The 144,179-nt window shown below is 42.1% G+C and overlaps 6 protein-coding genes across 10 annotated transcripts; 3 read left to right on the forward strand and 3 right to left on the reverse strand.

The window, feature by feature from the left end:
* Window positions 1–26,386: 26,386 nt before the first annotated feature.
* sde2 (SDE2 telomere maintenance homolog (S. pombe)) lies at window positions 26,387–33,036 on the reverse strand. 2 transcript variants are annotated; one of them, XM_084685998.1, is made up of 7 exons: window positions 32,879–33,036; window positions 30,519–30,636; window positions 29,921–30,032; window positions 29,326–29,495; window positions 28,477–28,582; window positions 28,060–28,363; window positions 26,387–27,099 (listed from the first exon to the last, which is right to left on the reverse strand). In XM_084685998.1, exons 1-7 carry the CDS (start codon window positions 32,978–32,980, stop codon window positions 26,884–26,886), a joined length of 1,128 nt encoding a protein of 375 aa, XP_084542124.1. In that variant the 5' UTR covers window positions 32,981–33,036; the 3' UTR covers window positions 26,387–26,883. The 2 variants fall into 2 exon arrangements, with proteins under 2 accessions (XP_084542124.1, XP_084542123.1); XM_084685997.1 differs by having other exon boundaries at window positions 26,387–27,102.
* Window positions 33,037–33,231: 195 nt separating this feature from the next.
* On the forward strand, window positions 33,232–33,938 carry mrps28 (mitochondrial ribosomal protein S28). Its single transcript, XM_084685682.1, has one exon. The coding sequence runs from the start codon at window positions 33,278–33,280 to the stop codon at window positions 33,857–33,859; it is 582 nt and encodes a 193-aa protein (XP_084541808.1). The 5' UTR covers window positions 33,232–33,277; the 3' UTR covers window positions 33,860–33,938.
* Window positions 33,939–43,878: 9,940 nt separating this feature from the next.
* Window positions 43,879–59,803, reverse strand: capn1b (calpain 1, (mu/I) large subunit b). 3 transcript variants are annotated; one of them, XM_084685070.1, is made up of 23 exons: window positions 59,648–59,803; window positions 58,506–58,533; window positions 57,430–57,676; window positions 56,121–56,190; window positions 53,538–53,656; window positions 53,296–53,429; window positions 52,799–52,967; window positions 50,077–50,160; window positions 49,861–49,946; window positions 49,557–49,631; window positions 49,259–49,419; window positions 48,814–48,983; window positions 48,548–48,559; window positions 47,424–47,635; window positions 47,128–47,167; window positions 46,982–47,047; window positions 46,557–46,614; window positions 46,247–46,311; window positions 45,668–45,736; window positions 45,428–45,506; window positions 45,035–45,148; window positions 44,876–44,934; window positions 43,879–44,637 (listed from the first exon to the last, which is right to left on the reverse strand). In XM_084685070.1, exons 3-23 carry the CDS (start codon window positions 57,673–57,675, stop codon window positions 44,611–44,613), a joined length of 2,115 nt encoding a protein of 704 aa, XP_084541196.1. In that variant the 5' UTR covers window position 57,676; window positions 58,506–58,533; window positions 59,648–59,803; the 3' UTR covers window positions 43,879–44,610. The 3 variants fall into 3 exon arrangements, with proteins under 3 accessions (XP_084541196.1, XP_084541197.1, XP_084541198.1); XM_084685071.1 differs by having other exon boundaries at window positions 58,506–58,602; window positions 59,648–59,797; XM_084685072.1 differs by lacking the exon at window positions 58,506–58,533 and having other exon boundaries at window positions 59,648–59,801.
* A 178-nt stretch (window positions 59,804–59,981) lies between these two features.
* capn2b (calpain 2, (m/II) large subunit b) lies at window positions 59,982–72,450 on the reverse strand. Its single transcript, XM_084685073.1, has 21 exons — window positions 72,140–72,450; window positions 71,360–71,429; window positions 70,089–70,207; window positions 69,702–69,835; window positions 69,313–69,481; window positions 66,065–66,148; window positions 65,667–65,752; window positions 65,401–65,469; window positions 65,035–65,195; window positions 64,434–64,603; window positions 64,298–64,309; window positions 63,784–63,995; window positions 63,493–63,529; window positions 63,271–63,336; window positions 62,833–62,890; window positions 62,669–62,733; window positions 62,415–62,483; window positions 61,867–61,945; window positions 61,457–61,573; window positions 61,010–61,068; window positions 59,982–60,885 (listed from the first exon to the last, which is right to left on the reverse strand). The coding sequence occupies exons 1-21, from the start codon at window positions 72,374–72,376 to the stop codon at window positions 60,862–60,864; spliced, it is 2,097 nt and encodes a 698-aa protein (XP_084541199.1). The 5' UTR covers window positions 72,377–72,450; the 3' UTR covers window positions 59,982–60,861.
* Window positions 72,451–73,283: 833 nt separating this feature from the next.
* Window positions 73,284–84,594, forward strand: capn8 (calpain 8). Its single transcript, XM_084685854.1, has 21 exons — window positions 73,284–73,523; window positions 74,260–74,329; window positions 75,178–75,296; window positions 75,572–75,705; window positions 76,755–76,923; window positions 77,511–77,594; window positions 78,429–78,514; window positions 79,549–79,623; window positions 79,773–79,933; window positions 80,341–80,510; window positions 80,612–80,623; window positions 80,859–81,070; window positions 81,275–81,311; window positions 81,466–81,531; window positions 81,626–81,683; window positions 81,860–81,924; window positions 82,664–82,732; window positions 82,872–82,950; window positions 83,666–83,782; window positions 84,162–84,220; window positions 84,320–84,594. Exons 1-21 carry the CDS (start codon window positions 73,284–73,286, stop codon window positions 84,341–84,343), a joined length of 2,106 nt encoding a protein of 701 aa, XP_084541980.1. The 3' UTR covers window positions 84,344–84,594.
* A 190-nt stretch (window positions 84,595–84,784) lies between these two features.
* capn2l (calpain 2, (m/II) large subunit, like) lies at window positions 84,785–108,461 on the forward strand. 2 transcript variants are annotated; one of them, XM_084685852.1, is made up of 21 exons: window positions 84,785–85,036; window positions 86,652–86,721; window positions 88,781–88,899; window positions 94,869–95,002; window positions 98,206–98,374; window positions 98,863–98,946; window positions 99,321–99,406; window positions 99,999–100,073; window positions 100,263–100,423; window positions 100,862–101,031; window positions 101,141–101,152; window positions 101,836–102,047; window positions 102,594–102,630; window positions 102,719–102,784; window positions 102,886–102,943; window positions 103,041–103,105; window positions 104,312–104,380; window positions 104,554–104,632; window positions 104,733–104,849; window positions 107,947–108,005; window positions 108,088–108,461. In XM_084685852.1, the coding sequence occupies exons 1-21, from the start codon at window positions 84,800–84,802 to the stop codon at window positions 108,109–108,111; spliced, it is 2,103 nt and encodes a 700-aa protein (XP_084541978.1). In that variant the 5' UTR covers window positions 84,785–84,799; the 3' UTR covers window positions 108,112–108,461. The 2 variants fall into 2 exon arrangements, with proteins under 2 accessions (XP_084541978.1, XP_084541979.1); XM_084685853.1 differs by lacking the exons at window positions 84,785–85,036; window positions 86,652–86,721; window positions 88,781–88,899 and adding an exon at window positions 92,357–92,516.
* The last annotated feature ends 35,718 nt before the right edge of the window (window positions 108,462–144,179 follow it).

Consider the following 144,179-nt stretch of genomic DNA (forward strand, 5'->3'; position numbering starts at 1 on the left):
AGTGGAATAGCGACATCTCTGACGTTGATAACAAACCAAACCGTTTAAAAATCGGTTGAAAATATATAATCTGAGCACCTTCATCCACAGGGTTGTCAAAGAACGGATATGCCATAGTTGATTGTAAAGTGACATTTTTTAACTTGTTTATTTAAATGAATACATTATTTGGAGTCACTCCTTGAAGGAATAGGACAGGAAGTCAGCCACAATGTTCTGGTGTCCCTTTATGTAGGGTGATTTCAGGTAATGTGGGACACTTTTTGGTAGAGGCTCCAGTAGACTTACAAAATAACTGTTAACTCGCCCCAGTGGTGTTTCTGTAAATCGTTTTAGGGCTTGGGAACATTTTCATGTTGGAATGAAATCGGAATACACAATATTTTAGAAGCTACACACTTTCAAACATATCATGACCCCCTCTCTCTCTCAGGCACCATTTTCAGGTAATGTGGGACAGCTTGTCTGATAAAGTGGGACAGTCATCGTCTGTCAGCCTAGTCTGCTAATATAATAATAATTAGTTTATATACAACAATGCTGGGTGTGGCAAGATTCATTTAGTTGTGGGGTTTGACTTATACAATAGGCATAAAGTGTAACTGATGTAAACCTTAGTGATCTGCAGTCTATGTGCTACCTAGATTGTCCCGCTGGGTTAGCATTTCGTTGGACTAGCGTTAGCGGTCATGCTTACAAGTCTGAAAGCGCTGGTTCAATGACATTGTAAGTTGTTATTTAGTTGGGAACTTAAGTGCAGTATGTTGCATTGGTATTAAACATTTGAGAACTGTCAAATTAAATTACTTTTATAGCATAAACACGGCATTACTAGATGTCCCACTTTACCTGAAAAATGCTGTCCCACATTACCTGACATGATCAGGTAATGTGGGACAGTCACATAAAACGTTTTTTTTCTTTCTAACAAAGCATTATTTTACACATTTTTGTGTGTTTCAATCAGTGGTTAAACCCCTTCAATATGCTGCAATAGTTTTCATTGTAACTTAATTTAGATTCCTTTCCCAGCCTTATCATTGAGAAATATAATGTCATATGCCGCTGAACTTTCGATGCGTTTTTTCTGTATAGACCTCTTGTCAAGCCAGATCACGCCTACTCTGATGATGTCAGACAAATAAAAACCACTGCATAGTGACTAGAAGTGTTGTATTTACAAGTCAAGATCAGCTCTGGTGATTGGATAACGGTTTTGCACATGTTAAATCATCAAAATGCATAACTGTCTCACTGTACCTGATGTCCCACATTACCTGAACTCACCCTACTGTATCCTGAAACAATATGGCTGTAGGAACAGATACCACCTGCTAATTCATGCATTGGAATCTTTCATTCTGATATCTCCAACAATAATTCATCACCCATTTGACAATACCTCAAAGTGTCCAGAACCCATTTCACGACCAAGGCTTCTTTCTCAAACGGTTGAATACTTAGTATTCCTAGGAAGAGCTTGCGGCTTATATACTGAACTGTCCTTTGATCCTACTCCTTGCCCTACAGCAGCACATCTCCAATGCCTATCCCAGAAGCATCCATCTGAACTGTAAATGGACAAGTGAAATCCCGACACTGAAACACAGGCTCATTACACATTGTGACGTCACGAGAGGCTACACAGCCCTCAGCGGGACAGTTCAAAATAGTGCGAGGACACCTGGGTTGAACAAAAACAAGGGGTTTATTAACGAACCTCAGAATTAAAAACTTCCAAATCTTGCATAGGATGTCAAAAAAAAAAAACGTATACAGCGCCTCTTCCAGCCGCCGGAATCCTTCTCCTCACCCAACCCCACTTAACTGTGGCTCTCCCTCTTTAACCAAACCCTTTTGGTCATTAGGGTCTGATCAGTCCCAGGTGTGCGGGAATGCCCCGCTTTGAGGGAGGGATGGGGCTCCCGACTCCCCCAGCAGAGGGAGCTATAGCTGCTCAGGGCTGCAGCCACCTCCGGGGAACGTAGCACCCCTCCAGGACCCAGCCTCTCGTGACATCACACATCCCCCCCCCTCGAGACCGACGTCCTCGTCGGGGTGAAGGAGGTAAAGAAGGCGTCACGCCGGGAGAGGGCGTCTGCATTGCCGTGGCGCTTGCCATCCCTGTGGACAACAGAAAAGTTAAACGCTTGTAGGCTCAAAAACCATCTGGTAATCATACTGTTTGTTTCTCTGTTCCTGGCCATCCACAGCAGAGTGGCATGATCAGACACCACCGTAAAACGTTGGCCCAGAAGGTAGAACCGCAGGGATTCGAGGGCCCAGGTTACAGCGAGACATTCCTTTTCCACCGTGGAATAGTTATTTTCTCTTGGAAGTAGCTTCCTGCTTATGTAGAGAACGGGATGTTCCTCACAGGCTTGGGCTCACCTGAACCTCTTCTCGCACTGGTTCCTGGGACTCTGTGGGGGATAGACTACCTCCCTGGCTCATCTGCTCAGGTCTTCTTTTATCAGGTTGCCTCACCTTGTAGTTGACCTCTCCCACACGTTCAATGACCTCATATGGTCCTTGCCAGGAATTTACACTCCATGGTTGGCACCAGGACCAGCACTCTGTCCCCTGGCTTAAACTCCCTGGGTTGAGCAGATCTGTTGTAGGAGGCTTGCTGTTGCCGTTGAGCAGTCTCCATGTGTTCCCGCATCATGGGATAGATGGCCTTCATCCTCTCCCTCATGGCCCCGACATGCTCGATCATGGTCCGCTGCTGGCATGGCTGCTCCTCCCAGGCTTCCTTGGCAATGTCCAGCAGTCCCCTGGGCTTATAGGAAAGCAAGAGCTCAAAGGGTGAAAAAACAGTTAAAGACTGAGGTATCTCTCACTGCAAACAGCAGAAACTGTAGTAGCTGATCCCAGTTGCGCCCATCTTCCCCAACCACCTTCCGCAGCATGGATTTCAGCGTTTTGTTAAAACGTTCGACTAATCCATCCGTCTGGGGGTGGTAGACTGAGGTTTTCAGCTGTTTAATCTTCAGTAAAGCACAGAGGTCCTTCATCACCCTGGACATAAACAGAGTCCCTTGGTCCGTCAATATCTCCTTTGGGATTCCCAGACTAGTCGAGAGAAGGAACAGCTCCTTGGCGATGTGTCTGGATGTAGCCTTTGATGAAGAATTATTAACACACTGTTGTAATCATGACGAAGGAGAAAACAATCATGGTACTATATAACTGATGTGAAACCACTAAATCACCTTTGTGCATTTATATGATGTATTATTTTATATTATTGAAAAATCACCTTTGTGCATTTATACGCTATATTATTCTATAGTATGGATAACCAGATGCAATTGAGTAGATGGATTGAAAAGTAACATTAAACATAGAAGAAATAAGCCAGACATGGAAGCCCAGATAAGCAGAGTTTGAGAGCCGGAGGAAAACGTATGTGTGTAGGCCTCAACCATAAAAAAAACTACAAGGCCCAGATAGAGAGAACTACAAGCGACTGAGAACAAATTTATGGATTTGAACTCCAGGTGACCTGAACTACAAGCCTCGCGTGGCCACAGTGTTGGGGAATGGCCAGGCTATGCAAATTCTGTGACAATGTGACAACATGTACTGTGCCAATGAGAAATCATCAAAATATTGAAGGAAAAATATAAAAGCAAATGTCCGGAGAAAAATTTCAGTCTGATCTCGAGACCATGCTCCCGTTTGTTGGAATCAATCCTCTGTGTTAGATTCGAATAAACACTTTGCATCATACTCTGCTCCCGTTTTCCGTGCTGTTTTGGACTTAGGTTTTGAAACGAACTTAGGAACTTAGACTGAATTTGTGACCCAACATTTGGCGAGCCGAGGCCAGGAGGCCGGAGCCAGTCGCCTGAGCGGAGGGCCACACCGGACGCTTGGCCAAACAAATTTAAAAGGTAAGCAGATTTTTTTCTTTTATATCTGCTTGAATTACGTGCGTATCCGAGGTGTGAATCCACCCAGGCTGCACTGGCTCCTATGCCCAAAAGAACCAATTTCTTCTGATTAATTGATAAACTCGAAAAGCACGGAGAACCGGAGTGTGATGCAAATTATTATATGTTATGTTTGTATGCTGTGTGCTAACTGCTTGCTAACAGCTATGTTCAATACAGTCTGAATGTTTAAAATGTCACGCTCGGCTATTATCTGCTGGTTGCTAGCTTGCTTAACATTTGCTTTAATTTTAATCTGGATCGCGGTAGCGGTAAAACACAGAAAGTAGGTTTAGATTAAATAACATACTTTAGAATATAGCCATTATTATATTTATACTGTCTAAAAAAACAAAAACAATCGATGCATACAAAAAACGCTTAGATCATTGGAGCCGGGGCTCAAGGTAGGCTACAGTAATTTTCGTTTAAGATCCGCAAAGTTTGAGCTCCGTTCAGTTTTCTTTACTGTCTAAATAACATTGTTAGAGATTCGCAAATTAAATAATATTGTCTGATATTTGTGGGCTGTGGCCTGGCGAAGTTTGATTCGCAAATTAAATAATATTGTCTGATATTTGTGGGCTGTGGCCTGGCGAAGTTTGATTCGCAAATTAAATAATATTGTCTGATATTTGTGGGCTGTGGCCTGGCGAAGTTTGATTCGCAAATTAAATAATATTGTCTGATATTTGTGGGCTGTGGCCTGGCGAAGTTTGATTCGCAAATTAAATAATATTGTCTGATATTTGTGGGCTGTGGCCTGGCGAAGTTTGATTCGCAAAATTAATAATATTGTTGATATTTTGTGAGACTACGGCCAGGCGAGGGTTGAATAGTGTTTTATAATCATTAGATGTTTAGTGGGTTCGATCCTGACGAATGTTAGTTCGTTTTGTTCTTATGTAAATAATTAAATGTGTAGAGAGTTAGATCCTAATGAAGGTTAATTCGTGATGTTATAGTCATTAGATGTCGAGTGGGCTAAGGCCCGACGAATATTAAAATTATTGCGTGTAATTTCGTTAGGATTTACCAGGTTTAGGCGCAAAGCACATTAACTCATGTATGTAAAGTCACTTGCGGCTCAGATTGAGTAGTCTGGATCGAAATAGTTATTAGGAAAAGTGTAAATATACACATATACTCATTGTATGTCGTGACAACCAATAGAGGAACGAACGACCGAGCCGGCCGCCTCAGTCGTGAAGTTCAGGAGAGATAACGAGCTCGCTTGAGACCCCACCCGGAGCGGTGAAGGGACGGACACAGTCCATCTATTCATGAGTGATTAAAACTCAAAGGAATAAACTCAGCCAAATTGGTTAAAATTGACTAACTTCCCCGATTGTCTTTTAAAAAGATTTGGTATTAGTGTGGCAATATACTCCCTGCGAGAGAGCGCAGGTCCTGCTTATGTGCTGTGTGGGTTATGTGGCTGAACTCATCAACCGAAACCTCAGGACATTAGTCAAAGGCGAGCGACTAGAAAATAACCTGTGGTCAGGCACAGTCAGAAACGGGAGCAGCCCGAACTGTCTGTGGCCAGCAAATTGACTGGGTGCTGGAACCCCTGAGATCTCTCTCTCTCTCGCTCACTCTCTCACAAAAACCTCTCCCACTCAGCTGATTCAAAACTGGCGTTGTCGCACTCACAGTCGGGCCCAACCCGCTCGACCCTTGTTCTAACACACACTCTCTCACTCTCACCCTCACACTCTCCCACCCTCTCTCCCTCACTTACTCTCTCTCTCCCTCTCTCTCTCTCTCTCTCTCTCTTTTTTCCCCCTCACCCACGCTCACTATCACTCTCCGCATCTCACCCGCACTCATCATAACCCTTCCCCTCAATCTATCTCTCTCTATCCCATTCACGCTCACGCTCACCCGTACCTCGCACCCACACACACACCACACACGCTCAAACGATACAAACATACACTCCCCGCAAACCATTGCCCTCCCGAATCCCACCAGTGACCACACATACGTACTCCCACACAACGAAAACACACGAAGTCCCATCCACTCCCAAGCTACCACACCTAACTTACTCTCCCGCCTCCTCCCGTACACATATACACACACCTTGTACCACACACGCACCACTCTCATTACACTCACACCCTCACACAGTATACGCAACGCTCCCACACAATAACACACACACACGTACACGTTTACCCAACACACACTCTAATTCCTCAGTCCCAAACACACGCACACATAATCACACTCCTCACACGCACAACACCGCACACACATAACACACTCATTTTCTCCCTCCTCTTCCCGCACATCTACACACACACCTTGTGCCACACGCACACCACGCTCAATACACGCACCCTCACTCAACCCCCACTCAAAAGCACACACACACACTCTCCCTCTCACACTCATTCACACACACACACACGCACACATCTATACACACCCCTCACACACATCCACAACATACACTCCCATACACACACACACACACACACACACACACTCTCATACCACACATCTACACACACCCCTCACACACACCCACGACATACACTCCACACACACACACAACATACACTCCCATTCACACACATACACACTCTCCCTCTCACTCTCATACACACACACACTCACACACACACACACACAACACACCTATCCAACAGACAAGACACACACACACTCTCAAATACATATAATCACACAAAACTTCAAGTATACACACACACCTTTTTCTTTGTGGCGTTCCTCCCCATGGTCAACTACTTATAGAAGAGTATAGCTGAACTATTGGCCTACAACAGATGAGAAAACAAGAACGACTTGTGACTAACTGACAGGAGAGACACAAGAAAATAGTGAGAGTGGTTGTTAAACATCATCACTGTGGACCTTTTCCATTCTCCAACACACACACACACACGCGTCCCCTCTCGGTTGCCATCAACCAGTCGTTACTCTAACCGAGTTGTGACAGATTTAAAGCTCTACCCCTGGCAGAGGAAAACAAGAGCCTCTAGCAAACAAGGAAGAAACAACACCATAAACTGGGCTGGCATTCGCAACCCATACCACTGGTGGCTACCACAGAAACTAGAAAAAATCCCGCTGAGGTCGTGTGTCATTCTAACGAATGAGCACCAGACAATAAGTAATACAAATACACTCATACTCAGACCACTTGAATTGATATAAGACGCACACACATAATCACAAATTAAGAACAGTTTAAATGCTCAATTGAAGAAAAAACAAAACAGACGAAACAAATCAAAACAGAGACTGGGCAAAACCCTAAATCATTATAACAGCCCCAGGAGAGAAGGTTTTCTCCCAGGCGTGTCTTGGCAACAAGCAACAACACTATTGGAACACTGCAATCTGGCCCAGAAGTTGGAGCAGACTGCAGTAGCCGCTAACTACTAAAAGAAACAAAAGACAAAACAAAAACAGTACGGGATAGGCCGATCACATACCAGCAACAAGTATCACCGTTGTTCCCAGTAGGGTGAGTGAAGGCAGGAAGGTGTAATTGAAACAATCAGACCTCCAAAAATAAAAATAAACAGAGAGGCTGTTGAGAGAGTTCCTACATGGTCCCGTTATACCAACCAGGAAAACTAATGAACTACCTGGTAGAAATAAAGAAAATCGGAGAAACAGGCAAACAACCGCGGGTTTTTGGGTCTTTGGTCAAACGAGCACAACGAATAAACATGGGGAACGCTCACGGGAACAGCAGTGGAAAAACTGCGGAAGTTCCAATGGAGCTAATAATAATGCGCCACCCAGACGATAAAACGTTAATTACACGATTAATGAAGAGATGGCATGCGCGCAATCTACTTTGGCCGAAAGAAGGATCCTTTGATGTGGCGTGTTGTGAGGAAATGGAGCTGAACATCTAACATCACAAATCTGAAGATCACAGCGACAAGAGACTAGGCAAAAAGACAAGAGAAAGAGAAGTGTTAAATTGGTTTAGACAAGAAGGACATCGACGTCAAATGGCCAGAACTGAGCGAAAAACACAAAACGAAAATAAAAAAGAGTCAATAAGCAATTCTAAAGAAACAAGAACAGTGAAATTACAGGGACAGAGCCCCACGGCACCAGCGTGGCCAGTGGAACCACCCCCATACCCGGACAGCAGGAACCCATTCAAAGTGGGACAATATCCACTCCTGAACACAAACCCCGAAGGAGAGAAAATGAGAGGGCAACTACATGGAGATTTCACTTTCACTCTGGACAACGCACCAGAAGTCTATGCTGGGGGCAAAAAAGCTGAAACACCAAACAAGAAAGAGCTGGCCGAGGCCAGCATGGGACAAGAAGATGGGAACTCATTATGCCACAGCGAACAATCACAAGAACATCTGGACAGAGAGGAGTACCAGAAGAGGACTGCTAAAAAAGCAGAAATGGCTCATTTGATAGATAAACTAAATTACCTGGAACAAATAATAAAAGAATCCAACGAAAAGGAGTATGAAGAACAAAGACACAACGAACATCAAGAGACTGGACTAAAGGAGTGTGAGGACAAAGATGCATCATCTCAACTGCGTCCCTCGACCCAGCCACTTGGGGCACGCCCGAAACAAAAAAGCAGAGATCATTCTCTGACAGAATGGAGCAAACAAAAATGCGATGATATGGAAAAATCCATACACACAATGGAGAGAGAGATAAACAGCCTGACGAACAGATTAAGCAGCCACAGGAACAAAACGTCAGCACCCAGGCCGACATCGGAGATCCCACCAGATCAGGGCCCCCACAGCGTATGGCAACATCCAAACAACGGAGGGGCAATGCGTCTGAGTCTAGAAGGCATGATAGTTCCACAAAACAGAGAAGGTGGGGCAGTCTACGGACAAAAAATAGCATCACAGGAGGAACGGACACAGCACTGGGTGAGAAATGGAGGAAGGTTGGGGAGAAGGCCCAGCCTAAACAGCTACCCAGAAGGAAAAGGAGCAGAGGATCTAAACAATCCAGTCCCAGTGTGTCCCCTAGTGGTGAAAGGAACTGGACAAGACCCCATGTACGTGCCATGGTCATTCATGGACATGATAGGTCTGGCAGGAAGGCTGCCAACCCTTACCGATGGAGCCAACAAATGGATAACAGCATTGGAAGAGAGCACAGCAGGAGTGACCCTGGCACTGGGAGACATAAAGGCATTGTTGATGCACACAGCCGGAAAACAATTAACAGAAGAGGTTTTCCAGGGTGCACAGCTGCCAAGAGTGGTGACCGGAAATCAGGTGGACAGCGTAGGGTTTGGAGGCCACCGCAATCAAATATGGGCTGAACTAAGGAAGCACTACCCGGAGAAGATGGATCCCTCCAAGCTGGATGGCGAAGTACTGAAAGACAACGAATGCCCCACCAAATTCCTGCACACTTTCCAGCGCAGATGGAGAGAGGAGACGGGGGGTGCCTGGAACACAAACAACACCACTCAGAGACTGTTCATGCTCATGGTCAAGAAGGCTATGCCACAAAACGTACAAAAGTGCCTGGACAATGTAGTGGGCCTGATGAAGATGGACTGGCCATTTTCTCTGAACATATAGTCCACCATGTTGACAACTGCAGAAGAGAAATCCGAGAAGCCGAAGAGCAAAACAAGCAACTTAGCAATAAGCTAACACAACTGCAACTGGGAGAGCTGTGTAAACAAAAAAAAGACAAATCCAAAACACAAGCACCAGTAATAACAACACAGGCGCAGGACCTAGAGGACACGACAACCCAAGCCCCATTGGTGCTCCGGACACAGCCCCAACCTCCGACTCCACATGGACCAAGGCAGACAACACCAGGCAATTTTCCAGCCGCCACCCTACCACCAATCCATGTACACGTTGGGCCTTCAAACGGTTATCAGCAACAATGGACGGGAAAGGGTGGATCCACCCAATATGGTGGGAAACCCCCAGGAGGACAAGGGCAAGGCCCGCCCCCACCGTGGAACGGACAAACGCAAGCTAACCCCAACCAAGCCTACAAGCAGCAGGGGAAGGAATGCTGGGGATGTCGACAACTAGGCCATGTCAAAAGGGATTGCCCCGTGAATCCATACCCAAAACCAACAGACCCATACGGGACATCAACAATCCAATACGTGCCACCCGCAAATCCATACGCGAAACCAACAAACCCACAAGGACCATCCACAAACCAATATGGGCCACCACCAAACCCACATATGCCACCAGCCACCAACTGGCAATAGAGGTGCCCAGAGAAGCCAGAAGGGGAAACAATGTCGCCAGTAATCTCACTACAACCACGAGAAGAACCCACCATATCAATAACAGTGCAAGGCCGAGAACATGCCTTCATGGTGGACACGGGAGCGACATATTCATGCATCGGAAAAAATGGCTTCAATCTTCCCCTCTCAAGTTCATCCATCCGAACCGTTGGCTTTTCTGGGAAGACACAAATTATACCACTCACGGAGCCTCTCACGATGCAAATCGAAGGGAAAACCATCGTGGCACCTCTACTCTACTCAGCACATACTCCAATTAACCTGTTGGGAAGAGACATTCTATGTATATTAAAAGCCAACATCGAGTGTACCCAGAGTGGCTTGCGAGTAGAGTTCCAAGACAGTTCCACAGCAAAACAAATGATGCCAGTAATGGCAGAAGACGCACTACAAAATGCCCTGAGTTCACTAACAAATACAACAACAAAGGATAATCATCGTCAACCGCCACCAACGGCGTACTGGCTACAATTGGTCCCACACGAATCCTCGCTGACCCAACTATGGGAAGAGTGGGAGCCGTGGGTCCAAGCGCTGATAGGGAAACCTAAAACGCAACTCATGCCGCTCCACTGCACTCTGTTGTACGACGAATATCAAAGCCACATGGACTATGCTGACTGTTGGATAGAGATGATCAATAAAAAACAGTTCTCTATCATCAGCCAGGATATCTTTGTGGGCCCCGAGGGAGCTGCTGCAGCTATAACACTCCCATCTGAACTACAAGAATGGTATCAAATCCAAGGCTCTGCCCCCCACATAACACTGATGACAACTGAAGGACATAGGACAAGAGAGTTAGGACCAATGGTTAGGACAGCTTTGCAGATACCAGAATGGAGGCCCACAAACAATAAAAACATCCACATATCCCCTGACACACGCTTTTATAGAATATCAGCAAAAAATTACAATGTAGGAACGGCAGACACAGTGATACTTAACATGCAAACATCAATCAAACAATGCTTACTTTCAGAACATGAGGATTTGTTAGGACAGGTGCCCCCAACATTATGGTCAAAACACAAGACAGACGTAGGTTATATAAAGTCCGCAGAACCCATACACATAGACGTTAAGCAGGGAGCAAGATTACCATACCAGAGACAGTATCCACTCCGACAACACGCCATAGACGGGATTAGACCCACCATTACGGGCCTAGTAAGGGCGGGAGTCCTGAAAGAAACTAAAAGCTCCTGTAATACACCCATCTTTCCAATAAAAAAGCCACACTCTAACGATTATCGATTGGTGCACGATTTGCGAGCAATTAACTCCATTGTGAACGTTCCAAAGGCGATTGTCCCCGACCCACATACTTTACTGTCCAATATTCCCCCAGGCACCAAATGGTTTACTGTCATAGATCTGTGCTCGGCCTTCTTCTCAGTCCCCGTAGACGCAGATTCACAGTATCTGTTTGCGTTCACATTTGAAGGTAGACAACTGACTTACACTCGATTACCCCAGGGATTCCTAGACAGCCCTGCAGTGTTCAATCGGGTGTTGGCCCAAGACCTACAAAACCTGCATGTTGCCAGTACCGTGGTCCAATACGTGGATGACATTTTAGTATGTAGTAGTTCCAAAGAGCAGTGTGAGAGAGACTCCATCACAGTGTTAAAACTATTGGCGGAGGGAGGCCATAAGGTTAGCAGAGATAAATTGCAATTTTGCCAGACAACAGTAGATTATCTGGGGAGGCGGCTTAGTGGAGATACAAGACAGGTGGCCGTGTCACAAATAGAGGCCATAGTCACAGCTCCAAAGCCTCAGACAGTGGGACAGATGCTCACCTTGTTGGGAATGGCGGGATACAGTAGACCATGGATTTGTGATTATGCCCTCAAAACAGCGCCACTGCGTGCCCTTATCAGGGCTGCAGGGCAGAATAGTAATGCTGCTACATTGCAGTGGACCGAAGAAGCGGAGGGAGCCTTTTTGGCCCTCAAAAGTGACATGCAGTCTGCCCCCGCCCTTGGCAATCCCGATTACTCGAAACCATTTCATCTATATGTTGCAGAACGGTCTGGATATGCTACTGCTGTATTGTTGCAGGACACGCCGGTTGGGAAACAACCATTGGCTTATTATAGCACAAAACTTGATAACGTAGAGGCAGGATTGCCACCTTGTTACCAGGGATTGGCAGCCGCTGTTTTCGCGTTCAAGAAGGCAACATCACTAACGATGGGACACCCAGTAATTCTGTACACGTCTCACCAGCTGTATGCCCTACTCACAAGCACAAGGTTTGTCTTGACACAGGCCAGACGAACGGGCTCTGAGGTAATCCTATCAGCCCCAGAACTTACCATACAAAGGTGCGACACGGTGAACCCAGCAACTAAAATGGTGTTACCAGTAGATGGGACACCACACAACTGTGTCCATGACACCGACACCTTCATGCGTGCACGCCAAGACCTGTACAATGAGCCCATCATAGCGGACCTCACGCTGTTCGTGGACGGATCCTGCTATAGGGATGCCGTGGGCAACCATGCTGGTTACGGTGTTGTACGACTTAAGGATGACACAACATTTGAAACCATCCAATCGGTAAAGGTCGACCAACCGTGCTCCGCCCAATTGGCTGAAGTCAAAGCTCTCACAGCGGCGTGTCTGTTGGCAAAGGGCAAGAGCCTCAATGTCTATACGGACTCCGCATATGCATACGGAGTATGTCACGTTTACGGTAACATATGGAAACAGAGAGGCTTCCGCAGAGCCAATGGCACAATAATTAGCCATGGGCAATCCATCTCTCAGCTGTTGGATGCCATGCACGTGCCAACGGCCTTGGCCATTATTAAATGCCCGGCCCACCAAAAGGCTGACACTCTCATTGCCAGAGGCAACAACTTGGCAGATGTAGTAGCCAGACAGGCAGCTGCAGGGTCTGAGACAATGATGGGACCAATGCATGTGGCGGATGATCCAGCCCCACTTACCACTCTATCTTCTCTTGTGCTAGCACAAGACCGAGCTAGTCCTCAGGAGAAAGACATGTGGGTGAAACGGGGTGCTTTGCAACACACCCAAGAGGGGCCCAACAAAGGTCTATGGAGGAGTAGTCAGGGCCATTTTGTTCTACCAAGTACATTGCTGCGCTGTGCTATCAGTAATGCGCATGGTAGTGACCATTGCGCAAGGGGGAGATTGTACGTCGTCTTCAAGCCGTGTGGTGGTCACCATATCTAACATCCACAGTTGACAGAGTGTTACACGAATGCGAAGTATGCGCACACTATAACGTTAGGAAGACACTTACCGCTCCCATCTCACACATTCCAACGCCAGACGGACCATTTAGACATCTGATGATAGATTACGTGGACATGACACAACGTATAGGAAGACTAAGATACATCTTGGTAGTAATCTGTCGATTCAGCAGGTGGGTAGAGGCGGTGCCAACGGCAGGACCCGACTCCCGATCAGTTGCGAAATTTCTATGTAGAGAGGTCTTTCCAAGATTCGGCATTCCGGATAGCATGAGCTCAGACAATGGACCACATTTTGTGGCCGAAACGTTTAAACTGGCAATGAAAATGCTAGGAGTCAAACAAAGGTTTGGCTGCGTTTATCATCCCCAATCACAAGGAACAGTAGAAAGAGCCAACGGTATTTTGAAAACCAAACTAGCTAAAATCATGGCAGATGGTAAATTAAACTGGGTACAGGCCTTACCACTGGCACTAATGGCAATGCGCTCAAGTACTAACCGCATGACATTTCTAACACCGCATGAGATGGCGACTGGAAGGCCGCTTCCAGTTCCATACTTACGAGGACCCGTTGAGGGCCCTCCTCTCGAAAAATTGGAAAGGGAGCTGCAAAGCTACCTACAACACTTAACACAAATACATAAGGAAGTGTTCTCACAGGTAAAAGGTGCTACCGAGCAGAGAGAAGCAGAGATTCCTGAGAACCTGCGGAGGGTTGTGCCGGGAGACTGGGTCTACGTAAAGGTATTCAAACGAAAGTGGAACGAGCCCAGACGGGAAGGCCCCTTCAGAGTTCGTCTAACGACCCACACAGCTCTAAAAGTCGACGGTAAGAAGTTTTGGTACCATCTCAATCACTGTTGCAGAGCAGAAGACCCAGAACAGACCAAGGCGCTTAGAAGTGAAACAACTCCACCAGAATCGGGGGCAGGTGACACCGCCCCGCAGGGACTCCAAGATGGAGACGGTCACTCCTCCCCGCTGGGACCCAGACGATCTCACAGACTGGTCCAGCAGAGAATCACAAACAACAATAACGCTAAGAGCAGCAGCTCAACTATTACTAGATGAACAAAACAGATCCCAGCAGGCAGTGGAGAGAGCCAGGGCCATCACGATGCAGGAAAGGGACCCCCCCAGATTTAAGAACCACAATACGAACAGGGCTAAGGATAATGCTAATATGGATAGCCATATTATGGACAGGCGGTCTGATATGGACCATGCTATGCACACCACCCATCCCACAATCCCGCCTCAACGCAACTCAGCAGCCCACTCCACTCACCATAGATCTCCAACCTAACTCAAGTCAACCGCAGGTTTCAACCACCCAATACCCCCAACATAACTTAACACAAGAGCATGCATCACCCACCCACGAACCAACACCGTCCAAGGAAAGAGCACCCATGACCAAATGCGCACTAGCCGTAGGAGTTATGGCTGCCAACCTAGGTTATATACCACTGACAGAGGAAGTTAATTTGACATACGCCAATTCACCCAAACGAAACGTAATGATAACACAGGGCCCCAACAACCTAATAGTTTACAGTTACTCCCCAGGCGCAAGGTGCAGAGACAAAGGAGTGGTAAAAGTTACAATAAGATGCTCAAAAACTCGATGCATTGATGTAAACACGTTACAAATAATGAACAACCAAACAGCCATAAAAATGATCAAAATATACTCAGTGACCCGTCGAGCCAAACGGAGCCAGGACAGAGATAAGACGTTAGGGACAAGGCAACTCAAATCCAACATGTTCTATGACTGGCTGAAATACTCAGCTCAGCAAGTGAGTAAAAAAACCTGTATAGCATGTTACAACACAAAAACACTACCACAAATCAGACCCCTTCCTGGTAGCGTAATAGGGACATGTAAAAATCTACACAGTTGTTTCACCTACTGTGTTTTACGCATGGCAGGAGGTAGAGAACACAGGTGGGTTAGAGACGAGTCAATGTGCCCACGCAGATTAGATGAGACACGAGATGGAGAAGATTACATGACACCGCCTATGGTAAAAATCGCGCAAGATTTTGTTTTTCCATTCTGTGTAGCTAGAGGAAAAGAACTAGTGGAGGTGATTGAACGCCGACAACCCAACGACCTAGTCATAACCGACCCCAGAGGATTACTGCAGTGTAAACGACACAGAGAAGGTTACTGGCATGACAATGTATGCAAAACTACTAACAAAGCTAAAATGCTGTGCCAACAAGTCATACAAGACGGAGGGTACGTTACCTATGATGAGAAATCGACAGTCAGCTCAAAATATCCCATCCCAAGTTACGCAGAGGGAACTACACCGTTGGGAGACATATTTTGGCTGTGCGATGGAGACGAAAGTCTTAAAGTTAAGCTAGAGCCGGGATGGGAAGGCATATGCGCCCCTGTCATGTTGACTGGAAAGGTAACAGTGTTAGTACCGCAAGAACCAGTACAAAACAAACAGAAAAGAGACGCCCTGGCTCAGGGGAAGTCAGAGGACACAGTATACATCTCATACGATCAGATACCTGTCGGAACGCCCACTGAGCATTTGGCCATAAGTAATGATTGGATAATCTCAGGACGCATAGCTGGGTCAATACCTTTCTTCGGTCAAATAACAAATGCTCAATACATAGCACGCAATAGCAGATGGATAAACTATTTATGGTACAACCAACAACGATTCATGAACTACACAATAAATGCCCTAGAGGGAGTAAAAGAGCAACTACACGCCACCACACTGATGGCCCTCCAAAATAGGTTCATCATAGAAACCATGCTAGCAGACGATCAGGGAGTCTGCGAACTCATTGGTGAGGAATGTTGTGCCGTCATACCCATGCACACCGGGGAGGGAGGAAATCTCACAAAAGCCCTACTCGATCTAAAAAAACTAAGGCAAGACCATGTAATACAGTCTAATTGGAAAACGGGGACAAATGCATTATGGAGCTGGTTGACAAACCTAACTTGGCCTAAACTACTGAAAGGAATAGCGATGGCCATAGCAATAGTGGTAATAATAGTGGTGATTGCTGCATGCTGCATACTCCCGCTAGTAGGACGACTGATCAAGAAAATGGCAGGGGTAATAACAGGACAGTTTCCCGTACAAATAGCTCCGGAAGAAGATAAGGACATTCAGTCACTGCTCACAGATTCCGATAACTACCAACCTGGGGAGGAGACTTACACTGAAATGATAGAATTACATAAATTAAAACGTGCCGCAGAAGAAACTTACGTTGAAATGCTGGAAGTAGACATAAAAGGTGTCTCAGATGAGACTTACACCGAGATGCTAGGAATACAAGCATTGGAAAGGGGCCCAGAAGAGATTTACACTGATATGGCAGAACAACCAACATTAAAGTGTGCCACTAATTTGGATGGGGAGAAACAAGGGGATTTGGGCGACACCTAACTTTGTATTATGTCACTAGATGAACCCGGCAGACGACCCCCACCAGGAGAACGGCCTCGACAACCCCAGCGTCCAACAGACACCGACATCACCCACGACACCTACAATAAGTCAGGAACCCCCATCACCATACACACCGCCAGAACAGACAGGAAACCCCACGGTAGTCCCACCAGTAAGTCCAATAATATCACCCCCAAAGGTCCCCAGTAAGTCACCCGAAAGGGAAGAATTGGGCCCCACATCCACCACATCCAGTGAAAACCCTGTAGCTGGAGTAGACACATCACAGGGCCCCCCACACCCCGAGTCGGGAGACACATCGGAGGACACGGAGGATAGCCCAGAGACGGACCCGGAAGAAGACAACCACCCAGACGAAGCTATACTGACTGTGGAACCCGAAAACATAGAATCAGAGTGTCGAATTGGTGCCATGACAAAGCCTCAGTTTGACAGCTTCCTGGAACGAGTCTCCAGGAGGATGACACGTCGCCTCAACAGGGCCAGGAAAAGAGGGCTGGCACAGATTCAGTGGAGGAAGCGCTACAGGAAGAAAGAACGTGCTAGGGAAGAAATGGCGGCGCTTCTAACCGCAAACCAAAAGCTGTTGCGCCAAACTGAGGAGCTGAAGGCGTCTCTGGCCAGTTGGCAACAGGCAGGGGGGGGATACCTACCTGTGTATCAACTCGGTCCATCAGCACCGGGATTTTTCGGGCACACCTGAGAGTGTTTCCCGGCGGGGAGATGACGACAAAGCCACTAGGTCCGTTCCAACTTGGATTATTCATACCCCCATTGGGCCGACAACGATACAAGAAAGTCCCATTCCGGGAGAAGTAACCCCCACCCCAACCACAGCTCATCCCACAGCCCTCTCCCTTACATCACCTTCACACTCCTCATGGACTTCATCCCTCATCCATTACACTCATCTCCTACGTACATCCTCCTCATGGACTTCATCCCTCATCCATTTCATTCATCCCCTTCATACATCCTATGGACTGATTCACTCATCTCCATTACACACATCACCTTCACACTCCCCATGGACTTCATCCCTCATCCATTTCACTCATCCCCTACGTACATCCTATGGACTTTATCACTCATCCATTTCACTCATCCCCTTCAAACATCCTACGGACTTCATCACACATCCCCGTCGCACACCCCTTTTTCCCCAGACATCAGTACACATCCCCCAGTCATTGAAGAGCACCACGGTCCCCAGAACATCATCAAGCATTCATTTGCAGTTTGTATTGGTCAAAATGTCTCATAGATACACATCGGTACTGTGGAGTGCATAAAGCATTACTTCATGGCATATTGCTGAAAATGTACACCAAATTCCCAATTTATGTTCCCCTTCCTTTTATTTTTTCCGGGATAAGTGTCATATCAATGGATGGTACTCACCGACAAACTTAGAATGTCACATCAATTCCATAGTTGATTTGTTTGTCCCGCATGATGCCCTTGAAAGTAGGATCCTCTACACTGAAACATGGGTTTGTGGGGGGGGATGGAAGGCTCACGGACAACGGTAGTTCACATCACCCTGAGTAGTGAGGGGACTAAAACCCAAGCACACAGGCTCAACATGCGACCACATGCTCCCTGTGTATGAGAGACGCTTGCTGCCAAGGGTAGGACAACGAATATATAATCCTAGAACATCACGACCACTGGATGGGGTGATGTGTATAACCAAAAAGGTAGTCATATATATAAAAAAAAAAACACAGGCAGTAGTCATTTCTCTATATATTCATATATACCTGAAACGGACCAATTCTATATAAATACTAGGGCCTCAGTGCATAGCAACTCAGTGAGGATGATGGAATAGTATGAAAGTACTGTATGACGACTAGCAATGACTCAGTCTGTCACATATACTATGGTAGAGGTAGAACCGGGCGCTTATGTTGCAAGGTAATACCCTGATGGCTCACTGTTTGTGGGACAAAAGGGCTACGGGGAGTTTCTATTACCCAATACCCTTATAACCTCCACTTCCCCGCCATGTTAGCAAATAAGCTTGGAAGAGGTACAGACCTTCAGCCCACATTGAATGAGCTATGCGCATGATGACAATATGTGAATGAGGTTAAAATTAACAATTCCTAGCTATGTGCACTGGATGACTTTGTTGTTATAATTGTATTAGTTGCCTAAATGTGTTTCTGACTGCCAATATTATATCCACATAAAGTACTTAAGTTACTATCAGTATTATACCAGCACTGAGCACAAAATACCACATCAGTATTAATTTCCGTTAACTGAATACAACAGTGACTTCATTATGAGTGAGGTGTGACTAGTAAGTCACACAGGGGGGATTGATGAAGAATTATTAACACACTGTTGTAATCATGACGAAGGAGAAAACAATCATGGTACTATATAACTGATGTGAAACCACTAAATCACCTTTGTGCATTTATATGATGTATTATTTTATATTATTGAAAAATCACCTTTGTGCATTTATACGCTATATTATTCTATAGTATGGATAACCAGATGCAATTGAGTAGATGGATTGAAAAGTAACATTAAACATAGAAGAAATAAGCCAGACATGGAAGCCCAGATAAGCAGAGTTTGAGAGCCGGAGGAAAACGTATGTGTGTAGGCCTCAACCATAAAAAAACTACAAGGCCCAGATAGAGAGAACTACAAGCGACTGAGAACAAATTTATGGATTTGAACTCCAGGTGACCTGAACTACAAGCCTCGCGTGGCCACAGTGTTGGGGAATGGCCAGGCTATGCAAATTCTGTGACAATGTGACAACATGTACTGTGCCAATGAGAAATCATCAAAATATTGAAGGAAAAATATAAAAGCAAATGTCCGGAGAAAAATTTCAGTCTGATCTCGAGACCATGCTCCCGTTTGTTGGAATCAATCCTCTGTGTTAGATTCGAATAAACACTTTGCATCATACTCTGCTCCCGTTTTCCGTGCTGTTTTGAACTTAGGTTTTGAAACGAATTTTTGGACTTAGGTTTTGAAACGAACTTAGGAACTTAGACTGAATTTGTGACCCAACACCTTACGCAGGGGAATAGCCTCAGCATACCGGGACGCATAGTCCAGGATGACCAGACAAGGGAACGAGCGAATTTCTATATGAGGGCTTTGGCGCCACCTGCTGACACTCAGGGCAACTACGGCAGTAATTTTCAATCTCTTTGTGTACTCCTGGCCAAAAGAATTGTTGCAGGACTCTGTCCTTGGTCTTGTCTACCCCTAGGTGGGCCCCTATGGGGTGCATGTGTGCTAGGTGGAGTACAGTGGCTAGGGCTGTGGTACGAGGAGCTGTTCATGGACCTCATCATTTTCCTTTATTACCTGACACACTAACCCCCGGCTTACTGCGAAATGGGGGTAAGTAGGGCTGGTCCTATCCCCTAGGACTACTCCCTCTAACACCTGCACGTGTTAAGGCATTATTAAGAGTGGGATCTTGTAACTGGGCCATACCATACCGGCCTGTGAGAGGGAAAAAGTTCTTTGGTGCCATGGATGTCCACCTCACTGGAGATCGGAGCGCTTTCCTGGGCCACGTCCTCTTCTCCCGTGTCTGGACCCGTCACTGTGTCAGCCTGGGCACCTGCCATCCCTGCAAGAGCGCAGGCTGGATTGAGGGATTCTAAGGGTTGCACTTGGGTATTCTCAGGACGAGTCCTACCTCTCCGCCTCAGGGGTACTCGGACTAGCCTCTCCTGAGTCTCCCTCCACAGTGGGTGAAAGGCCGGGAAGTCCCATCCAATTAGGACAGGAACGGGAAGGGAATCAACCACGCCCACCTCCGTGAGCATGGTTCTCCGGGTAGTGGTTATTGTGAGTTCAGTGAGGGGGTAATCTCTGGTGTTTCCATGGACACAGGAAACTGGGAGGACTTTCCCTTGCACACCAGGGTGGCCCGGCTACCTGAATCTAGCGAGGCCTCCACGTCATGGTGATTCACAGTCACTGGGCAGGTGGGAGGTCGATCTGGGGTGCCATCGGTGAGTCCCACGAGCGAGGCAAAATGATGGGCGGGTGCAGGAGGACTCAGTAGTGGCCATAGGCTCATCCGCCGGTTTCCCACACTGCCAGGAGATGTGTCCCATCTCCCCACACTGGTAACACTGTTGGGTTTCAGTTTCTCGGCGAATCCTCCCTGGGCCTGGCTGGTTTCTGGCTCCCCGGGAGCCAGAATAGCTCCTGAAGAGGCTGGGTTGGAAACCTTGGGGTCCTTTGGATGGGCTCCTCCCGTCTGTGGCTGGGACGCACTCCGGGGTTCCTTTCTGGTGGCCTGAAGCATCTCTGTTGTGGCTCGATACTTTTCTACAGCTTCCACGGTTAGATCAGCTGTGTTCAAGTCCTGTTGACTGATGAACCGTTTCGCCTCGTAAGTAATGATCCATCACAATGGCCTCCACTACAGCAGGCGCCAAATTCTTCTCCGGTTCCAGCCATTTCCACGTGATTTGGGCAAGTTTGTGCATCTGCGCACGAGGAGGCTGGTCTAGTTGGAAGGTCCAGCTGTGGAAACGCTGGGACATACCAAACTTGGTGAGCCCATTTCGGCTGAGGATCTTGGGGGAATCGCACTCAGCGATTCCCCCGTTAGGAAGGGGGCTAACAGTCCGACCCACTGTTCCCTGGGCCAGGCTTCCCTAGTGGCCATGGCTTCAAAAGCATGCAGGTACGCCTCAACGTCACCCGTGGCCCCCATCTTGGAGATAAAGTCACTCGCCTTTATTGGTCAGACGTTCCAGGCGGCCATTTGTCTCTGCAGCTGTAAGTTCTCTTCCTTCAGAAGGTTGGCTTTCTTTTGCTCCTCAACGAGAGCTGAATTAACTTGCACTTGGGCTTGCTGGGCAGCAACAAGGCCTATAAAAATGGCCTCCATTGTGTTGGGGGGGCCTAGGGCCAATTGGGGAAAACAAAGAATCAAATTGTCAGTGTCCTCCTCCGACATGCACTAATACCGCTTGAGCTGTGCCCACATTCTCCCCCATATGTGACGCCACGAGAGGCTACACAGCCCTCAGCGGGACAGTTCAAAATAGTGCGAGGACACCTGGGTTGAACGAAAACAAGGGGTTTATTAACGAACCTCAGAATTTACAAAAACTTCCAAATCTTGCATAGGATGTCAAAAAAAACGTTTACAGCGCCTTTTCCAGCCGCCAGAATCCTTCTCCTCACCCAATCCCACTAAACTGTGGCTCTCCCTCTTTAACCAAACCCTTTTGGTCATTAGGGTCTGATCAGTCCCAGGTGTGCGGGAATGCCCCGCTTTGAGGGAGGGATGGGGCTCCCGACCCCCCCAGCAGAGGGAGCTATAGCTCCTCAGGGCTGCAGCCACCTCCGGGGAATGTAACACCCCTCCAGGACCCAGCCTCTCGTGACGTCACAACATACAATACCACAAAAGCAGAATCACACTCCGGGGTCCATTTGACCTTGTTAGGGCTGGAGTTAGGAGTTAGGTCAGAACAGCCGACCTGCCAGAGAAATTGGGGATGAAGCGGCTGGACCAACCAGTCAAAACCAGAAAAGATTTCACCTTCCTTTTGGTGGTTGGAGGAGGATGAAGCAAGGGCTTCAATCTTACTTACATGAGGGCAGATGACCCCACCCCCAATTATGTATCCAAGGTACTCTAAGTCCTTTTTGGCAATATGACATTTGCATGCATTGCAGACAAATCCAGCCTGAGGATAAAACATCAGAGAGGTGTTGAATGTGCTTCCTCCATGTCTTACTGAACACCAGTATGTCATCAATGTATGTCACTGTGTATCCGTCCGCTCCTCTAGCACCTTATCCACCAGCCTTTGAAATCCATTCAGAGCTCCGTGCAGGCCAAAAGGCATTGTCCTGACACGACAAAGCCCACTAAGCCCTGTCACCCTTCCTACCTGGTGCTGTTAACTGGCACTGCAAACACGATCTGTAAAACTGAACTGTGTCAGCAAACAGCTGTTGCCAGTAGAAGCAAGTTAACATTCTGGAGCAGGTTTTTTGTTCGCCTAAATTACCTACACAAGGCACTAAATGAGCAAGCTGTAAGACTATGGGCCTCAAGCTCAAGTGACAACCAACTGGTCTCCGAACGTGCTGTGACGATACAGCTGTTCACCCTCTAGAAGAAAAAACAGTCTGAGTCTGTGACCTCCGTTGAATTAGAAACACATCAAATCTCCAAAACGGGGATTCTAGAGAGGGGTCCTGCCTTTGAAGCTGGGCTACATCGCCAAGTATGACCGAATTCCTCACATTCTAGCTCTGGCTCCACCCGCTTTATTCCTCTTATCTCATCCTGTCTCCTCTGAACTCCCTCCCTTGCCTTCCTGAACCCTGTCTGACTCGCTCAACTTTAGGAGTATCCCCACCTGCAAAAGATAGTACACCACATAAAAGTGTCTGCTAAATGATTAAACGTAAAATGTAAATGTATACTGGGAGAAAGAAGAAAGCCCGAAAGTCCTGTCTGGTGTGTCTGACCTCTTACTGTGAGGCTCACCTTCAGCCTCATTATGATTCCCCTGCTTTTAACCCTTGTGCTGCCTTCGGGTCACATGACCAAAAGGTTCATAACGAACCATTGTTGTGTTTACCCAATTTTACCCAATACAAAAGCAAATAACATCAACATTTTCTGCCGGTCAGACCATCAGCGTATCTGTTATCTGTGTTCGATAGATGAACATAAAGACCATGATATAGTGTCAGCTGCAGAAAAAAGGTAAGAACATTATGTGTAATTATAGAATATTCATCAAAGTGTGTTGGCAGAGTAACACAAATGTTGTCCATTTCAGTAAATTACTGGGAATATGCTAATCTTGCCAAGCTTTAAACTATGGTCAAAAGCGTAATTAAATCAAACAGAGTACTGTACAGCTTCGGTTTAGTCTCATGCCAAAGGACAATTTAAAATGTTAAATACACACAATAGGGGTCATAGAAGTTTGAGGATTACATTTCTTTGAATTATCCAGGCTGAGGGTAGTATGAACTGGAAAATATCATTACTAAAAAGTGTTACATATTGAACTGTGCATCCATTGTTAATTTTGGGCAATGTGACTTACCATAGTTGTTATTATGCAGAACCCTTATGGGTCATCAAGTTGTCAGAGTAACAAACACACAGAGTGACTGGGTGTTTGAGAGACATGATGCCATGGATGTAACATGTGCAATTATCAGTAAGACGTTAGTTGTGAATTAAACTATTTCACTGCTTCTGACTTGGTTCTCCTGTGACAAGTCTTGGGAATAGACATAACAAAAAAAAGCAATAGACATAACACAGAGGTTCTTTATGAGTATCTATGGTCACCTCTTGGCATCTCCCTCAGTCCCTTCAACTGTTTAGACTCCTCCACTGTAGCAAGCATCAACTTTCTAGTTCAGGTTTGTGGTACAGGCATCTGGGGAGACATCCGACAGTCCAGCACAGAATCCAGGAGAGAAAAGGAACTGAAGGAGCTTCAAAAGGCTATTACAGTGAGTGTTGGAAGACACACACTCACAGACAAGACAAATAGTGCACAGGCCACAGTGTGTGACAAGTGTTGACTATGGGGGGGGTCAGATGGCTGAGCGGTTAGGGGGAAGCGCGTCAGGAAAGTTCCAAAAATCCACACCAATGAATGTAGGGATTCACACCAACGAATGCAGGGATTTGTAACTCGTGTTCTCCGATTTGTAACTTGTGTTTGTGAGGTTGCAAACAAATGTAATGGGGGTCATTTATTTGTGAATCGCGTTACATTTGTGAATCATGAAATACATTTGTGAATCATGTTAAGTTTGTTTGAATCGTGTTAGGTTTGGTTGTTTGAATTATGAAACGAATCTAACTCCATACCCCCCTGGTGTCTCTGAGATAGTCCTATGAAGGAATGAATGAAACTATGTTTCTCCCTCTAATGCAGGATTTACACTTCATATGACATCAACTGTTATACGATATCACTTTTACTATTATCTCTAATTACAGTGAAATATTAGCCTAATGAATATACTGTGTAAAAAGAACACACAAATGTATGCAATGTTAGGATAGCATTATATATTCTGCTGTGGATAACAGCATCTGCTAAATGACTACATGATACAGACCGTTGCTTTGAATAACAACCGCTGTCAAGGAAAGTGGCCTTTTTGCTTCCGATTCACGTCTTTCGTAGCACTCCGCAAGTAGTCCGGTAACTTTTAAACCCCAGTCTATGAAGTTCAACGTCTTTGGCGAACTATTTCTCTGCTGATCAACACTACGAATGGTAACAAATACATTGTAAAAAGACACACTGTTTTAAGTCATTTTGTTGGCAAGTAGCCGTGTAATAAGCGGGATAATGTATAGAACGCCGGTCATTATCGGGAAAATAAGCCCCGACAGGGCGAACAGCACCCGACGCTTCGCTCTGAAGGGGCTTATTTTCCCAATAATGACCGGTTCTATACATTATCCCTTACTTAATGGCCAGGGGGCACCCGTAATGGGTAGAAGATTAGGCCCTGATCAGACAGGCGGCCCAGCAGATTTTTTTTTCATGGAATCAACAGGTAAAATGAAAATTGTGGGGGGGATTGATGCCAGTTTATACTAGGGTGGAATAAATTAAAACATTTTCACAAATTCCTTGTTTAATGTGTGTGTCTATTATACTGAAATAAAGATTAAATAATTTCAGACCCTTTCCCAGCAAGCAGCACATTTGATTTTACAATTAACACCATAAACTCGATTCAAAGATCTAATAGAAATTTCAATAGGTGTAAACCAAGCCCTGGGTATTCTTCTCCGCCTTTGAGAAAATTAAAGCTGAAATGCTCGGTTTTGAAAATGCTGGTTTTATGACGTCATAAAACCAAAGTTTACCTCCCTTTTCTCTGCTTTGCCCGCACAGAGACATTGGCCCACCAATGAGAAAATTAGCTACGACTGTCCGAGCGCGATGTTGTTTTTTCTCGAGACATCATGGCTTGCAAACAACAGAAGCATGGCAGTAAGCCAAGCCTCTTTCTTCATAGCATTTAAAGCTACAGACACAGAAACAGCACATCCTGATGAAAGCTCATTGTGGGACTGCTCGTAGTGGCTGTAATTCTGCACCAAGGCTTAATTCGGCACCAAGGCTGAATTCGGGAAAGAAACTTCAGATACAGTATTAGGGGACCACTAAGGCCTATATAAAAGCATCCAAAAACAGCATTAACTACGTTGTCACAGTTTATAGCAATATCCGTCGTGTTACTCTGTCCTGTTTTCTGTCTTGTTTTCTCCCTTTCATTCCAAATCGTGACCAACGCCATTCTCCCTTCTATGCAGAACGCATTAATCTATCACACAAACTATCCCCCCCCCCCTCACCAAGACTATATCCTTTAAAAGATTAAAACCATTTAATGTCCTTATAACACTACTCTATACCCTCAATTTTCCAACAAAAACAAAACACATTCCATCTGAAATGTTTAATGTATTTAACCATATACAACCTTTCTACCAGGACCAAACAGACTAAAGTAAATTTTCTTTCAGAATAGGTTATACATGTTTTAACTGATTCAGTAAAAACAAAAATTGGGGGATGACTGACAAGTTATACCTTTAAGTACATAAACTAGGAAGGATCATTTTAAAAATCAATTAAATCACCAGACAATATCCAGCTTGAAAACATAATGCACTAATGAACCATTTTGGGCTCAACAGAATACGAGTGACAGAATTAAGCACGATTGGTGCCGTGTCAAGTGTTGTTGCTTTAAGGAAGCACCCAATAAAAAAAAAAACGTTTGAAACAGTTGCAGTTCCCTTGAATTGCATACCTGTCTTCTGATAGGCTGGACAGTGTACATTCAAAATTCTTATTATAAAGTCCACCTTCCCACCCCTTTCATTTGGATCAACACACATTTAAATCACACAGATCATCGATTTGGAACTCGCCCCATCACTTCTTCTTTCCCTTATTGGGCTTGGCCAGCAGAGCAGGATCGATTCGCTCAGGATTTAGCCCCTTGGTGGAGAAGAGGCGAGCGGCACGCTCCGCCAGGGTTCCCCCACACTTCAGTCCTTGTCTCATCAGCTCTGCCTTCAGTCTCTCCAAGCCCAGCGCCTGAAGCTCCTCCACAGAGCCCACAGCCTCGAGGTCTACAGGCTGCTGTTCCTGCTACCGTCAGGGAGAAACAACCATTTACATGTTTAAATTTGACTGAATTTGATCATTTTGGTGGCTAATCTTTTACTTCGCTGAAAATAACAAATTATCACATAACAAAACTATTTTTTTTTAAATGATATACATCCTGAAATTGTGTGGACAACTAAATGAATGTAAACACTGTTACTCACAAAAGACTGGATTAAGTCACAGTCACTGCGTTTACATAGATTTGAATTACAGGCTTATTTGGACTGAAATTGAATGATCCATTTCTTGTAAACACCTTTGTTTGAATAACTGCGGTCCGACTACGATCCAATTGACACCCAGAGATAACTCGATCCGAGTCAGTTGATAATTCGGACATTGCATGCTTGTAAACGGTGAATTGGACTATGAACTGGACTCAGCGTCTTTGCGCATGCTTGAGATCCCACCGCCCTCCCTCCCAGGTCGTGACCTGGAAGTCGAAAAAGACGATAAGTTGTCGCTGCCGGTAGCTGGCTAGGCAGAAACAAATAACGCGAGCCAATAGCGCCGTTTGCAATCGCAGTATTCCTACTGTCATCATGCACGAAATGTAGAGGGACGTAGCTTCACCTTGCTCTCCGTTCGCTGTCTTTCTCGAAATGTTGATGTTGTTGGTAGTGGTGAAGAGGTCAAGCAGAAAGGGCTGTATGACCACTAGTTGTAATGAAAACAGCACCACGTATCGTACTGGGATATGACATGCTTTCAGCCAATCGGTTAATTCACTGCCATATATATATATATATATATATATATATATATATATATTATTCCAATATATATATATTCAAATAATAGCAGTTGCCCCAAAAATGTGCATTATCCGAATAAAGCTAGATTCGAATTGATACCATCATGTAAACGCAGTGAGTGACTTTCCTTGAGACTTTCTGTCTTTGTGTTAGTCTCCACGAAAACAACATTCGTCCTTGCCTCCTCTCCTCTGCAGCCTGGCTCTGCTTCCTGCTCCACTCCACACTCAGCCACCTCACATGCCTGGACGTGAGCCGGGCTCCTCTCTGAGGAGCGGGGTCTGGAACCAGAATTGGTTTCCTTAGCTTTAAATTTGCCCTGAGCAGCTGAGTAAGGGACTGCTGTTTCAGCCCTGTCATCTTTCTTCTCTGGGCTGCCTGAAGCCTCTGGGCTGGAGGAGGAGGTGGAGGCAGAGGCCTCGCTGTCGGTCGACTCGTCCTCCTCCGAGCTGTCGTTGAGGTCATCTAGCCCGGAAGCACCCGTCCTAGGACGATAGAAGTTATTGAGAAATATTGTCACTTGAGTTTTTTTTATCATTTCAGGAATGGTCTAATAATTGTTATATTGTTGGAACATGAAAGTCATCACGCAACTCACCATAAGCATTTTTTCTTGGTGGCCTTTCGACCTTTATTTGGAGTAGGCCTTTTCCTACTGGGTGCCTCTTCAACCTTGACTAGGCCACTAGATGAGGCTTGCATTCCTGAAAGAGCGGGCAGTCAGACTCTGAATGGGTGCACGAATAGGTTTCTACACTTGTTTACACTTAGCTTTTCACTCTATGCATTAACTAGGTTGAGTCTACACAAGTGCTGTCAAACGACTTAAGTATTTAATCGCGATTAATGTCATAGGTAATTTGTGATTAATCGCACATTTTATGTATTCTAAATGTCCCTTGATTTCTTTTTGGCCCATTATTTGTTCTCATTGTAATGCTATTATCAACATGGAAAAGTGGATCGGATTGCTTAGAGCAAATGTTTTATTTTTAATTGAAAACAACATTGCAATCGCCTGGCTTTGACGAGGGGGCGGAGAATTCGCATCAGCTGTGTGCTTGGCCATCAAGTGGTATTTCAGACTGGACGTGCTGCGATGATAGCTCAGTTCACAACGACAAAACACACAGATCACTTTGGTCTTGTCAATGGAACCATTTGGCATCTTTTTTTAAAGTAAACTTTCCATTCAGAATCTTATTAGCATCCATTTCAGCATCTCGCGCTTGCCATCACTTAAAGCGTGTAGTTAGCCTACTACTCTATAGCTGGCTCACAAGCTGCTTGTTTTGTTTCCGGTTGAGCTAGATCCGGTGTGCTGTTGTTTTTCTAACGTCAGTAGTTGTTGCAACAGCATATGGAACAAAAGTTTTATAGGCCAAAAAGAACGTTAATCTCGCGATAAAATGCGGTTAGTCTGTTGTGATAAGAATGTTGCCCTTGCCTTTTAGGACGGAGTCCTCCAGGCGCTCTGAAAGGTCGTGGCACTGCCGCTCGTATTTTGTATCTGTGAACTGGTGCTTGGGCTCAGCTAGCTTCCTCTGCAGTTTCTCCAAACGCCGCTGCTCTTTCTCCGCATCCCGGTCCACCTGCTTCTTCAGCCACTCAGCCATCCTGGGAACAATCACACAGAACACTTAGACATGTGCACGTTTGTGTCAACATTGATAGCAACTCTGGTAGCAAATTTCTGACCATATGATTTGATGAGAAGCAGTCATTATAAATATATAATCGTGGCAAATTACAATTGGAAGTCTCAGGGACTGAAATTGAAAAGTGTTCCAAGTTTAGGAAATCAGCTTTTTCCACCGTTTGTGTAAAAAACATTTGATCCAATGATTTGTCCTTCCTCCTCCAGGGAGCATACTTTGTTAATTGAGTAGGTAGGTCTAGTTTGCATTTGGAACAAGTGACGTTGGGAAACTATTTTTAAAATGCTCACAGACAGAAAGAAATGTACATATATTCTGCTGAAAGAAGTGCCTGATACTATGCTGTATATACCAGCAGAATATCAGCACTATATAAAATCCTACTCTTTCTCGTGGTTGACGTCTCTCAAACGTCTTCCGCTGAGGTCTCTGCAAGCTTCTCTGTTGGTAGTCTTCTCAATTTGTGCCCCTAGAGCTCGGAGCATAGAGCCAAAGCCTGTCAAGTACAAAATGGAACAAACAGTCATACTCAGAAAGTCGCAAACAATAGAATTTGTTAGACAACATAATTAACATCAACTCCACCAAGATACTCTCCTGTCTGAGAAACTGAGGAAACGTCTGCAGAAGTGAAGTGTTGTATAAAAGGAGTGAACTAAACAGAGAGGCTATGATTAATTGCTTTTAGTGCCATAAGTCCATTACTTTCTGACAATATTTTGAGAGAAACTGTCAGTGTGTAATAAAACACATCAGTTAGTGTATTCCTTATCCATCCATTCCTACACAAAGTCCCATTAATTTCTTAACTAACATCCAAATTGCTCACAACCTGAGGAAATGTAGCATCAATATGTGCACACAAATGACTTAACAACTCTGGTCCATTCCTATAGTGAGTTTGTCTTGGCTATTTTCAGCTTAATCAGTCATACACAGCCTAAATTATTCTAGTTTGCATATTGTTCTGATGAAAGCCGACCTCCTTTCCCCCCACAAAGACGAGGCTCCAGTCGATACACTCCTCCATCTTGTAATTTATCATCGAGTCCTGATAGACGCCCGTTTTTCTTGATATAGAAGTCCTCTAACAGATAACCCTGGAAAAAACACAGGCATGAGTTTACATTGCAATTGTACATAGCATTACATATTATTTACAGCTGTCCTAAGATTTTATTCTTTCCGCCAGACTGCCCAACCAGGAATTACTGAGCACACCAATGTTTGGTGTAAGGGTGTTAGCCCAGTGGTTCCCAGACTTTCTGTGCTGGGCCCCTCTTTGGTACATAAGACAACATTTTTGGCCAACGTTTTAATATTGGCTACAGTACAGTACCTTGTCAAAAGTGAACGTGTCAGTTTCAGGGTTGACAGACTTCCTTCGATTGCTATCACAGACCAACCTACATTGGTGGCAATGGGCTGTGTTTACAGGTTAAATATTTTGAAAGAGTAGAGACGTAATATGAGTTGACAAGTTTATTAAAATTTTGACTCAGACAAATGCATTGTATTTAAAATTCCACTGGTTTTTGATGGAATTCTGCGCTCTCAAAATTACGTTTGGGCCTGCTCATTACCCACCGTTGTGGGATACAGGTGAAGCCGAAGACAAGATATGTGTCGTCATAGTTTTTAGTCTTTGCCTTGGAAGGAAACTGCTTTGGAAGCACACTTGGCGATGCCAGAGCCTGTTTAAGGAGAGCCTTGCCACTCCCTATTAAACCCCATTGTACCGAATTTGGCTGCAGTTCCACCAGAGTTCCACTGGGGGTGATCGTGAGCGAGTGAATGTTGAATGGGAGTCTATGGAGCTAAACGGCTAAATTTGTGTCTTTCACCTGATTGTCGTTGAAAAATCTCCGATTTGATTGTAGTTTGTGCATGTTCAACATGGATTATAGCTCGAAAATTGAATGAACGAGTACTTATGTCCTTTTGATTTCTTACATGGTGAGTCGTTGTTGCCCATAACACGCTAGCATTCTGCTACTGAATGCTGATTGGTTAGTAAAGGACTGATACGACCAGAGCTCCCGCTTGATGGCATCCGAAGCGGAATCATAATGTCGGAGCATTAGCAACATGAGCAACAACATTAGCAAGCCAAAACTCTTTCAAGCATGTGTATTGACAGGGAGAGCCTAACCTGTCAGCTGTGTTGTCGATGCCCTGAGAGAAAAAAGTAAGTGACCAGAGCTTGCCGTCAAGCAGTAGCTCTGGTCGTACGATGTGTATGACGTCAATGACATTTTCAAAAGCTTTTTAGAACAGAAAGGCGACTTTCAAAAAATCTAAAACCCGGCAGTGTGTATTTTTTGGGCCTCCCCTTTCGAATTCAGAATTCAAATGACTGGACAAAAAATTATATCCTGAGAAAAGTGGATTTTGAGGGGTACCGCTCCATAGACCTCCATTCATTCTGCACTCGCTCGTTAGCGCCCTCACATGGAATTTCAACCAGTTCAGAACCCGGAAGTTTCCCGAGAGTGGCAGTTCTCTCTATATTTGACATTCTCTGGCGATGCTTCATCCTCTGCTTTGCGTTTCCGTGGGAGCACCGTCAAAAACTTGTCCAGTTATGTTAGGGTGACCAGACGTTTCTCTTTGACCCGGACATGTAGTCTTTTCGAGACCTAAAAAATGCGGGAATGCAGGGATTCCAAAATTGTATTCCTATTTGTGTTTCTCTGAATCTATCACAAACTATTACGCAATTACAAGTTTGGGAAAGGATATCTCCCTTGCGTTCCACCTTGTTGCGCGACCTTTGTGAACCTCAGAAAACTGTAATTTTGATCAGATAGTGCGGCATGCAATACACGACCAGCAAGCCCCCCCCCCCCCCCCAGCAAGCCCTCCCTCCCCGCGCCCCCGCGACGAAGTGTCCACTTTTTCACAAACTCAAATCTGGTAGCCCTATATTAGTAGTGTCATTTATTGATTAATTAATTCCATCCGTTCCCCCCCCCCCCCCCCCTCTCTCTCTCCTAGGGGGCGCGCCCCCCCACTTTGAGAACCACTGTGTTAGCCCAAGACTTAGCTAGCTTTCCACTACGGTAGGTTAATCTGACCGAACTCCCTTTATGGAACGGGCCCCCGGTAGGACAAATAGACCCAAGCTCTGGCTCATATTATCAAACACCAACAAGTCTCTACAGCAAGCGATCATTCATCAAAAGAATAGTTTTAGTCTGCCCCGATCAGCCTAGTCTCTAGCTACCTCGCCGTACGTCTCTCTATTGCTAGGCTACAAACATTCGGTAGCAGACGCGCGTTAACTTGCAAGAAAGAAAAGTTTAATAAACATTAGAAAGATTTGGGAAATCCCATACTCACCCTTTCGTTAATATAGTGCTCAACAAGGTCTTGAACATGAGATTCAAGAGGAAAAAGCGCACTGGAAAACTGTGAAAATGGGTTATACACAAACACCTCCATGTTGAGAATCGGCGTAATGCTCGTTCCGGAAGTGGTTCTAGTTCACGAATATAAGCTAAGGAAGCCCAATGGAGACATGATTAGTGAAGGAAACTACAGTTGTTATATATGCATATATATTGTTATATAACAATGTATATATATATATATATATATATATATTTATATATATATATAAATATATATATATATTTATATATATATATAGATATATATATGGATATATATAGATAGATACCAAACAATAACCACTACCCAGCATCCTTTGCGTCATCCACACCGCTTCAGCTAACCAACATGGCAGCCTTGTGTAAGGTTGTGAGAGGATTGAGGACCCGCACATGCCTGTTCCCTATAAGACAAATATATGTCCGTATGTCTTTTTACTGTACAGCTAGCATCGGTGGATCAGACGAAGATGCTGTCGCGGAAACGGTCAAACCAGCCGTGGAGAAACCTAAAAGTGGATTTGCTGCAGCCTTCGATCAGCACACAGATCTCCAGCAGACACAAGACCAGGTGACAGTTGCTGTCAGAGCAAATTACTTGAGGGATGAGAAATCATTTGCGTCGATGCTACGACACTCTCCTCTCATGCAGATGGGCCCAGCAAAGGGTAAAATAGTCGTTGGCAAGATATTCCACATTATACAAGACGATCTGTACATTGACTTTGGTGGAAAGTTTCATTGTGTATGCAAACGACCGTCGGTGGATGGGGAGAAATACCAAAGAGACAGCCGGGTTCGTTTGCGTTTGGAGGACCTTGAGCTGACGTCCCGCTTTTTGGGAGCAAACACGGACACCACTTTACTAGAGGCGGATGCCCTCCTTCTTGGAGTGATTGAGAGCAAGGACTCAAAAACCAAACTGCAATAGTTGCGAAACCAGACAAACGCGTGAAAGTTTGCATGTTTATTATTTTGTCCACAGACATCAATAAACACAATGTTATAAATTTGGTGTTTGGGGCTCATTTACCTTTACTTCTTACACGATGAGATAGTCAATTAAGCGAAACTGTCAGTCAGATTACTAATTAGTGTGTTTGCTGAATGCAAAAACACTATTGTTATCCTGCATACTTCTTATTAATTTCCTCCCACTGTTTTGCTCGCCTACTAGTTTCACAGCGTTAAAGCTAGAAACACCGTTCAAACTTCATTTGATAAAGTCTGAACTACTCTAGTGAGCAATTACTTTTCTCATTGATAACTTTAAATTTAAGATCCTAAAGTTTTTAATGTGCCTAAAAAATGAATGGGTTTCAGTGGTTCAAAATGTTCAAGTCAAATTCCATTGTGACGTCATGCACTGACAACTGTTTCTCACCATGAACATTTCGTGTTTAAAGTCACATGACATGCTGTTTTTGGATGCTTTTATAGGCCTTAGTGGTTCCCTATTACTGTATCTGAAGTATTTTTCCCGAAATTCAGCCTTGGTGCATAATTACAGCCACTACAAGCTGTCCCACAATGAGCTTTCCTCAAAACATGCTGTGTCTGTAGCTTTAAATGCTAATGAGGAGGAGAGGGGCGGAAAACCATAGAGTTTAATATAACTAGAGACAGATACTTGTGTCTTCCAAGATGGCGTCCCCATTCATTTCTATGAAAAGTGCTCAGTGGCGCAGTGAGCCAAGCGAGAGCACGAGACTGGACGCGGCAATCTTTCCACTTCCGTGTCTTCCAGTCTAGCTTTAAACAGTGGCTCTTTTTTCGAGAAGGGTCCAAATGCAGTGCTCCCTCCTCAGGCCCCTCCAAACCGGAACTCTCTCCTCAGGCCCCTGAAGCCGGAACTCTCTCCTCAGGCCCCTTTTTTCATGTGTATCCGAGGTATTAGTGCCACCGCTGGTCGGAGGATACTGTAGGCTATTTATATTAATAGGCTAACTTACATTGAACTTCGGTTTTAGCATAAGTCAATAGTGTTTAACAAAGCGGAAATTAGCATTGCGGCTAGCGTTAGGTACAGAGATCTAAATTAACACCCTCCAAATGCGGGCTAAATTTCATTTTCATAATAAAAACTCGCTAGCCAGTTTGGCCGGTGATAGCCTAAATGAGGCATTTCATCAACGATACATAAGGCTATGTTCTCGGCATGGTTATTGTTAATTTATCCCCCTGCAGTAGCCTAAGTTTCCCATGAACACCGTAATCCTACGTTATTGGAATATGGAATATATGTTTAGTGCTATTACACATCTTTATGATTGAAGTGGTAATTGATGAAGCAACATTTAACATAAATACAAGGATGGATATTGATTTCAGATTAAGAGAGTAGTGTTGTTTGTATTATCAACGTTAAAAAATGAATTATTTCAGAGCCGGCTCTTGTTGCCGTGGAAACAATAAACAATAACACGAGCCAGCTGTTGCTGCTGCAAATGACCAACGGAAAAAATGTGATATTCTATAATGACCACTAGATGACGCTAAACTGCCAAACCTATTTTCTATGCTTGCCAGGGTTAGAACAGTGATCATGTTTGTAATGTTAGCAATACGTAACGCTAGCCGCAATGCTAATTTCCGCTTTGTTAAACATTATTGACTTATGCTAAAACCGAAGTTCAATGTAAGGTAGCCTATTAATATAAATAGCCTACAGTATCCTCCGACCAGCGGTGGCGCTAATACCTCGGATACACATGAAAAAAGGGGCCTGAGGAGAGAGTTCCGGTTTAGAGGGGCCTGAGGAGGGAGCACTGCATTTGGACCCTGTCCCCCTAGCTTCGAGACCTCGTGCACGCTTGCAACTAGCTGTACACGTCATACTTTGCGACAACCAGTCGCGAGCATAGATTTATCTGGTTACGACCGTGGGAGCTAAGACATTGCAGTTGCAGAATTCATGGGCAGAATGGGGTACAAGTCCGACATGAAGCAGACACATGATGGATACTTTATGAAAAAGTATTGTCACTGTATAGTATTCCTTTCACTAGAAATAGGCTATAGGGCTAAATATAGGGCTATTCTAGATGGAACTCATCACATATATGTTGCTTTTTTTCTTCGTGATAGTATGATTTCCAACGCATTGTATCATACGAAATAAACTGTTAACATGAACAGCTTCGTCGTTGTTCTCGCCAGGCAAAGAAAACTTAATTGTTATTTTGGTAACCGAAATCTTCCATAATGCAGATTTACCATAGCTTACTGACAACTTTATATTCAAACGAAATACCACGAGATTCACACCGCCTTCAATTTCACATTAGTGTAGAAATGTGACCTGTGTTTTACATGTTCAACCTAGAAAACCAAACGTCTATTAATGTATATAACGTGATCTAACAAGACGTGTTAATAATGTAATAAATAAAAGCTCGAGAAGTGTGTTTAAAATATACTTTATTGAACATTTGCCTTTGAAAGGGGCATGTTCATAGAACCATAGGCTACAAGACGTTTCCATCAGATGTAAGTGGGGGTGAAACATAGTCACTGAGGACCTTCATTGTCCCACAAAAGCAGTCTGGCTTGATGAAACCATCAAAAAAAGAATAATGGGTGTGTTAAACAAAAGCTTCTGAAGGCAAGACTAATAGTATTTAAATATATATAATTTCCCATTGTGTTTAACAGTTAAAGTATTAATCTTTGTCTTTGCCCCAGATAGACATGTCAACAATCTATGCTCGCGCTTAACCTAATAGGCTTTGCCCCATTTGCCATCATGTCATGAACGTTTTTACTAAAAATCTAATCTGTTTTAAAATAACGGGAATAAACTTTATTAACAACATTTCATGTGTGTGACAACGATTTGATAAACTTGCTACAACAAGGCAGGCAACTCAAGCCATTTCTCCCTGTGCTCATTCAATATAAGTCTATGGCTCATTCAGCTCAATGTAAATCGGCTATCGCCAATGTGAACTTTTGTGCTCGTGCCCTATGTCACCGATTCTGTTCATTACCTATATGGACAGAATTTCTAGGCGTAGCCAGGGTGTTGAGGGGGTCCGGTTTGGTGACCTCAGGATCGAGTCGCTGCTTTTTGCAGATGATGTGGTCCTGTTGGCTTCATTGGGCCGTGACCTCCAGCTCTCACTGGAGCGGTTCGCAACCGAATGTGAAGCGGCTGGGATGCGAATCAGCACCTCCAAATCTGAGGCCATGGTAATCGACCGGAAAAGGGTGGAGTGCCATCTCCGGGTCGGGGAGGAGATCCTAAACCAAGCGGAGGAGTTCAAGTATCTCGGGGTCTTGTTCACGAGTGAGGGAAGAATGGAGCGCGAGGTCGACAGGCGGATCGGTGCGGTGTCCGCAGTGATGCGGGCTCTGCATCGGTGCGTCGTGGTGAAGAAGGAGCTGAGTCGAAAGGCGAAGCTCTCTATTTACCAGTCGATCTACGTTCCTACCCTCACCTATGGTCACGAACTATGGGTAGTGACCGAAAGAACGAGATCGCGAATACAAGCGGCCAAAATGAGCTTTCTCCGCAGGGTGTCCGGGCTCTCCCTTAGAGATAGGGTGAGAAGCTCGGTCATCCGGGAGGGGCTCAGAGTAGAACCGTTGCTCCTCCGCGTCGAGAGGAGCCAGCTGAAGTGGCTCGGGCATCTGATTAGGATGCCTCCTGGACGCCTCCCTGGTGAGGTGTTCCGGGCACGTCCCACTGGGAAGAGGCCCCGGGGAAGACCCAGGACACGCTGGAGGGACTATGTCACTCGGCTGGCCTGGGAACGCCTCGGGGTCCCCCAGGAAGAGCTGGTGGAAGTGGCCGGGGAGAGGGAAGTCTGGGCCTCCCTGCTTAGGTCGCTGCCCCCGCGACCCGATCCCCGGACAAGCGGCAGATGATGGATGGATGATCGATGGAAAAAGCTAGTAGTATGTGCCAGGTTTGAGAATCGAACAAAAATTATTGGGGGAGATAGTTTTGTAAATGTTGACTGGAATAAAAACGACCGGAAGACACGGGAACCTAACTGTAAATGCAATACCACCTACATCCACCGGGGCCGTTGCTTCAGGCCGAGGGGCGAGGGCTTGGCGGAAACATGCGCTAATGTTTACAATGGTTGTATGCAATGGCTCTGTAAGATGCAGTTGCTGTAAGATGCCTCTAATTTAGCCATTCTCATCTGATCACCCTGGTTTGCAGAGGTGCACACTCACAGTCATTTCAATAAGGAGAAAGGCAGATATCGCGCGCGCCATAACACCAACAGCAGAACGGTTGTCCAAATAACAAAGAAGTGTACAACACTCGCGTTACAGCGTTTGTATTCACACACACACTTGATGCCATATACCTTTACGTTAGCGAAAGTAACTCAGCTGTTAGTTGCAGAGCTAATGTTACAACCACATTTGAAGGGTAGGTAACCATATACAGTAAAGCAACAAAATGATATAGCGTTAGTTAACTTACTTGTCCAAGGTTTGTAGCTTGACCAAGGAGAGTTAGTAATGATCCAGAATTTAATTTCAGCAAGGCCAGATTTGTATTGTCCCAAGTTGTGGAAACAGTTGTCGCGGAAATGTTTGGCGCAGACATGCAAAACTTTGGGAAGCTGTGTCGGCGCATATCCAGCAAAGACACTGGCTGTGCAGAGGCTCTGATGAAAGAACTAAAAAAATACTTTTGTTTTCATTTGTACATCCAAGCACTGAGCAACTGTTATGCTTTGTTCGTTTGCTTGCCATGATGTCTCTCCAGGAAAAAACGATATTGCACTCGCCCTTGCACGGTTGTAGCTCAGTTTCTCATGGGCGGGCCAGATTATCTGGGCGGACAAAGTAGAGAGAAGGGAGGTAACCTTTGTCCTTGTGATGTCACAAGGTGGATATTTTCCAACAGAGCAATTGAGCCTTCATCTTCTCAAAGGCGAAGAACACCCAGGGCTTGGTTTACACCTATCGAAAATTCTAGCCACTGGGGGACCAAAGGCAGGCTAGGGGAAGTCATATTAATGTTAAATAACCTCCTAAAGTGAAGTTTTCATGTCACTCTCCTTTAACACTTTCCTGCCTGAATATGCATAGTTTTTCAAATAATAGACCTGAACCATTTTGAAGAGAAGAAGAAGGGCTTTCTAATGATATACATTTTTGTATGATCGTGTTAGGCAAATCATCCTTTATCAAGATGATTTCACTTGGCCATTCTGACAAAAATCTTCTCCGTCTGCAATACTTTTTAAACCATACAAGATAGAGGACAGGTTAGAGCAGGGGTGGGCAAACTTTCTGGCTCAAGGGCTACATTTAGCTTTTGAAACCGAGTGAAGTGCCACATACTGTATGCGTGACAAAACATGTGAAGCCTTTGTTCTTTTTCACGTTGACACACAACGACTATTTTACTGTAGGTGTACATATTGTTACGCACACGCCTAGTGGCAGGGTGAGAGGGAGGTATATTCCTGTCTCAGGAGTAGCTTTTAAATATAACACTTTAGTGGCGCGGCGGCCTTGCACATGGTGGTGATTGGAAAGGGGAGGGGAACGGTGTCCTGACTGGGTCCCGGCTAATTAAGGGGAGGAGTTTATTGTTTTTGAACTCCCAGATGGCGGAAAGAAGGGGGAAACCTGAGAGTTTCGAGTGTCACTATCAACGCGACCAGTTGTCCCCCTGGGTTTCCGTTTACCCCACTTCTGCGGATCCATATTTATGTTGCACACGCCGTGCTTAATGTACCGAACATATACGCTGATCAACCCTACCTACCGAGAGCGAGCTGTCGGCCGAACCGAACGGCGGCTTGGGCTGTCCTGGAGCTTGGGGTGGGAGTCTACCTGGCTGGGGTGAGTGTTCCAGTTTTCTCCTTCCACTTTCCACCTGTCGGGCCTGACCGCTGTTTAGGGTAGTGTGAAGGAATGATAACATACTGCTAATCGATGCTGCTATACAAATCGATACCTCATATATGTATATATATATACATATGTACCCAATTATAATCAATTGAATTAACAGAGAACTAATGAGATCATGCAACAGGATGCTTTCTGTGCAAGTGAGGCCTGGCTGAGATTGGAATGTGTGCAGCAAGGTGTGTGCGTCAAAGTAACGCTGGGGTGTGCAAACACGTCAAGGTCAGACAGGAGGAGAGATTGGGCCGCTCAGAGACTGGTGCGAGTACAATAGGGCTTCTCAGCTATGGGGAGTAAAAGTGTCAACTTGGGAGATAAGGTGATGCTGGGACTGTAACTCTTCCTCGTTTAAGGACGGCTTAGACCAGCTGGTCTGAGCACCTTTGGATATTCTGTTTAAGGCCCCTTTCCATGGAAACCCTGCCCCACCTTTCCCCAATACATCATCGACCCTATCCCTCCTGCATACCCTTGGAGACCCTGCCTCACCTTTCCCCATACATCATCGACCCTGGCCTGGTCTGCCTCACCCCCCTCTCCTGGAGACACGACCCCCCCCCTCTTCCCTGGAGGCGCAGCTCCCATCTCCCTGTACGCCATCAGGACCTTGGGGCGATCTACTCCCTTCCCTGGAGCCCCCCCCTTCCCTGAGATTACCTCAGACCTGTGGGTCTTCTCCGTCCCCTCCCCCTCCAACATTACCAGATCTTTGGACTGCCCACCCTGTGCCACCGTGAACGCCCTGGACATTTAATTGGACTATCACATCCCCACCCTATGGTCTTCTGACCAATCACCCATCAAAGGCACTCCCTCTCTGGGGGTACAAGACCTGTCTCCCGAGAACAGGGAGACAGAACTTGGACTGGGCAGAACTCTCTCTGATTTCTGTCACGACCACTTTCTCAACGAAGGGCCTTCGTTTGTTCTATTCTGGGACTCTGTTTCTGTGAGGCTACGATTGCATCATCTGATTCATTGTATTGGACTACGAACATCCTGAGTGTGTTGTTTTCATTGTGTATCTTGTGATTGCATCATTACTTATATTAAACTACAAGTAACCTGGTCCGATGTTTAACCTTGTATTATTCTCCACTACCCAGCGACACATTCCTTAACAGTAGCATCTGGTCTAGCCTACTCGCTGCATTCAACACAAAACATCACAAACATGAGTCGTTTGTAAGTATCCTACCCTGGCAGTTCAATCAAAAACACTTGTCTTGTAAGTCTTGTGACAGGTATCCACGTGTATGTTACGTTGGCTTATAATATACAGAGTTTATATTGTGATAAGCAACTAAGTGAGCGAAGAAACGGAAGTTACTGTATTTTGCCTCGGCATGACCACTTACGATAGACTATAGTATACTACTGTAACTTCAAAATATAGGTCAAAAGTGCAGTTTAAGATCAACAATTTAAAAAAATTATAGTTTAGATAATGTGTAATCACTAAAACATCAAACTGCTAGATTTCCAATGTCCTACCTAAAATACATTTGGCAGGACAACTACTTTGAAAGTGCAAAAACCTTGAAGTCGTTTTTCTCAGTTCTACACTTCGGCGAGTTACGGTCTTTTGGCTTTGTAGGGCAGCATAGACCTCCATTCATTCTGCACTCGCTCGTTAGCGCCCTCACATGGAACTACAACCAATTCAGAACCCGGAAGTTTCCAGAGCGTGGCAGTTTTCTCTATATTAGACAGTGGCTGTTTATCAATCCGAAGAACGCTGAGAACGCAAGTACGTTCTTTTGAAGAACGTTCTTGCAAGCGTCCTTGCGAGAATGGTCTTGCAAGGACGCAAGGGCGGAGTATGAATTGAGATGGTTAGGGTTTTCCTGGACTCGCAGCATTATGATAACACTGACTAACTACAAAAACTAGATAACAAAGCTAAAAAATTGTCCCTCTACCTGTAATTTTACGTTTTCTGTAGCCCTTGCTAACTGACAGTAGCCTACCTAATGTTAACTAGTGTCTGCACTGCACTGGCAGGAAGGTGCACACATTAAACATATAAGAATCTTAAATAAGAAGATTTAGAATGAAATAAAATATAAAATGGCTATAGTACAAATAGGGCAACAAAGTGAAATATGGCAAGGTGTATTGTGCAGATAAAGTGATAAATGGTCAAGTCAGTGTGAGTCCTTGGCCTTGTTGAAGAGGCCAGCAGCGGATGGGAAGAAACTGTTTGTGTGGCGTGAGGTTTTGGTCCAGATGGTGCGCAGCCTTCTGCCGGAGGGGAGTGGCTGAAACAGTGTGTCCAGGCTGGGAGGAGTCGGCCACATGGGGGATGGGGGTGACTGTCTTAAGAGCATTGAGCTCTAACATAACGCTTTAACATTTATGAAATTAAATAAGATACCCTTTTATTCACTATTTTTTCAACCGTGAGAAAATATTGCAATGCATAACAATGACAGATATACTTTTAATACTGTCTCACCATTTTCTAATTCAGAATCAGAATCAGAATTGGTGTTTATTTGCCATGAAAGTTTACACAAACAAGGAATTTACTTCGGCAGGAGAGCCTAGGCAGCCATTAGCGGCGCCAATTAGAAAGGTTACAAAGCATAACATGAGGAGAGACGAGGAGAGAAAAAGGCAGCCCCCAGACAATGCTCCTAGAGGAGTACAGTGTGGGAACAGGCAAAAACCTCAGCACATAAGCCCACAAATATTTATAACATAACATTACAAAACCTGCAATGGGAAAAGGGGGGGGGGGTAGACCAACAGCATCTGGACCTACAGCCATGATAGCGGCTGGACACAGACCCGCCAGCCACCCAAGGAAACAAGCAGTCAAAGGCGTTGGATGGGGGTGGGGGGGTGGTGGTATCTGTAGTAGGTGAAAGTTAGAGTGTGAGTAGGTCTGGGTTGGCGCCCTCGACCTAGGCCACAATCAGTCCGAGTCTCCCTATGCAGATTGTGTTGGCAAGGAGACGTCCGTGGTCATGACCCGGGTAGAGACCAAGCCACAGATGATGGTCGGGGAGTGGGAAGGGAAGAGCAAGATAGTCTTGCTTCAGCGCTCTCCAGGGGAGTTGCTTTCCAGCAACGGCCTTGGCCAAGGCTTGTGCTGGTCAGGGGGGCCGAAAGTAGATAAGATTGGTGTAGTTGTTTAGACGAGTAGGTGCGACTCAATTTTCACGTCCACCCTTCAGGAAGGCCTCCAACTCCTCGAACCTCCTTTGCTGAGCCGCAAACTTATCCCTGTTGTAATCCATATTCTGCTGTAAGTTCACAGTCAGTGCTCCAACGGCTCTGCCCACCGTATCAATCAGGTCGGGCAGCCTAAGGGGGCTTTTGATGGCTGCAGCCGTTTCCTTTACTTTTCGATATACAAGCCAACCGCCTATTCCAAACAGCAGAAAGCCTGTAATCACGGTTCCGAATATAAAGATGTATTCAACATTCTCAACGGAAAGTGCCGCTAGACACACGACATGCCAATTGTCCCACGCGTCCATCGTTTAGCCAGCTGCGAACGTCCCGTCAGGTTCCCCCGAACCCGAGCTTCTCTTCGAGAAGATGGTGTCAATTGCATTGAGAGACCAGCTAATTAATTCCATGCTTCTAGTTTCGGAGAGAGATGGTGAGAGAGTATCTTGAGACATACAAGACAAGACAAGACAGAGCGAAGCAGGGAAGGTCAGGGAGGGGAGGAGAGAAAAATGCGACCACCTTCGTCGAGAGCCAAGAGAAGAATTCATTGATTGTTGTAACTTCAAACTTTTTTCTGTTTCTCAATCTTTCATTCTTTAATACTTTTAAGGTTTCAAAATGTATGAAAGTCATTAAGATACTCTTTTCATCACTGTTTTAACCTCCATTTTCAACAGTAAGAAAATATCGCAATGCATAACAATGACAGATATACTTTTAACACTTTTTCTCACCATTTTGAGTTAAAGCACATAACTCTTAAAGATTTTGTAAAACCTTCACTATTCAAGCCATCAAAACAATCGTTTCAACTGCTTTCAGCAGTGATTTTCCTTAGCTCAACCGCTCAGCCATCTGACTCCCATAAATAAAAAGCCATTTCAATTTGCAATCACTTTTGTTTAATTACATTAGTCAAACATTCACCTGCCATGTCAATGTGCAACTTTCATTGGCAGGTCTACTTTTCCATTGACAACCTCACCCTCTTTTTAATGTAGGTGTATGTTGTTGAAAACCAGGTGATCTCTTAGTTTGCGGCATTGTCAGGACCATCTACAACACAAATCTCACACTTTTTTGTATGTTCTAAATGTGCGTTGAGATTAAATGTAATTGCACTATAACACATATTAGCTTATCAATTAATGACTAATTGCTGCTACACATCTCTAAAAGTGTTGATCTTCTATTATTGTGTTGATATGCAGGAATTGGCCCCTGTTATATAGATATTGGTATAGCCTGATGAGCTCTTATTACAGGTCATCATGTCAGGAGAGGCACATACTGAGGCATTAGTCATCTGAAGTTAAATATACATTCTAGTACTACCACAAAACCTAACCATGCAGGGATTTACATGTGAACTATCTGTGGACATTTTAAGTATTAATGCTGGAACAGCTGAAATAACATGGATTTTTATAGGCATTTAAAGCTGAAAATAGTAGGATGTAGTCTGTGTATAAGAAGCACAGTACTGTAGCTCCTCCCTGGGGTAGTGGGATGTGCAGCTTCTAGTTGATGGTGCACACTTTCAGGGTGGCCATGTGGTCCTCCATTATTGGAGTTCTCTGTTGTAAACTGGAATATCAATTGTGGAGTACTTCAACCACACATGGTCATGTAGAGCCACTGAGAGAGAAAAAAGTTCTGTCATTTTAAACATATTTCATTTACATGTATACAATTTTATTTAGAAGATGCTTACATACCAATATGTATGTATTACATACCAAAATGTAATTTATTTATCATAAGTAACTGTTTTAGTCAGCGCAAAACATTTTATCAAAATAATTGTAGGTATAACAGTGACGTGTATAGAACAGATTGTGGGGTCTTTGTAATTCAGTGAACAGTGTTTAAATACCTCTGTGATATTCAGTTCAACAGTTCCTGTGTTTTCTCTGTCCAACTCCTGGAAGGCCTCTGTTCACAAAAAAAACCCTCTGTTAATACAAGAAAAATACACAAACAAGATATTTCAAAAACTTCCCAAAACTTTTTAGCGGGGAATCGTGAGACATACTGAACATGGCCTCTAGCTTGACCAGGCAGCAGACAAAGTTGTCAAAGTCGATGACTTCGTTCTCTGCGTATCTGGCAACAAGCACTTGGTTCAGTCGGTTATTAAGTTTGAACCCTGTGGAGAAAAAATATTTTCACACCTAAATTACAATGAAAGGTAGAATATATAGCAGCTATTCTCATCTTTGTGTGGCTTTTTACCAGATGATTGAGGTAAATGAGGATATTAGTAGATGTTAGTGCTATTAGTATCTTATCAGGTCTAAAGAGCAAAGGACAGAAATTATATGAATCGTGAGAAGAAAATGAACAAAAGCATCACTGGCTATAGCCAGTTTACTGTGCTTAGTTTATGGTTGCCATAGATGGAATTGTTTAAGGATAGAATAATCACCAGCAGACTCCAAAGCCAGGCGCATCTCATAAGAGCTCATACATCCTGACTTGTCCATATCAAACTGCCGGAAGATCCCCTGTGCAATGAAAATAAATCCAACTCTAAAAGGTAAGGTTTATGTCAATAACCTTTCAGCAACACTTGAGATAACTCAGATGTATCACAGCTTAGTAGTCACTTTACGTTAATATCACTTAACAGGACAACTATCATGATGGAAATTCTGTGTTGACTCACCAACCACTTTCTGATCTTGTTCCACAGACTCTGAAACTCAACTATGCCAAGGCGAGCGCTGCCGTCTTTCTGTGTATCATGTGAGTAAAGGTTTATGAGATACAAGAAAACCCCTTGAAATCTCAAAGGTTTAACAACAGGTACTGTCTGTATGCTATACAGTACAGCCATGGGACATTTTATGTACAGTGCATATCTCGGTCAGAAAGAATAGCAAATGGTATGGAGGCCACTAGGAGGAAAACCTTTCTACAAAGTGGGCTTTGATAATGAAACAAACTGTTGTTTTCTAAAAACTGCATACTGTAGCTCTGTTGAGGCCTAATATACAACTTAACATATGCATTTCCAGATGCACAATTCACGTCCATTACTTAAAAAGACACAAGGAGAACTACAAGTGACACCCTAGACATTAGTGTAGTTGTTGTCATAACAACACCTCACCGAGGGCTTGTCCTAATAACAAAGTAGCTTCAAAGTGCTACAGCATGTAATGAGTCACAAACCTTAATGATGATTACTGTTCAGGACTGTACAGTTGAAATATATAACAAATGTTATGGTTAGGAAGGATACATCCATGAGGCTGACCATGCCTCTGCAGGATTCCATGCTGAACCCATCAGTCTTCAGGTCCCTATCTTCATAGGTACAAAAACACAGAGATGATTGTGAACTTTAGTAAAACGAGTTGCTAGAGCAGTAGTTCTCTGACTTGTGACTTGCTTTAGAGAAAGTAACAGCAACTCTGACTGGAAGAAAGTTCCCCACTATCCCTTCATTTTGTATATACCTGAATGGGGGAAATACATCATGACAGGAGCACAGGACATGCAGTAAGCAGTTCTGCTTCTGAAAAGTGTGACCTGAACATTCAGGCACTTACGTTTGGACACCACCCTGTTGAGGATGGTCCTGAGTTCACAAACGGATATTTCCATGTCCTAAAATATAACGCATTATTATTTTATCCAACAGCTTGTCTAGATTCAGAAGATAAGATTTACAAATGTTCAATTTCAACTAACAAGCAATGTTGTTGCAATCTGTTTTTTGTTCCAACTTAATGCCTCAAATCTGAATGCAATCATTTAATAACCAAATTATGCACTGAGATCTTTAGTCTTAGACCCAATTTGCCTTCAGCAACAATTTCATTTCATTTCAATACTCCATGCATGTAAATCTGACTAAATCCATTAAAACAAAAACACTTGATTGTGGAAAAGCACAATTATTGTGTTTACCAAAATGTCAGATTGAACATATTGTTACTTTATTTATTTTTTACAACAAAAAAACAGAACTCACCTCCCCAGATAGCTGAGCAAACATAGCTCTGAATGAATCATCAATGTCACACTCTGAGATTTCCCCCTATCAAAAACAGGCTGTTAGTTGTGCCCGGCCTTATCGTAGAACACAAAAAGAAATATTTTACAAATTAGCAGCCTTACTTCATCTTCAAAGATTGCCACCACATCATCATCCATTTCCCTAAAAAGGATCAATAACAGTGGTCAACTATTATTAGTTACAAGCATAATAATGCAACATTGCATATCATGTTTGGGTATGAGATTTTTTTTTCTAAAGCATGCAGGCCTTAGACCAAAACATGACTTTTAACTGTAGCTACAATTTTTTTTTATCTACTTAGAAACTGAGGGTATCCCCCTTTTTATCATTCAGATTTTTACATTTGAAGCTGAGATGCCAATCCTACACTGAATTACATTCCAGAGACACTTACTCTGTGTCTGACTGTTTTTCGGTGAAGATCCTGAGGACGAAGTCAGCCTCTTTCCCAGGTTCGAAGGTGGAGGGGACCACCAGGTACTCCCCAGGGGGCAGGCGCAGGCGGGTGCTCACCTCCCGCAGGTTAATGAACGTTTCGGAGCGTGCACACGAGGAATGACGCAGGAAGAAGTCCTTCTTCAGGTGGACATTCTGGCTACCCTTGAACTGGTAGTAGATGTTTGGTTAGATACATAGTCAGGGCTGTACTGTATATTGAAATTAGTGCTGTCAAACGATTAAAATATTTAATCGCGATTAATCGCATTAATGTCATAGTTAACTCGCGATTAATAACAATTAATCGCACATTTTTATCTATTCTAAATGTCCCTTGATTTCTTTTTGTCCCTTTCTTTTTTCAAATTTTAATGCTCTTATCAACATGGAAAAGTGGTTCGGATTGTTTTGTGCAAATATTTTTTTTATTGAAAACAACATTGCAATCGCCTGGCTTTGACGAGGGGGCGGAGAATTCGCATCAGCTGTGTGCTTGGCCATCAAGTGGTATTTCAGACTGGACGTGCTGCAATGATAGCTCAGTTTACAACGACAAAACACACAGATCACTTTGGTCTTGTCAATGGAACCATTTGGCAACTTTTTAAAAGTAAACTTTCCATTCAGAATGGCATCCATTTCGGCGTCTCGCGCTCGCCATCCACTCAAAAATTCTCTGGCCTACTACCAGAGAATGTCTAATATCCGTAAACAGGCTCTGCTACTACTCTTTAGCCGGCTCGCAAGTTAAACAAGTGTGTGTGGCGTGCCTGTTGTTTTGTTTCCGGTCTAGCTAGATCCGGTGTGGTGTTGTAGTTTTCCTAACGTCGGCAGTTGTTGCAACAGCATGTGAAAAAAAACTACAAAGTTTGCGAGGCCAAAAAGAGCGTTAATTGCGCGATAAAAAAATTGACGCCGTTAATAACGCGTTAAACTGACAGCACTAATTGAAATATAGTGAGTGTGTGTCTGGGTATGATTGTATGCACACATACAGGACAGAATTTGTGTCTACACATGGGTGTATGCGTTTGACAACATTTGGGCATTTCATTCTATCCATTTTCAAGTGTGGAATACCTCCTCAGGAATCTGTGAACATGACAAATAGAAAGAACAAGTCAATACTTACATATAAAACGTGGGGACATTTTTAATGGGGCTTAAATACTAATAAATTCTAATAATTATACAAATAACATAATAATTCAATATTTAAATCACTAAATTATGTATTCATCTGTGACAGCCCATCAATCCAACACTTAAACACCTAACCATGATTCTACAAGGAGCTGTCAGATGGTTCACATGTTGTTGTCACATGGCGACCTTTGACCCCCTACCTCGTAGATGGCAAAGCCAATGGTGTGCATGTCCTGGCCTTGACGGCGGTAGCGGCGCCTGTCCTTCTGCATGAGAGCCACCAAGAAGCTGCAGGCCACCTCGTCATCTTCTGGGTCATCATCTTCCTCCAGCAGCGTTATCTTGTACTGGGGATTGATCCAATAGGTGTCTACCCAGAAGGAAAAACAGAGAAGATGAGGGGTTGTTGATAATACAGGACATAAATTATGTCATGCAGGAAGGTCATTAACCTTAAAAGTTCCTTAGCTACAGCTGAACTGTACATCTGGGCTCCCTCCCAGAGGAACATAACCACTAGACCATACATGGTTGGCTTACCAGCATAATCTACATCTTATTTATATGCTAAACAATATCATTTCTGTCGAGGATCCTTAACGTAATATAATCCTCATTCTACGATCATCTATATGGCTCTCTCACTCGGGTGATTTCTGCATCCCCCCGCGGTGCTGCCTCGTCTCCAGCCTCCGTCGAACTTGACGGTGTTCCAGAAACTCTGGTTGTCCTCACTGAGGGCGTCAGCCGTCAGGTTACAAATCTCTAGCCTGGAAAACTGACGCAGGAACTCCTGGAAGGACATCCTGGACAGGGACAGGCAAGAGGGCAAGAGGGAGAAAGGGAGAGGGTGAGGAACAGCAGAAATTGAGTGTAAAAAGAGTCTAGAGTGGTCCATGTGACTAGATTAACTTTTGTCAGACTAAATCCCCAGACATTTTACCAGAATTCCCCATCCTCCATGCGGCAGTGCATGTCTTCTCTCTCAGATGAGTCAATAGCGTCCCACTCCGGTGAACTACGGGAAACAACACAGTAGAATAAGGAATGACAGAAACACACACACAAAGAAAGAGAGTTATAACAGGTGGTGTGATAAAAGATGATGAAATAAACTCATATCAAATTCGAATTAATCATTTTATTCAACCATATACACAAGTCACACAGTGGGTGAAAGCCTTGGGTGCAGTTCCAAGCAGCAGAGCAGTATAACAGATACCCTAAATTCTAATTCACAAACTCACTTATCACTCCAGGCTCCGGTCCACTCGACCTGACCCCAGGGGTTTCTGATTCGTATCAGCCTCTCCGTTTGACCGCGGTAGTTCACCTTGCAACAATCATGCTCATACAACTTAACATTGATATTTTTCATATTATTTGTTGTAATACCTTCACTGATGTCTCATTGTCAGTTCTACCTTAGTCAGTAAAACACTTCCACTGTGTTTCTCCCTCACCTGCTTCAGCCCTGTGACGGAGTAGGCGTGGCCTTTCACTAGCTTCTTGAAGGTCACAGCCTCCATATCAAAGGCACTGGTAATCTGATAGGAATAAAGACAGATCAATAAAGCTTAATTTATATTTATGTCGCCGACACTTTTGAAATGGTCGCCGACAAAAAAAAAGTGTCGCTCAGGCTGCTGCATTTATACTTCGGCAAACACATAGCTATGGTTACATTGTTTACGCTTTGTAGTCTAGGTGATTGATCGGAGAAAATGGCTGTAGCAAATTTTGAGAGGCATTATAAAAGGTTTGGATATGTTCTAACTTGCTCTGCCAATCTCTCCTTTATCCCTTCCATCTTAAAAAGCTGTTGAGCGTTCACTGAAAATTCAAAACAATGCAGTCAACGATGCGTGCCGTCTATCTAGCCAATCACACTTGCGCGACACTATGTGACGACATCAACGGCAGTAAAAATTTCTCCTGGTAGGTGACACTTTCAAGCGACGGTTAAAAGTGTCGACCGTGACACCATTTTTGTCGGTGACCTTTTCAAAAGTGTCTGCGACCTAAGTATAAATTTAGCCTGACGTTGTCATACTCATAATTCTAGTCAGAATATGAGTCTGAAAACTCTCAGTTGGGCTGTGACTATGGGGCGTGTTTCAACCGAACTCGTAAAACAAATGCCTCTACTCTCAATTGGATAGACCTACCCAGGTGAAAAAAAAGTATACTTATAAGAGTATTTCAAGCATATTCACATTTTCAATAGTACATTTTAAATATACAAAGAAAAAGTGTACTATCTGAAAATATATAAAAAGTATACTACCATCATGCTTTTACCAATTGTAAAGGTAATACGTAAAACACACTTAAAAAAATTGTACTATAGTACACTTTTAGTAAATATATTATAAAAAAATATACTTGAAGTAAAACGTATATGTAATTTCTAAAGTGTACAACTGGAACTTTGTGTTTAAACATTATTTGTATATTGTAGAATGCATGCTAAAAATTATCTTTGTAACAATGCACTTAAAGCTTACTTTAAAAATAAACATTTTAATATGCTGAAATGTTAGGATATTTTAAGTTAATTTCAAAGTCCCTTGTACTAAAGCACAATTTAAAGTATATTAAGTGCACTCTTACGTGCTAAAGTGGAACAACTTCAAGTATACTTAGTATACTTTAAGTATACGGCTATGTCCATATACTTAAAGTGTACTAAGTATACTTGAAGTTGTTCCACTTTAGCACGTAAAAGTGCACTTAATATACTTTAAATTGTGCTTTAGTACAATTTAATTACAACTTAAATATATTAAGTACAAAATAAGTTGTTCCAAAATAGCACACTTCAAATTAACTAATCATTCAATAACTTGAAGTATACTGATGATTAATCACTCTTAAAGTATACTCGAGTATGCTAAGATTTAGTATACTTAGCATATTTTTTTTTTACCTGGGTACAACCAATCAGAGCAACGTAATATCTTGTTTGTTGAAAACGAATTCAACCCAAGGGCTCTTTCATGACGTTGTTGATTACGTTACTGTTGATCATCTGTCCATGATCGTACAAAGCCCGCCCTGGCAATTTCATTGGTCTGCCCAGATCCTGGTTTTATGTAGTTGTTCCCAATACGAGACCCTCCAGACCCAACTTCCCGACCAAATTTTTTTGTGGGCGGGGAGAAGTTGGGCTGGCAGGCAGGCTAGTATAAATTAGGCTTAAGATACAAAATAACCAAATTCAAATTTCCACTTGTTCCCATTGTCCTACTGCCCTTATTTGTTTAGCTACCCACACAGAGCTAAATTCAAATTCCAATGGCATTTATATAGGGCCCTGTGCAGAAGTCATAGGCACCCAAGATTTTTTACATAAATATTGTCTTATATGTATTTAAAAAATGGTCTTCTGTCTTTGTGCGGCAGTATAAAACGTTTTGCAAAAATATTAGTTTAGTGTTTTCGTTTCATTATTTCTTAAAGCATTTTCACTTTTTTATTGTGTTTAAGACTCTTGCACAGGACTGTACATGTGATTTGTATTCATTTAGCAGATGCTATCATCCAAAGCGACATACAAATAGTGCACATACAGTAGATAATCAATAACCATAAGTGCACAATTTTAAAAGTATTTCACTGGTTAGAGCCAAGGATTGGTCTGTATCTTCCTCCTCTCAACTACAATATTACATACTGTATATCTCATATTAGTGAGATGGACAGTGCAACAAAAACATAATATCTCAAGTATACCAACATCGTAAACTATTTCGTAGCTGCAGTCTGTTTACAGAGAAAGTGTTACATCAGGGACAGTTTGGCGGACACCGCAAGAAGTGACAAGAAGCTAAGTGCAGCTTACAGTGCCCTCAGGGTAACTGATAAGTTTGAATAAAGATGCGTCTTCAGAACTTGTTGGAAGGAAGGTAGTGACTATGAGTTGCATAGATAGATCGAGAGATCATTCCACCACTGGGGAGCTCGAAAGGAGAAGCAGGAGGAAAAGGTGCCAGTCCTGTTGACCACGGTAAAGGTAAGGGCCAGGGTTTATGTTCCCGACCCTGGCAGCCACTGGAGCCTGCTTCCCCTTCAACACTTCTCATTCTCATTCTGGTGGAATGATCTCCCTGTCCTCCTCAGCAGGGGAGTTGTGTGTAAGTACTGACTGTTTGTTTCAGGCTGTGACCTAGCAAAGCCACTTACGTCGATGGAGCAGCCCAGCAGAGATCCTCTCTCCAGGGCTTTTCCTATGATGCGGTGAAGGTCTTTGGGGGCTTTGCGGAGTTCATACATTTCCGCCACGCCGCCAGTGAAGTCCTCAAATCCCTCAGTGGTGCTGCCTCCTGATAGGGCCTCGTACGAGCCGGTCAGCCTATGACAAACACAACACAGCAGCAGGTATGAAAAGGTTAAAAGTAGGATGTCGTATTAGTAGTATTTAAGTAGGATGTTGCCCCTTACTTAATGTGTTATGCAAAAAAGCCACAGAAACCTTCATTTACAATCTAGTAATTTGAGTACAAGAGTATGTAAGGGTCCTTTTACTGTTGGAGATAACGCATATGGAAACTATTTCATTCAGCACAGTTTTTTCTTTTAGGTTAACCATTTGATTGAAGTCAACATTGTGGTTCAAAACTAAAGTCAACTTAAAATGTATTTCACAAACAATAGCTGAGATTTTTCACTAATGATATTACTTGGCGTAGGCTTTCTCAATCAGGGCACTCCAGAATTCATTCCCTTCGGCGGAGTGAACAAACATGAGCTCTCCATCTTTGACAGGTAATCGGTCATCAATGACGACATCCACCCATTCTCCAAATTGCCAGAACTACAAACAAACAAGCAGTTGTTTCTATAAAATCTCACCATCTTCCAGAAATGAATGAGTTGAAAAAGTGAGAATTACAGATAGACACATTGGAAAGACTGTTAGTACCTGGAAATGAAAAATACCAGCGTAGTTATCTTCGAATGTTTGGCCATGAGGGACCACTCTGTTTAGTAGCTTCTCATTAAGGGTGAGGGAGGCAATGGCTGCTAGGAGCCAGCAGTCGCCTAGCAAGAAAGAGAGCAAAAGAGAGAGAACTATGAAACCATTGATATTAAGTGCAGGACTGGCTTGATTTGAGTCTAAGATCATGGCCAAGGTGAAGTCTCTTTACAGGAGAATACTGTACACACGTGAGGGAACGTAGGATCAATTCTTGGCTCGCTGAGGTTGCCTTAATACAAATGAATCCTGAACTTCATGATCATTCTGAAACATTCCATTGGATGGGTATTTTGTTGACTGTGATTATACACACCATATTCTTTCAAATTGGGTTTTAAGACCCAAAAGCTGATCCTATCCCTGGCAGTGTAACTTGACATACCACACACATTCTACAGAACCACACACATTCTGATGATATGCAACTGTTTGATGTGCAGTCATAATTCTCCTACTAAGAAAAGCATTCTCAACGAACACATTAGAAACAGTTGAAAGTTATCTTTGTCAACTGTAGACACCCTTCTAAACCTCAACTACATTAGCAGTGGGCTGCTATGAAGCACATGTCATCAGTGCACCTCTGAGACAAGGGATGGGAGGCCCAATTCCCATCTTTGCACCACCATTAGCAACATGCCTGGAAATGGTCAATGGTTAGAAGCCATCCATCAAGCTGTTGACAGTAAATGCTTTAAACTATCCATCAGTCACAATGAAATATTAACCTTGCAACCAAGTTAAAGTGCATAAGCCACTCACTGGGCTGCAAGGAAATGCTGATTATACAGTACCGAGTTGTAATAGATTTAGTGCTGTGCTTCAGGAAAATGCTGCTGTAGACTATGCTATGATAAAGGACAATGGCAACTCACTGAAGAACGACTTCAAGGTCTTTAACATCCTTGGTGGAGTTGTAGTTTTGACTGTTACTATGGGTTAAAATCTAATTTAAACAACTCTCATAACTATACTATACCCTTTACATTTGTAGAGCCCTGTCTCCAAATGACAGAGGAGCCAAAAAGCGTGTTTTCTTTCATCACATCACCAACTCAAAACAATACTTTGTATGCTTGTAATTTCCCAAAACCAACATTAGGTGGAACCCACACACTACTACATTACCATGAAAAAGTCAACTCATGCCCGGGGCAGCAGAGAGGAGTTTATGTGTGAAGGCTGGGGCTTACGACCTATGTTAAACATTATACATCATTATACATACATTAAACAAAATACTGAGAATACCGGTCAGGTAACCCGACACTGACCAGAGAGCACAGTTAGCACAGAAAAGCTTGTCTAATTGTCCGTTGGTCTTGTATATTGTTCCTGGAACTACTGAAAAACCAGTTAGTCCGAGTTCCTCTAAGTACTTAGCTAATTTAACAAAATCCTGAACTCAAACTTGCTAGGCTTCTTCCACCATGTTTTGAACCCACGCTAGAGTGCAATTAAAAACGACATTTCTGTTTATACACCCTCTTTTACATTATGCACAGACTACACTACACCTACTGTGTTTCTGCACAGCACTCCCCTCTTTAGTTCAACAATTTTCTGACTCACCAGAGAATCCCAACCACACCCACACATATCAATCCAGTGAGTCAGCCAGGGTCATTCCAGTATCACTACTAGTCATTCCACAAGACAGTCTGTCTTCACTTTAAGCTACTCTGAGGTATTTTAAAGTTTTTCATTTTAAAGGAGTTAGGGTTACATGTATGTTGTATGTGATATGTAGTTCTACAATCATGTCATTGGATCAGCATTCATTATGTAACTTAACTCTCAAATAAAACTGTGATAGGTGGGGCATTTTCTTCTATGGTTAAATCACTCCCAACTAATTAAAATGTCAAACAGAAGCTGTAAATCCATTTCAGGGTTATTTGCGAAATGCTAAAGCTATCTGTCCAGCATATTAGTTGTGGCCATTTTAAGTATTGTTACATTCTCTGTAGTAATTAACCAGCGCTATTATTTTGGATAAGTGGCTACAGTGCCTACTGTCAACTTAGTTCATTCATTCATATTAATTCATTCAACAATCAGTTTCCAGGCACAGCCGTTTTGAAAACCCTGCTACAAATGAGTGTGGAGATACTGCTGAGACGCAACAAGGCTTTGAGTACCCAAAATATCAACAAAGTCTCCTTTCACTACCATTTCCTCTTCAATAGTCGTCAGAGGGAGTGTGAAGACAACTCCCTGTCAGAAAGAACAACTAAATAAACAAACGATAAGAGACAGTCATTGCCTCAACAAAATGCAAGTTTTCCTCTTTTCTCTCTTTATACATTTCCAGCACTGTCTTCCACCAGAGTATATCGGGTGCATGAAACAAACAAATGTTCTGGCAGGCTTCCATTTGATTGTGTTGCATGACAAATACAGGAAAAGAAGATGATTAAGGGAAAATTAGTACAACAAAAAGTTTGTTTTGGAGACTAAACATTAGATACAACGATTTTAAAACACCCATTTCAAAGTCCCATTTTTTCCTTTGCACAGACCTACCTAGTGCTCCTTGACAAATATCAGTTCTGGTTGCCCCACCGACAATAAACTTGGGGCTGTCTGAGAGCTCCTGTTGACAGAGAACAGACAGTTAAGACAGGGAAAAGCGGTTTCCACACATACATTTAAGACACAAATAAAGGTCATCATTGGAGGTAAACATTGGTAACCAATACTCATAATTAAGACACAACTGTGCATCCAGCCAACCCAATCTCTGCTTATCTTAAATCCACCCTCAGTTCTTGACTTGAGAAGTTGAATGTAATCTAGTGTAAGAGATGGAGAGGGAGTTTGGCCAGCAGCGAGCCGTTGATACCATTTAACAACTTGTGCTGTTTGCTCATATATACACAAGTGGCACCTGTTGTGGGAGCTATGTCTGGGATGTAGGTCTCCACTGTTCACTACCCAGCTAGAATCACTTACAGAAATGCCCCCCACCCCACACACACACACACACACACACACACAAAGTTCTGGTTCATTACTTCTGCAAATAATCAGCAGTGTCATCACATGCTGGAGGGATGAGGCATTTTTTCTGTCGACTGGACTTGCCCAGCACAAAATTTCTGTCCACTGCCAATACAACGTCAGAACTACTAGTCTATGATCAGGCAACAGTGATTAGCCTATTTGCTATTAGGTATCAACAAATATCTGCTAAACATTAAATCCTAAATCATGAAAGACTTGCCTCTGTGCAGAGACAATTTGCTGCAAGGTCTGACTGACAAAGTGTTAAGGTGTATGTGACTATACTGTATCTGCCGATCACAGATTTCTTACACTTCCTATAGATTCCCACAGTTCACAAAACGAACCACAGTCTAACCAGTAGTAATGTATTGTTTTCTTAAGCAGGTGAGAGTAAAAAACTTTCTGCAGGCCACATTAGCTGGAGGAGCACAACAGCTGACATGATTGTGGGACCGATTTGAACTGGAATTCTACTGAATTGAAATGTTCACAGAATGCCTTTGTTGTTTGTTTCTTATTAAAAAAAAAATATTTATACAAGAAGAGTAGGCATCACACTCCTCCTCACAAGACAGAAGGACTAACACAAATTGGGTAACAGGGCTGGTATTTGAACTCCCATCTCCAAGGCATTTGGGAGTGGGAGAAGATCTAGGAGATAAGTATACCAGTAGTACATTTCTCCTTTCAGTCAAACATTTAAATATTTCACAGAACCCATCAATAATCTGTGTATGACTTTGTATGTTGGACACAAGAACTTCAAAAGGTCCTACTACACACAAAGCATAAATTAGTCAAATGAAGGTTGAGGTTCTTGTCTTACTGTAGGCCTCATCCATTTGACACCCCGGGTTTTGGACGAGTTGGGCGCCAGTTCTTTGAAGCCCAGGGAGGGGGGCTCAGCTGGGAAGCTTGGGTCCTCAAACAGACGGCCACTTTCCAGGCACTCCTGCCTCAGGGCCTCATAATCCTGGTTCAGGAACTTCTGCGCCCGCTCGTTGGTCCCCATCCCCTCCGCCTGCAGTCTGTCCTCCTGTATGCGTGCTGAGATCCCTCTGAAGGGGTACATTCTGACGTGCACACAAATAAGGCATGTGAGAACGTTAAAGTATGCATGTGAAGGGTGTGTGTGCTCACAATAAAAGGGGGTACAAGTTTTCATGCATGCGTGTCTGCGTTGGTGCCAAAGGGTGCTTATTTGGGTGGATTGGTATGTGTTTGACTTGGTCCTGGTGTGAGAATGTGTTTGTTATGGAGCAAGGAAGCCAGAAGCGAGGATATAAATAGCATCTGCTGGACAAAGTAGCAGGCCGCACAACATCACTGAGGGGTGTGGGACAAATCATGGTCAGGCTCATTATCAGAAAAAGCTTTCAGCAAAGCCTTTCAACAAGACAAAGTAGATGCTGAGGACATGGCCAAAAACAAATCCACACCCTATAGGCACTTCAATCGTTTAAAGATTTTATGGCTTCTTACTAGAATCTTGCTATAAACATCTAGGAAAGCTCGTTGTTAATGTATTTCTGATGTGCTGTCTAAAGCACATGATGACCATGTTTTAAGAGTTAGAATCATGTTGATGAATCAAGACAATTAATAATGTAAGAAAACCACTCTTCCAATCAGTGGTTTTCACCATCATGCTACCTTAATAATTAATGAAACAGCAGCAATCAAGTATAATTGATTCTTTTCACATTGTTCTCCAACTGTGGACCGGTATTGAATGCTTTTGCTTTGCATGCAGATTGTGACAAACTTCTTACATTGCAATGCATGTTTTAACAGGTGAGTGAGTTATGTAAGAGGAGTCAAGGATGAAGTATTGTCCAGGAAACGTCAGGGGACACTATTAGTATCGGACTTATTCAATCATATATCACTACAGAATCTTACCTGAGCTCCGTGGTTTGGGGGTGGAAGGCTTGCGGGAAAAGTAAGGACTGGTCAGTTTATGATTCAATCAACATGGATGCAGAATTGTACATTATTCCTACACAGTCATGCAAAGCAGAAAAAAGTATGTTTTCAATGATTTGTACCTTTTTTGTTTGGTTTTTAGTGGGCTACAGGGGAGTCTGGAAATACAGTGTTACTAAATATGTTTAGTTTAAAGAATTAGCCCACAAGAAAGTTTTGTAAGCCTTAAGATAACCGTGTTAACTTGTGACAATCAAGATCATGCTCACTAACCCAAGATCCTTAAACCATTACCCTGCCCTAAAACATATTGATCAAGCTTCATCTCATTTCCTGTTCAAAATCCTAACTGCAATGTTTACGTCTGCTATTTGTTATGGATTTTATCCTCAACATACTTTGTCATTGCTGTGGTAAACCTGGCCTAAAACCCTGATTCAAAGAATTTGTAAAGAAGTAGGCCTACTACATGTTTATATAAACACTTATGTATTTATTTCATTATTGATCAATACTTTTAGTTTAGTACCATTGCTACAGTAGGAGCTAGGCCTACCGCTCAAATCGTTCATACTCCAAATCCTTTTGGACTTTTCCAGGACAAACGTTTATGCTAAATGCAAAAAATGTAGCGGGAATTGATGAATGAGAAGATGTATTGAAAGACGATTTAATCAAATGCTGATTGAGCTTCATTAAGATTTAGTTTTAATCAAGAGTTCTAAAACATCTAATCTGTTATCATCTAATCTAATGCTAAATGCAAAACTTTGACGCCATTAACTTTTAGCAGAAAGATTTCCATTTCATGTGTTTGTCTTATGAAACACTTGTGCATCCCTGCTCCTGTAGCCTATACAGCACCAAGTGTACTACTGTAGGTAGGCTACTGCTGTGAGCATCATCATACCGCGACACGATCACGTCGTTGAAACAGTAAGTTAGCATTATAAAGTTAATGGAATCCGTTTAACGTGCAAGTTAGAAGTAGGCTATTTGTTTAACGTATGATAACTGAGTTTGTAAACCTTTAGACACCAATTGGTAAGTTAACTGAATGAATCTGCACACACACAAATTCATTTGACATTCAAATTCCAAATTTGTATGCAACTCACCACAAGCTCAATTTTCGACGTTTACTTGTCATACAACTCTTAGTTATGTTGAATATGATAAATTGATATAAACTGTAGACAACAACTAAGCTGAATGAATCAGTTTCTCAGTGCTGCAGTGTTGTGCCCTGCCCATCTATGGGGAGGAGTTAGCATCAATGACACCACAAAGCGTGCAGTTAAAGGGATACACCCGTTGAGGGACCATACCATAACCTCTGAAAACGAAATCAGCATTAGTCCACAATAGTCATTTGAACATAACTTAGAATATAAATGATGTAAATGCAAAATGACAAGCATTTTCGGGAAAATAATAATAACACGAACTGAATTGTGAATAGTTTAACAAATTGTTTATTTGAAGAAGGATGAATAAATGCCGTAGTTTTACACAAGATTGTCCTTAGTTATTGTATTCAGATGCTGACTCATGGTCCCATGGAGCATTAATGCTTGAACAAATACGGTATGTTTCTGGTAAACCTATCATAATAGATTTCTGCAATATAGTAAAGTAAGAATATAAACATTTGAAAACCAAATCTTAAGAATTGAGGGCCTCATTTACTAACATTGCGACCGCAGCCATTGCCCAACCGCAAATTGCGGATGGTGTATTTACGCATTTTGCGTGGTAGGCCTATTTATCAAACCAGATCCTCGTAGGGCAATCAGCGCCCATTGGTGTTAATTAGCGCGCCGTTAAAAGACGGGAAAAATCGCCTGCATGTTGCTGCCACCATGGGTGATTCGAGGAAAATAAAAAAGTTCAGCGAACAGGAGCTACACCCACTTTCCCTTATACCCTCCCAGCAGCCTAATCTGCGTTTTACTCAAGTGCGCTGCCTTTGTAAATACGGTGTTATGTCTTTACCCGCTATTTCACGACTGAAATTGGCACAATCCTGTTAGTAAATGAGGCCCTAAGTGTCTAAACGTAAAACATATTACACATCTGACAAAACACAAAGTTTGGCCTTTAAAAAAGGTACAGAACAAATTGATTGTTCTAGATTGGTACTTGTGTCGTAGACCACATGAACTATAACAGGAATAAGTAATATTTTTGAAACAACAATTTAATAAACCATGCAACATTTTAATAAAATCCAAAACAATGTGAAATAACAGGTGTCATGTGTTACCAATCTATTTGGGTGTTTAACACTTGTTCTTTAGCTTCCCGTCTTTCCGGGTGGTTTAAGGGTCTTCTAGATCATTGAAAAGTTAAGCCACTGTAAACAAAAAACAAACACACACCCACACACTTCTGTAACTGTCTATCACCCTGCATTGCGCACAAGGAAATACTTAAAGGAAATACAAAAAACATTTTAATTGAGAAATGTATTCACTGACCTGTTGGAAGTCAAGCTCTATGAAGCCAGTGTCATGTGCATCAATCTTCTTAAAGACTCCTGTGTTACAAAGAGTCATTTATTAAAATACAATATTTGAATTCAACATGACACCATGCTGAATTTGACGCAAAAATGTGCTACATTTCCATTCTAACTGAATGGCCACATTGAGCGATGTTGTTTGCCCTGTTGGCAGCAGTATTTCCACATAATTCTGATGCCAGTGAAGAGACCAGAGTTGAAATGTAAACATTCAGTGATTAAGAGGTTCTCCATGTTATGCGAGACAGATTGAATCTATACACACCACCAGAACACATTTTATGGATAAATCCAAATTAATCCATATGCATATTTTAATTGATTAAATCATCTAAAATCAATTATTCAATAAGAACACAGTCTTACAAAAGTCCTACATGTAAAATAAATACAATTTACTTACTGAACATCATTTCCAGGCGCATGAGGCATGCCACAAAGTTGTCAAAGTCAATGGTCATGTCTGGTTCAGCATAGCGAGCTACCAGAAGCTGGTAGATGGTGTTATTCAGGGTAAAACCTGGAAAGGACCAAAACAAATCTTAGATTTTTGGAAAATTGTCACAAGTGAGAAAGTGGTGTATATATACTCATTCTGTCAGCATAGCTCTTGACTAGTGCTCAAAGCATCCACAAATCAACACATCAGTTTTGCACAATAATTACTATACCTATCAACAAATGCCAACAATGCACTAAATCTTGATTTTGACCAGTTGCTGTACATTTTGAAAGTATGTTGAAAGTTGTCTAACCATCTACTGACCCCTCAAAACAAAATGTCTTTATAGTAGAGAGTGCCGGAAAACACACCTGCTTCCTTCAAGGCAATACGCATCTCAGGTGAACTCATGGTGCCTGAGTTGTCCATGTCATTCTTCTTATAGATACCCTGCATGGAGCATAAAGAGTCATACATGAATTAGTCAATCGGTCATCCTATTATGACACTCTTGGCCTCATTACAGTATTTAATAAATCATTCAAACTGAATGATGTAACCTAGTTTGGAAAAATATGAAAATGCACCATAGAAAATGCATAATCGTTTTTTCCATCTATATTGTTAGCATGGTGCCGTTTTTTTCTTCTTCGTTTTTTACTTTCAATGTGCCATCTACTATTGAATGAACAACAATCATGGTGGGCTTGTTTATTTTTGTGCTGCAGTCATTTTAAGTTCACCACTGCACTCTCTCCTGGTTCGTCCTTACTGGGGCTTGGGAACCAAATGTCACAGGCTTCATTTATATATGATGTGTATCTCTGGTGTCTGTCCCTTCAGGCTATACTCACTGGTGTTTGATTGTTAAAGAATGGGCCTGAAATCCAATGTACCAACTGATGGCCAGCTAGCTTACCAAGTATTTCTGCACCTTCTTCCAAAGAGTTGCAAACTCCCCCAGACCCAGCTTTCCATTTCCACTGTCCTTATGTCATATTAAGGCTGATTCCGAACTAATTAGAGACGGTAATAATTGTACAGTTTAAACGTTTTCATAATGGCAACCTGACCCATTCTTTAAGGGCTCACATGATACTGAACAAAAAGAGATTTCATAAATATGTTTTGCATTACTTTTCATTCTGACTATAGTAAACACAGAAAGGATACGTCCATGAGATTCACCATGACTCGGCAGGTTTCTAGACTAAAGCCGTCTGTTTTAATGTCAGTTCCTGCAAGAAACAAAGTCAGGTGTTGATCGTAGAAGTTCTAAGTTGTTATTTCCATTTAGCCTGAAAACGTATATATGTCTGCATAGAACCTTCACTTACGTTTGGCAACAATCTTATTCAAAATAGTTAGCAGCTCCGTTGCAGAGATCTCCATGTCCTATGAAATATATCATAAATTAAACAAAGGAATAAGATCAAACCAGCAAGCTCAGGATTTAGCCTATGAAGTAGGCATTGCCTGCATAAGCACTTTACAGAGATTTTAGTACATTTGCAGGTTTGTGTTATTACACAAACAATAGGGGTATGTATGTGGTGTGTCCGTATGGATATGAGCACAGTTTAATTTAATAAGATTTGGTTTGGTGACAGCAAAATACATATTGATGATAGTTGAATACATAGTGATATTGTCTGTAAAATTATATTATTCTGCTGGGAGAGATAGGGAACTGGCTCCTTCTCTTCCCCTTTCTATTTACTTTCTTTTAGTATTGCCAAATATTAATACTTTACTCTTCATGTTATGAAACTTACTTTTCCAGCCAGTTTCGTAAACAACCCTCTAAACCCAGAATCCACCTCAGCATCAGACACAACATCCTGAAAAACACAGAAATGAAATCAGTTCACAATCATCTTCAGTTCTTACACATTTGACACATGCAATACGAGGTCCCAAGCTAGTTAGGAATTTTCCTGCACCAAGGATCCCCAATTTAAATCACACCTATATCTTGACTATGGTACTGGACTTACGTCATCCAAAACTGCTTCCACAGGATCATCACAGGGTCTAGAGAAGAATTTGAGAGATACAAGTTTATTTCTCTTCTTGAAAAAAAAAAATGCTAATAATTCAATGTAATCTCATGAACCAGGTTATGGACCGTGCAGGTAAACAATGCACCTACAATGCAACAACCCATTTGGTATAGAGCAACACATTTCCCCATGTCTTTTTCAAGCACATACACACAGCACCTTTTAACATTTTGCCTTAAACGCAAATGATCAAATCACATGCAAGAGTGAAACTACGAGCATTACATTGTCTCTGTCTGCTTCTCGGAAAAGACGCGGATGCAGAAGTCACCGTTCAGGTGCGGATCGTAGGTTGAGGGGACGATGAGGTACTCCCCGGGGGGCAGCTTGAATCGTGTGCTGACCTCTCGCAGGTTGATGAAAGTTTCTGACCGAGCCTTCTGAGCGTGTGTCAGGAAGTAGTTTTTATCCAGGTGAACCTCCCTCTGGCCATGAAACTGACAGGAGACTAAACCAATCAGTAACAATGCATGTTGAACACAATGGAATGAAAGTTGAATCCTTTGTATCAAAGGATTTTAAAAGTGTCTGTAAAACAGATATTTGACTTTTGCACTTGTTCAGACAGTGACACAGCATTCAAGGAAGTACACAGTTTAACCAAGAACAGGGTTAGGCAAAGTACCACATTTGAGTGACAGGTCATTGAGCGCCTCCTCTGACCGAGTGAGAGAATGTGTCATGTAGTGCTGACAAGATCAGCATACTGTAACTATGCCCTCTCTGGTCTATTCCTCACCTGTGCTGGAACCTAAGGAAATCAAAAACAACGAACATTTGAATTAGTCATCAGATACATAGTTAGTACTTAGTCATCAGTCAAAACTTACATGATTAGAGAGTAGCTTTAATAGTCTGCTGAACAATGATCTCACCTCATAAATGGCAAAACCAATGGTGTGCATGTCCTCGCCTACTTTCCTCAATTTGCGACGATTTTTCTGGATGAGGCCAACTACAAAACTGCAGCCTACTTCGTTGTCATCTGGGTCATCATCTTCCTCGTCCAGCCTGATCACAAACTGAGGGTTCATCCAGAAGGTGTCTGTGGTAGAAATGTTTTCAATTGATTATATTTATTACTAAATTGACTTAATTAATCCTCGGAGGGAAATGTAATCGTCATAGTACATAGTACATTAGATACATTACATTACAAGAGAATAGGTACATAAACACAAAAATATTCATATACAAACATTATCAACACCACAGCGTGAAAACAGCAATGCGATCAGAACAAAAGACACGGTCCCAGTTCAATAGCAGTCCATGTATAAATACTTTTATGATACCAGTATAAATTCTTTACAAAACAACTTTGCAAGTACCTCATGCAAACCAACTATTTGCCACAATGGATTTATCAATAATTTCAAATTCTTTGGACTTAATCCTCTAACAATCGTAAGTTTTAAACACAACAATCCTGTCGGTTCCTGTGTGATTCTTTTCACTGTCTCCCTGAATACTCACAAGGATGGTTCCTGCAGCCCCCCGCTGTGGAGCCCTTCCTCCAGCTGCCGTTGTAGTTACACACACTCCAGTGCTTCACTGATTCATCGGTGATGGTGTCAGGTGTCAGCGTGCAGATTTCTATACGAGAGTAGTTCCTCAGGAACTCATTGAAAGACATCCTACATGGAGAAAAGCGGGAGTGTGATCGAACCGATCAGTCATAGTGGTAAAGACATGATAAAGATAGATAGATCTTTAGATAACTGAAAATTATGTCATCAGGATCATGGTTCTGTTTTAGAGGTTGATACATCAATTGGTATGTAAAATTGGTGAAATATAGTAGTAATCCACTCTTTTATCTAGAATAAAAAAGGAACATACCAGAATTCTCCATCTTCTGCTTTGATCACTGGACGCTCAGAGCCATCAACATAGTTCCACTCTGAAGAACTTCAGAGATGACAGCATTTATTAAAATTCCCAGTTGAATATAGCAATGTGACACAAATCATATTTATGTATACCATCTACTATCTATTTACTTGCTGTGGATGCTTTTCTTTCTGTATATGTCAAAAACATCAGTCAATGAACACACAATAGCATCTTAAATAGTAACGGTTGACAAGTTTTCTAGTGAGACCCACCCGTCACTCCATGCCCCAGTCCACTCCACCTGACCCCAGGGGTTACGCATCCTGATCAGCTTCTCCTTTCCTCCGCGGTAGTTCACCTTAACATCAACACACACACCTCATCTATGCCCCGAGTTTGCGATCTAGAAACCCCTCACTACCAGAGTGACTACTACTCAGGGTTTCCCGCAGCACTTTTCAGTTAAGGCGGCCGCCTAAGCAACACACACCTGCCGCCTTAACTACGTAGTGAAACCCCCCCCCCCCCCCCCCAGTCAGACTGCAAACCCCACCCTCCCACCTTAACTAACTCATTTTCTGCGGGAAACCTTGGACATTGCTTGTAAAAAGGGCTATACAAATTCTATTAGAATTGATTTGACCCAGGCAGTTTGGATGCAGTGACTCACCTCAACAGCTCCTGTTAAGGAATAGGCGTGGCCCTTCACCAGCTTCTGGCGAGTGACAGCTTCAGAATCAGCAGCACTGGTAATCTGCACCACAAAATAACAATAAATAACAAGATTCCACAACACCTGACGCTAAGATACTTAATTTAATGTGTATTGTTTATGCAAAACTATTAGCAGTGTTTCCCCTACCATTATATTACCGTGACCATAGAGAAAGGTAACCTTGAATAACTTATTTTGTGATCTAGCGCAACAGATAAATTGATAGATATATCTATCTCTATCTATCTATATAGCACCAGATCACAAAATAAGTCATTTAAGGTTACCTTTCCTATAAAACAAGTCTATAGCTTGCTCTTTTATTAAACAAACGAAATGGCCTTGTGTTATTTATCTTATTTACATGACTGCATGCATAGCGTCGCCACAATATAACTTTGGGGGGGGTCACATCCCCCTCACCTCAAAAAAAGTTGTTTGGGCCCCCCACATTTGCAATAAAAATATTAGTGCATGACTGGTCTACTAGTCCAGCGTTCTTTCCATTGCTTCACAATCAAATCCGTTCCACTTCATCAGTAGGGGGAATACCCAATAGAAATCCACTCCTCGTTTTCCTACACAAACAGCCTCATCACGCACTCAGATTCAACTCCCATACTCTTTGATCGAAGCGTCGCGCTTGCAGCTAGCACTTCAGACATATACTACAGTTGAGATGGACATTAGGTTTTTTTCGAGGAAGAGGAAAGTTAGTTAGAGTTAGGGCTGCAATTAACGATTATTTTAATAATTGATTAATCTGTCGATTCTTTTTACGATTAATCGATGAATCTGATAAAAAAAACTAAAAACAAAAAGCTTTAATTTCCAACCCTTTATTCAAAAGCAGAACTGATCAAATTCACAGTGCAAAAATCTTCAGAATGTGCACAAACAGGCACACAATTTTGTTATTAATCATAGTTATTAATATTAGCGTGGATTTAATGCTATTTTCCAAGATAAGCAATTTATTTGAGTTTTGCTTAAAACTTCATTGAAATTTGAAAGGTTATGGAAGTAGGCCAGACTTTATTCAAATAATCTGGTATATATTTAAGATTTGTTGACCCAATTTTGAAAAAAATTAAGATTTGCGAGGATTAAGCTATTTTCAAAGATGAGTGATTTTCTATCATTTTATTTGAAACTTCATTGAAATAGTAAAGGCTGTGGACGAATAACACATATTGTTAAGATAATCTGGTGTCTGTTTGAGGTTTTATATTCCTAAAAATATTATAAGTCAACATTTTCTAAAAATATATATTTTTTTGTATTTATATTGTTATGCATTTAGCAGACACTTTTATCCAAAGTGACTTCCAAGAGAGAGCTTTACAAAAGTGCATAGGTCTCTGATCATAACAACTAGATAGCCCCAAACATTGCGGGTAGCCTAAACATGAAGCATGACTTATTGAGTGGCGTAGGCTAATAATCGCGCGACACAACGAATCAATAACGAAATTCGTTGCCAACGCTTTTAATAATATATATTATTTTTTTCAAGTAGCTAAAGTATATATGTCTATGGCTCGAGCTACTGTTAAGGCTTTTTATTGCCATAACAATCGTGAGCTAATCTGGAGTTAACGTTAGCTAACATGCTAGTTTTTCTAACAACTTTTTTTTCATTTTTTTTAACCCTTTATTTCAGAAATGTCTTCCACATTAAACAAGGTTGCTCAACATTGCAAATAATGCATTGCATCTTGGTAATTTGCTTAATTTCATTGCTACATGTTAGTCTGTAACATGAAGGCAAAACAGATTCAACAATTAGAACCATATCATCTGAAAGCTTATACCCTCGGGATGTTATCTAATGAGACAAGAGACACGTCCTTCTCTCCATATTAGTATGCTACCCATGCATAATACATTGGGTATTGGTAAATAGAGTATATAGCTGATACCTTTTTGGGCTGTGCCATTTAGGGAAACTGATTCAACCACCATGTATTTTCTGAAAGCTTGCATCCTAAGGATGTGATCTGTGGAAAAGACTCCAGGTTTGAACACACTTTTGTCAATTTCTGAACTGTCCAGTCATGCTTTAGGGAGGTGCTCATTTATAATGTAGCCTACATAATTATTAGACTATTAAACCTATACCAATTGTGAATTTGATATGCTGATAACATGATTTACATCTCAGAAGTCTTCATATGAACAATACATTAAGCTTATTTCAATTATCAATATGAAAGAATGCTCAATGGATCTCCATGTCTCCTGATATACGTGGTTGAGATTGAGAGTCAGGGGCAGCATGCAGGGGCAGTGGAGACAGCTCTGTTGCTGAGGTGAGTGCTGAAAGGTGACAGGTAGTTAAGGAAGATGTCCCATTGCCTACTGGGAAGTTTACTGTTCAAAATCTTTTAATGTGTTCTGAGATCTGCTTTTCCATCCCAAAAAATGGTAAATGCATGAAAATGCGGGAAATTGCATCTACATATTTTTAAAAATCTGGGGGAGAAACACCCAGACAGACCCCCCCCGCAAAATGTATCCCCCCCACTCTCAAAATACTGCTGACACGCGGCATGTCATTTCTGTCTCTACATCAGTGGTTCCCAAAGTGGGGGTTGCGACCAGCGAGGGGGGGTTCGCGAGATGATTTCCAGAAATCAAGGAAGATTTTAAAATAATTACAGATAGCATATTTTAGCCAAAATGTTAACAAGTAAAAAATAGTAGTTAAATTAATGCATGCAAATAAAAAAGGCAGCAATCTTTTGATTTTCCATTCACTGTAAGTACGGCAAACCATCTGACATACGACCAGGAGGACGCATTAGTTGAACTGTCAAGCAACCAAACGTTAAAGGCAGCGTTCTCAGCCAAAACACTGGTTGAGTTTTGGATTTCAGTGGAGAGGGGATACCCATGGTATCCCATGCTGAAGCACCCCCTGACAGCACAAGAATTTAAAATAATATGACTTGAAAATCCACCACCGCGTCACTGTCACCATAACTTTAGGGGTGGGCTGAAATGTTTGGGAACCCTCGCTTTACATGGTCGGTCGGTCGCCCCCCCCAAAGCTGTAAACCTAGGGGAAACACTTATTAGGCACCTTCTTTACACCCATGTTTAGAGTTTGCACTGCTGTGTCAAACACTGTGTGCCTCAATTTTAGATATCACATTATATAATACAAACACAGTTGGTGGGGTTATCAATCAAGGACGTACGTCAATGGAACATCCAAGCAGAGCTCCAGCTTCCAGAGCTTTCCTGATAATCTGGAACATGTTCGGGGGAGCTGACTTCAGATCGTAATTCTCAGCAATGCCCCCGGTAAAATCCTCAAAGCCCTCCGTGGTGGAGCCCCCTGACAGGGCCTCGTAGCAACCATTCACCCTGTAAGCAACAACAGTTGTTCATCAGGAGATGTTTCAATCAATAGCATTAACTTGGAGAGGTGAATGCAATCAAGTGAAAGTATAGACATTCTGCACAATACTTTGTTGAGTTTTGGATTTTTGTCAGTATACTGTATGGTGGAGAAACTCCTTAGGCCATCAGAAAAAAAAAAAAAAAAAACTGTGTACTAAATGTTTTTGGATTACAGTCCGCTCACTTGGCATAGGCCTTCTCCAACAGGGCGCTCCAGAACTCCGTCCCCTCAGCAGAGTGGACAAAGAGCAGCTCTCCATCTTTCACTGGCAGCCTGTCATCAATGACAACATCCACCCACTCGCCAAACTGCCAAAACTGCACGATATGGAGGTGTCAATTAGCCACATTGAAAACCTTTCAGCACTATAATATCCCGTATTTTAAACATTCAGTTCAGTGAATCTTCATAAAAACATAAATATATCAACAATAATAGAGTGGCCACAGACTGAAATGTATTGTTTAAGCCTACTTAGGGCCTACATTTACAACTAAATTATCAATAAAAGTGAAATTGACTGTTTAGATCAGAAGCATAATCAACAAGGCAACAGCAAGGGGCACAGACCTGAAAGTGAAAAATTCCAGCATAAGTGTCTCCAAAGCCCTGCCCACTGGGAACCACTCTGGCCAAGACATCCTCATTAAGGGTCAAAGAGGCAATGGCAGCCAAAAGCCAACAGTCACCTGATCAAGGAAAATATAAGATAATTAACAAAAGGATTTATGTGTATTTGTGTACTAATTTGAATAATGGAAAGATCAAGAGCCCACAGATTTCCATTCGCACATTGACATCTTGACAATGCTTTTAAATTGTGGGCCTGGCAACCAAGACAGCAATAGCACAAGGTTTTGTGATCACAAGACTAATGCCAGATATCCAGACCCACATCTCTGGTGTACTAGAGACTAAATAAAATATTATTCAGATCAGTATCATCACTATACCTCTCAAGTTTGACAAAGCAAGTATTTGCCACTGTAAAATCCTAACCCTAACAGTGACCACATCAATCTACAAAGCTTTGAATGAGGACAAGGGCAAACAAGCAAATCACATGTGTATATTGTTGTAACGGTTTTGACCTGGATATTTAACTTGTGAACATGCAAGTTGTCTCTTCATAAAACAACAAATAGTAGAGTTCTTCATTGCATTCAAATATTCAGCAACTTGCTCTTCAGAATAATTAAGAATATGTCTTCGTAAAAATAAAAATAACACAGGCATGCAATAATGTTCTTTCTTCATCTATGCTTAAAACCAACTGAACAAAAAATATTGTGTGGTTTAACTGAGGCACACATATGGTGAGTCATCAGCCACTTCCTTGAATTCTGTGAGAGATGAATTTTGTCTGTGTGTGTGTGTGCATGTGCGGGTGTGTCACCTTGTCAGGGCTCTTCAGATAATAACATTACATTTTGCTAAAATAACTTTTTCACTTCACAACTCCCACTTGAGCAAGTCTTTGAAAACATGTGGCACCTTTTAGACTCAGGGATAAACAATGGGCAAGCCCCTTCTTGTAATTTGAGGTTAGGATCAAATTTCAGTTGCATATTTGCACAACCAGACAAAACTTAACCCAAGTACCCAACCTAACCCTTCCCTACTGAACACATAGCATGGGAATCTTTTTTGAAGGTGAAGATGGTTTGTATCATATCTTTGGCATAAGAATTGATCCTAAAATAAACCGTGTTGGGGTCACAGAGAAGGGCTTATAAAATGCAAGAGAGCTGCTACCCAAATGGGGTTTTATGCAAGCTTTTCAAGCTAAGAATGTACAGTAAAAATGCCCTTGTTGTGAAGCAATAGCAAGCTAATGTTACCTAGAGCTCCTTGACAGATATCCGTTCTGGTGGCACCTCCAACAATGAACTCTGGACGTGAGCACAACTCCTGGAAAAGGTTTTTACAGTCACAAGAAATTAAATAGACAATTCCCCCTCTCTCTGTCCTCTCTATTGGATTTACATGTTAACAAATATGTACTGTATTTGATAGAAACTTTGTTTGTATAAAACACCATACTTCAAAGATCAAATAGGCCTGCTGTTTCGCTTGCCTCATACATTTGGTCAAGCGTCCCCAAATAATTATGCCATTTGCAGTCAATACCTTGGTTGTATACCGCCTCCTTGTGGAAAGGACTTACACCTCCAGATACAGTACTTGGCCATACTAGCTGGGACTTCAATAAACGTTTACTAAATAGAATCCACAGGCTACAGTAAACATATTTACACGATATCACCAAAATATATAAACACATAAATAATAATGATGAGAGCAACCATCAGAAACAATTTAACTAAATTGATTGTTTGATTACCGCACACTTAAAGTAGGCTACAGTAAGTTACAAGAGGGACTCTCAAAGAAGACTTTACTAAAACGGATCATACCATTTCACAATTCAACAAGGCTTCGTTTTCTCAATATTTACTCTATCCTTTATGGATCTTGGCTACGTGACATGGAGATGCGTAATGCGCGTTAACTTTATGATCCAACAACCATCCCAACAGCAAACAAATCATATGCGTTCAAAAATAAAGACTAAAGACTAAAAATAAAGAAATTGTAAGCATAACTTCACAGGTACTTACTGTGGGCCTTTTCCATACCACTCCTCTAGTTTTAAACGAGCTAGGACCGAGTTCTTTAAAACCCAACGATTCGGGTGCGGCTGGAAAAGTTGGATCCGAAAATAGTCCACCTTGACTCAAACATTGGGCTCTGAGCGTTTCAAAGTCCTGATTGAGGTATTTCACAGCATTAGCGTTAGTGCCAAATCCTGCGGCCAGTGCCCTTTTTTTGGCGAGGGTAGACGCTACACCAGACATTTTTGGTGAAATGCTGTTAAACACTATCACCAAGAATGCACAGATGTTAAAGTTGCATGGAAACTTTTAAGCTGTGATTGTCCGTCTCCGCCCCACATCCAGGCGTGGCCTGTTTGATACAAGTTGCTGCGTGTTTTTACCAAAGCGACAAGGAAGACGAAACGATCACTAAAGCATGTCACTTATGTTCTTAAGAGCTGTTAATAATTTCCTTAAACCACAATTTGTATTGCATTTAATGCAAAGTTTCCAATACGAAGTAAAGAATGTTGCAAAATATAGGCGTTCACGTATAACAGTCCAACATATCATTCTTTTTTTACAAAATCAAAGATACTTAAGCATTTGGATGTGCTATGTCAGCCTTGTATCTTACTGTGGTGTAGTAGTAGCTAGCTGTATAAATCTACAGTGTGACCATGACCCACACACATGCACCCACCTGCAATTCAAGTTTATTGAACCTTTTAATCGGTCACTGGTAGATTTATTTTCCAACTGATGTAGGCTACCTACACTTGTAAGCATCATAACATTTTTGCATAGAAAAATGTCCCGTCTGATACACCCTACACCGATTAACAGCCTAAATGTGAAATCTCAAAGTGGCAACATGGGTACTTCCCATTCACACTCTTCATAAATGCAGTATTTATTGTAAATGTAATCATCTCCATTAGCTCTACCCCTCTGGATTCCATGTAAGGTCATTCATAATTTAGAAATGGAGGTTCTATAGAACAGCATACACCACACCTCCACCTGTCTCAGGTGACTACAGGTCAAGCGACTCCACCCCTTCACACCTGCTCTCCTGCAGGATTTAAACCGAAGCACCCACAGGGTCTGCTGTACACTTCACACCACCACAGAACACATCCAATCCAGCAAGTTTAAAAGGGGCAACATGTCGAATGTAGCGAATAGCCTGGCCAGAAGGAAAACCAAGGAGAACGAAGGGATAGGCAGCAATGACAAGGCCATACCCTTCAACAAGCAGGATTATGAAAGTCTGAGAAGAGACTGTTTGAAGAGTGGGACCCTGTTCAATGACCCAACCTTCCCAGCTGACTGGAACTCTCTTGGTTACAATGAGTTGGGACGCTACTCCTCCAAAACAAAGGGTGTGGTGTGGAAAAGACCCACGGTAAAGTCCATCTTATCTGCCATTTAACAGGGTACACATTACATAAATTAGATGCAAGCACAGTCTATTGTTGTGACATTTGAATCTAAACTATTCGTAGTGCATTTAGTATCAGACACTTGGCAGTAAGAGTCTAGGATTATCATACTGCTCTTTTATTAACAGTTAAAGGGTCTCTACATGATTTAGCAGTAACTAAGGCAGGATTGACTAAAGCCATAAAAGGAAATCCAAGTTGACAGGGCTAGTATGTGTGTTTGTTTTGCCACTTAGTCTTTTTTGTGAGCTTCTGTACTGTAGCCTCCTCTGGGTCAAGTTTCCTAGACAACGTGGGGGGTGGGGGGCTGTCTGATGGTGTTGGGGAGTATCTTATTCCCTGGGCTTGGAGGATGGAGAGATGCTGGAGTCTCAGGGATCAGATCAACTGCTAAATCGGCTTTTGGAATTAGACCTACTTTAAGATAACGTAACTTAACTATTTGCTCATACTCTGAATTTAGTACTTGCTTTGATAAAAAGTTGGTAATTGGGTAACATGTATGTCATTAAAATGTCAAGTTTAAAGTGATGTATGTGTATCCATTACAAAGCAAATGTGTAATGAAATGTCCTCGTAGATGATTACACGTGTAAGACAATTTCAGTGAAAGAAAGGTTGGCTGTTATGATTAATGTTGTATGATAATGATGAGGGTAATGATAATAATAGATAACAATATTTGTTTTTTTAACACAGGAATTGTTGTCAAGCCCTCAGTTCATTGTTGATGGAGCCCAGAGAACTGATATCTGTCAAGGAGCTTTAGGTGAGTTTAATAAATCCTCTTATGCAGATAAAAAGTGTAATAATATACAGGAAAGACACAAAATGAATGTATTTCAGTTTTTCTGAATTCTAATTGGGTAATTAGATTTCCAAATGAACATAAAACAACTTGGTTGTTGATCCAGTTGAGGGCCACTCCTTTGCTCTGAAATAAGAACTTCACGTGATCACCCACATCCATAAATTATTATGTTTAAACAATGAGTGGGAGTGGCAACCCCTGTTGGGAAATATCTAAGTGCTTAGAATCGTCTGCAATTGGACTCTAACTCTGCAGCCTATCTCTGTGTCTAAGCATCTGCACTAAATACATATTGCTTCATATAAATCCATTTGATTACCATATTCAGTAGCAGTCCTGTTGACGAGGTTGGGAAGAAGCCTATTCAGTTTTGCAACCGATATATAAAAAACTGTAAAGCCATTCCTTGTTAGCTCAATCCACTATTCAAATAAGTATCTGGCAATTGTTTGATTATGACTCACACCTCTTTCAAATGTACAGTGCAAGCAGATTGAAGGCACATGAATGCAAGATATCTTTATAACAAATACAGAGTGAATAAAACTAATGAGTGGCAATGAAGGTAACTAACTAGGAGTGTCCATTTGGATTGTCCTGATGGAATACACCCTCAAGTACCTCCGAGAATGATAGAGAATTACTCATGTAGTGAATATTTGCTAAGTGGTGAACACCCTGTAATTTAAACATGCTCATGTTGTTTGCACACATGATGCTCTCCCTTTATCAAAGTTAATGAATGCAATTGTGACAAAGTAACCGCAAAGTGATTGAAACACATTTCTAAACTGATACATATGCAGGTGACTGTTGGTTACTGGCTGCCATTGCTTCTTTGACCCTGAATAAGGAAATCCTTGCTCGAGTTGTTCCTCCCGGGCAGAGCTTTACTGAGAACTATGCAGGGATCTTTCGATTCCAGGTGAGTGTGAGACTTTTCCCTGGGGCTTGTCCATGGTCAAGCATCCATGTCTGCCAGGGACGCAAACAGACAGGACAGCACTGAACAGGAAGCTTTGTAATTTTCCTAGTTGTTCTACGGAGAGTAAGAAGCTCTTGTTTTGATTTAAGTTTTTACATTTGCCAAAATAAACCATCTTGAAAACATTTGTTGTAGTGAACAAGGGATAAAAGTGAAAAAAAGTCAACTAAAACAGGATGGGGAAGTGAGTCACATTCCGTTTTCCATGCCCACAGTTTTGGCAGTTTGGAGAATGGGTGGATGTTGTAATTGATGACAGGCTACCCACTAGAGAGGGCAAGCTTCTTTTCGTCCACTCCGCCGAGGGGACGGAGTTCTGGAGTGCCCTGCTGGAGAAGGCCTACGCCAAGTAAGTAGACAGAGAAGTTGGTGGTAGGTAGTAGCAGACTGGCCATCGGGAGAATCGGGAGAATTCCCGATGGACCGAAGCGCTTTTGGGCCGGAGGGCCGCGACCGATAATTTTTTTTACTACTAATAAAAATGTTAGAAGAAGATTGAGCAACATGGTTTGCCGGCCCCTCTTTCCCCCAGGTCGGTTGGTCTATTCCAAATGAACATCTATGCAGCCCTTAGTGCCGCTTATACACAACAGTGACACTGACAGATCGAAAGTTAGCTATAAAGACAATATAAAGATGGAAAAGCAGGTTAAGAAACGTAAACGTAATTACCTTCACTAGACAATGTTTTACCAATTGGACAAACGGCTATGTTTGTTTGTTTTACATCAAGCTCAAAAAACGACTTTTCGCTCAAATCAGCCAAAATAATTCGCTTGCGCGCGCTCGCATTAAGCGTGGAAGTCCCAAAGCATCACATCAGGCACATAATTTGCATGCATTAGCAGGGCGCTCGCTGTGGTGGCGTAGCCTATACGGGACCGGTTCTGGTAGGCCGGTATGGATCAAAGTCCAGGGCCTATTTTTACTCCCAGTCCGTCCCTGGTGGTAGGTGATGGTGACACTGTAGGAACAGGTTCTTCCTCTGGCAGAAAATAGACACTGTGTATGGTTTATATAACTGGTATCTGCAATTCTTTAGATAATAAAATGTAAATGTAACTTTTTGGTTTGGTTATGGAAGGTTGGTCTTATCTGTTGAACAAATACAGGAGTTACCTACAGCCACAACCCACAGCCTGAAATGTAAATATTTTCTCAGAGAAAGTAGCTTTCTGAACCTGCCATATCTGGACCGGTCTCAGGATCTATTGCATCATTGTTTTGAATGGCCTTTACATGTATGAAAACGTCCTTGTTTATGTATCTATTTGGCCATAAAATGTTTTATGCATAAATGTAAAAATAAAATAATCAGTGGAACAAAGCAGGATACATGTTTCTTCATTCCTACAGCTGTGCAGAGATTAAATATTTCTGGTCATTTTTACTGTGCAGAGTAAACAGCTCATATGAGGCCTTATCTGGTGGTTCCACCAACGAAGGCTTTGAAGACTTCACTGGAGGCATTGCTGAGACCTACAACCTGGGCAATGCCCCACCCTACCTATTTAAAATCATCCAGAAAGCTCTTGGGCTGGGTTCCCTCTTGGGCTGCTCAATTGATGTAAGTCTACTTTACTACTAAACCAACCTGTGTGTGCCCACTCGAGATCAGGGTTGTAATATCAGCACTAGACATTTTGGTTCTGTTCTTGCCTACTGTTGCCTCCTGTGCTACGTTAAACTTTTGAGGAAGAGTGTGAGAGCACGGTATAATACTGAGCTACTGGGTTGTTGTTCCCCAGGAATAACCTGGTTAAAGCGCTTGGATTAAATGATTTCCGTCAGCAAGATAAATTCCGATGAAGTCTTAAACAGTTTTCCATTTATTGTGTATACCCATTAAAAACGCGTAGCAACACATACTCGCTTCAACCCTTAGTGGTATAGCAGTTAAAACCTTTTGCCCTTCCAGGGTCAACACCTAACTACAACCGTAGGCTTCCTTACTATATGCCTAAAACACCTGTGCAATTAACAGCAACACCCAGTGTACAACAGGGACTTTACACATTTGGCTGTAGCAACCCATGTGGCTGCTACAAAGAGTAAACAATCATTGTTTTTGTAAATGTTTTGAGTATAGGGTGTGGTGATTAGGAAAGTGAGACAAACAAAACATAATGTAACACATTTTTGTTTATGTTTTAGATAACAAATGCATCCGAGACTGAGGCTGTTACTCGTCAGAAGTTGGTGAAAGGCCATGCATACTCCATCACTGCAGCGGAAGAGGTTAGAGTGAACCCTGTCAATCTGAATACAACTTCAGCAGCTTTTATGGGAATGATACTCCCAATGAAAGGGTCTTTCAAAGTTGTTGTTATGCACATTAACTGTAATCTCAAGAGTGTTTACAGCGGAAATTTACATCCCTTCAGTTTTTCAGTTTTTGAAGTGTTATTGTCTTTATTTACAACAAATTATCAATCTGCTAACAATACATTGTAATAATTTCGCTCTGTTGGTGAGATGTGGAGCATTGGGAAACTGCAAACTTAAGGTCTTTCCACAGATGATCTGGGTTATTCCACGACACTATTTTTCCAAAGCAAATGTAGAAAGATAACGGGCCTAGTCTGAGGGTGTGTGGCTCTGTAGCAGGTGTCTCTGCCTGTCTGCTTGTTTCGCTTAAAGGGGAAGGGCTCATGAGCTTCATTTAACACATCTGCATTTGTTTACATGAGGTGACATTGTCAGCTGATGACATGACTTGCTGTCTAAACCAGCTTGGTGACATCATCTCAACTAGCAGTATGTGCTCCCCAAAGAACACAACTAAACTAGTCTCCCAGTCCAAATGCAAATCTTATGTGTCCCATCCCCCTCTTCCTGAGGCAAAGAGGTTTGAAGATATCAATCAAATGCAAATTTGTAACTGTCACTGTGGGGTATTGTGTGAGCATTGATACATCATGAAAACATGATTAATTTGAGTCTATAACACAACGAAACGAGGAAGTGAAGAGTTGTACTTTCTGAAGGCACTGTGCATTAACTAACAATGGTAATGACACAGTGAGGGGCAGCTAAACAGCAACAACTGTTCTGTTGCCATGTCGAATGAAGGTCCACCTGCATGGTTCACCGGTGCAGCTGGTTCGAATCCGTAACCCCTGGGGTCAGGTTGAGTGGACTGGTCCCTGGAGTGATAAGTAAGCATCCAAATAGTTATTTTGTAGACTCCAGGCATTGTACCAATTGGTGTTTAATTGGGGGTAAAAGGTGTGTTCTTTCAGTACAAACATCTGGCGCCAGTTGCATAAACTTAGTTTAAGACTAGTCTTAGCCTTAGACCGTCTTAAATTGCTTAGATAGACTAGTCTAAATGTCATTTTATTAAACGAGTGAGTAGATGACAACATAACTCACTTATTGACGCTAGCGCCAGCCATCTACATTCAGTCATTTAGCAGACGCTCTTATCTTATATAAGTACAGCAGGGGTGTCAAACTCCGGTCCTCGAGGGCCGCTGTCCTGCATGTTTTAGATGTTTCCCTGATCCAGCTCACCTGATTCTAATGAATGGTCGTTATAACAACCCATTTAATTGAATCAGGTGTGTTCGAGCAGGGAAACATCTAAAACATGCAGGACAGCGGCCCTCGAGGACCGGAGTTTGACACATGTGAAGTACAGGGACATTCCCCCCGAGGCAAGTAGGATGAAGTGCCTTGCCCAAGGACACAACATCATTTGGCTCGTCCGGGAATCGATCTGGTAACCTTCACATTACTAGCCCGATTCCCTCACCGTTCAGCGTTGGAGTTGTTGATAAATGGAAGTAGTTGGGGTTAAATTAAGAAGCTTAAAAACGCATACACTATTTGTTAATAAAACTGCTTTTTCAATATAGTATTCCTCCGACAGATATAGGTGTTCATCAGGTTTAAATGTATCAATCTTTCGCCGTTAAGTGTTGCTGTTTTGTCCGCCATGTTTTCTTTAAGATAAGTGTCTTATTTTACCCATAATACAAAGCGCAACAGGCTATCTAAGTCCGATACTAAGACCGATACTGGTCTTACATTAGTCACTGATAGTGAAGCTTTATGCAATAGGTAAATTGAAGTGTCTATGGCAAGTCGGACTTGAAGTTACATTTAAGTCTAAGACTAGGTCTATTTTTATGCAACTGCCCCAGGTACAAAATAAAAATCTCACTTGACTCTTTTTGTTTTCTCTCAGCTCAAGAGAATGGGATGGGGTACAGCCAGAGGAAAAGGCAAGATTAGATTACTCTGCTGAGGATGGCGAGTTTTGGTATGAGACATGTCTTTACATGACAGAATTTGACACTCTCACGTCAACATCACCAGAAAACAACCCAGTTATCATAACAGGTCAAGAGTGGAAAAGTCTCACCACAGATCCTACCTTTAAAATATCTTCTTCTTCTTGTCTACATCCAGGATGTCATTATCTGACTTCCAGCAGCAGTACTCGAAGCTGGAGATCTGCAACCTAACACCTGACACACTAACAAGTGATGAGGTGGCCCGCTGGAACCACTGCCAGTTTGACGGCGTGTGGAGAGTGGGCTCCACAGCTGGGGGTTGCAGGAACAATGCAGGTGCTAATCGGATGCTTATTTTCAGTTTTCAAAGCCTCAACCTAGGTCTCCACTGACAATATTTCTTAAATCTTTTGGAAACTGTTTTAACTGTGTTTTTAACTGTGTTAAAAACAAAAATCATTTTTCCTTTTTTCAGAATTATATTTGTGTATGTTGCTTTCACATTTTAAAGGCCTGGAATATTTTATTTATTCCTTCAACTGAGACATTCCTGGAGTAAATGTAATTATGTTACGTCATGCTATTTAAAAATGTGGGTCTGGAAATCCTTACCTAAGATTTCTTGGGGAAATTGCTATGTCGCTTTATTTTTTTAAACACAATCGTCTTTTTAAATCCATGTATGGTAGCTTAATGTCCAGATAACCATGTTTATGTCCCATTTTGACCATATTACTCCGCAGCCACATTTTGCTCCAACCTTCAGTTTGTTATCAAGTTGGAGGATGTGGACGAGGACCCTAATGATGGGGAGGATGGTTGCACCTTCCTAGTGGGTCTGATGCAGAAAGATGGACGCAAAGAGCGTAGATTTGGCCGAGACCTCAACACCATTGGCTTTGCTATTTACCAGGTATTGCAACAACAAAAAAAAGCACAGCATAGGGAAAACAGTGTCACATAAAATACGTGTGTTAATAATCTAATTGTTTGTTTGTTTTGTTTGTATTCAAGGTCCCAGATGAGGTAATGTACATGAATGTGAAGGTTTCATAACAGGCCATAAGACTCACAGCTAGAAGCTATCAAACATTCTTTGTCTGGAAAGGTTTTAACTTTGCAGTAAATGCCTTCATCTTCCTAAATAACCCACTACAATGGTATACAGCGCTTATGAAAGCTTAACATTTAGAAATGTTTGAAAGCTTAGTAGATTGTTTTCCACACGTTTGGCCACTCCCCTCCCCATGTCCGTTGGTAGTATGAGGGCCGTTCCAACATTCACCTGGGCCCGGACGTGCTTTTGAGACAGCGGCCTGTGGCCATGAGCAGCACCTTCATCAATCTCAGGGAGATCTGCGGACGATTCAAGCTGCCCCCGGGGGAGTACGTCATCATTCCGTCCACCTTTGAGCCACACCGCAAGGGCAGTTTCATCCTCCGTGTGTTTTCTGAGAAGCAGGCTGCCACCAGGTGGGGTTAGGGGTTTTCCTGTGCACCAAAATGTTACATGCAATATAAAAATCACGTCTAATTGTATTGTTGCAAGAAATTTGTTGAAACACAGATTTATTTCATTCCAAAAGTCAAATGCTGCTGACTAAGACGAGGATGGAAAGTATTCACATACATCCTGTTGTACTGCTAAATTAATCATTTTATTTATTCATGTTTCAGTCCAATGGAAGAGGATATCAGTGTTGAGGTTGAGGAGGTAAATTACAATTAATATCGATAACTAAATTGTTGGATTAATTTCTCATACCATACATATTCAAATAATTGAATATGTTTTACTGTACATCCATATGTGTACAAACACAAGGTTGCTAAAATTATTTAACTAATATTTGCTGTATTTCCTCTAGCACAAAATCGCAGAGAGTGATGTGGATCCTCACTTCAAACATCTTTTCATGCAAATAGCTGGAAACGTATGTTTTATTCAGTGCATGCATTGTTAAATCAATTTAATACACATCAAAAAGGTCAATTTTCATGCCTTGTGTTTTTCCTCCACAATGACAGGATGCCGAAATTTCTGTATTTGAGCTTCAACAGATTTTAAACAAAGTTATCACCCACAGTAAGTACATCATCCTTAAATCATATTACACTGTACCTTTAAATTAATCAGTGTTGTCGTCGTCATCTATCGCTTATTCGGGGGTCGGGTCGCGGGGGCAGTTACAATTAATCAGTGTAAGACATTTAAAATGACCATCCTATCAACAGTGTAAAGCATGTCATTTTGTTTTACAGGATCTGATGTGAAAACTGATGGGTTCAGCCTTGAGACCTGCCGGCACATTATCAGCCTCTTTGATGTATCCTTTTCTCAACACAAATATGGTATCTTAAAAATACTATTGTTCATTAATAAACTACGTTGTGAAGAAGATATTTCCAATCGCTTCCATTCATTCCTTGCAAGTGCGACCACTACCAGCTACGCCGACGAAAAGCTAGCTCTTTGCTGATGCGGGTGACCTGTTATATACTTGAGGAGTGAGTTTTACGGATTCACACCCATTACATTCAGCCCTCTGAACTCACTCAGGCAGGTCAGCTACAGCTAAACTAGTGATCCGAGCCATGGTACTAATGTGACAGGTATTTAACAGACGTGGCCACGCTCCATCACAAGGTCTATGGGCCGATATTCGCCACTCGCTGGCATTGAACACGCCACCTCTGACTTATCAAGCGCGACCACTACCAGCTACGTCAACGAAATTCAAGCGCTTCCTTGACGCGGGTGGCCTTTCATATTCTTGAGGAGTGAGTTTCACGTATTCATACCCGTTAAACAAGCACATAGATACATGTACTGTACGCTTAGTCGATCCATCCTTAAATATTAACATTTTAGACATATTAATTCAGTGCACATTCACCACATTCACGTATCTTAAAAAAAAAGAAAAAAAGATTATATATATATATATATATATATACACACACACATGTGATATATGTATTTTTCGATACGTATAAACATATGATCCGTATTTATGAGTGATTCCAGAGTTAAGGTGTTTTCACTTCCTGAATGACATCGATCAGATGGATGGTTCTCATAAATTGGGCTTGGTTGAGTTTCATGCTCTGTGGACAAAGATTCAGAAGTACCTGGTAAGAGTAACAGCAGGGATTGTCCAGCATAACTAATATTTTAATACAACTACTACAACAAAAAACTAAAATTGTAACAAATCTAAACAAATAGTATACCTGTGCATGATAACTGTACATCTCTGTTATAATTTTCAAGGAAATCTTCAAAAGTGTTGACACAGACAATTCTGGCACCATGAGCACCCATGAGATGAGGGGGGCATTGACTGTGGCGGGTGAGGGTTATTTTCATATCCTGGTAAAGTGCTCTTACAAATGTGTGTTCTAGTAGGCCACCACAAGGGGTCATTTCTACACGTAAAGCATTTACTGTACCACACAATACAACAATTTACAGTAAAATGCAATACACAACAGTAAATGAGACAACAGGTTAAAACTTAATGAACACTAGATAAGATAATCCTTTATTTGTCCCACACTGTCATATTAGCAGGCCTTTCACAGAATCCCTGAAATGTTTCATGGGCAGCAAACTGTCTAAAATGAATCTCTCCAATCTATAGTTGATCTTTCTCTATCTATCTCTCCTTCTCTCTCTCTCTCTCTCTCTCTCTCTCTCTCTCTCTCTCTCTCTCTCTCTCTCTCAATACAAACCACTATGTGCTGGAAAAGAGAATGGTCAAGTATTTTCAATCCACCCTCCTTTCCATCAGACTTTAGATTTATTCAAAATCAAATTTGTTGGACTAAACAAAAGCTTACTCCAAATGTGACCTTGTTTGTTGCAACAAATTGAGTTACATATGAAGAAATGTCTTGCTCTCTATGACATGTACATGAAATGTGTTTGTTTTTCTATATTTGAAACATCACTGTTCTTTTCTGTATTCATTCAATGTTATTTAGCCCATGTCTTAATGTTATTCAGTGATCAATGACACAGTCACAATTTCATGTCAATATTTAGTTTGTCATATTTTATTGCAGGATTTCAGGTCAATAGTGATGTGATCCAGGTTATAGTGTCCCGCTATGCCAATGCTGAGTATGCCATTGACTTTGACTGCTTTGTGGGCTGCCTGATACGATTGGAAATGCTGTACAGTGAGTAGTTTCATAATATCTGCACCACAGGTGGACTGGTGAATGTGCATGTAACAGTTTACAGGATGAGAATGGTTTATGTTTAGCGTACAAATGGGTTTGCACTTGACAAACGGCAAAAAGGACACACCTAGGTACTGGTGCAGCATATAAAACAATAGATTGTTGGCAAAACATAGCAAAGGTTGCCAACAGTGTCTTCTCAATTTTTAAAGTAGCTTGTGATGAAAACATTTTGTGACCTCATGTGCTGTTGGTAATTTTCTGTGCAAGAAGTTTAGTTGCAACCATTTCATCTCATACTCACTTAGTGAAACATGTAGGTAGGTGTAGAGTTTCCATTGACCATTAAGTTGATCTTCCCCTTTCTTTTTAAAAGAAATGTTCAAAACCCTTGACACAAATGGTAGTGGGAAGATTGAGCTGAATATACTTCATGTAAGTAATTTATATTTGAGGTTTATTTATTATTTGGTGAAAAGTTCAATATCAATGTCAGTTTGTGGCTTAAACTGTATGTGTTTGTGTGGATTTCAGTGGCTTTGTCTTGCTCTCAACTGAAGTTCTAGAGAACATCATCAATGGGTGGAGACAGGCACTAAAGAAGGAGGACATTCAAATCAATGGAATGGAATCTTCCATATTATCCTGCTTTGGCTACATTGAATTTTTATAACAATACAGATCATTGACTGAATCATATAGGTACATAGAGTCATAGTAGATGTTAGATGTTTGTCCTTAAAAGTATTGTACTGTACTATCCGTAGATTGTTATTCATGTCTACATTTCTTGAGAGTACCATATATCAATAAATGTGTGAATTTGACCTGTTTGTCAGAAACATTTTTCATTATATTGCCTTCCAATCTAGAAAAAAAAACACACACTCGAGACTTTAACTGTTGAACACACCCACTCCTCAGACAGCAACCCCACCTCGCTTCTCTATTAAAGGGCACTCGTGTTGTTCAAGCAGTTGAGCAGAAAAGGTTGCTGAATTGAAAGAGAAAGCCATGTCTGGAATTGCTGCAACCCTCCAGCACAACCGTGCAAGGGCCCAAGGAATTGGCACAAACGCTCAGGCCATAAAATATCTCGGACAGGACTACAATGAACTGAAAAGGAATTGCCTGGAGTGCAAACAGCTTTTTCGAGATGAAACCTTTGAAGCCATCCCATCCGCTTTAGGTTTTGACGAACTAGGACCAAGTTCCTACAAAATCCGAGGTGTTTCCTGGATGAGACCTACAGTAAGTATGTTTGATTCATCTATCCAGTTTTATATTTTCCATCTCAACGGTATGTTCCATTTCTTAGCCTATGCATCAAACAAAAAAAATTCTAAGGCACATTGCTATAGGGCAGTCTAGAAGTTTGATCATTTAAGACGTACAACATTTACAAATATTAATGTTAGAAAAATGCAAAGTTATAAGGATTTCAGGACAAGAATCAAAAAGAAAAAATTCTACATAACTCGGCTACAGAAGGAATGCATAGTTTGCGCGTTTGTCACGATGATGTGCAATACTGTTGGATGGAATGTGATAGATTACAACACAGGTTTACTTAAGTGACACTCAAGTATCCTCCGAATTACGGCCTGCCCTAGGAGTGGCACTCTAAGCAGTCCGATAATTTGTTCCATAGTTCTGCATCGGCTTTAGTGTATATTGCAAGCGAGCAAATGTCAAGTTCATTCAAGTGAGGAGCCAATTACACTACACCATAGATCTTAATAGCTCATCAAACTACAGTGCAACGTCAGCGGCGTCGTTACACCCTTTTTACTGGGGCACGTGCCCCAGTGTAAATCTGCTGTGCCCCAGTAAAATCTTAAGTTTGAGTTTTAACAATTTACTTCATTAGTCAGTGCATTAACTTAGATTGATAATCCCAGAAAAAAATTACACAGTATCCCAATCAACACCAGGGTGGTATTCCAGAAAGCAGGTTATGCAACATAACTGGCTTAGTTTGCAATGTCGTGCTGGGTTTCAGCTGGGGAGTTAACTTAACCTGGTATGTCACATAACCTGCTTTGGATTCAGCACACAACTCAGAATTAAGGTGGGTTAAGAAAACATTACAAAACTAAAGAGAGTTTCTAAATGATAGGCCAACCAATCATCTTATTTTGACTAAAACATAAAAACAATATTACATGAAGCTAAAAAAAAAACATTTATCCTCAAATGAATCAGAAAAAAATGTGAGCGCTCGCATTAACTTAGGAGTTTTTATAGCATAGTAATGCATTGAGCGCAGCAAGCTTGAAATAAAAAAAAGGGATATGAATCAGGGGCCTGTGCCCCAGTAAAGTTTTGTGTCTGATGACAACGCCTCTGGTCAGCGGTGTTGTATGTGATTAAGATTTAATTATTGACCTCTAGATAATTGTCCCTTCCATTATCTACTTCTGAAGGCTAGGAAGGACATTCGAGGTCCACTCAGGTTTTGCTGAGGATATTGTTAACCATGCCATTAGCAGGATGCTTCACAACCGAAACAACAGAAGCACACCAATGTATTTGGGTTTACAGTACATTAAATAATCCCTTTGATGTGAAACAGTATTCATTTCCATAAATATCATGGTAAGCTTAATGTTTCAACAAAATTTAAGAAACTTCTTCATCTATATAGCTAGAAAGATATATGACAGTTTCTGGTTTTGTGGGTATGAGCGCATGATACAATCATTACAAAAGAATCAGTCTTGTGAGAAACCAGTTGGGAGTGTTCCATGTCTAGTACACATAATCCTCGGCCTTAATGATGATCCCTACAGAACTCTTTAGCGTACTTGACTTTAGCGTAATGGAGACATATTTATGATTAAACTGCATTTTCTCTGTCATGCAGGAATTGTCCTCCAATCCACAGTTCATTGTTGCAGGTGCCACCAGAACTGATATCTGCCAAGGGGCTCTTGGTAAGGACTGAACTAGTTTTCTGTACAGTTCAAAGTGTGAATATAGAGATTTGCATATGAAATACAGCGTCTGTGTTAATGCTTAAGCAGTATAAGTATTTAACAGTATAAACTCAGCCTCACTGTTATTTATGTAGCTCAATTTACACATTACTCTGGCTTTGGTGCCTATTTTTAGATTTTGTTGATTGTTATATGTGTAACCTCTATAGAATCTGTGTATATTATGGGTTTAGTGCATATGATACCTGTAGGTGTGACTATATCCATTCTTTGAAAAAACTGGTTTGGCTCCCCTCCCCCCTTTCTCTCTCGCTCTCTCTCGTTCTTTAGTGCTCTCTTTCACTCCCTTTTTCACAAACAGACACATAAAGAGAGAATTACCTTGCCAACAGCAAATGAAAACCTCCCTCTAGATAAACTGGTTGGAAATGTTACATCCACAATTACACAAGAAAACACATAGGCCCACAGGACAAGCACGCATGCAACACATACAAATAAATACACATTCTTACATAGATTCATACATTCTTCCACAGGACTGTTGCTCACAGCAAAACAAAAAGATAATTGACTTTTGAACTCTCAATGTAGAAAACTTTTCAGTATCCTTAAACCTTAAAAGTAATTGTGGAATTCACTTGATTTATTTGGGAATAATATGTTGAGACTCATGGATTGTTTTCATATTAACTGACATGTTACGTGAAAGAGATTGGATTAACCAATCTGACACTTCTGCTTCAAACCAAATATATAATTTTAGTTTTTAGTATTGTTGTACTGTGGAAACCCTGTGATTCATCTAGGGTGTCCAGTAGCTTGACATACATAAAGGTTCTGAAATACTTTGATATGTACAGTGCTTTAAAGACAAACATGACAAATGACTCATTCCAACTTGCCATACCATATGACTCACAGGCATTTGACTCACACCAAGACAAGTGAAGTTACACCCATGTCAGCAAGTGTTTTTCTATATTATTTTATACATTAAGTTTTGGTTAGGTAGTGTATAATTTATTAACACTACCTTACTATGCACTTCTGATCATTTACCTTTTGCTGTACTTTAAAGATGCACTAAGCCTATTTGTAAGTTGCTTTGGATAAAAGCATCTCCTAAATGAATAAAATATCAACTGTAAATGTGATTTGTAATGTCACTATATTAATAATCTTCTTGCACTTACTTATTACTTCAATCTCCTTACCCTTACTTTATTTTGTCTGCCTGGAAGAAGAGAAGTAGAAAATCAATGACAGTGTGTGGGAACGTCTCTCCCATTTTAGCAAGTCATGTCATGTTTCCGGAGAACCCTGTGACAGACAATATAATTTATTAAAGGACCCATTGAAGACCCATTGAATACCCAAATGTTTTGAAAGCTACTTTGAACGTGAATGCCATGTTTTCCTAGTTTTGAAATACTAGGATGTAGCATAGGGACAAGTCAAAACCCATACCTGCCAGTTATTCTGTCTGGCTATTCTGACATAGCCTGACGTTGTCATACTCATAATTCTAGTCAGAATATGAGTCTGAAAACTCTCTGTTGGGCTGTGACTATGGGGCGTGTTTTAACCGAACTCGTAAAACAAATGCCTCTACGCTCAATTGGATAGACCTACAACCAATCAGAGCAACGTAATATGTTGTTTGTTGAAAACAAATTCAACCCAAGAGCTCTTTCTTGACGTTGTTGATTACGTTACTGTTGATCATCTGTCCATCATCGTATAAAGCCCGTCCTGGCAATTTCATTGGTCCGCCCAGATCCTGGTTTTATGGAGTTGTTCCCAATACGAGACCCTCCAGACCCAACTTCCCGACCAAATTTTTTGTGGGCGGGAGAAGTTGGGCTGGCAGCTAGGCTACTGCCAAGTAATACCCTGCATAAAATTCATGAACGCCAAGTAATACCCTACCTTTAATCAATACCCTTCATTAAATCCAAATCCACCCTCCCTCCATGTTTAGCTGACTTCCTCTCAGCTAAACTTCTGAATCACAACACTTATTCCTGAAATATTCATTGTTGTCTTTTTGCAGGTGACTGTTGGCTTTTGGCAGCCATCGCTTCCTTGACGCTGAACAAGGAGGTTCTGGCACGAGTTGTTCCCCATGGACAGAGTTTTGAGAATGACTACACAGGCATATTCCACTTTCAGGTAAGGTACCATATTTATGCACAGAACCTTCAAAAAAAGTGATTCAATGTCAATACTTAAATAATCTGTCAATTTGAGTTGGACTTGTGTTTATCTGACTGTTAATATTAAATTAAATTTGTCAGACTGTAGCATAAATAACTTAGCAATCACAACCCACCAAGAAGAACAAATAAAACTAGTGGTGGACCGTTATCGGCGTTAACGTGCTGCGTTAACTTGAGACTCTTATCAGGCGATAAACAAAAATATCGCCGTTAATCTATTCTCAAAGTTGGGTTGGGAGCTGGGTCTATACTACGCAAGCTATGATGACTTTCCTCTTGATATTTTAGCGCGGATGTATACCTAGCCGAATTGCACTGTAGGGGGGCGAGAACGAGTCTTCGAACCAGTGTGTATGCCTTGTGTATGAAATTGTCATATCCAACGTGCTAACATGGATGCAGCTATGTAGCCGCCGGTGTTATGTCCTAACTGGTTCCCAATTTAACTGGTTCCCCAGCTGTGCGCGCACCTATCAGTCTGCCTCTATCATCAGATTCTTCACAAATTCACAAACATATTACTGGCGATTTTCAAGTCGGATCTGATATTTGCTGCGGCAAATATCAAAGTAGGCCTATAGGCTACGTGCGCACTACATTAGGCTACCATTCGCGACAAAATAAATGGAGACAAAATAAAACATTTGCAGGCTCGCATGAAGTGGGATTCGATCGCACAAGAGTAAAAACACGTATGCACCACAGTCCGTTGATTTACACCGCGAGCTATACCAGCTAACAAAATTTGGTGAAATCGTTAGGTATTTCTTAACTACGTTGGCCTTCAGGTAAAAAAAAATATTAGCTTCTTCTGATTCAACTGGTTCCCATAAACACAACCCGAATGTAGGCTACTATGCACGTATTTGGGGTTGTTTCGAGGCAATAGCCGTAGTTTCAACGACATCTGCCGGGGAAAGCCATAGACATATATTAATAGACACAGCTACTTCTGTCTACCAAGATGGCGTCCCCATTCATTTTCTACGAAAAGTGCTCAGTGGCGCAGTGAGGCAAGCGAGAGCGTGAAACTGGACTGCGCCATCTTTCCACTTCCGACTCTTCCGGTTTAGCGTTAAACAGTGGCTTGCTTTTTTCCTACTCGTGCACGCTTGCAACTAGCTGTACAAGTCATACTTTGCGACAACCAATCGCGAGCAAAGACTTATATGGTCGCCAGCTTGTGAGCTAAGGCATTGCTGTGGCAGAATGGGGTACATGTCCGATAAGAATCAGAGACATGATGCAAACTTTACAAAAATGTATGCTGTCACTGTATAGTATTCCTTTCACTTGGTTTTTAGAAATAGGCACCTTATTCTCAGGGGGTCCACTGTAGAAATGATAATGGGTGCAACTTCCGTTGAGTAACGGAAGTTGCGGTTTGCTATACGTTAGTCCCAACCAGCCGTCAACAGTGATTCTTTCTAAAGTAATTTCAACTGTAATTTAACTAAAGTCACGACAGTGTGTTGAACACACCCACAACAAAAAGGGATTGTTCTTGTGACCAACGGTACAGTTTCCATCGCCTGCCGAAATGGTCATCAAAACGTGTCCAAGATCCAAATGCACATAGGGGAGGACTTGGACCACAAGAAAAGGGTCGATATTTGAGAAATTTGGATTTATTGGCGGCGCAGATCCCTACCAGTTAACCTAGCTCCCTCTACTTCGATTTGTGACGACCCGGTGATTCTGCCTTCAGTTGGATAACCCGATATTGTTAACTACCCATACACATGCAGTAGTTTGATATGAATTATATTATGCAAGAGCCCAAGGGCTCTTTCTTGACGTTGTAAATGTCAATAAATGTAAATGTCAGCTTTACAGTAAAATAAGCACAGTAAAAACAATAAAAGCAGTAATTGTTTTTACTATTTACTATAAAAAATATTATTATTACAATAGAACATTTGTTATGAGCCGCTGAAATAAACATTTCACAATACCTGACAAGAAATGTGCCGAACAAATACGGATGTTGTCCAGATTTTCCCTCGTAGATCTTGGTTGAGCTTTGCCAACCACACGCACCTCCTTTACTCAGATAATCTCTGGCATTCCTCTCCCTGGTTTTTAATAACTTTTGAAAGTCGATACTATACCAAATGTTTTTCTCGATCTGTCCTATTGGTACAACCTGAAACACGGCAATAATTCAACATTTTCCTTGACGACGTTCGGGATATACTTCAGTGCCAGTGCTTTGTGATGCGGAGTGCCTCCAAGATGGCGACTTAAGGTCCGATGACGTGTCGTGAAAACCCTCATCACATATGTTGCTTTTTTTCTTTGTGATATGAGTATGATTTCCATTGCATTGTATCGGAGGAAATAAACTGTTAACAGGAACAGCTCCGTTTTTGTTCTCGCCAGGCAAAGAAAGCTTATTCGTAGGGCTGTCAAGTGATTAAAATATTTAATCACGATTAATCACATTATTTCACATGATTAATGGCAATTAATCACAATGAATCGCAAACTATTTAATCTGTTAAATGTTACCCCAATAAATGATTAAAAAAAAAGTTTTTACAGGGTGTACTTCAAAACTTCAAATAGGCCTAACTGGATGATAATGTCCATACAAGTTCAGATGGAACACAACTTAAATTGTGAAGGAGTTTTATACACTCACAAACTATACTGCTGTAGCTATAATAAACATCCACAAAATTTGACTTCTGGAAAATAAAATACATTTAAGACATGTTGTCTCATGTAGCCTACTACGATATCCTGCTCCATAATATTCAAATCTAACTTAAACATACTTCATACTTAAGCAATCACAGATTGACCTTAATATTGAACAAGACAGTTTGTATTTTGTTGAACCCAGTCAGATGCTTGCTTCTTTAGCGAGTGTTGTCTGCCATTAACCCGACAAACCTGTGCCAGATCTCAAGATTAGCTTCTCCTCCATCTTAAAAACTGATAGCTAGAAATGCTTACCATGGTTGCTACGTTACGAGAAACAAGAAAACACTGCGATTGGCCATCTCTAGCGAAAATCGTTCCTCATTTGCATAGAGTTGAGAAAATCTCAACTCGATTGCGTCGCATCTCACCAACAATGCACCACGCAAGCGATTCACCTGGCTCCATAGAAAATGAATGGAAAACGCCGTCCCCACCACTCTCCCTACGTAAGGCGACAAGCATCATTTATAACTGCACAGCTGATTAGGCGATGTTAGCGTGTGTAACGTTGGCCAAACAAATGTACTACAACAAAAAGTATATTATGCTTATGCTTAAGTATTTTTGGAGCCAGCGTTTGTGCTTTTAGGCTTGGCGTCTTCCTGGTTGTCATGGAGATAACGTTAGTAGGCCCGTTCGTTTGCCTGCTTAAAATTGTAATGTTTGGCTCGCTCCCTTTCATTCAGTGCTCGAATTACGTGGGAACCAGAGGGAGCTCCCATAGAGTGATGACTGGCTCCCATGAAAGCAACAAAGTCAAAAATCTGAAGGGGTCTGACAAGTTTCGGTTTTAGCCTACCACTAAAAAACTGCAAATACTAGCTCTACCGAGGCAAAGGACGTGAAGAAGAATTTATGAAGGTAAATATCGCTGGTCTGGTTCAAATGAATTACGTTATATTTCAATTTGAAATTGAGAATGTCTACTTCTTTGTTTTGCAAAATCGAAATTAAATATAGACTAATGCCATACTATATATCAATAATATGTTGCATGCATGCAAAATCCTCAACTTTGGGGGGGGGGGACCAATTCTCACTCCTAATGCCTAAACCTCAGAGCCAATCAGCTGGTTAAAATAACGTGATATTGTTTAGAAGAGCACAAATTTTACATTGATGTAGCCTCTTAATTTTGCTCTCAAAGTGCATTTTCAGATTGGTGCGTTTAGCTTTAAATTGTAAGAAATGTTCTTCCAGGGGAGCATGCCCCCAGACCCCCCAACAGTTCGGGGGTTCGCCTTATCGTTCTGACTTTTGTTACCTCAATATATATATATATATGTTGCACTTCAGTAGGCCTATATATACTGAAGCTGCAATAAACATTGCATATATATATATATATATTACACAAAATAACTAATGGAGTTGGAATCATTTGCTGACATCTTGGTCCCCCCCAGTTCAAAAATTCCATCTGCACCCCTGACAAGACGTTTCCATTAGATATAACTGGGGGTGAAACTTAGAGTCACTGAGGACCTTCATTGTCCCACAAAAGCAGTCTGGCTTGATGACACGATCAAAAAAAGAATAATGGGTGTGTTTAACAAAAGCTTCTGAAGGCAAGACTAATGTTATTGAAATATACATCATTTCCTATTGTGGTTATCAGTTAAAGTCTTAATCTTCATCTTTGCTCCAGATAGACATGTCAACAATATGCAACAATATATTTGCCGTCATGAATGTTTTTACGAAAAATCTAATCTGTTTTAAAATAATGGGAATAAACTATATTAACAACGTTTCATGTATGTGTGACAACCATTTGCTAAATCTGCTACAACAAGGCAGGCAACTCAAGCCATTTCTCCATGTGCTCATTCAATATATGTCTCATTCAGCTCAATGTAAATCGGCTATCGGCCAATGTGAACTTTTGTGCTCGTGCCCTGTTAGTATCCGTGACCACATTTGCAGGCAACTTTTATTGACATAAGCAAATAAATGAGGGATTAGTTTACCCATTTCAGAATGGTTTCAAACTTAGCAAAAATCAGGAAAACATTTTGTATAAAAAAAGCTAGTAGTATGTAGCCTGACGTTGTCATACTCATAATTCTAGTCAGAATATGAGTCTCATAACTCTTCGTTGGGCTGTGACTATGGGGCGTGTTTTAACCGAACTCGTAAAACAAATGCCTCTTCGCTCAATTGGATAACCTACAACCAATCATAGCAAAGTAATATGTTGTTTGTCGAAAACAAATTCAACCCAAACGCTCTTTTGTGACGTTGTTGATTACGTTACTGTTGATCATCTGTCCATCATTGTATAAAGCCCGCCCTGGCAATTTCATTGGTCCGCCGAGCTCCTGGTTTTATATAGTTTGTCCCCAATACAGCCCCTCCAGACCCAACTTCCCGACCACATTTTTGATATGGGCGGGGTTAAGTTGTGCTGGAAGTAATACGAGCCAGGTTCAAGAATCAAACAAAAATTATTGGGGGATAGTTTTGTAAACGGTGACTGGAGTTAATATAATAACTACGACCGGAAGAGTCGGAAGTCAAACACAAAACGCAATACCACCTACATCCACCAGGGCCGTTGCTTCAAGCCGAGGGGCGAGGGGTGGGGGCTTGGGCCAAGCACTGATGTAGCGCAGGGGAAGAGTCGTCGTCAAACTATGATGTTTGTGTGCAACCAAGGCAAGCCTGTCAGCACAGCTCTATCAGCCAAGCTAATTAATCAAATAAACAGTTAATAAACACAAGAAGGCTACATCTTATTGAACATAATTTATTTTCATCACCAATTATCATAGTAGAACAGCTTTCTCAAGCGGTTTGTGATGCATTTTGGAAACAGGAGATGAGTCCCTGGTCTAAATGCGCCACCTGGCTTGAGAAACCCGTTCTCAAAGACTTACTATTAGTCATTATATGGGTAGCACACATATTCTAAATGCCTTCAGCGGAATTCAAATGAGCCATTTTAATCTAGATTAAACTAGATGAACACCAATATTACAGTGAGATTAATTGAGATTTAAAAAATTAATCTATGCCCACCACTAAGTAAAACACTTACGTTTTTTTTTGTTTAAGTATATGCATCTCTCCAAGAAAACGTTCCTTCCAGTTCCATGAAATAAAATGCTGTAGAAAGCCAGTGTTAATAATAAAGTTAGTGGCCATATATGACACAATCAACAAGATCATGTAAACTAATTTCCTTATTGATCTTGCCGTCTCCCTCACCAGTTTTGGCAGTTTGGCGAGTGGGTGGATGTTGTCATCGATGACAGGCTGCCAGTGAAAGATGGAGAGCTGCTCTTTGTGCACTCAGCTGAGGGGACGGAGTTCTGGAGCGCCCTGCTGGAGAAGGCTTACGCCAAGTAAGTACTTTTCCTAATTTACCTGCAGCAAACCACACTGTTGAAATGGTGTTGCAATAGCAGCACTAAACACTACTTGAATGCAATATTAAGGAGATGTACCGTGCAGTAAACTGTTGTGATGTCTTGGCCAAAATTATTGGGAGTGACATACATTTTATGTTTGCTGCTGTTTTAGTTGTTGTGGTGTTGATTCACATTGTTATTCAATTATTGTGCAGAGTGATCAGATGTATTTTAAATAAAAGCTTCATTGGCCCCCAAAAAATCTAATTTATCACAAAAACCCACATTTCACAGTTTGGACCTCGGCATAAAATGACTGGTAACATAATTTCACTAAGTCATATCATCAGCACAAGGGAAAGTGTGAACGAGTTCTAGCCGGGTGAAATCACTATCATTCTGATTGGATTTTAAAAGAAGATTCCTGTAAAAGAGGGGATATTTTCATATGGTATTGAACATTTTCACCCCCAAAAACATGTAAAACCTATGAAATGTGGATTATTGTTTTCCAGTATTCCATAGAAACGTGAAAATATTTTCCTCAAATACTGAACAAGCAAACTGCAAAACACAAAATTTGTCACAGCCAAAACTTATGGCCACGTCTTTATATGTGTGGTATGATGTGTTTTCATTTCCTTTTACAATCTTTTTCTCTTACATATTTCAAGAGCTACTTTTAGAGGCTCTTATCTATGTATCAATCTAGCAATTGATTGATCGATTATTGATCAGTGGCGGCTGGTGAAAATTTTTCTAGATGGGGCTCATTCTAAGACAATTGAACAAAAACTGCATGATAAGAGTTCTCTATGAAATAGTAATTATGTAATTAATGCACACAGCTATAGGCAAATGTCCCCATCAATTCCATTACCAGCTGCCTGTTGGCAATAAACAAATGGATGAATGATAACTTTCTTAAATTAAATGAAGACAAAACTGAAGTCCTACTATGTGGCCCCAAGTCCAAAAGAGAGATGCTTACTAAGAATCTAGGAAGTTTGACCCCCTGGCTTAAACCAGAGGTGACAAGTCTCGGTGTAATCCTGGATTCAGATTTGAATTTCAACTCCCACATTAATAAAGCGACCAAAACTGCCTTCTTTCACCTGAGGAATATAGCAAATATACGACCATTCATAAACCAAAATGCTGCAGAGAAGTTAATTCATGCTTTTATATCAAGCCGGCTGGACTACTGTAACGCACTTTTCACTGGCCACTGAAAGACTACAGCTCATTCAAAATTCTGCAGCTAGGTTATTAACCAAAACTAAAAGGAGAGAACTCATTACTCCTGTCCTAGCTACTTTACACTGGCTCCCTGTTTCCTTCAGAATTTAATTTAAGGTCCTATTCCTCACATACAAAGCTCTACACGGACAAGGACCTAGCTACATTGCTAACTCTCTTATAAACTACACACCAGCTAGAACACTGCGATCATCAAATACAGGCCTATTAGAGGTCGCTGGAAGCAGCCATAAGAAGATTGGTGATTCGGCCTTAGCTAATTACACCCCAAAACTATGGAACAAATTACCCATAAATATCAGAGAAGCAAATACGCTAGACATTTTTAAAAGACAGCTTAAAACCTTCCTTTTTACCAAAGCATTTAACTAATTTTTATCTCAGAAGGGCCTTACAACTGGTAGTAGTTATATTATTGTTTTTATATGTTTTAAATGTTTGGAAACTGCACGAGGCAGCTCGGATCTAAGACGGATTTGAGAAACCGCAGATAGAGTGCGGCTAGTCTGGTTTGTTATATGTTTTAGATCTATAACTTTTATCACTTGTATTATTGTTTTTGTTGATTTTATGTAAAGCACCTTGAGCTGCAATTCCTGTATGAAATGTGCTATATAAATAAAGTCTTACTTACTTACTTACATTTGTGGACTATAAATATCATTACACTCAGTTCAGAAATATTGAAAACCACAGACATCTGGGCACTTGAGCCACTCTTCCTGGTATTATTAGGAAACACAACACAACTATTACTGTAAAACTATATATTAAGGATTTATAAATGAATTTAACATAATCCATTATCTTTGATAGAACGTGCCTGTTCTTAACCACTTCTTTGTTGTTTCTCCTCACCTCAATCCGGTGACTTTCGTCCAGTTGCACAGCAATTGTCTCTGCCTAGCATGGCTATCTTGATTATATTCTCCATGTGTGCATGTCGAGCATGAAGTCAATGTATCCCAAAAATGACAACAATTTATTGTGTATTTTTAACGCAGTCATGTTTAAAATGAGTTGTTATTGTTTAGAAAATATATTATATGAAAAACAAAAATCTATAACAGTTTTCACCAGGGAGGGCGGCGCCCTCTATTGACCAACCGCCACTACTATCGATCGATCTATCTAATGTTGCACTAAATTTCGTCGTAAATGTAGGCCTACAATTACAATAAAAATTGTATTCTATTCTACAACACTGCAGTTCTGGAAAAGTAACAGGGTTGACAAGTACATGGTAGACGATAACAGGGTTGGCAGTAGCAGGGTTGACTTTTATGACTAAGGTTGACTCAGCATGTGGTGAAGGCAATGGAAACACGTGGTGCATTAGAAAACTGATTGAATTATGAAAAATTATAAATGGTAAAATATGAAATTGCATTTCACATTGGTTTGCGGTAACAGGGATGACATTGTATGATCTTCCCCTTGCCTAATACAAAACATTATAAAATATGTGGTAAGAAAAGGAACAAGATTTTTTACTTGTTCTCCATGGTCTTTCTGCTCGGAAAATTATACGTTTGTCAGGCAGTGTGTTAAATTGTTTTTATACTGTATCATTGTAATTGTGCTTTATAATGAGAAAATTATTATAACTATATATATGATATGTATGTGACGGTATGTAACGGACGTGGCCACGCTCCGTCACTACAAGGCGTCGTTCGCCACTCGCTGGGCTCGAACGCATGACCTCTGACTTGCCAAGCGCGAACACTACCAGCTACGCCAAAGAAAAGCTAACTATTTGTTGACGCGGGTAGCCCATTACATACCTGAGGAGTGAGTTTCACAGGTTCACACCCGTTACATGTAGATGCAGATGAACTTTCCACTTTTGTATAATGATCCAGTTACTTCATTAACTGCACTGTATGTCATTAACAAACACAACAGAAACAGTACACATCTCTGTCGTTCAACAGGCTGAATGGCTGCTATGAAGCTTTGTCTGGGGGCTCCACCACAGAGGGCTTTGAAGACTTCACTGGGGGCATTGCTGAGGTCCATGAGCTGAGGAAGCCTGATGGAAACCTCTTCAAGATCATCCAGAAGGCTTTGAGAAGGGGCTCGCTCATGGGCTGTTCCATAGATGTGAGAGACAGGAATATATATGAGTTAGTATTGCATGGAAATAAAAGGAAGAGAATTGAAGAAATAGATTTTTGGATGCATGTCTTGTATCTTGCTATCAGGTAGTGTTTTTAACTATTACGGTGAGCTAGATACTATTGAGTATAATGCTAATAACCTATATCACATGATGTGCATAAAGGATGGTTTAAGATGCGGTGGAGTTAAAATTTCATTTGAGAGTCTCTGGTAGATCATCTGTGGATTATCATCCTAATCAATAAACTGGTATGAGCTCTGCTGACATTTAGCATCTGGTTTGAGTTAGGGTTAGTTGATATCTAGTTGATGGTTTATATATATATTATATATTGAGCATTTATCAAACCTATACAGTTTGTGACTATTGTTGACTGAAAATACAGTTTCCCTGAGGTGGTTAGGGGAAAGTGTTCCAGTATTTAAAAACATTTCACGTTATAAAAAGCATTCAACTTGATGTCTTTCAGATCACAAGCTCGGCTGACTCAGAGGCAGTGACTTCACAGAAGCTGGTTAAAGGCCATGCCTATTCTGTCACAGGTGCAGATGAGGTAAACTGAAATGAAAATACTTCCACAGAGGTATCCTAAGGGCAATGCTTTGTGGAAAATTATCGAAAGTATCAATATTCCTATGAGCTTTAGTCTACTGCAGTAGGCTACATATTCTTTCATTGCAGGTTATTCTTGGCAGTTGCAGAAATAAATTGCTAAACGTTATTTCACACACACATATATATATATATATATATATATATATATATATATCCTTTCCTATATATATATAAAAAAATAACATTGCACATTTACAAATTTCCTGTCACTTATTTGAACCATCCTCCTCCACTACTAATATAAATAAAGACATGTAGAAAAACAACTGTCAATACTGTACATAACAAAGGTGTTACATCTGATTGATACAGGTGGAGTACAAAGGAGACATGCTGAAACTCATCAGGATCAGGAACCCTTGGGGTCAGGTGGAGTGGACTGGCCCTTGGAGTGATGGGTGTGTAACCCCTAAAGGAGAGGAAGTAGATACACTATTTTCAATAATAGATCATATCTTTGGTGTCAGAGGCCAGATCTTCAGTGTCTCCTATTAGTCATCCATTCAGAATTTTGGTCTGTTAAGAAAAAAAGTTGCACATTTTGTAATTTAAAATAATCATGTGCTGAGCCAGGGAAATTGCATACAGTAGACACGAGTGACGTCGCAAACAACCTGAACATTTAAGCAATAGACACCTTATATGTAAAGCAATTTTGAGCTACAATTGTTGTATGAAAAGTGCTATATTTATAAAGTCTTACTTACTTACTTACAATTTACATACATTGTGTATTGCGCTATTGGCAAACTCCATGTCAAACTTTGTGGAAGCAAATTTACCTGAGGTGGCATGAAAAATATAAAATGTTAGAGAAATATCCATTTGACAGCTATGTTACACAAGACTGGGAGCATGGTCACGCCCCAGGAGCTAAATGAACCCCTTGTCTTTCCATAAAAGAAAGAGACAGATATACAGGAGTGAGTGAAATCTGATACAGATATAGTACAGCGGTTGTTGCATTAATTATTTATGATTGGTCTATAGGTCAATGCAGTGGCGTCAGATTAGCAATGATGACAGAGAGAGGCTGAGTCACCAATCAGAAGATGGAGAGTTCTGGTAAAAAAAAATACAAATATACCATAGCTATGTATGTATATATATCATGTTTTTGTTGTATAAACAATATTTTTGTTTATATGCCTTTACTAGCCACAATACTTAAATCCAAAGTAAACCTTCCGTAAACACCTGTTTACATGGGAAAAGCAACATTAATATTAAACAGATATCGCCTTGATGCTACAGGATGTCCTTCTCAGACTTTCTACGCCACTACTCTCGGCTGGAAATCTGTAACCTCAGCCCAGACGCACTCACAGATGACAACTTAAAAAAGTGGTCCTTGTCCAAGTTTGATGGAACTTGGAGGAGCGGTTCGACTGCTGGAGGCTGCAGAAACTACCCAAGTAACTTGTCCGACTGATAATATCATTTTTTATAAATTACTTTTTTTTTAAGGAGATATGATGGTCATATAAGAATTTACAAGTTTACACCACTCACACCAGGATCATTACAATGTAATTTAAATAAATACATTTTTAAAGAGGGAACTTTGGCTGTGTTATTTAGATGAAAAATACTGGTTTAATATTGATAACATTTAAATGGCACCTGCTGCTATTGTAGAGTATGTAGAGCAATGTAGAGTATTCCATGAAATTGAACTTTTTATTAAACAAATTGAGCATGTGAATTATAAATCTTTAAAAGAAATGGAAGGATAGATGTATTTCACAGTATGTCCAATGCACTGTTAATTAATCATCATACAGTAGCTATTGCTGGACATGATAAAAACTGTGAATTTAACTCTTAATATGTAACCGGTGCATTTCTCTCAGACACATTTTGGCAGAATCCTCAGTTTGTGTTCAAGCTGGATGAGGAAGATGATGACCCAAATGACAATGAGGTGGGCTGCAGTTTTGTGGTTGGTTTGATCCAGAAGAATAGGCGCAAGATGAGAAAAATGGGAGAGGACATGCATACAGTGGGCTTCGCCATCTACAAGGTCAGTGGAATCACATGACATTCACGTCATGCTATGCATATGCTGTAAAGACAGTAGTACCTGTTAATGTCTGATTGATGTATTTTTGATGTCTGTTTTTACATTTCAGGTCCCTGATGGGGTATGTGACTAAAGGGAAGTTTGAAACTGATTACTTGTACTCAGTATACACATGACTAAACAATAGCTGAACAGTTGCCATAAATACAATATTTTTGAGTAATCTCAGATTACTAAACTCAAATTGGAGATTTTATGCTGCATTATACCATTGTCTGGGTGAATACTTGATTTGATTTGCTGTACATGGTTGAACCGTATGCAATATTATTGTCTTTGAATCTTGCCTATATAACGTTATCTGAGACAAAGGAAAGGATGAGATGAATGGCATTACCCTGGACACGTACAGCAACATTTTAACCAGTGTACTATGTGGAATAATCTGGATTTCCTGTTTTATTCATAATCAGTAAAAGTACTAGTTACTAAAAGTACTATTTGTAGTACTAGTGACTTGAATTATTATGCTCATTCCCCTTATAACATGAATAGTGGGCATGTTTGATACTGTACACATTATTGGGTAAATGCTGTTCTTGATTCTTTCTGCTTCGTGCATATCAGAGGATGTTGAATATAATTTAATTTCTGGTGAATAAAAACAAATATCCTCCATGTTTCACACACAAACATAGGCACACATGTACTTTATGTGTGTGTGGGTGAATGATTTAGCCTGTGAACCTCACTCAGTTCACAGTAAAAATGATGTTTAACTGTTTCCTAACTTTCCTTGCTTAGTACGCTGGCCAGAGAAATGTTCACCTCGATCGTAACTTCTTCGTTCGACACGCTTCTGCTGCTCGTTCCGAGACCTTTATCAACCTCAGAGAAGTGTGCAACCGCTTTTGTCTCCCCCCCGGAGAGTACCTCATTTTGCCTTCCACCTTCGAGCCAAATAAGAATGGGGACTTCTGCCTGCGTGTTTTCTCGGAGAAGCAGGCTGAATTCCAGTGTGTTTGCTTACTTTTACCTGGTTGGGATATGCATAACCATTACTGTTGGATTTAATGATAATATTTCAAATGTATAAGGGAGAGTGTTCATGTAACACTTTATGGAGAACCATTTTACACTGAGCTGCTTCATACTTAGCAACAGCTAACACAAATGTTGAGTGGGCTCACTTCTTTGGTCCCAAAGCAGGTCATGATTATAATGATGACAGGGGTCGTACCTTTGCTCAGTGTATCTGTGGCACTTACTGTAGCTCGAAAGTGATGTTTCCATATGTGGCTGTCAACAAAACGGCAAGCATGAGGTTCTCAACCTAGAATGAATGCACTAATGCACAACAGCGTATGTGTGGTATTTTGTTATGAGTTATTTTAATTTTATTATAGTCTAGTGAAACATCATGAAGTTACATTGTATTTATTTGATTGATTATAAATGTGTCTGCTGTGTAGTGCACACCTGGTTCAAGTTCATGAAATCTCAAAATTAGTTTGAAGATGTCAACATTTTCCATCTCATTTTTTATCCTTTTCCATTTTTAGAGAACTGGATGATCCTGTTGAATCAAAAGTAAAAGAGGTAAAGGTTTTATATTTTTTAAGCAAAAACTGTGTATTAAAGACATATGTTGCAGATGTTGACAGTATTAAGTTGATATTCTTTGCAGGTGGAAGTAGAGGAACATGACATTGATGACAGATTTAAGAGGCTTTTTGGACAGTTGGCAGGTGTGGTAAGTTTTCACATTTTGATGCCGACACACATTCAATAGATAGCATGCTCTTCAACACAGTAGATTAGTAATTTAATTGAAATTCTCTCCTTATCCCAAAGGACAGTGAAATATCTGCTTTTGAGCTAAGGAGAATCCTGAACAAAGTGGTGACAAAGCGTATGTTTTAAAAACATATTTACTAACGTACTTATGATTTGTCTTTGTGCACCCTACTGAGGTCAAATATACCCTAAATTCACCATATCTGTTGCAGGAACAGAAATCCAGACCGATGGATTTTGTCTGGAAAGTTGCCGTAACATGGTCAACCTTTTGGACGTATCCTTAATGGCCCCTGCATGTCAAACACACCTCTAAATGCTTAAAATTTACTCTACTGTATACCTTATATAATATGTTACTAGTGCACAGTGCCCGTGATGAAGTCGGTGATTAAGATGTCAGTGAAAGATACAAATAGGCCTACAGATTCCTTGAACTATATATGGGCATAGTGCCTGTGATAACATTTGTGGCACACACACATAGATTCCTGAAATTATAGATAGGGCACAGTGCCGCGATTATGTTGGTGACACACACACATTTCTGTAATAACAGATAGATAGTGCCATGCCCATGATGCAGCTGGGGATGACAGTTCTTTTCAGTGGTTTTGGTACCTATATTTCTCTGATCACAATTTTTTAAATGCTGTAATCTCTGAAGTACTTCACACCTATTCTCCACATCTATTTATAGTCAAATTGACAATGCTGTGGTCACCTACATTCATGCAAATGATTATGTACCCTTAATTTGTCTGCTGTTATAAATTACTTATGTTATGTTGATCAAAATGTACTATATTGGTTCTCTGTTGAATTGTCTTACCACCACAAACATCTAAACATTTAGTTCATAACAGAAGTCATTACATGCACAGTGGTTGAACCAGTTGTCATAATTGTCCGCCTATATTCACAATACAGCGCTTGTACATTTGCAATGTGCTGGCAGTTTTGACATCAGTAAACATTAATTTATGTAACAGAATTCACTGATATATACTGAAAGTATATCCACTTTATATTACCGTTCTGTTTGCCAGCCAGCCCCTTTGAAAGCAACTTATTATCTGTTGTAAAAGCTTCAAAATACCTAAACAGAATTTCCCTATTTAATTTACTATGCTTAGTTCCATTTCATTGCGATTCACAAATGCCTTTGTGAATCGCATGAGTTAAATTGCGGTAGCCTACTGCACTCCGTTGGGTTATAAAGAGGACACATGCAGAATATTAATTTTGCAGAGTGCCCCGGTTCTTGAGCTGATCTTGGGATGCTAAACACATTCTAATTTGTACAAACGCACACACACATTCCTGGCATTATTAGCAAGATAAATCTGTCGTAAGTAGCATATTGATTGTTAATAATGATATAGTGCACTTACAGCCTTGTTTGTTTGCACCATTCACTAAAACGTTACACAAATTGTGTATGAAAAGTTGTCAGATTGTTTGTTCATAACTGAGCTCACAGAGAGATGGAAGCGGAAAGCTGGGCCTAGTTGAGTTCAAGATCCTGTGGACCAAAATTGAAACGTACTTGGTATGTATACAAGTTCGTCATCCGTTTGCAATGTTAATGTCAACAGGTCAGTTGAGTCATATATTTTTTAAATATACATTTTGAACAGTATAATCCAGTTTTCTATCCTGAGGTGGTGTTTACCATAACAGGTATGTTCAGGATGTTTGTGATTGGCTGGTTTTGTGTGGCAGAACATCTATCGCCAGAAGGATGTAGACAAGTCAGGGACCATAAGCTCCACAGAGATGCGCATGGCTGTGGAGGAGGCTGGTAAGGGCAAGGGGTTATTATATTTACTTGATACAGAATGCCCAAAAATGGAGACTCCATTTTGTGAACCTACATCTAACATATTTTTTTAAAATCTTAGGTTTCACTCTGAATAATTCACTGCATCAGATCATAGTGGCACGTTACAGTGAGCCAAGCCTCACTATCGACTTTGACAATTTTGTGGGTTGTCTTGTACGGCTTGAATCCATGTTCAGTAAGTACATTTACATTTATTAATTTAGCAGAGGCTTTTATCCAAAGCAACTTCCAAGAGAGAGCTTTACAAAAGTGCAAAGGTCAATGATCATAAACAACGAGATAGCCCCAAAAACATTGTGGGTAGCCAAAACATGAACCATACATTGCGAAAAGCAAATAAGTGTCAATGGGAAGAAATATACGAGCATGTAGTTAAACAAGTTACAATTAAACATTAAACAACATAAACCTTAAAAAATGCAAGAGTCTACCTGTAGGAAAACAAGCAACAATAATACAGTTCAAAGCAAGTACAAGAAGTTAAATCAGTTACAACTATCCAACAAGAGCAGGGGAGATGAGGGGAGGTGGGGAGAAGATTCCGCCATTGGGGGGCCAGACAGGAGAAGAGCTTCGGTTGGGAGCAGACGCTCTTGAGAGGTGGGACCAGCAGACGGTTGTCAGAAGAAGAAAGTAGGTGGCGGGTGGGGTAGTAAGGCTGGAGGAGAGACTTGATGGAGTCGGGTGCATTCCCGTTCACCGCTCGGATGATAACTACCAGGGTCTTGAATCTAATACGGGTTGTGATGGGAAGCCAATGGAGAGAAATGAGGAGTGGGGTAACATGGGAGCGTCTGGGTAGATTAAAGACCAGACGGGCTGCTGCTTTCTGAATCCTCTGGAGAGGGCAGGTTGCACATGCTGGGAGACCAGCAAGCAGCAAGTTGCAGTAATCCAAATTGGAGAGGACAAATGCTTGGACTAGCAACTGGGTGGAATGGTCAGACAGGTACCTCCTGATCTTCCGGATGTTGTAGAGGGTGAATCTACTTGACCGGGAGACTGCAGCAATGTGGACTGTGAGGGAGAGCTAACCCTGAGGTTCCAGGCGGAGAAAGAAGGGGTCACCGTCGCAGATCCCAGGGTGATTGAGAGATTGTGGGAGATGGAGGGTTTGGTCGGGATGATGAGAAGTTTTGGCGAGGTTCAGCTGTAGGAGGTGCTTGGTCATCCAGGCGGAGATGTCTGTGAGGCAGGCCTCGATTCTAGTTTAGATCCCCGGATCAGCCGGGGGAACAACAGGTACAGCTGCGTGTCATCAGCGTAGTAGTGGTAGGAGAAGCCATGGGTCGTGATGATCAGCCCAAGTGAGGTGGTGTTCAGGGAGAAGAGGAGGGGTCCAAGGACAGCGCCCTGTGGGACACCAGTGGAGAGCTGGCGGGGGCCTGACGCTTTGCCTCCCCAGGAGACCTGGTAGGATTTTCCCGACAGGTAGGATGAGATCCACTGAAGTGCAGTGCCAGAGATACCCATCTCAGAAAGTCTAGCGAGCGGGTTCTTAACCGTTAACCGTATCAAAAGCTGCTGAAAGGTCCAGCAGAATGATGACAGATGATCTTGAGGCCTGAAGGGCAGTGGTGACTGACAGAAGGGCAGTTTCTGTGGAGTGGCCAGTCTTGAAGCCTGATGGTTGGGGTCAAGCAGGTTGTTCTGAGAGAGAAAGTTTTGACAGTTGGTTAGATACAGCGCGTTCAATTGTTTTTGAGAAGAAGGGTAGCAGTCATACTGGTCTGTAGTTCTGCAGGACGGCAGGGTTAAGGGAGGATTTTTTGAGTAGAGGGGTAACTCTGGCCTGTTTGAAGGCAGAGGGAAGGTGCCGGAAGTAATAGAGGAATTAAGGACACAAAGAAGAAAAGTTATGATGGAGGGAGAGTTGGTTTGAAAGAGAGGAGAGGGGACTGGATCAAGGGGACAGGAGGTGGGGCGATGAAAGAGAATGAGGTTAGAGATCTCTGCCTCGGACAGGGGAGAGAAAGAGTTTAGACATTTAGTTGGGTCAGTCATAGAGGGTGAGTGGGTAGGAAAGGTGGGCTCAGGAAACTAACTGCTAATGTCGGAGACTTTTTCCTCAAAGAACGAGGAGAAGTCTTCTGCTGTCAGGGAGGAGGGGGGGGGGGGGGCAGGTGGGTTAAGAAGGCTGGAGAAGGTAGAAGAAAGTTTGTGAGGGTTTGAGGCAGAGTTAATTTTGTTCAGGAAGTAGTGGGTTTTAGCACCAGTTATGTGTGCAGACAAAGATTTAAGGAGGGAGTGATACTTATCAAGGTCCAGACCGTCTTTGGACTTGCGCCATCTCCTCTCAGCTCCCCGAAGGGTGGACCGTTCTTCACGAATAACCGTAAGCCACGGTCAGGAGGGAGAGGATCTTGTAGGCCTGGTTGACAGGGGACAGAAAGTGTCAAGGGATGCAGTTAATATGGATAACAGGGGGTTGGTGGCAGTGTCAGTGAGGTGGGACGTGAATTTGTCAATGGGAGGGACGATGTTACAATAGAGGAGAAATGGGAGGGGATAGGGAGCGGAGGTTGCGACGGGGGTGGGGAGGCAGGAGGAGTTGGGGGGAGACAGACAGAGAACTGGAAGTGATCAGATGTGCGTGATGTGTAGTGGGGTTACAGAAGTTAAGTTAGTGATACAGTTACGTGTCAGGATGAGGTCAAGCTGTTTGCCTGCCTTGTGGGTCGCCGGTGTGTTCAGCAGGGTCAGGTCGAAGGAAGTAGGGAGAGACATGAAGTCAACGGCCTGCGTTCCTTAAAGGTGGACGCTGAAGTCCCCAAGGATTATCAGCAGGGTTCCATCATCCGGAAGGACACTGAGGAGCATGTCCAGCTCTTCCACAAAATCGGCAAGCGGTCCTGGTGGGCGATAAAGGACAACTAAGAATGCTTTGATAGGATCAGTTAGCACCACATAATGGTGTTCAAATGATTTGGCAGTGACAGAGAGTGGGGTGGATGTGTATTTAATTTGTGGGGAAAGAAGCAAAACCTGTCCCACCACTTCGCCCAGTTGAGCGGGGTGAGTGAGAGAACGAGTGGTTGACGGAGTTGCTGTGTTCTCTGGGCGAATCCATGTCTCTGTCAGCGCAAGGGCATGGAAAGAAGCATGGGATGCAAACGCCGGGATGAAGTCTGCCTTGTTGCAGACTGGCAGTTCCAGAGCCCTATAGGCGTTCAATACAAGATTTTCATGTTTTATAAGTTTACTTGATTGGTATGTTGGTAGGTGGGAAATTGTGTTTCACTAAACCAGGACTGAATTTTCTTCATTCACAGAAACATTTAAAACACTGGACAAGGACGGGTCAGGGGTGGTCGAGTTGAATTTCCTTGAGGTTAGTATGGCCAGCTCGGCATCAACATAAGATTGGAAAATCATTTACATCTTTATGACCATATGCATTTTTCTCCTTCTAGTGGATGAATGTGTCACTACTCTAAAATGAGAAGATTCAACACCTCCTTCATACCTGGGGGACAATGAACAAGAATGGAAGCAATACTTTTTTTCTGAAGAATTAGAAAGATCACTTAGCTGGGTTTTAAATGAGGGTATGTTCTGTCAACCCTATACTTTGAGACCTTGTTTATGTCTCACACATTACAGTATATGGAATATGTCAATGCAATAATGCCATGGGAAATGTGTTTTATTTTGTTTTATTTGCCTCATCTGGGTTTAACAAAATGTAGGAATAATGAATTGTTGAATTTTTAACAGGTTTTAGGTTTTAACAAAATACTGTCACACATTTAAAGATTCAAATAATAAATCTAACTTGCGTCCTTTATTTATGCTTTACTCTTTTGAATTGGAATTTGAGTGCAGATGCACAACACAAAATACTTCAATAAATTTCAATATTTATTCCTTGTAAAACAAATCTTACGAAGTTCCCAATATATAGATCTAACAAGCTACAACAGTAGCAACAAAGAACAGAAATAGTTTTGTCAACTACTGTAAACTCACGGTTTTGTAAACAACTTTCCCTCTTCCAGCTAAATCAAATTGACATCAGTTGGACTTCTGCTGTCAACAAGAGCACAGTAAATAGCGAAGCTCCCCCTACCGTCGAATCAAAATGGTGCCGGGAGAGGAATTTGCATAGCATTTAGCTAGCCGGAGCCATATTTTTGCAAGGGAAACTGCTCTCTAAGCCTTGTTTTATCAACTTACAAATGTCTACATAAAAAAAAAACATTTTGAAGTATGTTTTTACTAGCATTTCATAAAATTTTGTTGTTTTAAAATGACTTGTTACAGTCTCGATTACGCGATGGTGTAATGCTAGAATCACCGCAAGAAAATTGACCGTCGTGACGCGTCTTTTTGAGTGAAACCAATATAAATGTATTGAATTACGTCAAACTGATGTTATTTTATTTGATGCCGATGTATTCCTTTACAATCATTATCAAACTATCCAATTAGACAATTTATTTTTTAAAATTACCTCAGGAAACGTTAACTTAATGGGTGACTGGAAAGTACACCCATGGGCCCCACACCAACCTGTCCATCACTCTGTATGAGGAGGAGGAGCTAATCAAGTATGCCCTGTGGACCATGGGTGGCCATGGAGCCGGGCCACCATAAACGTTTATGCACTGGAGATGATCAGAGCCTCAGGGAAGGACGTATAGCATATTAACCATTCACTGCACGTGATCGCTAGTAAACATATTACACTTGCTCTGCCAGTCTATGTTAGCTAGCTTTTAGTGCATTTAAAATGCCTAAGCGAAGCGGTCGAGAGTGTGGCTGTATTCACAGCCTCGCAAAATGCAAAAAAAAAATCAAAACGATTACCTGTAACCACATCGAATGTATTGAAACATGGTGCTACACACGGAATACTTCTTAAAGCAGAGAGATGCACCGTGTTCGACAGCTTGCGGACATCAGTCCCTGGTCCCGGGACAGCCTCCCCAATTTGCCTGCCCTTTCAAATTCATACCTGTGTGTACAGGCCTCTTCGACACTATGTGAGCGAGTTTTATCTTGTGCAGGCAGGACATGCCATAAGTCAGGAGAGGTATCTTGCCAGAGAAGGCAAAAATGGTAATTTTTCATCAAAAGAACTACTGAAGTCTGAAGCTGGTTTAATAAGCATACCAACTCTACATTTATTTTGTTGTTACATGTTAATAGTGTAACTGTTATTTATTGTTAAATTATTGTAGTTGTGTGTTAGGTGACTTAGGTTGATTTATTATAGGCTACTTCAAAACGTTAATATTGTAACGGTGGCGCTAAAGGGCTATAATGGAGTGGATGCTCAATGATCTGACACAGAGAAGAATACCTTTTTTTATCCTGTGCCCCATACACCGCTCGACTACAGGTTTTATTACTTCACCACCAATCACATGTGAATGCCAACAACAAGTCATTAACTCACATACAATTCACAGTTATGGCAACAACGACAACAACAACACAACTTAGTTACTAATATTGATACATCATCCACTGACAAACCTAATCGACAGAACAACAACACTCAACTCAAACATGCATGCAACGTTAATTAAACATGAAACAAGTATGTGAATTGCGCCTCCCACAATCCTTTGCGCCAACAGCGCGAGTTAACAGCGACCAATCCGTGGGTCGCTACATAGCCCCCACCTGAGGGGTCAGTCGTCCCCGACAACCCCATCACCCAACAGGTAGTCTCTTAAGTGTCCTGGCCGTGGCCGCCGCCGAGTTGGCCTCCTGGGACTGGTAGAAGGTACAAAAGGGGGGGGGGGTCACATTGTCCAGTGGGAGTGGTGCCGCTGGTGTCGTTTTCTGCTCCACCCGTCTCTGGAGCAAGCGGGCGATATGGTGATAGTCTGTCCTGGTGCAGCACCACCACACGCCCCCGACCAGGCATGCGCACCCGATACACCACCTCAGAAACCTGCTCCATAACCTCACCGGGCCCCTGCCAGTGACTGCTTGGGACACACACCCTTCTTACGAGTAGGGCAATACACCCAGACCTTGTCACTAGGCTTGAAGGTCAGCTTCCGACACCGGGTGTCATAGGCTCTTTTCTGCCGCACCCCAGAGTTAGCCTGGGCCTGACGAGCATACCCATGGACTACTTGGAGGCAATCTATCAACCTCCGGTAGTAATCCATCTCCCTTCCTCCAGCAATCTCCGGCTCGGGCGGGGTCCCGAAAACCAAGTCCACCGGTGTCCGTAATTCCCGCCCCCAATAAGAAGGCAGCTGGTGTGCACTGGCTGGACTCTTGGACGGCCGTCCGGTACGACCACAGAACCAGGGGCAGGTGGCGATCTCAGTCCCGCTGATGTTGGCTGGTCAGGATGGCAAGCTTTCCGCAGTTGTGATGGCACTCTGATCCGGCACCGCGTATGCCTCCAGCCATTTGGTGAAATAATCCATGGCCACAAGGACGTAGCGGTTGCCGGAATCAGTCGCTGGAAAGGGCCCAAGTGTGTCCACCGCTACTCGCTCCATCGGAGCCCCCACCAGGTACTGCTGCAATGGTGCATGCTGAAACTGCACCTGACAAACTGGCTCGGCCTCCTCACCCTCACAGTCAATGGCCCGGACGTGTGGAAGGGTCAGCCGTGGGGAAGCCTGAGTGCAGAGCACCGCCTCTGCCCGTACCGCTTCTTGAAGAGCCCCCTCCAGGGTTCTGGGCATGGTGAGACGCACATGCTGGCATAGCTGCTCTGGCATAAACCCCTTGAGGAATGCATGGAGAGCCAGCTCCCCTCGTGCAGCGGCGTCGAACGTTGGATAACCATGGCGGGCGTAGAGCTGGATATCCGCGGCGAAAGCGCCCAAACTCCCTCCCTCGCGGCGACAGCTGGCTAGCCTGTCCCTACTCTGGTCAGGGAATGGTTGCTGCCCGAACCGCCTCTCCAAGGCCCTGGTCAAGGTTTCCAGGTTCCGCTGTTCCCCAGGGGTCAGATCCAGGAGCACCTGTAGCGCATTTCCCTATAGCGCCAGGGCCAGATGAGTGGCGGCTTTTTCGCTGCTCCAACCACCGTGCCACACTGCCAACTGGAACTGGGCAAGATATGGCTCCAGGAGCGTCTCTCCATTGAACTTGGGCACCTTTGCTGGTGTTCTGGGAATGGCAGTGGAACGGGGCAGGTTGACCCCAACATCCACCTGTGGAGACGCCCCAGGTAGGTCAGGTTGGATGGTCACAGCTATGGCTGAGTGTTCTGTGGTTCCACTCCCGGCCTCTAGGGGGCGACGAGGCCGTGGCACACTGGACCCATCAGCGTGGGATTACGTTCTTTCACTGGAACGCTCCATGTTCAGCCTACGTTTTTCCAGGTGTAGCCGAGTCCTCTCAATGGTCTCTTCCAGATCTGCGATTTCTTCCTCCATCCTGCGTGGTCGCGCCATCCCACTTCTGACACCGATGTAACAGTGGCGCAAGAGGTCTATAATGGAGTGGATGCTCAATGATCTGACGCAGAGAAGAAGACCTTTTTTTAATCCTGTGTCCCATACACCGCTCGACTACAGGTTTTATTACTACACCACCATTCATATGTGAATGCCAACAACAAGTCATTAACTCACATACAATTCACAGTTATGGCAATACGACAACAACAACACAACTTATAGTTACTAATATCGATAAATCATCCACTGACAAACCTAATCGACAGAACAACAACACTCAACTCAAACATGCATGCAACGTTAATTAAACGTGAAACAAGTATGTGAATTGCGCCTCCCACAATCCTTTGCGCCAACAGCGCGAGTTAACAGCGACCAATCCGTGGGTCGCTACAATATATTGTTACATTTAAATAATTTTCTATTAAATACAAAACTATAAAAGAGCCTTTCTTTGATTACTTTAATTTTTCAGTTTTTCAAGAATCAGTTTAGGAATCGTTTAGGAATTGAAATTGTTATAAAACAACCGGTTTGGCATCGGAATCGTATAAATCCAAACCATACCCAACCTTATCCATGGCAGGTCAGAAAAGGGCTATATGGACAGTGGCCTGTGGCTGAAGTGGCTAGGCAACTTTATCAAACACGCCCACCCCAGAGAGGCCTCTGCTCCTTGTGGTGGACCAAGCGGAACCCCACAAGAACAGGGAAGCCATCCGGTTCTACAGGGAGAACATGATGGTGGTTGTGTGCCTCCCTGCGCACACCACTCACGTGATGCAGCCACTGGATGTGGGGGTGTTTAATCCTCTGAAGAGGATTTTTGACCGGGATGCTGCCCGCCTTGGCCTGGTGAGGGGGGAAACTTTTCCCCTCTCCTTAAGGAGGCTTGGCCTAAGGCAGCCAATTCCTGAGAACATCAATGAGGACAGACCTCTTCTTCTGCAACAGGGGAGGCTATGATGAGACCCAGCTGACCCAAAGTCAGACCTGCACCCACCACGGCAACCAACACCGGCCCAGCCACCGGCCCAGCCCCCAGCACGGTGACCATCACTGGCGCCATGACATTGGAAATCTACTGATGAAGAAATTGATGTCACCCTGCTGAAATGATGGAGAAGTGTTATAATTATGGAACTATCTGATTGAAAAATGAATGTCTCTCTACTGTAAATTGGATTATTGGAAATGTGTTGCTAAGCTGTGACTGATTATGAACAACATAAGTGTGGGACATTGGTTTTAAAGGAGAATGGGGAAATACCAGTCAAAGGAATGCAGAGGCCGAGCCGTAAATTAGAACGTACATTTATGGCCCAACTTCTGGAGCTCTTATAAGCCAAGTCTGAAGCTGTCAGACCCAGGTCAGCACTAGGTCTGTGTTGAGGGGTTTTATAAAAGCCTCAACACTTAAAAGAAACTTGGAATGATTTCACTAGACAAGGGAACTTACAAAATTATTTACGACATTTTGGCGAGCTGATAAGGGAAGAGACCATTTTCTCTGCTAAATTCGAGTGCGTGTCTGAGTGAGTCCACCCAGACCCAGTACTGGTATAGTGTAATTTTTTCAAAATAACATAAAATAACATAAAATTGGATTTATAAAAAATATTAGTGCACTGCAACCTCATTTTGATGCAAAGGTATTTGTATATGTGTAGGCTATATATTTTGCTATGGCACGGAAAGAATGAATAACTAACACGGAACGCTCGTCTATCATTTGTTGGCTGATCGCATGTTTAACATTTGCGGGACGCTTGCTTTGGCTTGCTTTGACGGCGAGACGTTGGCATTAAACGCTGGACCGCAGCCTTCTGCCGGAGGGGAGTGACTGAAACAGGGAGTGTCCAGGGTGGGAGGAGTAGGCCACAATCTTCTTCGCTCGCCTCAGGGTCCTCGAGGTGTGCAGGTCCTCGAGGGAAGGCAGATTGCAGCCAATCACCTTCTCCGCAGAGCGGATGATACGCTGCAGCCTGCTCTTGTCCTTGGCAGTGGCAGCAGCCTACCAGATGGTGATGGAGGAGGTGAGGATGGACTCAATGATGGCTGTGCAGAAGTGCACCATCATCGACTTTGGCAGGTTGAATTTCTTCAGCTGCCGCAGGAAGTACATCCTCTGTTGTGCTTTCTTGGTGAGAGACCTGATGTTCAGTTCCCACTTGAGGTCCTGGGAGAGGATAGTGCCCAGGAAGCGGAAGGACTCCACAGTGTTGACTGGGGAGTCACACAGGGTGATGAGAGTGAGTGGGGCTGTGTTGTTCCTGAAGTCCACAACCATCTCCACTGTCTTGAGAGCATTGAGCTCGAGGTTGTTCTGGCTGCACCAGGTCACCAGGTTGTCCGCTTCCCACCTATAATCAGACGTGTCTCCACCAGAGATGAGCCCAATGAGGGTGGTGTCGTCCGCAAACTTCAGGAGTTTGACGGACGGATGACTGGAGGTGCAGCTGTTGGTGTACAGGGAGAAGAGCAGAGGAGAAAGGACGCAGCCCTGAGGAGATCCAGTGCTGATGGGCCGGGAATCAGAGACTTGTGTTCCCAGCTTAACGCACTGCTTCCTGTCAGACAGGAAGTCTGTGATCCACCTGCAGGTGGAATCAGGCACGTTCAGCTGGGAGAGCTTGTGATTGATGATGGTATTAAAGACAGAGCTGAAGTCCACAAACAGGATCCTGACGTAGGATGCTGGGGGGTCCAGGTGCTGTAGGGTGAAGTGGAGGGCCATATTAACTGCATCGTCCACAGACCTGTTGGCTCTGTAGGCAAACTGCAGGTGGTCCAGTAGAGGGTCTGTGATGGATTTTAGGTGTGCCAGCACCAGGCGCTCAAAAGACTTCATTACCACAGAGGTCAGGGCGACGAGTCTGTAGTCATTATGTCCAGTTGGCCTGGGCTTTTTGGGCACAGGGATGATGGTGGAGGACTTGAGACAGGCTGGCACATGGCATGTCTCCAGGGAGGTGTTGAAGATGTAGGTAAACACCGGAGACAGCTGGTCAGCGCAGTTCTTAAGGGTGGCTGGAGAGACAAGAGTCCGGCCCAGCTGCTTTGCGGGGGTTCTGTCTCTTGAACAGTTTGTTCACTTCTCTCTCCTGAATGGAGAGGGTCGTCACTGTAGACGGGGGGAGGCCTCACGGGTGGAAAGGGGTTGTTCAGGACTGTCCAATTGTCTTTCAAAACGACAGTAGAACTTGTTCAGGTCGTTGGCCAGACGAGAGTCGTTAGTGGAGTGGGGGGCTCTGGGCTTGAAGTTGGTGATCTGCCTGAAGCCTCTCCAGATAGAAACAGAGTCGTTAGCAGAGAATTGATGTTCTAGTCTCTGCGAGTACAGTCGTTTAGCCTCTCTCACCGCTTTGCTAAACCTGTTCTTTGACTCCTTGAATCTGTCCCTGTCCCCACTCCTTAACGCGGCCTCATTGTCCAGCCTCAGCTTTCTGAGCTTAGCTGTAAACCAGGGTTTGTCGTTGTTGTAGCTCACCCTGGTGCGTGTTAGTATCCAGCATTCTTCACAGAAGCTGATGTATGATGTCACAGCCTCCGTGAGCTCATCCAGACTATTGGTAGCAGTCATGAACATGTCCCAGTCAGTACAGTCCAAGCATGCCCGCAGTTCCTCCATAGCCTCACTGGTCCACTGTTTTGATGTCCTCACAGCAGGCTTACATCATTTAAGCTTCTGCCTGTATGCAGGAATCAGGTGGACCATGGCGTGGTCTGAGTGACCCAGTGCTGCTCGGGGAACCGCATGGTATGCTTTACTGATAGTAGAGTAGCAGTGATCCAAAGTGTTCTCTTCTCTGGTAGGGCATTTGATGAATTGTCTGTATTTGGGGAGTTCTTGAGTGAAATTGCCATTGGAAGATGAACAAAAGTCTCAGTTTTTCTATACCAGTAGCTGAAGTTCGTCCAGTTTGTTGCTTGAACGTTGGAGAGAAATATCCCCGGTAACGCTGTGCGCACTCCGCGCTGACGAAGTCGCATCAAAGCACCAGCCCGTTTACCTCTCCTGCGATTCTTTGCTGCTAGGACAAAGCCGAGGGTGGCTTTAATTCCCACTAAATCTGCCGCTGGAAGCAGAAAAGTGGGAAATAAATCCACAGGAGTTGTAGTCCTGATGTTAAGAAGTGCTTCTCTTGTTAGAGAACCCCGGAAATCTTGTCAGAACACTGAATTAACAAACAAAACAAGACAAAACAGAGCACACATCAGCTGCCTCTGTAATAAAAAGTAAATAATAAAAATAAAAAGACGAACACTAACAAAAAATAAGAAAATAAAGGAGAAAACGTAAAACAAAAATACACACAAGCTTCTCGCAAGATTCTACAAGTTTTCAAACACCTTCTCCATTAAGTGTCATCCCGTCAGCTCCACCATGCTCAAGGAATGAAAAGAATGGATTCCATATTTCCTCAAATTCCCTGTATTTACCTCTCACAATACAAGTAATTTTTTCCATAGACATTTTTTGTTCATAGCCATTTCTTTCATCCAACTACCTACCCTAGGTGCTTGGACGTTCTTCGAATGTAGGGCAATTGAACGTTTTGCTTGTAACAAAGTCATGTCTATGAAAGAATAATCTCTACTTCTTAGTGTAATGTGAAAAGGATATAAGTGTAATAGGAATGATTTTGCAGACAAAGGGAAACTGATATTTTACATTTTATTTATTTTATCGCTAACCTCTGTCCAGAAGTTCATTATGTGTTGACATTCCCAAATACAGTGGTACAAAGTGCCTTTAAATTTGTTACATTTCACACAAGTGTCAGGGATGTTTTCACTGTATTTGTGTAGTGTAGCTGGAGACATATAAGTACGCATTAACCACTTATATTGTTGCAGTTTCAGTCTTACATTTACTGTTTGGGTTTGAGCCCCCTTACATGCCTTCATCCAATCATTTGCATTTATATCCTCATGTAAAGCTTCTAGCTTATGACTTGAGGATTCTTGTGATCCTGAAAATATGATATCGTAAAGTGATGAAATTAAACCTCTGTTATAGCAATCCTTTGTCATTTCCCTCTCTAAAATAGTTAGAGGGGCTTTCATTAAAGAGTTCTGTTGGGAGGTAGAATTTAAATGTCTTATTTGTAACTATTAAAAGAAGTGTCTCATATTAACTCTTATTAAGTGACTCATTGCTCTTTTAGGTTAGATATAACGAAGCTAAGTCTTGTACTCGCTGTGTAATATTTTACTGTTGATTGTTCTTCTACAGGTACAGTCCTGCACTTTTGTGGTTCATGTTGTTTTAATTTGTAACTTGTATAACTGCATGCTCTTATGGGTCTTCCCTTTTGGCACTTGTTTAGCTTTTTCACAATGTATGCTTCATGTTTTGGCTACTTGCAATGTTTGGGACAATCTCGTTGTTATGATCACTTTTGTAAAGCTCTCTCTTGGAAGTCGCTTTGGATAAAAGCGTCTGCTAAATGAATAAATGTAAATGTATGTGTGTTTCAAAAGAATAAGCTATTTCCCCAAAGGACATGAGCTGATTGGACGAGTATAAATCTGCAACTGTCTTTATTCCTTTGTATGAAGTCAAACTGAAGTGGAGACAATTGGTAGTCAAGCAATTAGTGAGACAATTAGTAAAGTGGGCGGAGACAAAATAAGCCCGGGCTTTAAAAAGGAGACGTCGGGAGCAAACACTGGTTGACGAACGGCATGAGTCGAGAGCAAGAGAGAGACTAGTCTGCTGGTCGCCAGCAAGAGATGCCCTACAAATGCCCGAATGACAGCCGGTAAGGAAACTAAACTCTGAAACCTCCTCGCTGATGTAGCCACATAGTTGGCAGACGATCAACTGACGTCACTGAACCCTGCGTTACTGGGGAAATTCATCCGCTTACCGCTGTTTAAGGAACGAGTGTTTGGTACATTTTAAGAGTACTAAGATGAGCGAGTCTGTAATGCTTTTGATGCTCTTGACCTATGGTGTTAGTGTAATTAACTGTTTTAAATGTTATATTGGGTTTAAAACGGGAAAAATCTTATAAAATTGTGTATTTGTGTTAAAAGGTTTTTCACCTGAACTGAAAACCAAATAAAAACAAAAAGGAAAGTGATGAGTGGAATCCAGTCCTTTATTTCGGGGTAGAGGCATCAGATCCCTTTCAAGTGGGGTGGCATGAAACATCAGGAGGAACTTGACACTTTGCTTGCCCACACTTTAAACCCTGCATCAAGCCTCCCTGGTTTAAAAGTTGTGTTACCCCAGATTGGGCTAAAACTAGACAAGTTGTTAGGATTTTGTAAGTATCTCTTGACTTCTTGCCAAACTTTTATCATATTCATTACTATTGGGTTAAAGGTGTTTTTCCTAAGGTTTTTTAGTTCAGCTGAATACAAGTATAGGTTTAAGGATAAGCCAGAAGAGATTGTAGAAGATTCCAAGTCAACCCAAGACGGAGTACTTTGAGAAGAAAAATTGAACGTAATGGTTCTAAGTTGAGTAGCCCAATAGTACCACTGTAAATTAGGACATTGAAGTCCTCCTATATAGTATGGCAAATATAGAAGTGTTAGGCGGAGTCTAGGACGTCTGTTATTCCAAATGAAATTAGTGAACAACTTATTAACTGTCAGAAAAAAGTGTTTTGGAGGTGGCAGGGGAATATTCTGAAACAGATATAGAAGTTTAGGCAAAACATCAATTTTCAAAATATTTATGCTTCCAATCAAGTATACGGGTAAAGATGACCATCTTTCAATAGAGTTACAAATACCTTCAAAGAGGGGGTCATAGTTTGCAGGGACAATATTCTTGTGTTTTGGAACTATTTTTGTGCCCAAATATGTAGAGCAATCAGTTGGACGAAACACGGGCTGTATAATTGGGCTGTTGCCCATCCCTCAAATTTAGCAACATTAGCATGCTTTTTGAAGTATTGATCTTGTACCCAGATATCTTCCCACCTCTACTAATGGTATCTAACAGGGCAGGAAAAGAATTACTAAGATGTTTCAGAAAAAGAAGGATATCGTCTGCAAATAAGGCAATTTTATGTTCTATTGGACCAACAGTAATGCCAGTTATGCTGTGACGCCCACCTGTGCCCCTTCAGGCTTCACCCTGCCAGTGCACGGGTAGGTGGAGCTTGAGCCTAAAGTGCTTTATTGTCTACACCTGTATTTAGTGTGGGGCTATAAAAGGGTTCTTTCATTCTCTTACTCGCTCTCTCATCAGGCACTATGGTTTGATATTCTCCCTCACACTCACCCTTTGACCTTGGTATCCTAAACATATTGATGCATTCATTCACCCACTCATGCACGACATCGAACATAACCTTTTTCATACCCCTATATTGTTGCTTATCGCTGTTGTTGGTAAATAAATAAATACCTATCATTTGATTTAAAGCTACCTTGTGTCGTGTCCCTCATTATGCAACGGTAACCCTTCACGAGTCTGCCGTTACATAATTTGGGGGCTCGTCCGGGATTCCTGTAAAAAATATCCGGATCTTGGGCTGTTCGTGTGTTCAGGTGAGAACGTCCCACGTTGCATTGGCTATTGTAAAATTTTGTGCAGTCTCTGGCTAAGAAAGAGTGTTCCAGCTGGGCCTAGCCTTTCCTTCGGAGCACTGGTTGTTGTTTTCTCTTTGTTTTGGTTTGTTGTTTTTGAGACAATCCTGGTCCGAAGTTGAATGACTTCTGTCAGGGGCACGCTTCGTACAGCTAGTCTGTAGCGAGTTGAGCGTTATCCAGTCGCCTCAAGGCCGGCACGTCTCAGAAGAGCTAGCCAGGACAGTTAGCTTCTTTGGTTAGGTATGTAGGAAGCCAGTGGACTGCCTTATTAAACACATCTTCAGTAGGAAAGTGCCGGCAATCAATGGACGATTCCACCTGGATGCATGGGAGTCTTTTGGTTCGTGGATGTGGTGAGTTCTCTTATTAGTGTTCTGTAACTTGTTTTTTTTGCTGTCTGCGTTTACAGCGCAGGTTGGTTGACTTGTAGCTAAGACGCTTAGTTTGGAGGTGTCTCCTTTGGCTTGTTTGTACTCAGTGACTTTGTGAAGCAGGGTATTTGGCTAGTGAGTACTTGTTGATTGTTTGGACTTTAAAGCGTCCTTGGTGTTTAGCTAAGCTAATTGGTAGATAGTTGTTATAATCATCTGTTTGTAGAGTTGTCTACTTGGTTCTGGTTATTAGTTACCAGTTCATTTGTGTGGGGCACTGCCTTGCGTATCAATCTGACGTTGTGTATACGTTACATGTGTGGAGGAGAACTAGAGGCGTAGTCTGTTTTCTTTGTGCCTCATATTGTGAGTTCATTTCTGTAGTTGCTTGTGGCTGCTTGTATTGTGTGTGTGTATATAGGGTTGTACTGGTTTGTGGGCTAGGATGGCAACCCCAGAAGAAGACTATTGCCAAGCTGTCTGAGGAAGGGTTGTTCAGTTTAACCAAGGTGCAGCTCTGTGCGGTGGCTGAGCATTACCAACTGGCTCTAACTCCTGCAGAGAAAAGCAAGAAAGAAACATTGCTTAAGGCTGTAAAAGGCCAGCTTATCCTTACAGGAGTGTTGGAGTCAGAGGATGACATTTCAGACCAGTTACAGTACGTGAAACTGGAGGCTGAGAGAGAGGCTAGGGTTCTTCGAGAGAGAAATTGAGGCAGAAAGGGCTTTAGCGGTTCACAAACTCGAACATGAGCTTGAGCTGAAGCGTATGGAGATGGACGAGCGTGAGAAGTCGCGGGAGGAAGCTGAGAGGGAGCGAGAGCATGCTTTGGCGTTGAAGAAGCTTGACCTTGAACTGAAACTACTGCCATCTCAGCCCCCTCCTCCTGCCCGTCAACAACTCGGGTTTGATATCTGTAAAAACATTCGCCTTGTTCCACCCTTCATAGAGAAGGATGTAGAGAAATACTTTTCTCACTTTGAGAGAGTGGCGACCACTCTAAATTGGCCCGAGGATGTGTGGCCTTTGCTTCAATGCGTCTTCACAGGGAATGCGCAGGAAGTGTTTTCTGCTCTAAGTTTGGAACAAGCCATGAGGTATGGGGATTTGAAAACGGCCATCCTTCAAGCTTATGAGCTTGTCCCTGAGGCTTATCGCCAAAAGTTTAGGAAGACCAAGAAGTCAGAATAGCAAACCTTTGTTGAATTTGCACGTGAGAAAGAGCGTCTGTTCGATAGGTGGTGCTGTTCACAAAAAGCAGAGTCCAGGGAAGACCTATGACAACTTGTCCTCATAGAGGATTTCATGAATTGTCTCCCTGAGGCTGTGGCTTTCCATCTGTCTGAGCAGGAGGTGCAAACGTTGAACATGGCTGCTGTTCTTGCCGATAAGTTTGTGCTTACGCTTAAGCGTGTACCTGGTAGCGGCTGGGTAAGCCATCAGAGCAAGACGCAACCTTCTTACCAGTCAGCAACAGAGTGGAGGTGGGAATGATGCTCCGCGCTCATCTCCCCCTGCTAATGCTAGCCGTCCTCCTTATAGCAATACCGAAGTAATTTGCAATTATTGCAAGAAGGTGGGCCATATGAAGTATGACTGTGCAGAACTTCGTAGGAGAAGAGAGAAGGATAAAGGGAAGTCCAAGGGTTTTGGCCTTGTGGCTTCCTGTGGAAGTACCCCGTCTGTAAACAATACCTTGAGTGTTGGTCCTGTGATTGCTTCTAAGGGAGTTGAATGTGAAGTTGATGCAGAGTACACTCCCTTTGTCACCAAAGGCTCTGTCTTTGCCTGATGGGCATGGTAGTGTGAAAGTACGCATACTAAGAGATACTGGGGCAGCTCAGTCTTTTATGCTGTCTGGTGTTTTGCCTTTGTCGGACAACACCTACACCGGAACACATGTCCTAGTCAGGGGTTTTGAAATGACTCCTGTACAGGTGCCGTTGCATCGAGTTTGTCTCTCTTCGAAGCTGGTCAATGGTGATGTGGTGGTGGGAGTTCGTCAATGTCTCCCGATACCAGGTATTACATTTATCTTGGGCAATGATTTAGCTGGGGGGAAGGTTTGGGGTAACACCGAGGCCGTCTCGCCACCTGTTGTCTCTGATGCAGTGCCTGAGGTACCACCAAAGCCTGATCAGTGCGCACAGCGGCATCCTGATGTGTTTCCTAGCTGTGTTGTCACTCGTGCCATGGTAAAACGTGGCCTTGGTTCTTATTTGGTGTCTCTAAACAACACTTTCCTTACGAAGCCTAATGCTTCAGGTAATGGTTCCTCACAATCACCTGTAGGAGAGCTAGGGACTACCAACACTGACTTGGATGACTCTACTGGAGGTGGTGATGGCTCAGATGGTGAGAGTAGGTCTGTGAAAGTAGCCCCTCCTTTGGGAGTGATTGATGGTGATCCAGAAGTTACAATACTGAGTTCAGATGAGTTTGAGCGCTGTTCTTTACCTGACTTATTTAAGGTTTCACGTGAGGAACTGATTAAGGAGCAATTGGTTGATTCTTCACTTAGACCTTTGTGTGTTTTAGCATCTCAGGAGAAACCTGGGAATGAGACCTCCTACTTTGTGCAAGAGGGCTTACTGTGTAGAAGGTATGTGTTTCAGAGAGACTTTTACCAGTTCTTTTGTACAGGTAGTAGTTCCTTGCAAGTTCAGGAAAGCGGTGCTAGATCTAGCTCACAATGAAGTGGCGGGACACACTGGGGTGCGGAAGACATACGACAGGATTGTGCGTCGGTTTTGTTGGCCTGGGCTAAGGAGAGATGTTTCCTCCTATCTGAAATCATGTCATGTGTGCCAGTTGACCGGCAAACCTAACCAACAGATTCCTGTTGCGCCATTACAGCCCATTCCTGCGGTGTCCAGTCCTTTTGAATACCTCATAATGGATTGTGTGGGTCCATTGCCTCGCTCTAAGGCTGGGCATTTGTATCTGTTAATAGTGATGTGTCAATCTACTCGCTATCCTGTAGCATATCCACTTAGGTCCATCACGACGAAGTCTGTGTTGAAGGCTCTTACCACTTTCATGTCAACTTTTGGTATCCCAAAGGTTCTTCAGAGTGACCGTGGGCCTAGGAAAAAGGAATTATTGCAGAAGGAAGTAGACTATCTGCTAACCCATGATCTTGCTGAACCTAGTTTTAGTGCATGGAGCTCCCCCTGTTTGTTGGTGAACAAACCGGATGGAACCTTTCGTTTTTGCACTGACTATCGTCGACTGAATTCGGTTACAAAGCCAGACTGTTATCCATTACCCCGATGTGATGACTGCATAGACCGTGTTGGCTCAGCCAATGTTGTGAGTAAGTTCGACCTTCTAAAAGGGTACTGGCAGGTTCCTTTAACAGCCAGGGCTAAAGAATTCTGCTTTTGTAACACCTGATAACTTCCTGCAGTACCGTGTGATGCCGTTTGGGGTCAGAAATGCTCCCGCAACTTTTCAGAGGCTCGTCAATCGGGTCTTGGCACGTATGAAGGGTTGTGATGCATACCTTGATGATGTGGTTCTGTAAAGTACCAGCTGGACTCATCATTTGCAGCAGATGAATGAACTCTTTACTCGTCTGGCTAACGCTAACCTGACTGTAAACCTTGCCAAGTGTGAGTTTGATAAGGCTAGCGTTACTTATCTTGGTAAAACAGTTGGTGGAGGACAAGTTCGGCCTGTAGGCACAAAGATTGAGGCCATATGTAACTTTGCCGCACCTGAGAACCGCCGGGAACTCCGGAGGTTTCTTGGTATGGCCGGTTACTATAGGGCCTTTTGTGTGAACTTTTCTACTGTTGTTACACCTTTAACAAACCTCCTCAGTCCTAAGGTTCAATATGAATGGTCCCCTGGATGCCAAGAGGCATTCAACAATGTTAAGTTGCTGCTTGCTTCTTCCCCTGTGCTGTCTGCTCCAGACTTTGACCGTCCCTTCAGTGTTGCTGTTGATGCCAGTGAGTGTGGTGCTGGAGCGGTTCTGTTACAGGTGGGGTTGGATGGAGTAGAGCACCCAGTAGCATACTTTTCAAGAAAGTTTAATCGCCATCAGCAAGTCTACTCCACAGTGGAGAGGGAAGCGCTAGCTCTAATCCTTGCAGTACAGCATTTTGAGGTCTACTTGGGCTCCTCTCCGAGTCCAATAGACCTTTTCACTGACCATAACCCGTTGGTCTTCATTGATCGTATGCGGAACCAGAATCAGCGCATTATGCGTTGGAGCTTAATCCTTCAGCAATACCCGTTGAGGGTTCAACATATCAGAGGCAAGGACAACATTGTTGCGGATGCGTTGTCCAGAGCCTAAGTCCTGTTTTTTGAGGTCTTTCTTTGGTTTTGGTTTGTTTGTTTGAGGTTTACCTGCGGCAAACCTCTTAGGGAGGGAGGTGTGACGCCCACCTGTGCCCCTTCAGGCTTCACCCTGCCAGTGCACGGGTAGGCGGAGCCTGAGCCTAAAGTGCTTTATTGTCTACACCTGTATTTAGTGTGGGGCTATAAAAGGGTTCTTTCATTCTCTTACTCGCTCTCTCATCAGGCACTATGGTTTGATATTCTCCCTCACACTCACCCTTTGACCTTGGTATCCTAAACATATTGATGCATTCATTCACCCACTCATGCACGACATCGAACATAACCTTTTTCATACCCCTATATTGTTGCTTATTGCTGTTGTTGGTAAATAAATACCTGTCATTTGATTTAAAGCTACCTTGTGTCGTGTCCCTCATTATGCAACGGTAACCCTTCACGAGTCTGCCGTTACAATGCCCATATGTTCTCTTACTGCTATTGCAAAGCGTTCTATGGAGATTGCGAAGAGGAGGGGAGAGAGGTGATCCCTGCTGACATACCCTGGAGATGTTGAAAGATTTGGACAACATATTATTTGTCAGAACCTCTGACACAAAATTATTACAAAGAATCTTAACCCACTTGCCACTTGTTCCCCAAACCTAGTCAAGAGGTCAAATAGATAGGGCCATTCCACTCTATCAAAGGCCTTCTCTAGTGTGGATGGCAGTTTCCGGTTGTCCCTCCTGGTTATGAAGGACGTTGAGAAGCTTTCTCACATTATCGAATCCCTGCCTGCGTTGAATGAATCCAGTTTGGTCCTCTTCTATTAGATCAGGCAAAAGAGCTTCCTATCTCTTTGCAATAACTTTACATAACATTTTCGTATCCGAGTTAAGGAGGCTTATAGGACGCATGTTTTCGCATCTTGTATTAGTTTTCCGTGGTTTTGGTAGCAGAGTGATTAAGGCTCCTCTCATTGATTCAGGGAGGAAACCCTCTTGGAACGCTTCCAACAACATATTTAGAAGAGGGGCTAGCAATTTCTTTGGATTTCTTATAGATGTCTACAGGGAGGCCATCTGGGCCTGGTGTTTTCCCTGCTGTCATTGCTGACAGTTCTTGCATTGTAAGATATTTTTCTAGATCAATCTGATCTTCCTCTGTGATCTGAGGTAGATTAAGGTTGTCTAAGAACTGTGACTGGAGCTCCTGATTCGTAGGACACTCTGAACTGTATAGCTTTTCATAATAATCTCTAAATGCTTCCTTAATCTAAATTGGGTGAACAATATTTCTTAATGGGCATTCAATCTCTGTAATGGATCTCTCAGTTTGCCTTTGTTTGATCTGCCATGCATGTAGTCTTCCTGCTTTGTCCCCATGTTTAAAAAAGTTCTGTTTTAATTTTAATACTTTTGCAGCTGCTCTACTGGTTGACAATTCATTATAGCGGGCCCTTTGTAGCACTAATTTATTATGGTCATCCACTTTAACTGTATTTTTCTGAAATATATCTTTTTGCAATTGGTTAATCTGCTCATCAAATGTTTTCATTTCTAGTCTAGATTGTTTGGATTTGTAACTACACAATCCCATAATCTGACCTCTAATGAAAGCTTTGAAGCCTCCCACCTTATGCATGCCGATGTTTCAGATTCATTAGTCTCAAAATACAACTCTATTTCAGTACCTAAGAATTCTATAAATGACGGGTCTTGGAGCCATCCTACTTGCAGGCGCCATTTAGGAGGAACATTAGCTATCTTGTCATTGGTCGTATACCAATGATACTGCAGCATGGTCAGATATAACTATAGCATGATATTGACAATCTGCTATCTTGCTAAGAAGTTCTGCAGATATAAAAAAATAATCAATACGTGAGTGTGTTTGATATGTGCTAGAGTAACATGGGTACGCTGTAGAGGTGGGGTTGAGGTGTCTCCAAATGTCCAACAAATTTAGATCTTTCATGAATTGTTTAATAATTTTTGTAGTTTTGACATGAGTATTGTCTGAACCTGTTGAGCGATCCTTAACTGGGTCCAATGTGCAATTTATATCACCTGCAATAATGTGAAGCCTTGACAGAAAGGAAATTGTGAGAAATAAGTAATTGAAAAAACTAGGATTGTCATCATTAGGGCCATATACACTTATGAGATTGTATCTTTCTGAAAACAGAACACCTTGGACAATAACAAATCTGCCCGCCGGATCCTTTGTTATTTTCTATACCTGTATGGGAATGGATTTATGAATAAGAATCATTACACCCCTTGCGTTTGAGGCATTACAGCCACAGAACACCTGACCCTGCCATCTCATCTTTATCTTAACTGTTTTTCTGTTATCATATGTGTTTCCTGTAGGAAACCTACTTTGGCCTGTGATTGTTTTATTCTGTCCATTACCTGCTTATTTTTTTTTTAAGATTGTCCAATCCCCTACAGTTCCAAGTAAGACATTTTACCTTTCCAGTTTCAGACATCCCCCTTGTGAGCGATAACCATCTGCCACACACCATTCCTATCGATCTTTACCAATGGAGCATAACCAAAAATCAGAAACATGAAGCACAAAAGAAAACACAACACATGCATTCAACATAAATTCAAATCCCATTAAATCATTGTTATATAGGGCTGTCCCTAGTGGACCCCCCCCCCTCAAATTAGCTTCTTATATGGGGTAATTTGGTCCACACATATGTGAGGAACTAACAGCTGATGGGCCTTCCCTTTTTCTTCTTGCCAGTTAACTTATTACAACCCTTAACACTGCTAGTCTACTTTTACTCCTGTCATGAACTCAGCAGAACAAGCTGTTTAGTTTGCATCTAGACTAAAAGGCTTTCCAAGCCTGTAATGAAATAAAGCCGTTTTGAAATGACAAAAATAACACTCATTGGTCAATGTACAACAGTATTGACCTGACCTAAATTCTTTAGAACTGAGAGAAATGCACAAAATGAGCAAAAAATAAATGAGTACCGTGGTATCAAGTACCTGATTCCTTCAGAAACAGTTATTATTATTATTTTCATTTGTCCGAGCTTGGATCATCCAAATGCGCTGCCATCAACGACAACACACAAACAAATCAAGTTTAGCTATTTTATATTAGCCTACTGCCCACACGTGGAGAAAACAGCCCGCTGCCTAGCGTACTTTAAAACTATAAGCCTTTCCTCCAGCCTTTTTTTATGGAGATGTGAATAATAAAAACGCCCTGAATATTTTTTGCTTATACTTAAATGCACATCATTGTCCTCCTCTACTTTCATTCTTTATCCAATCCTTCGACAAAGTGCTCCACCTCAGCGGGCGTGTTGAACAGTTTGGATTGTTCCCGGTGTGTCAGAAGCAGCCGAGATGGAAAGACGATCCTATGTTTGTCGAATCCCTTCTCACGCAGCTTTTGTCGTATTCCATCGTAGGCTCTCCGTTTCTTGTGAGTTTCGGCAGAGACATCTGGAAATATTTGAACAGTGTACTCCTTGTATTTAAACGACCCATTCACTTTAGCTGCCCTTAGCACCTCTTCTTTCTGTTTGTAGTTTAGAAACTTCATGATGAGAGTTCTGGGTGGAGGTGTACCGTTGTTCACGTTCTGGGGCTGAGGGCCAATTTTGTGAGCATGCTCCAATGCTAGCGGTGTGCTAGTTGAGGTGTGCTTGCCTTCGGCTAGCACAAACCATTGTTATCTCACATATATATTATTGTGAGAATTCTGTTAAGTTCTCACTTTTTAAAGAATCAAGGTTTTTGTGCAAATTAAAAATGTAGCTTCTTCTTGATTTTTATCATTGAGCGCTGGCTGCTCTTTTTCTGGTATCAAATTCCTCTGACGTTCATATAGTTTAACTTACAGAAACAGGTTATACCTTAAAATGTAGGAAAACTTGTCCTCTTTCAGCCAATGTAACAACTAAAGAGCTCTCACATTGACAGATTTTCAGCTTTGAGCCTTGAAGCGAGAGCAGCCTTTCAAATTCTCTCACTAACTTCAATGGAGAGGTGGGTAAAATTCGTCAGAGAATTTCGAAAGTAGATGTGTTTTTAAACTGCCGGTAGAGTCGTATTTCTGACGGCACAGACATATAAAGGACATGTCTGGTTTCGGGAGAGTCTTGGGTCTCGGAAAATATCCTCATTTTTTGGATTGGATGTATAGTTTTGCGTCTAGGTTAACTTGTTTGAGGTGTGGATGCTAGCTAAATGTTGGTTATTCTCTGCCCTCAGCGTCTTAGCAATCATAGATGCATCATCACGTGGCAACCAAACAAACAAGCACCATGAAAGCAGAATTGGGTCACGTTTTGGAAAGTGCAGGTAGTCTTATTTCTGACCGCAGAGACATTTAAAGGACATCTCTGGTTTCGGCAGAGTCTTGGGTCTCGGAAAATATCAATTTTGGGGGGGATTGGACGTATAGGTTTGCGTCTAGGTTAACTTGTTTGAGGTGTGGATGCTAGCTAAATGTTGGTTATTCTCTGCCCTCAGCGTGTTAGCAATCATAGATGCACCATCACGTGGCAACCAAACAAACAAGCACCATGAAAGCAGAATTGGGTCACGTTTTGGAAAGTGCAGGTACACTTATTTCTGACCGCAGAGACATATAAAGGACATCTCTGGTTTCGGCAGAGTCTTGGGTTTCGGAAAATATCCATTTTGGGGGGGATTGGACGTATAGGTTTGCGTCTAGGTTAACTTGTTTGAGGTGTGGATGCTAGCTAAATGTGTCATTCTCCCTGACCAGCTCGTTAGCGAGTACAGGCAGCTGCTCCATTGCAGTGGCAACCAAACAGACACGCACCATGAAAGCAGAATTGGGTAACGTTTTGAAAACTGCAAAGAGTTGTATTTCTGACCGCACAGACACATAAAGGATATCAATGGTTTCGGCAGAGTCTTGGGTCTCGGAAAATATCCAGATTTTTTGGATTGGACGTGTAGTTTTGCGTCAAGTAGGGAGGACAGACCAAACATTTCTAATCAGTTTTATCTCCGTTTTTCTTTCAATTCCTTATGTAACCTAACGTAACTTAAACAAATCCGAAGTCAGATTTCAGTTACCTCTTTTAGTTCTCATAATCCAGTTTTTAGGCGTGATTTTAGGTAATTTTTTTAAACGGTCCACCGCTTTAAACCTTGAGTTTTGTGGCACCGAGAAGCTGTGAAGCTCCCTTTAAGAACGCGATTGTTCTACGTCACAGAGCTCTGCTTCTAGCCAGGGCGGGAAATATGACTTAAAGGCCATATGGCAGGTTGATTTTTCCAACGAATTTGCGCTATTTGGTTGTTGGTAATAAACACTTAAACTGTTATCCATTGTATTTTATGTTGTTGGGTGTCACAAAACGTAATATAATACAAAAAAGTTGCAACTTTTTGCAATGATTCTTCTTTCCCCCACAATGCATTGCATGACGTCACGTTGGGGAGACAACAGACAAATGTCTGCTTTAAGGCCATTGAAATCCATTGGAAATAAACACTACTAGGCTAGTACCAGAGAATGTCTAATATGGGCTCTGCTAGTACCATAAAAACTTGGGACGTCTCGGAAATGTGTTTACAACGTCGGGGAAAATATTTAATTAGCGATGATATTGGGGGGATTTTACAGGTGGGACTGGCAAGTAAAAAAAGTTGTAGTGGCAGCATCATACATTTAAGAAATTAAAGACTTGCATGTACAGTAAGTAATGTCACATTAAATAATGTATTTAAACTCAAGCTAGTGTGGTGTGTCACTGTCTTCAATGCCACAAGCTTTTCTGTCAAAAGAAACGTTTTCATTTCCAGCACATTCAGTGAAGTTTGGCTAGCAACAGCAGCTAGGTTAGCTTACTCGACTGAGACCGACAGAAATTGTCGCTTTTGGCTTATTTACTGATAATGATCGCTTCCAGCAAACTTCTTTTGAATTTGCCATTTCCCCCTAAATAAATGTCCAGCTTATTTACGTGTTTGCGGGCATATTTTCAGTTAGTAGTTGGTACACTGTTTGAATTGCGATTCCATCTGAAAAATACTGCCGGTGTTGGGAACCAACTGGTTCCCAATTTAACTGGTTCCCCAGCTGTGCGTGCACCTATCAGTCTGCCTCTATCACCAGATTCGTCACAAATTCACAAACATATTACTGGCGATTTTCAAGTCGGATCTCATATTTGCTGCGGCAAATATGAAACTAGGCCTATAGGCTACGTGCGCATTACATTAGGCTACCATTCGCGACAAAATAAATGGAGAAAAAATAAAACATTTGCAGACTTGCATGAAGTGGGATTTGATCGGACTAGAGTAAAAACATGTACGCACTAAAGTCCGTTGATCAACACCACGAGCTATATCAGCTCACAAATTGTAGCTGAATCGTTAGGTATTTCTTAACTACGTTGGCCTTCAGGTAACATTTTGAATTGGCTTCTTCTGATTCAACTGGTTCCCATAGACACTACCCGAATGTAGGCTTACTATGGACGTATTTGGGGTTGTCTCTAGGCAATAGCCGTATTTCAGTATTTCAAAGCACATATTATGTAACTGAGAAGACGCAGTAAATAATTCCTCTTTCAAGTAAGCCCCCGTTCAAGTGTTAGGCATCAAATTAGCTGCACGGTCTGTAGCTAGAGATATTGGGACGAAGATGCAATACAGTACGTAACAGAACGTGTTTATTCTGCAGAAATTGTGTAAATGTTTAATGTAACATATACGATTTTTATAACACCTCAATTGTTATCATTTGTAGGCTATATTATTACAGCTCATCTTCGTTGGTCAAAGGCACAATCTTTACCCGGACGTGACCTGTGCATGAAAAAGTGGAACTTATGTAGGCTACTTAGTGTAGTGCCTCAAAGTTAATGTCAGGCCCTGAATGATCACTAGATATAAAGAAAACGTTGACTTCCACTCGGTGCTATTCACTGACAGTCAAAATAAATTGTATATGTGCACTGCTGTTCATAGACGAGCTCCAGGTGTCGTTGCTGCGTTGCTAAATGATAGCAACTCACCGGGAGACTTTATCAACTCTCCACTCATTCTCCTCGGTACAATGAACAATCCATTTAATTGGCTTTGACGGCCATAAGGTCGACTTGGTTCAAAATTATATGGCTGCAGGCCATCATATACATTAGTCGTTCTTGCCACCTCTTCTTCATCCCAGTAGATCGCCATAGTTCTAGTACTAGACTGAGGCTACTCTCCTCCACGACTCCCCAACTTGACGTCATCGCCGAATTGCGCTAATATGCTAATGCTAACACAAAAAACGTCAAAAATTGGTCTTAAACACCATTTTGAGACACCATTTTGAGATTTCTTGAATAATATACATATCTTGAGTGCTTTATGTACCCATTAATCAACAGTGGTGGTTAACCTGACATATGGACTTTAAATTCTTTGTACATTGCAAGCTAATGCGGTGTCCAGTAGGCTACTTAGTTAAATTGAGACCACAAATATGGAAATGTTTGTCACGTATAGCGTTACTTGCAGTAATGTTAATTTTTGGCCACTTGGGGGTGTATTTAACGTTGAACAGGGTGTTTGTGTGTGCTTGTTGTGACATTGCCCATTATTTTCAAATACCTTGATTTGAACACGTTTGTGTGTTTATGATGGATAAAATGTATACACTAGTTGTATTAGAAATAATGTACTTTATTTGTAGGGATATGAAACTTATGATCCGAAATGTAGTCATTGCCTGTGAAAAAAAGAGAAAACAATTAGTAATGTGTTAAAACCGAGAATGCACATGCACACAAGCCCTCTTGTTCAAGTGACGGGATGCACAAGAACGAGGAGAGCTAAGCCTATTAATTTTGACCGTCAACCAATCAACATGATAACTTAAACGTCAAAACTACAAACGGACTGATTTACCTACATGTAAAAATGGTACAGTATGTTTGCACAAGCTCTCATATTCTAGTGATGGAATGCACACGAACGTCAAGAGCCTTAGTGCCAATTAATCTTTGGTCAACAACAAGGAACATGATCACTGGACATCATACTAAGGCCTAAAAGAAAATGTAAGGGAAAAGAAAAAAACTAAATATTGAGGTCACTCTGAAATCAAAGTATAAATAAAATAATATAATAATCAAAACTGCTAAATCCTTCCCTAACTACCCTATCTAGCATAATGAAACAATAAGTTTTTTAAATAATCAAAAAGCCTACGCTTGCCCTCATTACTCAAATGAAGCCGGTCAGGGCTGTAAAATTCCAAAACAGGACGCGAATGCCTCAGAAATAATCTCTTTGTCCTAAGGTAAATGACACCCTCGTTTTCAAATGACAGATGCTCCAGAAGAAGATTAGTTTCCCTAACTGCGTGTTTGGTGGTAGCATCATCCACCGGCCGGGGGAGAATGGAGCACACGGCAAAGCTTACTTCATACCGGTACCGCTCCCTAACTTTGTCCATCAGTTCCCGCATTCCCCTGAGGATATCATAAGGAGAATCCCCCTGCGCTACGTTGTTAGTTCCGATATTTATAAATATTTGCAGCGGGCCACTGACGGTGGTGAGGTGGTGCAGCTGTTGGTGTGCCGACCTCTGCAGTGTAGTTCCCGGGTGTACCCACGCTAAAGCCTCCGGTAATGCCACCTCCACCCCATGCATTATGCTGTCCCCCCAGATGGCAACAGTGCGACCTTGAACAAAAGAGAATAGATTGTTTAACAGTACTATGGTTTTCAGGTTGTGCTGCTAAACCATTAATGTGATGAATAATTAAAAACGTATTTTGAATGCATGAAATGTATTTAGGAATAGGCTACATTAAAATGAATGGTTAGTTAGCATATTTGCTGCAGACTCCTGGATTTTGTTTAAGGCAGAAAAAAAGGACACATTATACATTCTCTACATTGTACATGGGTATTTTGTCTTGGTAAAAAGAATAAGACAATGTACAATGTAGAGATGACATTTAAAAAAAACATACCTGCGCCAAATGAGGTGACACGATCCTGCCAGCATACCCTGAAGGGTCGAGGGACATGCGGCCTGTACATTGAAGTCGGATTTGTTGAAGTCGGATTTGTTGAAGTCGGATTTGTTGAAGTCGGATTTGTTGAAGTCGGATTTGTTGAAGTCGGATTTGTTGAAGTCGGATTTGTTGAAGTCGGATTTGTTGAAGTCATTGTAAAATGAAGTCAGAATGGTACAGTAAACGAGGTGTGAATGGTTTTACTGTATGCAAATACTGTCGCGATTGGATCAAATTAATGATTAACATCTTGGACAACCAATTACTCTAAGGGGCGTTTCATGATAATTTTATTTAGAAAAAAACAACCAGTGAGAGTTTGTTTGGCAATATTTTGAGTAAAAACAATGCAGAAACAGGCGGCAAATAAACAGGCAGATGTTTCCCTTATAAAAAAGAAAAAGGCGGGAACAGATATCATTCTAAAAGGCCAACCAATGAGAGGTCTTTATGGCAATATTTTAAATAAAAACAACACAGAAACAGGCGGCAAATAAACGGGCAGATGTTTGCCTTGCATTGTTTGAAAAAGAAGAAGCGGGAAACCCTATTATATGACAGGCAGATGTTGGATGCTAATCATAACAATTACACCTTGCGACACCTACTGATAAACAAGCGAATTGCAGCCTTAATTCCAAATGAATGGAAACAGTGAAGTGATAATCTCTCTCATATATATCCCTGTTAATCAAATACAGTGTCTACAAATTATCTTCAAGGCCCTTCTAGCAACTATCTCATGTTCTTTGTGAATTGAATCACAAGAAAGAAGACAATTGCAGCACTTTACTTTAAAAGGGTGTGATTTTCCTGTGACATTTGGACCTGTGGAGGGAATTACATGCAACTGTTAAAGGACTTGATATATTTGATGAACTATTTAACAACACAAAACAAACGGTAAACTTTACCGTGTGTGGACTGTTGTAATGCAGGGATGCCCAATTGGCCTCTAGAGCTACCATCTTGTAGGTATCTAGTTTGGAAACCTACAGGTTGATAGCGCTCAGAGGACAATTGGGCACCTCTGCATCCATGGTGAAGGTTCAGGGGAGCAACTTGTATCTATTACTTCTATGTTAGCTATGACAGTTTGGCTTAACAGGGAGTCACCCCATTACAGGGCCCCCTGTCTCATATCACCAAACTGTATTATTTTTAATCCTACCTGTATCTATTTTTATGTAGACAGTTTGGCTTAACAGGGAGTCACCCCATTACAGGGCCCCCTGTCTCATATCACCAAACTGTACTACTTTTAATCCTACCTGTATCTATTTTTATAGACGTAGTACGTTTTAATATTGCTAAGTCTGTCAGGCCACTTGATCAGACAACCCAATGCTAAAACCAAACAAATACTACTACTACTTACCCAATGCAGCTATCAGATATTATGGCAGACCATTTGGCTTAACAGGGAGTCACCCCCTACTGGGGCCCCCTGTCTCATATCACCAAATGGTCCATCATGAATATCCTCAAGCTACCACAAAGCCTGAATATTACATACCGATAGCTAAATGACACACTGCAAAGCTATGTCTCAGTGCCGCACAGGCCCACTTGATCAGACAACCCAATGCTAAAACCAAACAAATGACTACTTACCCAATACAGCCTGAATATTACATACCCATCACAAGACTACAAACCTATTTATAAATCCTAACCTCATTCTCGTAATAATCTGTGAGTAATGGGTATATCTACCACTGAGCTGGCTACTCTGTCATCTTCCTCCTCTTCATAATCTATTAAGAACCCATCTTTCCCATTAAAACTAACTACTCTGCCTGGCCACCAACATACACTATCGTCCTCACTGTTAATAAACATGTGCACTATTCTTTTCCCTACAAGATCCTCTGCACTAACCGGTATTAATACTAGTTTATTTTCCTGGTATTCTGTCCATAAGGGCAACCAGTACTGTTTTCTATGGCCATCGTATTTTATTTTGAACAAAATGTCATCTTTTGTTCTTTTACAATCTATAACTGTCCCATTAAACCACCTATCTAACCCACGCTCTACATACAAATGTTTAACTCTCTTACCAAGTAACTGCTGTGGCATTTCAATACTTGGAAGTCTGACTATACTCAACCCTCCCCTCCTCCGCCCCAGATCTTGTGCCTTAAGGTGCTGTTCAGCAGCATCCCTCAAAAACTCTACCTTCCTATCACCAACAAGATCAGCCGGTGCAGCTCCACACCCTTCATCTAAACTAGTGTCTACAGGCTCGATGGCATTAACAACAACACTCTTCAGATTACTGATGAGCTGATCTACAGGGAGCCTCTTGCCATATTTTGATATATTTAAAATCCCACTATCATTTTTCTGCCCCAACACAAAACGACGGAACTTTAACTGTGCAACTACTGCTAGTATTAAATCTCTCCCTAAATTACTTACCTGTTGATTAACCTCTAACTCGCTTGTCCATAGTCCACAATACTTACCAAGTTCAAGAGTGAGCTGTTGTTTCCTGCGCACTGCTTGAACCTCTCTAGCTACCTGCCTATCCTGTTGGTTTCTAAGCACATGCAATCTATCCTCTCTAATTCTATGCATTCTTTCACAGAACAGTGCCCTCTGCCCTTTCACAGATGTCCGAGCTGAGGCGAGAACTTCAGCTCTTCTATCTGGATCTAACCCTGACAACCATTCCCAGGACCTATTCTGCTTAAACATGACCATACCCTCTAATGCTATTTTGCTTGCCCTGAACTTTGATCTAATCAAATAATCAAATATCCCAAAATCCCTCTCGCACGAAACATTTGTTTTGGGCACTGATCTGAGGACATGATACTGATCTTCAGACACATCATCATGCCGTCCATGTTCCAAGTGGTCCGCTACCAACCTACAGCAAACTTTCACTAAACTAGCAAATAGCATGATGCATAGCAAATAGCAAACTAGCAAATAGCATAGCATTGAGTCATAGCATCAAACTCTTCTGACGTTGACTTCAACAACTTATCTAAGATGGGTTCTCTGTGGATGTCTACATCCTCAAACAGTGACCTCGCCCTTCATAAACTGCCTGCTGTCTACCTGCCACTCTCTAAGCTTTATAACAAGCGTTCTATACCTATCATTCATTGCTAATACATGTTCTTTCTTGGAAAGAACTCTCCAGAATGGTTCTGTAACCTGTTTGGAGATGAGCCCTAATGCCCTACAACCTGCTATAAACTGACTAATATTAAGGTCAGCATGGACAGCCTGAACTAACCTGTTCTAATTTTGAGATAACCGTGTAAATTCCAACAAGTCAGGGTAAAGATAGTAAACTCCTGCTGCATTATGGAATGTTACATTAATACGGTTACCTTTGAATGGAACCAATGGAACATTATCAGAACCGTGCTTATTAAACAGGAAGGTTCTGAACTGGACGGGTCTGCCACTCTTCTCACAGCCGCGCTCCTGCACGGTCTTACAAACAGAACGGATGAGCCTCACGGTACCGCTCTCTCTCCCTGATTTAAGGGTTGAATCTTACTTTACGCAACCCACCTTATCTCCTTTAAAAACTAATGTCTCCCACATATCTAAAGTAACACCTGTTTGATGTGCCAGTCCATCAATGACATGCATCCCAAAAAACAATTCATTGACTACAGCAAGTTTAGACTTGAGTCAGGTAACTGAGTATAACCATCGACTATTTCTGGCAATATTTGCATACGGTACTGAGAGAGTATTTCATTAAATTTCTTCTCAGTACTTGCTCTATCGCCTACCAAATTAGTAATTTTTGAAAAGATCCTGTCTGAGAGCCCACCCCTATCGTCCTCTACATGCACCGTGTTGACTACATCATGCACCATTTCAACAATTGTCGAAAGTGCATTGGGCAGAGCCGGATGCTTGCTCTCTAAGACCTATATGTAGCCTAGTCCCATCAGAAAAACAAACCCCAGCGGTTCCGAATTTGTGGCCCAGTTTACTTGTACCATCTGTTGTAAGGGTGAGGTTGTCTTCCTCTATCAACCTACTTTTAATCTGCTGCAAGGATACATGTCTGGCCTCTAGTGTTAAATTTTTACACGTTGACACGCTAGGTAAACGCTGTTTCTAATCCTGATATGTTTTTTAAAACTCAATCTATTACCTCCGTTGCTTTATTCATACTTACCCCTAATACCGAAGTCAGCTCCATTACGGTCTGCCTAGTTTTATCATTATATACACGACCATCTAACGTTGAGACTAACGCGCTTCTGGTCCGATCTTCAGCTTTAACACTTCGATCCTGCCAGTACAGTATTTGGTCATTTCAATCGGTCATTTTGTCCGGTAAAGCTACATCTTTCCTCTTGAGGGGTTTGCTTTTATCTTTTACTCCAAGACCTTGCATTTGGAATTGCAAGTTGTGAATGTTCTGCTCTAGTCTCTCTCTCTCTGTTTTGAGCTCTGCATTTACCTGCTCGAACTCATGCGCTACTTGCAAATTCCCTTTACATTGAGCTTTAAGGTGATCTATTTGATCGTCTTTCCTCTTAATTTGTCTATTTATGTTACGTACGTTGACCAGACTTTGTCTTTCCGTCGATTTGATTAATTTAGCTCTAAGCGATTTTATTTCTTTCTCAGCCTGGTATATTTTAAGCCCCATATCTTTACGTTCCTTAGTTAATTTATCTATATCTACTTCTACTTGTTGGTACTCTATTTTAGTGTTGTTAACTATTCTAACTTGTTCATGTAAACCAATCACTAAATCATTAGCTTCTCTAACATCAAGAATGTCATTTTCAGTTGTCTCACCGGCATCATGAGACGCGCAGGATGGAGTTTCTACTTCACGCCCATATGGAGGCGGTAGCTCAAACACCTCACCTAGACATGAGTCTTTATCACTAACTCTGACTAAATTATTACATCGTTTTATCAGCTTACTTACAACAGTATGTACTCTCTTCCATATGTTATCATCGAAGTCACAGTCGTGGAGTTTAAAGTTATTTTTAACTATATTAAAGTTACAAGGTGCGCCGGCATTTTAAATGCTAATTTGTGACTATGTGTAATAATCTTGATCATGATCCCATTTGTTAATGTTTCTAATGGTAATTTTCCACAAACCCTAAGACTATTTGGATCTAAAATGATACCTAAACTTTTGCAAGTGGCCATGTGTTGCTCCCCCTCACCTATGAATGCAATTTCAGTAGTTCTTGTCTTTTTATCTGCCATAGAATTTCTTTTCTTGCAAAATGGATTGCAATTCTTACTGTACACTGAGGGCACTAGTATCAGTAAGCACAGTAAGTTTCAGGCATGTGACACTTTCCTAGTCAGGGTTAGCGGGGGGTGCATTTCGTGACAAGAAGGAATGAAACAAGCCTGTCGTGAGATGCACCCCCCCCTCTATTGTCTGTTCTGTATATCCCAGCATCAAATGATTCTTACTGTACACTGAGGGCACTAGTATAAGGAAAGCACAGTAAGTTTCAAGCATGTCACACTGTCCTAGTCAGGGTTAACAGGGGGTGCATTGCACTTACATCCCATGGAAAACCTGCCATGAAATGCTCTCCCCCCACATACGTTTCTATCCTTCTACGCCAGCATTATGTACATTTAATAGCATAAATTGAATACCAATACATGTGTATGTATAGGGTGGACAGGTCTGAAAACAGAATAGTCCATGGAAGATGAGGGATTATTATGTTTTATTTTTTCATTTATTTCATTGACTTAAACAATAAGAATAATATTTCCTATCTTAAAAAAGGATTCGATGGTTCTTTTGATGTTGATACATGGTTGATACATTGTTTTTAGTACTTGTCTTTTGTAGGCTAGGCATGTGAACCTTTGGTCCCTTTTCAGGACAGCTGATTCTGCATCAGAAGGCTGTTGTTTTCGACCTGTCTGAGTAACCCAGCCTACGCACAGGCTAACTGCATTAAAATCGCATGCCTTTGAACCTATACATTAGTATGAAGAGCTATGCCATGTGAAATACTTTGAACCTGCAACACAAAATACATTTTGTGTAGCAATAATCATGATCATACTGGGGTATATTTCCTCAGAATGCGATGTCGTGGAGCAAGAATGTTGGTTCGCGTATACCGTTTGAATGACGAATTTTAAGGATTTTGTGTTGAAAATAGCATCTGATATTTTACACATAACAGACATCCTTCTCTTGAATTCAACAACAAAGACGGTATAATGTGAGACTTATGTCTCCCCTTCTTTTGGATGCAATATCAAGACGAAATATTTCACTCTTTGAATCGCGCGCGCTCCCGCGAGGGGGTGCCAATCCAGAGAGTCATGCATCGGGTGATACAACACCTGCATGCGGGAAAAAGTTACAAGGGAAAAACCAACCTTTTTCTCAATAGAACGTTCAGATTTCAATGCATTCCTATGGGATTTTCATCAACATGTCTTCAACTTGATTTTTCTCAAAGTGTATATGTTTTAAAATGGTCTAAATATACCTTATTTTGAAGAAAACAACCTACTCTTTCATTTAAGATATGTCTCCCGGTGGTGCCGACCTTCTATGAAAGGTAGCCAAAGCAGCAAAAACTATAAACATTATTTTCATACACTTTCTCAATATGTATTGCAACCAACATTTGATAGCATTAAGGGGTAAGTGTCTACATGTTAACTGGCACGTTTGTTTTTAATATCTCGATAGTAGTCGCTAGTTATAGAGCTAAGAAAAGGAAGTGGACCTTAAAATTCCGGTGCCAGATTTCTCAGTGGCGTTCTTGGCTACATTCAGGCTAACTTAGCATTCGATTCAATGCTTCTTCTACCGGCGTTCCACAGTAGTTGACAGTTGGTTAGCCTTGGCCAAAAATGACGCATTCTATTGTCCTCCCTACCGTCAAGGTTAACTTGTTTGAGGTATGGATGCTAGGCAAATATATGTTAGTCTGGACGAACCAATAAAGTTCATCAGTCATCAAACCCGATTACTAGCAATTGTCGGTTTATGCCAATAATACAATTACTCCGTTTACATGTGTAATTCGTTATGCGATTACTCAATAAACACGTGTACATGATTCTTTTTTATTAATCGTTGTAATACTTCACAGATGAAACTTGCACCATCATCCTTCTGCAACATTGTCGCAGTGTCTTCTTGTATCGGCCCTACTGCGGTATGTTTGAATCCTACTAAGAAAGTTAAGTAAATGCACTCAATGGTAGGCTACATCTGCTACTGCTATTACTATCCCAACTATAATTTCAGCTGTTAGAACGATAATATTCTTGTTATGACTAGCTAGCCTACTTCTTCTCCTGTTAAACAGTTCAGCTTTCAGCTTCTCCCGCATTGTAGGCTATTTTAGCTCTTAGCTTTGTTAGATCATGCAGTTCAGCTTCCTCACTGCCTCTTTTGTGTGACTCACACATTTTTGAAATTCATTTCATCTTTCTTGCGGGTATTTTCTCATTTCTGTATTTTTAGCAACAAAAAAATAAATATATATATATATATATATAAAACGTTCAGCTCCTTCAGGAGATGTGTGCTGTGTTTTGGTATTTCTCCCTTTTATACTTAATTTTTTTAAAAGGTTTTTGTGCAAATTATTCTCCCTTTTAAAAGTAATGGTAAATCATTAAAAAAGCTTCCTCTTTCAAACTTAAATACTTCAGCATACTTTCAGTCCTCCTCTTTCAAACTTAACTACTTCAGCATACTTTCAGGTAGACACCATTCAACCTTTAAAATGTTCACTAGACATTCAGCTTATAACTTTCTACTAAATTTTCACTATTTTCAGCTTTTTTAGCATGGTCAGCTATCCCCATTCAGGTTTTCAGCATTCTCACTGCTGTTTCGCAGGAACAGCCTTTTCTTGTTATTATTTATTTTCCCACCCCTAAAACTTTGTCAATATTTGGACTACATAGGCAACCTAGGTGTCAAAAGTTTCGTCTTGGTAGCGATTGAGTTGCTTGTATCGGGATTTACGTTCCGTTGCACGGTTTAGTAGAAATTACGTTTTTGTGACGAAAAGTGAAGCTAACGGTGGCTAACTTGCTAGCCACAGTCACTGACGCCACTAACGTCACTAACGTCCCAGTCACTGACGCCACTAACGTCACTCACGTCAAGAAAACTCGCGTGACTATCTCTAGCAGAACATTAGTTTAGCAGCTCGTTAGCTTCTGGGAGATGGCTAGGCTTAGGCTAACTTCTTTACAGCAAGGCAACTGCAGAAACGCCACAAACAGAGGCCTAGGTGATAACTATTTGCTCATTTTACTTTGTGATACGACACACAATTGTGATGTGTAATGTACAATATAAGGTAATATTATTAAGGAAGTACATCTACTTTCGGAAACGGTAGTCTACAATTTCACTGAAGCATTCGCATCATGACATTAGCCTCTGTTGCCCGGGCAACACATACTGCGGTCTATGACGCATCTGTTTTCAATCGTTAAAATAAACATTCCTCACAAATACATTTTCGTTGTAGGATTTATTATGACATTAGATTACAACTAAACGATTTGTTGGTGAAATTATCATTACCTGTTGTTTTAAACCAGTGTAGCTCACTGCAACGCTGTACGTTAGCATAGTCTCTTGAAGAACGCTAGCGTTAGCTAAAAAAAACATCTCCACAGCTGTTAACAGCTCGTAGGATGTCAAACGGCGGCTCATGTTCGGCGCCTACCCCTTACTTCGAAAGTATTTCAATAAGTGAACGTATCTGACTAGTGACTACTAACCTGAACTCCATTGCCACAGCCTAAACTTTGTCAATCTGTTCATGAAAATAATTCATTTCAGCCTAGACCGTACAACGGAAGTAACGTTAAATCGAATTAAACCAACGCAATCGCTACCAAGACAGTAGTACAGTAGTAGTAGCCTACAATTTACCGGGGCAGCTTCTCCACACAGCAGGTCTATATTGCATTTTGCCTTGTTACTGACAATGATCGCTACCACTGACATTTTTATGAATGAGTGATTTTCCCCTAACTAAATGTCAAGTTTATTCACGTTTTTGGGGGCATATTTTCAGTTAGCAGATGGTACTATTTTAATCGCGATTCCACCTGAGATAGCTAGCGTAAGGGGCCCCATTATCGTCCACCTAGCTCTCGACGCTCGATAGAAATTTCACAAAAACTTCGATAAAATACAAATTAAAAACGTCAAGTCAAAGCATTGTACTTTGATATATACTCACACATGTATATTACAACATTCCGGTTATAAAAACGAATAGGGATATGCCAAAAAATATGTATCCCCATTTTGGCAGTTAGCCAGGGGGTCCCATTATCGTCCACCCTAACTTTCTAGACCCGATTATCGGCCGAAACCGTTTTTTCAGCTAGTTTGTAAAGGAATAGTTGCCACAGCAACGAAATAAAGTAAGTATACGATGTGTACACCTTATATTGCATGTATACCAAATTACAAACTCCTACTTTGTTATTTTAATATTCAAACATGCTCTCAAACCATAGGCTTATGTGCAGTGCAGAACGTCCAGAGCTAGCCTACTCTCTAGCCTAGTCTAGCTCTACCATGTCATGTTATGCAGCGTCAAACTTCGCATTTTCGTTGAACAATGATTGAAGAGACGGAAGAGATTCCCCATGGCTAGCTAGCTAGGGCTAGCTTTATCAAAGTGATAAACGTTGACGAACGTGACGACGAAGTCTACTAACCTAGGTTAGTCATGGTGGTCCGTTGTGTCTGTTCAACCACTGTTCAACGAAAATGCGGATCGTCCGGTTTACGCTTTCTTTATTTCTCTCATCTTCAGCTGAGGACATCATTCCCAATGAGTGTATCGATACCCTCTTTGTTTAAACATTTATAATTTAGGTTGTTTGTTTACATTAAACCAAGCATGATAAGACACAGCAAATCAAATAAATTAATTACACATTCATTCATTCAACACAATATGTACAGTAAAAGTCCTCGTCCTCCTCGTCCTCCCAATCCACACAGGAGGAGTGGAACCAGCGCTCACAGTATTCACACTGGACCCATGACACCACCTCAACATTTTCTTAAGGGGGGTCAGTCTCCAAACACGACCGACAGAGACTGACCCCATCCTCAGAGGGAGTACATTTTACTACACAATTCTATATTCATTGCGTTCTCTTCAATACACCATCTGTGACAGATCAATACACATGATTGGCTACACTGGGTTCACATGCTTACCTGTTGGTGGTGTCATAGGCCTGGTGAGCGCTGGTTCCTGGGAAGACGAGCAGGGCGGGAAACGGGTTCTTGGCTCTGTCACACAAAAAAAGTAAATACGTTTTTTAAACAATCAGCTATTTTTGCATTAAGAAAAATTAGTGATTCAGACTTTTTACCAGATGAATGATTATCCGAGTGGGTTGAAGCTGTGGAGGGAGGATGGGTTGGAGGTGTACTGGCTACAGGAGGAAGATTTAGAGATCCTATAAGTTTCGAGACGTGAAATAATTTTTGTTTTCATTCTAAGAAAAAAATCTAGACTGCTAATACAAAACATAATGATTACATTACAATAATATATTACCCGCTGATCTTTTCGTTTTTAGAGTGGAGGAGGGCAGTTGGAAGGTAGAGGCAGGCAGTCGAGTGGAAGGGCGCCGGACCCTTGTTGTTGTTGGGGGAGCCTCGTGGCCAGGAGTGGGGCAGTGGGCTGAGGGACTGGCGATGGTGTTGCCAGAGATGGACCGAGCAGAGGTGCTGGGGGGTGCAGAGGCACGGCGGCTGGAGGCTGGGGGGGGCCTCTTCCTGCCGGCGGTGGTTCCAGGACCAGTGATGGTGGTGGAGGAGGTTGCGGGGGTGTTCCTCCTGCCGGTGGAGGTCCGTTGGC

Source organism: Hypomesus nipponensis, chromosome 21 (genome assembly GCF_054491055.1).
Source record: "Hypomesus nipponensis isolate SF chromosome 21, ASM5449105v1, whole genome shotgun sequence".
NCBI lineage: Eukaryota > Metazoa > Chordata > Actinopteri > Osmeriformes > Osmeridae > Hypomesus > Hypomesus nipponensis.

Excerpts from the sequence above, each read along its gene's own strand:
- capn2b (XM_084685073.1), bottom strand. The coding sequence starts at position 72,376 with ATGTCTGGTGTAGCGTCTACCCTCGCCAAAAAAAGGGCACTGGCCGCA. Across the intron at positions 64,604-65,034 it reads GGGCTGCAGGAACCATCCTT|ACACCTTCTGGATGAACCCT; the intron begins GTGAGTATTCAG and ends TTTCTACCACAG. Across the intron at positions 63,337-63,492 it reads TGGAAGCAGTTTTGGATGAC|GATGTTGTGTCTGATGCTGA; the intron begins GTAAGTCCAGTA and ends TGTGTTTTTCAG.
- capn1b (XM_084685070.1), bottom strand. The coding sequence starts at position 57,675 with ATGTACCCCTTCAGAGGGATCTCAGCACGCATACAGGAGGACAGACTG. Across the intron at positions 45,737-46,246 it reads GCATGGTCAGCCTCATGGAT|AAAGACGGCAGCGCTCGCCT; the intron begins GTATCCTTCCTA and ends CATGATACACAG. Across the intron at positions 45,507-45,667 it reads ACAAGATCAGAAAGTGGTTG|GGGATCTTCCGGCAGTTTGA; the intron begins GTGAGTCAACAC and ends TTCATTGCACAG.
- capn2l (XM_084685852.1), top strand. The coding sequence starts at position 84,800 with ATGTCTGGAATTGCTGCAACCCTCCAGCACAACCGTGCAAGGGCCCAA. Across the intron at positions 86,722-88,780 it reads TATCTGCCAAGGGGCTCTTG|GTGACTGTTGGCTTTTGGCA; the intron begins GTAAGGACTGAA and ends GTCTTTTTGCAG. Across the intron at positions 102,048-102,593 it reads GAGAAGCAGGCTGAATTCCA|AGAACTGGATGATCCTGTTG; the intron begins GTGTGTTTGCTT and ends TTCCATTTTTAG.
- sde2 (XM_084685997.1), bottom strand. The coding sequence starts at position 32,980 with ATGGAGGTGTTTGTGTATAACCCATTTTCACAGTTTTCCAGTGCGCTT. Across the intron at positions 29,496-29,920 it reads GACGTCAACCACGAGAAAGA|GATGGCTGAGTGGCTGAAGA; the intron begins GTAGGATTTTAT and ends GATTGTTCCCAG. Across the intron at positions 28,364-28,476 it reads ACCAAGAAAAAATGCTTATG|GACGGGTGCTTCCGGGCTAG; the intron begins GTGAGTTGCGTG and ends CTATCGTCCTAG.
- capn8 (XM_084685854.1), top strand. The coding sequence starts at position 73,284 with ATGTCGAATGTAGCGAATAGCCTGGCCAGAAGGAAAACCAAGGAGAAC. Across the intron at positions 75,297-75,571 it reads CAGGGATCTTTCGATTCCAG|TTTTGGCAGTTTGGAGAATG; the intron begins GTGAGTGTGAGA and ends CCATGCCCACAG. Across the intron at positions 81,684-81,859 it reads AAACAAAGTTATCACCCACA|GATCTGATGTGAAAACTGAT; the intron begins GTAAGTACATCA and ends TTTGTTTTACAG.
- mrps28 (XM_084685682.1), top strand. The coding sequence starts at position 33,278 with ATGGCAGCCTTGTGTAAGGTTGTGAGAGGATTGAGGACCCGCACATGC.